We start from the raw sequence: 144,179 nt of genomic DNA on the forward strand, positions 1-144,179 counted from the left end.
AAGTTTCACTCTTTTGCAAATGAAGAAAATGCAAAATAAGAATTTTTCTTTTGTTCGACAAATTGTCGACATTGTTCGACAGAGAGATGAGACAAGACAACGAATCGTCACTTGCTCACATCGGCTTTTGGTAAAGTTGATTTTTGATCATCTCCCATACCCAAAGATAAACAAAATGATCACTAGTAAAAAATGATTTAAACTCTTAAAAGAAACGGAGATTTAGAAGATAGATAACGAAAGAGTAACATCCTTGTAATTCAAACAATTTGCAGTTTACACTAGATAAGAAATAAAATTAAACTTTCATTGCACTTTCCAGTTTAACATTTTAATACTTGATTGTATCTTTTTACGAATTTTTTAAAAGTGTAAAAAACTTCTGTTTTAAGTTTTTTATTTTTTTTTAAATGCTTTAGATTTCTCCTTACAACAATATGTTTTCGAATGCAAGTAGCATGGAAAAAGAAAAAGAATAGAGGTAGAGCAATATTTTTTTCTTGTGCTAAATGGATAACAATATGCAGTAGAAGTAAGATAAAAACAAACAATAACAGAAGAACTTCCAAAATACTGAAAATGGGATCAAATAATTAATAAGATATGAAACATGTGAATCACAAAAATACATGTATATCTCAAGATATATGCCATAGAAACGTGAGAATCATGATGTATACATTTTTGATGCCGCAGCATGTAGCAAGGAGCTGAACTTGGCACAGTTTGAGCTTCCCTCCTTCCCCTCACATTCGTTAGAAACTTTATAATTCAAGGTTTGTAACTACATTTTCCAAATGTTCAAGATTTTCGAGACCTCAAAAATGAAAGTTTTTTTTTTAACTTTTCATTTTTTTAGGAACGAATCGTGCAGTTTTTTGGGAGTTGGAGGCCCCAACAAAACTAGGTCTCTAAGCTATAACTTGTGTAACTTGTAGATAGGCGTGCTAACAACAATGCGTTAATTTAGAGACAAGTGCGGTAAAAGGGTGGGGAGTCAGGAGAAATGGGACAGCTGCATTAATAAGACGAAGTAAAATGAGAAAAATAAATTTCTAGTAAGTCCGGTAGTTGTAGCAGCTTTAGACTCTACTCTGCATCTGCAACATCTACTACTGGACAAGATTGAAACAATTTTTCACGCATTATTTCGACTTATAAATACAGCTGTCCCACTTCTCCCTTAGTCCAATTCTTCCCGACCAGCCCATAATTATTGTAATTATTAATACGTAAGTAAATAAACCTTTGAGTAAAAAAAAATATATATTTAAAAAGTAACCACAAAATTAACGTAAAATATTACTATAACTGTAACTTAATAAGGAAATGTTTTTAACACGGCCACGTTAAAATCTCCCAGATGCGGTCACATTTTTCGCAGACCGTTGCCCATCCTCTGGAGCAGAGGTTGAGAATTCCTGTTTTAGAAGGCATTTAAATGGCAAATTTCTAAGTAAAAACAAAAATGCTCCCCCTTCCCCACCTCCCCCGAAAACAACATCTGGGATTTATCTCCAGGGCCAACGAGAAGCCGCGTCAGCCTATAGCCAGAAACGGGGCCTGATCCTTAGAGAGCGGGGTGCACATTGGAGCTGTATTAGTGCATGGGTGAGGGGGGTGGGAGTGCTCTCGACGGTCTTGTTCGTCCTTGTTTTGCACTTATAATGGGGCCTCACGTTCAACAGAGGCTTCAATTAAGTCAAACGCGTTCTAAAAAGACGCAAAAAAAAAAAAAAAAAAAAAAAAAAAAAAAAAAATCGAGAAAAAAGTTTTTAAGTACAAGTCAGCGCGGGGCCCTATGCTACCGCACGGACTGCACGGCCGAGGAGCTGTCCCTGAGAGGGGCACGTTTGGCATATTAAAAATGATACCAAGGAGTAAGTGAAACAGACATTTAACCAAATTTCATGTTTACATAGAACATTAAAAACCTTTTTTATTTACGCTTGTGTATGTGTGTGTGTGGGGGGGGGGGATACCACAAATTATCAACCCAGGTGTCACCCATGTTAGGTACGCCACTGCATATATATATATATATATATATATATATATATATATATATATATATATATATATATATATATATATATATTCACACAAACAGTCAAGATACAAATGAAAAAGCAAATGAAAAAAGCGAGAACATCAAAATGGAAAATGAAAAAGGTGAACCCTGGACTAACACTGAATATGTTTGTACTGTTTTTGTTTCTAGCAGCTTTGCGCTGGCATTACGGTACACTTTTGTATTTATTCTTGCAGTTTTTTTAATGTCGTTGATTTTTTCAATTTCTTTGAATTTCTATTTTAAAATTGTCTTAAAATGTATCTCCTGTTTTATATATATATATATATATATATATATATATATATATATATATATATATATATATATATATTTTATATATATATATATATATATATATATATATATATATAAATATATTGTATCGATCCAAATTTTAAAGTACTTTAAGCAGAAGAAATCCGACGATCTTTCGGAAAAAGGAAGAGTCAATATATGTGACTTTTCATTTTGGTTTAAACTTAAATTTTAAAAAATAATTTCGTTGACTAGCATGTTTTTTTTTCGATTTAATTTTTAAAACTCCGAAAGTGTTTCGTTGATTAGAAGCAGTATTTTAAGCATTAGAAATCAGACAATATTCTACAAAAAAGAAAAGGGAAAGTCAAGATGAGGGCTTTTTTTTTCGATTTAAAGTTTTAAATTTTATTAGCAGTATTTTTAACAGAAGAAATCAAACAGTCTTCCGGAAAAGAGAAAAGGGAGAGTGAGGATGTTATTTCGATTTAAACTTTAAAATTCCGAAATTGTTTCGTTGCTTAGAAGTATTTTACCCAGAAGAAATCATTCCAAAAATGATAAGGGGAGAGTCAGTATGTTCGAAATCAATCACTTTCTTTAATCAAGTAAAGCTAAAAAATAACTCTTGTGCTAAATTTATGATATGGGCATTAACTGGAAGCACTGTTAGTAGCTCAAAAGCAGCATTTTATGTCGACTTCAGTTTCTATTCATGGGTTGGTGTTGAAAATAATGCAATAACCGTTCCCGCACAGAGTATAAAAGAGATTGTATGCGTAACCCGCACTTTTTGATTGTAAAGTTCACTCTAGTATAAACAGGGAGGAAAATGACATCTATCGTCATAAACACACGCTTGCGTTTCCAGGAAACGGAAGTTGATAAGTTTCAATTATTTCCAGAGTATTGGCGTTGGGAAATGCATGCTGTTAGAGCAACAGCATTTTCGGGAACTCTTGATCGATTTGACGATGAAATATTTCAAGCAATATGATAGCTTAGTTGGAATTAAACAATGATTAACACATTTGGCAAGAGGACTACGATATGGTGTTTCCTTTGCGTTCTCTTCATTCCATGGATACATTCCTTCAGTACAGGCAAGTCTCTTTTTAAGAAAATAATATTTTTGTAGAAAGATCAAGATCAGCAGCTGCCAACTTCCACGTGGTGTCTAAATAAAAAAATTGGCGTCTACAAATATTATACGCCTCCTAGTCACCATTTTCCCCAACACCACCGCACTATCAACTAATAGTGATATGGCATTAATTAAATACACAATAGAGAGTAAAAATCCGAAACTTTAAAAATCCGAATGCAATAAATTTTTATTTATATTCAGTTAACAAGGGTTAATTTTTGTTAAATTAAAAAAAAAAACATGTTCTATCCGTATGAATTGTATTGTATCACCACTTTATTTGATCAAATGGCATACCATTTTCCTGAATAGTGTTTTCTTGGTTATTTTCGAAAATCCGAACTATCTATGCTCCCTATTAGTTCGTATTTTCGAAGTTCTACTGCATGAGCTTTTATTTATACTGATAGTTTTTATGTTTTAGAAACAATTTAAAAGTTTTTTTGTTCACCTACTTTTTTATTTAAGAAATTGTGGCGACAAGAAAAAAACGGAGAGGCGACCAATAAATTTACGTCTACCAACCACTGGCGGCCAGAAAAAAAATCCAATCTTATTTTTATTTTCGGGACTTCTTTTAGCATACTTTTAAAACTACCAAATTCAGGTTTATTATAGTGATTTTTGTGAAAAAAGGCATGACTTAATTTGATTAGGTAACAGTTTTTCTGTGTTCTTGGTTTTTTCTCTCTCATGAAGTGTATATTTCTACGAAACTTCACGCCTATGTTTGATACCGAGAGAGAGCAATTCTTTGCTAGTAAAGTTTTTGTATTTAACGCTCATAAAATTGTAATATTTAGTTCACATCTTTTTCTTTTAATGAAAATGATGAGATACTTTTGTATAACGGCCTCAAGTTAACAGTGAATAGATATTTACATAACAGGTCAAAGCAAGGTACTTTTATTCTCGGCTCAAATTTTCTTTCTTGATTGTGAATAGTGAAATACTTCATGCTCTACTTTGCTAGGGAATGCTTATATTTTAAAGAGTGATTTAACAAGGGCATATTTTCTTTACTATTGTCCGTTTTCCACGAGAAGGCACTTGACTCCGCCCTCGTCACGTGTTGTCCGATAATTCTATTTCGCTACTTCCGGCAGCAAGCATAATCGAATCATAGCATTTTGTCGTAAAAGCAGCAGTTTTTAAAACGTAAGAATAACGAAAGTAGCAACAGACAAGTGAAGCAAGTGATGTTAAGGACGTTGCCTTTTTTTACACATAAAATGTACTCCAAACTTAAGGTTGTCTGATTGTCTCATTAACAAGCACGGGGATATGTTTACCGATCACCCCCGCGTAAAAAGGAATTTTGCGTTCGAGAAGGCGGAGCAAAGTACCTTCTGGTGTGAAAGGGACAATAATAATAAATCAGAAAGTTTGTCTAGATGTATGTATGCTAGACGTCTGTGACTTATCTAAGGACTAGACCGTACGTTAGGTTTTGGGAAGAATTAGCTTGGAAATCGTGGGTGTGCCTCTCGAAGCGTATTTTCTAAAATTTGATCCTTTTCTAATTTTAATCCCAGAAGTACAAACTCATTTTTTCCACATGTAAACCACAAACCGGGGTACATATTTACCCCATGGTTTTTTTGCTCGTAAAATCGTTCTAAAAGCTATAATCTGATTTATAAATACATGAAATATTTTGTATTTTTATGCCGACGAGAATGGTGAAGAAAAAATTTAATTTTATCAAGGTTCAGTTTTTGAAAGTGTGATTTGAATAGCTAAAAAAGTTGAAAACCTGGTAAACATTGCCCAAAACACATGATAGATTAACACTTTAGAGTTAAAGCAAAAAATAGCTTAAAATTGCTAATTAAGTGCGATAGGACTAATGTATTTTTAATTTGGTGACATTGGAATGCTCGTGAAAAACTAGTCCAGTTATCCCAAATTAACTTGAAGAATAGCTATAAGTGTTTTTAAGGTACAGTAAAACCTGTGCAGTTGATCACCCTTGTAAGTTGACCGCTTTCTTCAGGCACGGAATTAGCCCTTATCGTATAAATCAAAATCTGTAAGTTGATCACCTGTTTAAGTTGACCACTAAAATAGTGCACCGCGAGTGGTCAACTTATACAGGTTTCACTGTAGTGGACGTTCATTTCTCATTAGGATCATTCCATCGTGACGAACATTCAGAGACTCTGTTTTGTTGCAAAACTTGAGTTTACAACGTCAATCATTTACTTTTGGTTTTGCCGAATTTTGTGAAAGAATAAAACCTCTGTGAAATATTCATGCAATAAAACACAATATAAAGCACATAAATTGGTTTTTGAAACTAAATTACTATTGTGTGACATGCATGCTCTTGTAGACATGAATATTCGATATCATTTTACCAGATTTACAAGGTAGGATTCAAAAGTAATGAGCCTCATGTTATGCTGATGCGTACGCACCTTTCAGCACCCTCCGCTTGACAGCGACGGTGCTGGGGGGTGTTGGCTTCACCGTGCAACGCGGATCCGTTATCGAACTTTGCTTCCTGTCTCCTTTAGAAACGTTCGCATTGCTTCAACTTTCAACTGGCATTTGGGACTGAGTGTATGTCCTATTCGCAAATCAAAAGTGCCACAAGGCCTTTCGTGAGGGCTGGAAAGAGGTGACTGACGAACCCCAGTATTGACACTCGTCGTCGGCCCGTACTGACGTAAATGTGCAGCGAGTTCGTTAATTTTTGAAAACGGACCGGCGCTTGAGCCTCTACTAAGTAGCAGAAATCCTGGAAGAATCGTAGACACAGAAAGTCTGTGCGAAACTTGTGCCGAGAGCTCTGACTGAAGAAGATCCGACTCAACGTTCCCGTCGTGACCCAGCCTCCCCACAATCCGGATTTATCACCTCCTGACTTCTTCCTGTTTCGAGGACAAAAATCAGCGCTGAAAGAAAAACGTTTCGACTCCATCGAGGACATCCAAGCAAATTTCAAGGCTACCCTTGCATAAATCTTGGAACGGGATCTCAGGGATGCCTTTGAGTCCTTGAGAAGCCACCTACAGAAGTACATTGATGCCGGAGGTGCCTATTTTGAAAACCATTAGTTAGTTGTCCCGATCAGCTCAATAAATCTGTCTTTTTAAACAGAGGCACGTTATTTTTGAATCCTCCCCTGCATATCCAGTTCTGTCATTTCGAATTTTTCCAGAGGAGGCAAAGGGTGTGTTTTCAGTGCAAATTATATTAAAAACTACAAAATTCACGTTCTCTTATGCGTAAAATCCATAATTTCTCAAAACCAAGAGAGATGCAATCGCTCCCTCCCGACCACCTAAACGACAGGCCTATTTTTATCAAACCCTTTTAATGTCGAAAAGGGATTTGAAGACAGTACCCTCTTTTAACTCAAATAGCTAAAATCGTAGCTCCGTTGTACCTACTAAATATGGTTCAAATAATAGTTTCACAACAGGGGTGTGCTCTAGAAAATGTGAAAATCATGCAATACAGTTTTGCATTACAGAATCCACAGCACCTACATTATTCATAGAAGCTATTATTATACAGGGTGTCTATAAATGATGGACCCGATTTTAAAAAATCATATTTTCAAAAGTTCTCGACGGAATAAAATAATTAATGCGTAAAATTAACGCGAAAAGTGCCAAGTTTTTTTTTTTTTTTTTTTTTTTTTTTTTAAATGCCGAAAACGCTTCCAGAATTGAAACAACGCATTTCTACAGCATTACAAACCATTAACAGAGACATGTTAGAAAATGTGTGGAATGAACTAGATTATCGAATGGACGTATGCCGTGTGACAAGAGGGTTCCATATCGAACATTTATAACGTAAAAAAAACTTAGTACTTTTCTCCTTAATTTTACGCATTAATTATTTTATTCCGTCGAGAACTTTTGAAAATACGATTTTTTAAAATCGGGTCCATCATTTATAGACACCCTGTATTATCCGAACGTGAATCCGACGACTAACTATAGTTCAACACGGACGTATAACTTATTTTTTAGGATTATTTTAAGTGGTATAATTTCAAAATTGAGATATTCAGGTTGCACACTACAGTAGTAGTCATAAATATACACTGTTATAACCAAGGGTTCCAGACAAGCGAATATATTCCCCCTAAGTTGAAAGCATCTTGCCCAAGGGTGCCATGCTGATCAGGAAATAGTGCAGGGGTGCCAAAACAGCAGACAATCACAGACAGGGGTGCGAAAACAGCAAGCAATCGCAGAATGACTTGCTGGCGCATGCGCTTCCGGCGTATTCAACCACTTCCATATGGCGAACAAATGATAGGTCGCATCTATACGTGGCCTTCTATGTCTTTCACATTGAATGAAGTACACTATTGGATTAAAACTCAACTTTTCTGGGATTAATCTAAAAAATAACAAATAAGTACAGCTTTTGATCACTTTGTAGCTTTTAGGGCTTTCAAACATAGTTAAAAGTACGTTTACTGCTTTTCAGTTACCGTTGTTAAGTTTCAGTTTACCGTTACTGTCGTGAAATTTCCATCCATCAAAACGCTACTGAATATATCTATCATTATTTTCTTAAGTACTCTATAAGCAATATTTAATTACCAAAATAATAACTGCAGTAAGATAATCAATAATCAACAAGTGAAAAACTAAGTAAAAATTATTCTTGTGCTTCGTAGATTGCAACAGAACAGCAAGCAAAAAAAAAAAAAAAAAAAAAACTCTCTCCGTCTAGCTTTTTTTTTTTTGCTTTTTCATTCAAGTGTTTGAATCATTTAATGTTAGCGGTTAATATTTCGATAGCATTAGGAATTTCTTTAGGCTTTAAACCGTCGACAAACTTCATGTGCATTTTATTTTATTGTTACTCTTGATTGAAATATTGAACGGTTGTGAAACGATTTTGTTTTTCCGTAACTTTAATGTCCCAGAATATTTTTTGACTCTTGATGTGAATAATCCATAAATACCTCAACACTTTCGGTACTGATCATGTAGTAGTAAATGTATTATTTCTCACAAATGATTAGTAACTTAACTATGATTATTGAAATAATTACTCGTCTTTAAATTTAAATATATTTGTGACAACTCTTTGATACCAAGTAAAGTGGGTAGATATTTATTGTTGCATTCATTTTTAATATTACTTTGTAAAAAAAGACAAAACTCATCAGTACGCAGAATTTTTTCACAAGTTTTTAACGGCCCCAGACTTATTATTATTTATTTTATTTACTTCTAAGAAAAGGATAAAAATTTCACAGGTCCACAATGGTTTTCATTTGCTTTTACCGGCCCGTTGGTCTAAAGAGGTTGAGAAGCACTGAGTTAGAGCACGATCAGATGAATTAAAGCAATGAGCACTTCTTAAGTATGTTGAAAACTCTGAAATGTGATCAAATGATGTAATAACAAGTTTTAATCATTTTCAGTACTGAATTCAATGTGAAAAATATCCAAAACGTGAAATATCACTAATCAAAACTATAAAAAAAAAAAAAACCCCTACACAACTGTATTTAAAAACGCACACAATACGGGGGGGGGGGGGGAGAAGGCTCTACAGTAGCAATTAGTAAGGGTGCTATTTCTCTGTCCGTAGATTCCTTCTTTTCACCTCCGCTGCCCCGGAGCCATTTCGGCTCCGTATTGGGTGCCGTTGGTGAACAAGCGTTTCATCCCTGAAAGGTGCCGAATGCAACCTGTAGTTTTATCAGTGTAAGGAAACACAGAAAATTGCACAGTGAAAAAAAAAAACTTACATAATTCAGTGAAATTCATTCACAAAACGACCTTTTATGCTAGAAATCATTGTGGAATGCAGAATATTTTAAAATACAAAATATAAAGGTTTTACCATGAATAATAAAGAAATGTCTGTGTTAAAACTGGATAAAATTATAAGGACAACTTGCGTTTTGCCCTGAAAATCCCCAGTAATCAATAATATTCCCCTTTTTTTCTGTTATTTTTATCAGTCTTGATGTCATGGAAGTTGTCGAACGTTCTTGGAGATTTTTACCCTGACTTGTTCGATGGAGAAAATGAGTTCTTGTTCGTTTCGATATTGAATACCATTTTTTCATACTTCAAATGCCAAAATGCTTCACAAAGTTTCCATTAAACTTAGATAGAGCGTTTTGTCCGGCCAGTTCAGTCATTTCATTATACAAGCACTAAGAAATCATTTTGATATTTGATAAACATGTAATTAGGCATTATCCTGCTGGAACAAAATATTTAAACTCATAATTAACGGTGTTTTTTGTTTAATAAGTATTTCTCAGAACATCAACATTACTCTCAGAATTCATTCTGCCCTGTACAAAAAATATTGGTATAGTTCCCGTCCGTTGTGAAGCTTCATTACTGAGCCACCTCCAAATGTACGCTTTCAGATTAGTTTTTTCCTTCACAGAGCTCGTACCGGAAGCAGCAAAAACCGTCTAGAACATCTTAATTATAATTTTTCTCATTCAAAAAGATTACGCTGTCCCTCTTTTTATCCATAACAACGTATTTTTAGCACGCTCAACCTTTGGTCTCTTATGAACTTTGTTTAGAGTCAGTCATGGCATTAGTTTCACATCATGAAACTTTTTCTCTCTTTGTAAAACATTTTGAACAGTTCGAGAACGGTATCGTAACTTGAATAGGGAAGTTTTCGATTTTTCAATTTCATTTTTATATGATAGAGTAACATGTATGAACATCATTGGTGAAAACATTTTTGCGATACGATAAGTAGTTTTTTTTAAATTAATTTTTAAAGTTCAAGCGTTTGTGACGTCAAATGGCACAGGAAGTGACGTCATGCGCTCTTCCTCCGCGGGAGAAGCCGAAGGACGTGCAGTTGGCATCGAAGACGAAATGTAAGGCTTACCTCTTCGTATTTAACTCCTCGCGTTTTTGGAACATTAAACCTCTCATCCTCTCGGAAATATTCGAATACCATCATTGATGTTACTTGAGGAAGATTATTAGATTGTGCTTTAACGAATCCGGCCTCTATAGTGTGTTCAAAAGGATTATTGAATTTCTAAAAAATAAAAATATCAGCGCGCTCAAAATGTCCGTAGCGAAAACAAGGGATCATCGGCGGAAGGCTGCTCATTAGTACCATGTGACGTAAGCTCGTGACGTTTCAGAAGAGCGCACTTTTGCGCGCGAATTTTTAAAAATTCATTAAAAATCAATCACGGTGTTTCAAAATTCGGCGATGGTGAATTTTTTAGTTTAGAGGGACAATTAACAATATCCAATAGTCAAAATATGAACATTAAATAGGTTGCATTTTCCGTATTTCCACTTAATAGCTCATGATGTCTCTTTTTTTGAAGCAAGCTTGTCTTATTATCATGTGCTTCACACACATAGAAACAGAAGATTTCCTACCTGTTCGTCTTTGTGGTCCTTATTTGCCGAGATTTTTGAGAAAACTCTAAATTACTAATCTTTACCTTTTCAGATTTGTTGTTACTTGACGTACAGTAAGTCGTGTAGTTTTTCCACCAACCAATTTCCTTTTCTCAAATTCTTTAAATTTAGTACCTAACGGCGTGACTGTAAAAATAGAATGTGATGTCCCCAATCGCTTGCTAAGCACTTATACCGTTATGTAGTGCAGTGTTCAAAACAAAAAACAAGCAAATTTTGTTTTTTAGAACACAATCTAATTGTCTTAATATTTTTTTCCATATTACAGGCATGTTTAAATTCAAACTTCATTCTATGAATACGAAACTCCTACGTATTTGCAATAAAAGTAGTTAAAATTGTTTCTTTTAACATTAGTTCCCAGTCATAAAATTTGCATAACTTTCCAACGAAACGCAGTCAGGATTTTAGACATTTACCTTTTGTCCTTATAATTTTGATTATCATTGTATTTAGATAGTTTAATATTAAATTAATAAAATATCTTACTTTCATTAATGCTGGTCGATGGACTTTTCCCACTGTCATTATTTTGTTATTCCGTCTTGTTTTTTTGTTCATCAGTTAATTTGTTTTGGGTGTCAGTATTGTCTTTTGTACTTACCATTGGGGTGGAGGGGGTACTTTTATTAAAGCAGCCATCTCTGCTGTAGACTAATCAACTGCTTGCAACAGGTGACAAATCTTTTATTTTGCGGAAATGTAGAACTTTTGTAAAGGCGAATTAATTCATCTTTTAGTTTTTTACAACAAACAGCGACTTTTGAGAAACGTTAGTTTAAAATAACTCTGCAATGATGCCAAACGGTTATTAAATGACGTCGGGTCGCTTATGAAACTAAATTTTTGAAATTAATTACATACGAATGAGCCCAACGCAATATAGTGTAAAGTTGAGTTATAGTGAATGTTCTAGGAAAAAAAGAACATGCTAATTAAATTATGCTAAAGCAAAAGTCAGGAATGATTAAAGTGAAAAACCAACGTAAATAAAGCACAAATTTTGAAGAAAATACATTCTATTATAGTATTTTCTTCAAAATTTGTGATTTATTTGCGTTGGTTTTTCACTTTAATCATATTGCAGCACAAAGCTTATATGATAATTTTTCATTTAAAAGTCAGGAATACTGTAAGTAAAAATAAGAAATATTATTCAAAAAGTAAAATCTTGCTCTCTGTTCATAAATGGGAATACTTTTTTTTTCAAATGTTTTTATTAAACTACGTGTATTTTAGCAAAATAGCGATTTCATTTGTGAACATCAGTGGAAAATTTTAGAAATTATCTGAAAGATTATCAAATACTGTTTTTTTTTCTTATAAGATATGAATAAAATAGTCACAGATCAAAAACCTGCTTACGCGAAAGTCCTTCGATAGTACTAGGAAACAAAAATGAAATTAAATAATAAATGAAACCAAAAAAAAAAAAAGAACAAAATCTGCGCTCTCTCTTTCTCTTAATAAAACTACTTGATCATCTATTGACAAAGCATAAAAGGACATAGTAATGCCTTTTCAACAAATCAATCTTCATCTGTTGCTTGAACTGGATAGTTTTCTCTCGAATGATGTGTAAATAGATGGCACTGCGGATGAATGGATAGTTTCCAACCACCGTTTAATCCAGGGGTCCTCAAAGTGGGTAAATAGGAAGAGGTTAGGGGTGCTGCGAAGTGTCCTATGCAAGATGAGCGCGTTAAATAATGCTCAGTCGACCAGTAAGGAAATCCCCTATTTTTTGATACAGTGTAACAAAAATTTACTAGATCCTCTTTCATCGTCATCAAAAAGCCTAACGGATGAGAAAGCGTTATCAAGAAGCCATTTCTAACTGCCAGACAACAGTGTAGCAAAAATTGTCGTAGAAGAGTGATGTCAAAACCAACTGATCTTATCATTCAGTAAATTTTATTTCTGCGTAGTTCCCTGAAATTTAACTCGAATGAAAAAAGTTGCATACCATTCTCGAAACCTAAATTATGTAGTTGACGAATTCAAAAAGGAAAAGGTCGTGTGTGCCGTCATTTTTTTCCGAGATTTAATAACCTAGAAAAGTAGATTGTAGTACAATAGGACCATAGTTCGCCTTATTAACACTCCGGAGTCCTTATAATGTAACATCACAGCATTTGAGCGGGAGATATGGTCCTGGGGCAGGTGTGAGAAACCAACCCCTGAAAATAACGAGTTATTAGTTGTCTACATAATAGAGATGAACTAGGGTACCGTAAGAAAATTCTAAGTCTTCAAAGGGTGTTGCGACTCGAAAAAGTTTGAGAACCCCTGGTTTAATCGACTGTTTTGCACACACTTTCTCTTAATCTTTACTCGTTTATTAAAAAAACATTAACACATATTTAAATGTACATGAATACACAGTTAAAAAAATCCTGAAATTTTACGGTAAAAGTTACTGGCATCCATGTTGCCAGTAACTTTTACCGTAAAATCCTATATTACTGCAAAATTTTACAGTAGTATAAACGAGAGTTAAAAAACGCAAAATGCGAACAGCAGGTTCGATCTCGAGACAGTATCATGGATAGCAGTAACTTTTACCGTAAAATCCTATATTACTGCAAAAATTTACAGTAGTATAAACGAGAGTTAAAAAACGCAAAATGCGAACAGCAGGTTCGATCGCGAGACCTTCGTATTGGCAGGCGGCTTCACTGTCCACCGTACTGGTTGGAACACATTACCTGAGGGGAAATACGGTATTATGTGCTTCGCATTGTACGTCACGTGGTGTATCAATTGGTGCTGCAATCGTTTATATTTTACAGTACAATATACTGCAAATTTTCTCTGTACTGTAAACACTCCATTTTACAGTAATATATTTTGTAAAAGTTTCCCGAATTTTTAACAGTGTAATCAAATCTTTACTTTAGCTCGAACTGAGTATTTTTACTTTTGAGGGATGCTAAACTTATGACGGCACTACCAATGAGTCGATACTTTTAAGTGTCACTTTCTTTACTCTATGGACTTTTATCGGTTGTTATTATTGGCACTATCTAATATAATTAAAAGTTTTTGCATCTATGTATGTGTGTTTGAATCTATTTATATATGTCATCGCTATTCCTGGTGAACGACAGAAAACTGAGCATCAAGCCAGTTATCAATAGATCCCTAATTTTCCAGGCTACATATTAGGCTAGATGGGAAAATTGTACGACTTTAACTAGATTATTAATTAAAAATGTCTTTTTTCGCCCATGGTTATTCATCCGGAGTAGTTTTTCGAGTGGAGTTAGTAAAGCGCGTTTTTCGATTCGCAAAGAAAAATTATGTTTCAAATGGCTTAAAGCGCGTTTTTTGATGCTCTGCTTTCTTCTTTTTTTTTTGAAAAGAAGGTAATTTACGTCCCGAAAACGTCAATTTAAATTATTTCACTACATTAAGCTGTCTCAAGAGGCAAGTACAGGACGAGGTCCCAAAAGTACTCCTGCGGTATTTCCAGGAAATGTACAAACCTGCTGCAGGCGGATTTAGCGAGCCGCCGTAGGCGGCAAGGCAGATGCTACGCAACCAGTGGCGGCAAGAAAGCGGCGAAGCCCCTGAAGTACACCTTGAAAGGTGGTGTTTACCAACCCGCCGCTGGCGGCTTGCACGAGTTGGTTGCCGAAGGCGGCTAATCTAATTGATTGTACTACAGTGCAACGCAAAAGTTTAAGCACAGGCCACACATTTTAATAAAAGGAAAACTGTTCAACTGAATGCTTTCAAATATCTACTGTAGGTAAATAATATGATCATAAAGATGTATTTGAAGTTTGTAAAAAGTTAATAAAAATGACAATTGTAAATTGAAACTTTGTTATTTTTTTTTCTTTGTACCGCAAAATTATACACTGATGAGATTTTACGCAAATATCTCGTAAAGATGATAGGGTGAGGACCTGAAAGACTATAGATTCCGAGTCACAACTGACTACAACTGTATTTATGTCGAGGACTGCATACTACGTGCCTTGCCTCCATTATTTTTTATACCGATAGATGGCAGCACCATCACCGGATCAAACAGTTAATGAGAATTTAGAACTAGACCAGGAGTTAATAGCTACCTGGTGCTAGCACCCCCAGAGGTATCGTTTCACTTGGAGGACATTGAGACCACGAGCATATTTAACGTCGCCCAGTCCCCTTTAATGACGACGGTGGATCTTCGACCATCGAGGTTCGAACTCAGGACCCTCCGGCCCCAAATCCGACACTCTACCGATCGGGCTACCACGGCCCTGAAAGACTATAGAAGTAAGCGATTGCTGAACGAGTTAACACTCAAATGCATCGTGTTGAGTTGATATTTGGTAGCATACCCGATTTTGTCTTCTAAAATACTGTAAGAACAAAGTAAAACTCTGTAGTTGCCAAAAAAAAAGAAAGAAAATACTCACTGAAGATGCTACTACATCAACTTAAAACTTTTGCACCAATAAAAACTTAAACTTATTAAAAACCACTTAAAATGCACCAATCTGATGGAAAACGAAAGAAGATTTCTTTTTATCGCAGTCGCAAATGTAGGACCTTTTTTTAAAGTTTAGGACGCTTGAAAAAGCCTACATTGAATTCTCAGAAGAATCAAGTTTTACTACTACTTAAATGGTAATGCATTTCTACCATTTTTATCAAAGTTTTGGGACATTTGATGGGAAATTATTTGTTGTTTTTCCCGTTCAAGTCTAATGTTGACAAGTGGTTGTTAAAACAAACCATACCTAGAACAAATTATGATTTTAAAAGTATTTTCTTCATGATTTTAGCAGAAGTTTAAAGCCAAAGAATATATTTTAAAGTGGTTTTCGATTCCGAGTCACAACTGACTACAACTGTATTTATGTCGAGGACTGTATACTAAGTGCCTTGCCTCCATTATTTTTTTATACCGATAGATGGCAGCACCATCACCGAATCGAACAGTTAATGAGTATTTAGAACTAGACCAGGAGCTAATAGCCACCTGGTGCTAGCACCCCCAGAGGTATCGTTTCACTTGGAGGACATTGAGACCACGAGCATATTTAACGTCGCCCAGTCCCCTTTAATGATGACGGTGGATCTTCGACCATCGAGGTTCGAACTCAGGACCCTCCGGCCCCGAATCCGACACTCCTCCGATCGGGCTACCACGGCCCCTTAAAGTGGTTTTAAAGACTCGTGCATTTAAGGGTCAACAAATTGGCAAAATCTCCGCTATTCTTGCCTGAAGGAGTTGTAAAAGATTGAAAACTGATAACTGAAGGTGTATTTATTCTGCATATGTCACATACTTAACATTGATCCAATCGTGGCATTTATAGCATTTTGATACTTGACGAACTCATAAAACAAAATGGTCTTGCTCGGGAGGGCTGCTAAAAACTACAATGCATGGAGATAGAAAAATTAAAAGAATGGCTCTACTTAGCAATTTTTCTCTTCATCAGATAAACATTAGACTTGGATAAAAAATATCACTTGACACCACATGCAGATAAACAGCCAAATCATGTTTTACCGAAAAAAAAAAGGAATTAGCTCTTAAGCATTTTCTGGATCAGGAAAGATTTTACTTAGGGAAGCATCACATGTATTGTCGTAGCGAATGGATTAGTGTTCTTTTTTCCAATGAACAAAAAGGGAGTTTATCTGGTCCAGATGGCTCTCTTGCTATTGGCGTGACTTGAGAGAAGATCTGAAAAGCATATTCATCAGGGAACAACATGAAGATTCGGTTATGGTCATTGAGAAGAGATAAAATGGAGGGAGTGAAGACTTTCGTCCGTGAAGCTAAAACCCCCAAGTCATGTGATAGATTTTAAAGCAAAGCATTGGAAGAAATCTAGTTTCTTTCGTTAGTTTCACGCAAAACGTGTCAACCATTCGTCCTTGTTGAGTCACCTGACTAGGGACTGATTTACGGCAGGGCATTCGGGGCCCGGTCCCGGGGCACCAAAGGAAAGGGGGCACCAAATTTGTCATCAAAATTTTTTATTAGTGACCAGTGTTCGGGGCCTCTAACTAAAGGGGACAAAACATATTTGGCAATTTTTTTATTAAAGGAAAGCATGTAAGCCAATTGTTGTGGAGAACGATCATTTTGCTATTGAAGAGTATTAAGTGTCCTTTGCGTACTCTCATTTCTGATGGTAAATTATCTTCATTAGCTGTATTATCAATAAAAGGAATTTCGACCTAAAACTTAATTATGAGGACATTATAGATGAATTTACTACAAGTAAACAAAGGAGAAAATATATAAACAATCATTGACGCGCAGAAAGCGCATTATGATTTACCTTTACCATTTGTATCATAGTACATAGTTTTTGCATCTGCTAAAAAAATTTCTAACATGAAAACCATAAATTTATTTCAGATTTATATTAAATGATTTCTTTGCAACGCATCTTAATAATTAACTTTTTTCGTATGAAATCGATGTTTTAAAGTTTTCTTTCTATAAAATTAATATCCAACACTTACCTTCATATCTTTTGTGTGTAGGGGGGGGGGGGCACCATATTTGTCAGTGCCCGGGGCACCCAGGTGTGTAAATATGTCCCTGCACCTGACTTGGGATGTTTGAGTCACCTTTCGCTAAGCTAATGTTTGGACTTGCTCCCTCCCTTTACTAACTCTTGCGCTAAGGTTATGGTATGTGACGCTTTTGCCTGCGATGAACTAACCTGTCTTTGCTTCCCAACTCAAATATAAGTGTACAAAACTCAGATACACACTTTTAGCTGTACACAAGTATAGTTAACCCTCATAATATTACACTGCTCAAAAAAATTAGGGGAACACATGGTTTTGACAAAATTGAGTAAAATATTATTCCGGAAACTATTTTCCAACAAAGCCCCCATGTTATTAGGTTTTCAGAAAACATGAGGATAAAACGTATACTTCGGAAGCAAATCAACTTTTTTTCGGCGAAAAGCATAAAAAGGATAGAATTGCAGAAATCATGATTTAACAAAAGCCCATTTTTTCACTGTCTGAGCGGTAAAATTCAACCGTTCTTTTTGAAGTGATAACTTCTTATGGGAGGGTAAACCAATTGTGACATAACGCACGTAGCAGCGCAACTCTCGTCCGGCATTCCTTTCGTTCGCGCATACGACAGAAGCGCGCATAGTCGGGGAAATTTTGTTTCTTGACTCCTTGGGTCAGCTTTAAGCGTTAAGTGATAGTAGAAAAAGCAATGAAACTAACAGAAGATGGATGATCGTCGCAACATAACGCAATCTCCTAACGAAAGGTGAGTTTAATAACACAATATAATACCAATAACATTGAAAACAATATATATTCAAAACAGCATTTAATCTGTAAATTTATTTTCAAAACAAAAACATTTTTGCGATTAGTTATACTAAAAATATCTCGCTTCATTTAGGGTTTTGAACTGTGATAAGGTGTACATATTTTAAACGAACTTCATCCCCGCAGGCTCCACAACGCGGGGGTTGGGGACGGCCGAGAAAACAAAAATAATAAATAAGCATTTAATTTATTCATCACAGAGTAAAATCTAAAATGTTTGGTAAGTTTGAGTGTTTTTTCTGATAAACGAAATATTTAGAAACGACGCGTCATTTAACATATTGTTTTTGTACCGACATCAAAACTTATGCTTAAAAGTAGTCTGAATGGTGATCAAAGAATAAAATTATTTTTCATTTAGAGCAGTTTTAAAGTATCGTTGAGTTCATTTCAAATAAAAGAAGAATATCACTTTTTTCAATTAATTGTCAAAGCCTTAATGCTCATAGTCTCGATCTTATTGATTCGGTCTCACAACGCTGTAATATTTTTTTATTATGTGAAACATGGCTTGAAAATGATGATTCTTAAAATATTCCATCTTTTAAACGTATTGTGCAGTTAAAGCGTCAAAATATAAGAGTAGGGGGCGTAGCAGTTTATCAGAATGATGTTGATTGCATAAATATTGTCACTCTAAATGCAGGATTGCATGTTAATACTGCTACAAGCTTTACTACGGCTACACAAAACGATATTGGTGAAATGTGTATAGTGGAATGTCTCAATGAAGCAAAGCAACAATTTATTATTGCCAATATATATATATATATATATATATATATATATATATATATATATATATATATATATATATATATATATATATATATATATATATATATATATATATATCTTTAAATTATACACAAGAAGGTTCTGCTTTAGTTAATGAAGATTATTGTACAATTCTTTTAATTTTAACCGGAGTTTTTAATATTAATTTTGCTTCTGATCTCGCTAAAAATTTAGTATCCTTTCTACAATCCAAATTCCAATTACAAATGATTAATAAGCAGGAAGAAGCCACTACAAGTCACGGAACTGTACTTGATGCAGTCTTTGCAAGATTTTTAGATAACATACAATGCAAAAATTTCGTTGCTTATTATAGCTACCATAAGCCAATTGTTACTTTCATAGGATTAAATAATGATAATAATTTAATCCTATGAAAGTTATCACTACTGCCGAGCGTCCCGTGACGCACTTTTTTTTTGAGCAATCACGATTGCTTATTGTTCTCACTTGACTGTTTTGATGTCCTTTGATTTTATTTTCCCACCGTCACCCTCTGCAGCATCGTCGTCGACCGACGACCGGGTCCTCACGATGCTGCTTCTATAGCGAAAGCCGTCTCCAGGTTGCATCCATGTCTTACACACACGCGCATACATACACATCTACACACACACACAAACACATATACACACATACACACACGCATACATACAGATACCTACACACACACACACACAAAAACATACACACATACATACACACAACTACTCACACATTCATGCATATAAACAGACACCTACACATACACACACCACACACTCAAAAACACACAAACACACAAAAACATACACACACACATACACACAAACACATATACACACATACACACACGCATACATACAGACACCTACACATACACACACACAAAAACATACACACATACATACACACAACTACTCACACATTCATGCATATATACAGACACCTACACATACACATACCACACACTCAAAAACATACACACACACAAAAACATACACACACACATACACACAACTACCCACACATTCATGCCTGCACACAGTCACAAACACATGCCTACGCACATACACATACCCCCCACACACACATTCATACACACAACTACCTACACACTTATGCCAGCACACAGACACACATGCCTACACACACATACACATACCCCCCACACAAAAACACACTTACCCTCCACACACAAAAACACACGCCTACATACACACACTCGTGATTGCGAAAAACATAATTTGAATTCAAGATGTCGAAATTTAAATTATTATTATTATTATTTTTTTTTTTTTTTTTTGGTGATTGGAAAATGTCACAACACTGTAATTCACCTGATTCCATGACTTGACGTTTTATCGGGGGACAGGAATCCGGGCAAACACAAAGAACTGCAGCAGACGATGCTGTACTTTAATGTTCGTTTCACTAATATAGAGGAGTAAACTTCCCAGTTAAATGTTTTCTGCCTCTTTTCTGCTGTATTGCATCTTAATACACATGTATACTCCATTTTAAACCTTTGCAAGGCTACCTCACGACGATTGCTACCCTAATTGTTTTCAGCAGTGTAGTTTGATGAGTTCGCCAATGAAAAAATGTAAAGAATCTAAAAATCTATGTAAGAAAAAAAATAGATACCTAACTTATTCATTTTCATTTTTACCAGAAGCACTGAAGCATGTGATCTGCGGTACACAAAATGAAGCAACATAATGCTTGAAGCAAAACTTTATTGAAATATGCACAAATATTGTCAACGGAAACAATTTTCTTGTTACATTTTTTTGTAGTTGCTCATTTATATGATATTGTAATTAATGCATGAATTATAGTAGTAGGATTTTTAATTCGAAACTTTTTAAAGCAGACGTATTTGTAAGACATGTCTTACAACTACCCTCCACTCTGTTTCTTAAATATTTCTCGCTATGCCCCTGTCTCATATTGTACAGAAGTCAGCTCATGATATTTTTTGTTCCCATTTTTCATTTCTAAAGGGGAGACGTTGCGTGGATTTGTCTCCACTTTGGCCATAGAAAGCTTTCTCGCCTTATATAGTGACACATTTGAAATAGTAACAATAAATTGCAAACTTTAAAAGTTTTCTCAAACACAAAGCAGCAAATACGACAAAGCAACCCATTTCTCCAAATTTTATCCGGGGAAAGAATTTGGTACCGTGTCGTGGGGAAAAAGATATATCGTGAATTGCTTCCTTCCGGAGCTTTTTACACTGGAAGTCATTGCCCTTCGCCCATTGAACACTTCCTTTCAATCTCTGCTATTTTTGGAAAAGTGCACTTCCATTTCACAACGAGTAAATATTTTATTAGGGATAGCAGATAGGAGTTGGTTTCACTCAGAAACGCCTAATTAATAACACACCGCATTTTACTCCCCCCCCAGGGTTGCATTTAAAAGGAATACGGTGATATACAACGCATACCATCTGGTTTTTGGCTTTTATGATATTTTATATATTTTATTTCAGTAATTTTTTAAGAATAGTAACGTGAAACCTATCGTAACTGACAGAAATGAATGTTTTTTCTTTTCAATTTAATTCTCATCCGTCCTTTGCATTGTGTATCGTCAACTGGGGTAACTGTGGCCTTTGCGGGAAACATCGGCCCAACAACGAAAAGAGATTGTGTACTGCATCTGAGATAGGAGAGTGATCATCACTTATTCATTTCAAGGGAAGGTAGTGAAGGCAGCACTAGCTTGGCTTCTTCATTACTGGTAGTCCTGTTTAACTTTTCATTTGTTGGACTAATGTTAGTTGTTATCTGAAAAACGGCCAAAGTTACCCAAGTTGATGTTATTGTAAGTTATCATACATAGTTTATAGTCGAATATGCATCTTGTGCCATATGGAATATGCATCTTGTGCCATATGGAATATGCTAGGTACCTAGTTTAAACATTTCAAACTAAGTAGCCCACAGTCTTCCTCCTAAAGTTTCAGCACATATCCTCTTGTAAAGTATACTTTCCGTTACTTTTACGACTACAGTACTGCTTTCCTCAATTAGAAACTTTATAAATGATGTTACTTGAAATGTAGTCATGGAAAAGTCTGAAATAAAAGTTGTTGATAAAAAGTTAAAGCTGTGATTAAAAATATCTCGCATTAAAAGTACAAAATAAGGGTCCTTTAGCATAGTAAATTTTGAAAGATATTTTCGTACTATAAAACACAAACGTGACAATTATGGGTCGGGTAAAAGTGGAAGAGACGCCATAGTTTTTGTAGAAATTAAATAAAAAATTTAAAATGTCAACCCTTTATGTTTTATTTTAAACTTACACTATTATTAAGTATCAAAATTACCATTAACGAGCTTTAGACTTAAATAAAAAAGAAATAAAATAAGAAAATTGTAAGTTAACAACAGGCGGCCTTCTCTCCTATGACGTGTGGGAGGGACGCCATATAGTGTGGGAGAGATGCCATCCATGTTATTATTTCTTGTTTTTGATCCTTTTGCGGATTCTTTCCCTACCACAATTATTACAGTACATTGTACATGACTTATGCAGCCATTTTTAGCATAAGGAACATTTAATCCGGACGTTTTTTTTTTTTTTTTTTTTTTGTTAAATAATTTTCTCACTGTTTCGCGCACACAAGCAACTTTTTGTCGCTTCATTGTCAAGCTCGGTAGTTTTGAAATTGGATAAGATTTCTCAAGAATGTTTGTAGGGGTTTCTTTACTAGTCTGTGTCTGTCTGGAAGTTGGTGCTTTTTGTGGAGACAGAGCTGGAGTGGCAGCACTTTCTAGTGGAATGTCAGGAGTAGCTACTTCAATTAAATCAGATATATAGCAAAGGAAATGGTCTGGAATAGCATTAGGATTGAGTGAGAATATTCAGGAAGCTGTAAAATTCACGGCATTTAATAAAGTTTTTGTTCTTCATTTTTCAATATTTCTCCTTTTTTTACTTTTTCAATAGCTAGAATTACGTTCTCTTCACTCCACTGCCCCCTGATTACCAAATGCTTCCTCGCGCATTTTCTCTGCATTCAAAAGAAAAAAAAAAAAAATAATGTATTAACAAAACACCCCTATCATTTACACTTTTGAAAACTTTGGCATCTCTCCTCATTATGTGATAGAAATGCCACGTAGGTTATAAAGTACGGAAGTATTAACATATATTGCAAAACGTAGTTGAAATAAGTTAATAACAAGCTAAATCAAACACTAAAACCCCCCAGTTCTTACTTTACGGTGTCTTTGTTTTACATTAACCACTTATTGAAACTAAAGCGACCCAGAATTTTCGTCGCAAAATGTTCACACTAAAATGATCTTTTCGTCATACACACGTCACACTCGAGCGCAGCCGAACAAAAACTGACTCGTTTAGAAGGAGGCGTCTATGGGTAAATAAATACAGTGAGAAATATAGCCATATCTTTTTTAATCACTGAATTTAGTCCAGTCAATGAACACATTGTAGCGTGCATGGAATATGCGATAATTTTTGACTTCAGAATATTGTTAGGGGTAGTTAGTAAGTAAACAGACTAAAAGTCTCCGACCCTAGGAGGTGAGCTAAAGGTGGTATAGGGAGGGGGGGGGGAAGAAAATTTTGGGTTTTTAGAGAAAATGTCAGAAACGGTGGAAAAAATGCGTTTACAATAAAAATTCAACCTAAATAAACTTACTATGAAACTGCTTCTACACATATTTGTCAAATTTTCAATAATTTTCCGGGTATATGTTATGAAAAATCGATGATTTTCGGAAAAATTCTTCCTTTTTGTCAAACATTTGCTCCTAGTGCCTCCCAGGATCAATATTCATGAAAATTGTCAATAATAAAGTTGTAGAACTTTAAATTTCCTTCAATTTGATATGCTATTTTGCTATACTTTATTCAACCAAAAGTTACAGAATTTCAAATACGCACTTTCATGGCAAAAAATGGAATACTTGCCTTTCACAAATTTCAAACTAACTCGAAAGGATCGCGCACTTCCTCTTTATTCAATGAATTCGACAATCCTGATGGACAATAAAGAAGTATTTGTGGATTACTACAACACAAATGATGTTTAAGGGTTGGGGGGTGGTCGTAAAATTGTGATAAGGGGGAGGGAAAGAGTAAGAAGTGTGACGTCAAGCATTTTTTAATACCAATATGTTTATGAAAAGTAGCTTGTAAAACGAACTTTGTGACAAAGGGAAAGGGGGGGGGGTGTAGTGGGTTAAAAATGTTTAAAAAAATTGTGACATTATTTATGGACAGTCCTTTACCAAAGAATCGGACAAAGATTTGCAAAATTACGTATTTGCAGTATGAATTGGTGGACTGAGGATGTGCAGAAAGTCAGCACTATACATACTGTTTAAGGAAATTGATAACGACATTGATTTAATTAAATTTGAATTTGTTGTTACTGAGAATACCTAGTCTACAAAACTGTTAGGCAAAGGGAGACGACTGTATAAACCATATGAACATCAACGTCAGTTAGAAAATTGAAACGGCGGTCAAACAAGAAGCTTTCTGTCCAACTTTTTTCCACTGTTTCCGACATTTTCTCGAAAAATCCAAAATTTTCTTCCCCCTTCCCTCCCACCTTTAGCTCACCCCCTAGGGTCGGGAACTTTTAGTATGTTTACTTACTAACTACCCCTAAAAATATTCTGAAGTCAAAAATTATCGCATATTCCATGCACGCTACACCCCTGTTTTGAGCACTCATTGACTGGACTAATTTCCGAAGGTATAGCGTCTCATCTCATGGCGTCTCTCCCACTTTTACCCTATCCTTTTAATAAAAAAGAGAACATTAAAGTTACAACGGATTTGCTTTACATTTTTGACTTAAATGATAATGTTTAGTTCAATGATGATGCTACTCACAAATATGTAATAAAAAGAAGGTTTCTCATAGAAAATTTTAAAGTTGATGCACATTTTAATTAGAAGACGACCCCATAGCCACAATTTAAGTAACTTCATTATATAGAGTGCATTATTTCTGAAAAAATAAAACCCTTACACGTGTCTCTAAGGTCAATAGTCTTCGAATATGAACGAGTGCTTGGATTTCAATTGCCTACTCTTCTGCAAAATACAGTAGAACCTCTATTAAGGGACACCTCTATTTAAGGGACTTTTTTCTGGTCCCAGACCTTTGAATAGGGACTTCTATGTATTTACCCCTAATTAAAGGACACTCTGTTTAAGGGACAATCACAAAGCAACAAAAAAGCAAAAAATAATGTAAAGGGTGTCCCAAAATTAACGCAAGATTTGATTTTGTTGCCATTTGTGCAAAATAGTGTTGGCATCTCTGAAAAAAAAAAAAACAATTGATAGCTGAGAGGTTAGGGTTTAAAAAAATGGAGCGTTATACGATACAATAACGCGCTTTCATTATTGAACAATTGTTTCAAAAATAATGAAAGTTGAGGCTGGTCAAGCAGTTACTGTTATTGGCGCTCGGTATCGCAACACGGTAATGCACACGTGGTTGTGGGGCTTGTTGACATAGACCTTTGAATTCAAATAACCCCATAAGAAGAAATTTAATAATGTTAAATCACACGATCTAGGGTGCCAATTCTGATCACCGAAATGAGAGAGTACGCGACTAGGAAATGCCTTATGCAGTCATTGAAATGTTTCACTCTCTCTAGCTGTATGGTACAATAACACCCCATTTTTACTAACCCTAAACTCTCAACTGTCAAATTGTTCTTTTTTCATGGCTGCCAACAATTTATGGAAAAAATGGTGGCAAATTCAAATCTTGCGTTAATTTTGGGACACCCTTTATAAGCACATAAGAGAAAGTGAATTATTGGAATACAAGTTTCATTTTTTCCTCTAAAAATTAATTGAGGTAAGATTGACATAAACATATGTGAAGGAAACAAGTAATGTGTTGTAAAAAAACTTGCTGAAATTAACATGCATAATTTGCGCTCTCAACAATTTATTCAAGTAGATTCAGGGTCGACGGAGAGTGCACAGCAACTAATTTGTTTTGCATATAAAACTTAAAAATTGAACATTAATTGTAATTCACATAGTATTACATTGTAAATTACATAACATAAAGCAAATATATGCAATGAATTACTTCAAAATTATTTCTGTGTGTGCTACAAAACTTTGCCATTACAAAATTTTTGCTTAAATTTTAACTAACAAAATATTATGAACTTAGAAATTTGAATAATTGAATTTTATTTAGCATGTATGAAATATTTACAGTATTTAATCACATTTAATGTTTATTGTGATATTATACTACAAAGTACACGGCATGCCTCAATTCATCCACCTCCGAAGAAGGGACACGTCTATTTAAGGGACAAAATGTCTGGTCCCTTTAGTGTCCCTTATTAAGAGGTTCTACTGTATACGTGAAATTAGCGAAGTATAATTTTTAATGTTCAAAAAGGAGTCGAAAATGTGTAAGAATGCTCATAACCCGCTCACTTACTTTATTTCAGTCCTTAAACATCGTGTGTTAATGCTTTACAGCCTAGAAAAGGCGTTTTTTCTTCATTGCCTCAATAAGTTTTGTTTTTTTACAGAAAGATGCCTTTTTCTTCAATCCGTCTTTGGATGGTTCTTTTCAAAATAGTAGTTCATATTTTTTTGAACCAATTGGATAAGTCTTGCAGCACATCTTTTTCCATTTTACTAACAAATATTTTCTAAGTTGTCAGAGCAATAAGAGTTGTAGTGCTTTTTCTGTCACAAATCCCTTTTCGTTTTGTAGAAATAGTGAAATTTATATCCAGTTAAGTAAGATTTTGTTAACTGATTTGGAAACATTTGCTATCTTCCTTTGGGAGTGATCTGTAAGTAATATAATATTTTATATCTTGGAACTTTTCTGTGAAGAAAGATTTGTACCTCGACCTATAATTGTTGAGCAATGGAACAAAAAATGTCTTGAAAAAATACCATTATTTTCAGGAAAAGTCTCTTATTAGTCAACTGCAAGCGTGGTAGCCTCTTGTGAAGCTAGTATTTAGAACCAACAGAATGGTAGGATAGAAATCTCGTAATTTAGTAATTCGTAAAATTTACGAATTTTAGTACAGAAATGAAAATTATATTGTTTCAAAAAAAAAAAAAAAAGAGAGCTTAGAACTAAAAATAAGTAATTATTTACACGAAATTAAATCAGTTCACACACTAAAATAAAGTTTCGGACCGGTTAAATCACAATTAATCACGTGAAATATACGTAAAATGTGAAATCATGGAATTGTCTGAGTGTCCACATTAATTTGAGAACCCACTGTATAGTATATATGTTACCGTTAAAGTATGTAAAGCAGTTATTTTATAGAATACCTAGTTATTCCATGAAATAATTGATCGTGTCCGTTTAAGTGTGTAATATGTTATTAATTTGACACTTTAACTAGTTATTCTATGAAATAACTAGGTATTCTATAAATTAACCAATGAGAGACAGTTAAAGTATAAAATAAACAATTTATCTAAAATTAAATACAGTGGTAGTAAAAAAAAATGCCTCACCCACGCCGCAAAGGAGAGGAATCTCATCCTGACTGCATTCAACACACAGTCAAGTATCCCGTATCCCAGATGATTTTGGGATGTATTTCTAATCAAGGAGTTGGTGGGCTTCACTTTGTGCAAGAAACAGTAAACGCTCAGTTGTATATTGGCATTTTGGAGGAGAAATTGCTTCCTGCTATCCGGAATCACTTTACTTCAGTTCCAAACATCATTTTCCAGGAAAATTCTGCTCCGTGCCGTAGGGCAAAACTGGTAAGTAACAATTTAAGAACCTTTATCCTGCCATTAGACTTAAATTGACATGGGGTTAAGTAATTTTTTTCTCTAAGCTCACACGCAGCTTCAGAAATGGAAAAATGAACATGGGGTCAGCAGTTTGCCTTGGCCCGGAAACAGCCCCGATCTAATTCCGATCGAAATTTTTTGGAATATAATGGGTGTAAAAGTGATGAAACATAAGCCAACATTACTTGCAAAACTCCGGGAACCAATAAGTCGTGTCTGGCACCATGAACTCAGTAAAGAATACATTCAATCACTCATCCATTCAATGCCCCGTAGATGTCAAGCTGTCATTAAAGCTAGAGGCGGACCAACAAAATATTAGGTTATATTTTATGATGTTTAAACATTTCCATGTTGCTTTTGTTTATTTTTGAACAGAAAGAGTGTTACAATTAAAACCTCTACTTAATTTTCGTCGTCCACTTGGCAACGTGGATGAACTTCCACATTGTATTGTGAGGCTGTGAGAAGTTGAGCTACTCTCTCTGACAATGTTTACCTCTGTTTCGAAAAATAGGAAGGGGTAATTGGCGCTAAATTGAGTTAAGAAACTTTCTTAGTAGTTCTTCAAAAATGTTCCAACTAAAATCCTAGCCAATAACACGTCAATTTTTCACTAAACTCCCCTAAAACAGGTAAACATAGTCAAGGTCACAGCTCAACTAACCAGAGCTGCACTATACTTGTTATAGTTTTGGCCATGCATTTCCAAAAATAAAGTAAACAATTATCGGATTCCTGCTGTTAAATGTTTGTTTCATAAGTTTTGCAGAATTTCACATACATTCATCATTAATCGCTCGATGAAAACTTCTCACATATCCCATTATTGCGAAAATGCGAGGGTGATGCAATTTTTTTCACCAGCACTGTACGTCTGTCTCTCTCAAGGATTACCGTAAAATGGTCCAACTATGGACCATTTTTCGATGTTTTCAATGAAAATTTCGTGTACATCTTTGATTAAGAAATTTGAGGACTTTGGCAATGGTATATACATCTCGCCTTTCAAATGAAGTGTTTAAAAAAAATCAAAGTTGGAAAGAAGAGGAAGGGGAATGTTTTCTCCGTGGCCGACGCTCCGTTTCTCCTCCCGCATAGATGTACCCCGTAGGTGTACATCTATGGGCCACCTCATTTTAACCTAGAAAACACAATAAAAACTTGATCTGGCCTATTGTTGTCTGAGGCTACAAGTTGCCCTCTAGTTGCAACTGTATAAATAATTTTTTTAGTCCGTTACTTTTTTTTTTCAATTTTTTATGGTTTAATCACCACTTTTCATCTCTAGTGATTAATAAAGTTCAACATGGTAAATGTATGCAACGTTCATTATTATCGACTTAGGTTTTGACATGCAAACATTTGAAAACTAGAAAAATCTCGCCAACTGAAGGCCAGGTTGAACACACCTAGACCTATACTTAGGTTTTAGAAAATACGTAGGTCTGTGAAGTTTTAAGAGTCATTTTTTTAAAGCTGGACACTTGATAGTTGATGTCTTCAATTTTCGTAAAAATTTCAGGATGTGTTAGTGGTACTATGATAAGAAAAAGTGATGTTTCTTTTTTTTTTAAAAACTGATTTGTTTGTCCTTGAGTAGGGGTCAAAGTTTAAGATCGAGGGAAAAAAAAAAACAAGAGCTAAATATATGATTGCTTTACTTCAAAAGCAATGAGTGAACTAAACTAATTCTCTTAAATGTGGATACTACTTGATACTAGGTACATGCTAGCATAAATACTTTGGTGGCTCACTCACGGCTTTGAGGGCAAAGGTCAATTGAAACTGCTACATTTTAAATTTTTTTTGCCTTGTTTAGCCCCGGATATCTGCTAAAGCCGTGAGTAACCCTTGGAAATAAGTACATGATTAACTACTCACCACAGTATAGTACTAGGAAAAATAAAAAATAGCTTTAGTTTCTTTTGGCTTTAGTAGTTAAACGGTCTCAAATTCGATGATTTTTTTAAAATGCCCAAGTTTAGAGGTCAATAACTTTAATCGCGACGGGTCAACAACTTTGGGATACAGCTGTAATTATAGTCCGAGTGTTGTAGTTTAAGGTCCAGGTTAGAAATCCGTGGTAACTAATCAACTTTTTTAACTACGTGGTCTCAAAGCTGATAATTTGAAACAAAAGGAATCAGTTTTAGGTCAATTACTCTAAAACGCACGAGTCAATAACTTCGAGCAAAAGCTGTAATTAGGTTCTACGTGATGTAGTAGTGTGTAGTAGCTCTTGTCAGAAAACATTGAGATTTAATCATCTTACTTAATTAAACGGCCTCAAAAATGATGATTTCAGTATAAAAGAGCGTTTTTTCACGAGTTTATATGAGTGCTACTCAAAATCTTATGAGCTCAAACTCGCATAAATACTATAACGAATCAACAGCTTAATGTACTTTAAGCTCCCGAAATGTCATGCTTCCAGTGTAATAAAATTTTCTGTAACCTTGACCACAACATGGCAATTCTTCTCACAAATGTGATCCGCCATTTTGGAGCACTATATTTTGGAGATCCTAGATCCTCTGGATTCGGCTCTAGGAAGCTAAAAATTAGTATCAGGTTAGTTTCAAAGACATCTCTACACCTCTATAAAATTTCCTCGCATTTGGGGATGATGGAGCGAGGACAGTTCAACTGACCTAAATTTCTCAAATTGTCCCTGCTTGATCATCCCCGAATGGAATGAAATTTTATAGAGGTGTAGAGATGTCTTTGAAACTAACCTATGTAAATTTTCAGCTTCCGAGATCCAAATCCTTAGTATCTAGGATCTCCAAAATATAGTGCTCCAAAATGGCGGATCAGCTTTGTGAGAAGAATTGCCATGTTGTGGTCAAGGTTACAGAAAATTTTATAATACTGGAAGCATGAAATTTTGGGAGCTTAAAGTACATTTGCTGTTGATTCGTTCTAGTATTTATGTGAGTCTTAGCTCATAAGATTTTGTGTATCACTCATATAAACTCGTGAAAAAACGCTCTTTTATACTGAAATCATCATTTTTGAGGCCGTTTAATTAAGATGATTAATTCTCAATGTTTTCTGACAATAGTGTAAAACTACATCACGTAGAACCTAATTACAGCTTTTGCTCGAAGTTATTGACTCATGCGTTTTAGAGTAATTAACCTAAAACTGACTCTTTTTGTTTCAAATTATCAGCTTTGAGACCACGTAGTTAAAAAAGTTGATTAGTTACCACGGGTTTCTAACCTGAACCTTAAACTACAACACTCGGACTATAATTACAGCTGCATCCCAAAATTGTTGACCCGTCGCGATTAAAGTTATTGACCTCTAAACTTGGGCATTTTAAAAAAATCATCGAATTTGAGACCATTTAACTACTAAAGCCAAGAGAAACTAAAGCTATTTTTTATTTTTTCTAGTACTATACTTTGGTGAGTAGTTATAATCATATACTTATTTCCGAGGTTTACTCACAGCTTTAGCAGATATCCGGGCCTAAACAAGGCAAAAAAGGTTTTAAAAAGTAGCAGTTTCAATTGGTTTTTGACCTCAAATCCATGAGTGAGCCACCAAAATATTTATGCTAGCATGCACCTATTATCAAGTAGTATCCTTATTTAAAAGACTTGGCTAAGTTCACTCATTGCTTCTGAAGCAAAGCAATAAAATATTTAGCTCTTTTTTCTTACGACCCTAAACTTTGACCTCCACTAGAGGGCCAACAACCCAAATTTGAGAGGAAAGAAGCTGCAATTTTTCTTATCACACTACTAGTAAAATATCCTGAAAATTTCAGGAAAATTGAAGGTGTCAACTATCAGGCCCCCATTCACTTTGTCCAGCTTAAAAAAAAAAAAAAAAACTCTTGAGCGAGATCAACAAAAATTGGGAAAACTGAAATGTGAAATCACATTTCACATTCCAAATGCCATCAAAATAAATAATTTTTAAAAATTATCTCAGTTTATATTTGGTGCGGATTTCAGTAGCACCTTCTGACAAAACTCCTATGAATACGGGCGATGGGGCGACCCTCAAGCTTTCTTCTGTCTTTTCTTGCCATTATTTACAATAAATAACACAAAATATAACTAACCAATACCTACAGAGAATAAAATGAAGCTCCAAGCCACTAAAAACCGTGAAAAATAGGTGGCCAATTGTTGTACCCCAACATTCCCATTTTCAATAAATGTTGAGAGCTTGCGAAAACTATGAAACATTTTAAGTCTACAAGCGGCTTAATTCATAACTGACAAAGTAGTTAAATCAAATCTGAACTTACCAGATCTTAGTATAAGAGGTTTGCCCAAACTAGACATTTGGCTCTTCACGAGTGAGTCGAATCATGCACTAAGAACGACTAAGTTATCTAAGGTATACAACAACAATGGCAATCTCTGATAAAGCGTCTTTAACTACCTAAATGGTTACACAACCTGGTGAATTTTTTTGGCGCTCGTAAATTTGAAAAGGAGGACACTAGAGTGCGAAATCATCACCATGGCAACTGGCACAAAGTTGTACCATTTTACGGTACTCTATCAAGAAAATGATTTTTTAACTTTTCTTTTTCTTCAGATTTCAGGTGTGGAGCACCAGGAAGGGCACCAAAATCCAGCTTTAAACCAAATAAACAGTCTTATTCTGAAGGTGAAAGTGTCATTTACTCGTGTGAGAATGATGCTTTGATATCCGAAACAAATTCTCGACGTTGTCAACGAAACGGTACTTGGTCGGGACACATTCCAAAATGTTGTAAGTATGCAAAGAAAGTCTTTGATCAAAACAATTAAAAGTGATCCTAAAGATTAAATTAATGATTTGTCTTATCCATAGTCTAGTGTCTTTGATCCGTAAAACCTAGTAATGCTTTGTCTTATAACCATAATCTAGTGCATTTATCCATAAAATCTAGCTTGGAACTAAATAACAGTCCTATACTGATAGTTAAAGTGCCATTTAGTCGTGTGAGAAGATTGTTTTAATATCCGAAACAAATGCTCGGCGATGCCTACGAAATGGTACTCTGTCGGGGCCGATTCCAAAATGTTGTAGTTGTACAAAAAAGTCCTTGATTATAAAACCACTATCAGTTGACACCCCCACTTGGTAGTTGAGACTGAACTAGTATTGACACTTCTTCAAAACACAAAAATTAGCAAAAAAACTTATGAAAATGTACAATTTTTACAAAATTATGAAATGGGTTTTAAAAATTTGCAATTCTTACCTTCCAGCTACTTCGTAGCTTATCTTTTAGTGCCTGTGTTCCTCTTGTTTATTTATAGTTTCAACTGCAGGTGGTTTTACCTTAAATGATCTTAAAAGATTTCATAAAGATTAAAGAAATGCGTTTGTCATTTATTTATATATACAGTCAGGAACATTGAAAATAGCGCCCTAAGAAGGAAACATTGGAGTGAAGTGAAATTCAATATCTTTACTAATAATAAAGCTGAAAGTCTCTCTGTCCGGAGGATGTCTGGATGTCAGTAGGATGTCTGGATGTCAGTAGGATGTCTGTGACGCGCATAGCGCCTAAACCGTTCGGCCGATTTTCATGAAATTTGGCACAAAGTTAGTGTGTAGCATGGGGGTGTGCACCTCGAAGCGATTTTTCGAAAATTCGATGTCGTTCTTTTTCTATTCCAATTTTAAGAAAAAAAATATCATAAGATGGACGAGTAAATTACGAAATTATCATAACGTGGAACCGTAACATTTACACAAGCCAACTGGCGAGATACGAAATTATCATAACGTGGAACCGTTAGATGGGTACGAGCCAACTGGCGAGAAAATTCACCATACATTATTTGTAAATATACAGGCGAACCAAAAGACCTTTTGATTTTTCTATTACGGGCAAAGCCGTGCGGGTATCACTAGTACAGAATAATATAAGTGACAGATACACTTTATCTAAAAATCAAGACAATTAAACAAATACAGGCTAAGAAATGAGATAAAAACAGTGCTACTTCAATAGCGCGTTGAACCCCTTTTTGCGGCAATACAAGCCGCAACACGGTCCGGCATTGACCTAATTAAACGTCGGATGTTGTCCTGAGGCAGATAGACCCACAAATTTTGAGCAGTCACTTCCAAATCTTGCACAGAGTAGCACGGTGGCATCTGCCGTTTCAGCTGATCCCATACATGCTCTATAGGGAACAAGTCAGGGGAGCGGGCTGGTGATGGAAGAGTCTCAAAAGGACCTAAGAAGTCTTGAGCAATTCTAGCTGTATGCGGACGAACATTATCTTGTTGGAAAATTGCCCCTGTTAGATCATCTAGGAACGGTCCTAAATATGGTTTCAGAATTTCGTTAACATAACGCTGTTCCGTTAGGGTTCCACGTATCACAACTAGAGTAGACCGGCTATCACAGGTTATGGTCCCCAGACCATTATACCCGCGGTTCGGGCAGTGTGTCGTGCGATAGTGTAGGTGGAATGGTGACCCCAAAACGAACCGGGATTCATCACTGAACACCACCTTTTGCCAGTCAATGATATTCTACATCGCTCTGGCTTCGCACCATTGTAGACGAAGATGCCTATGTTTTGGTGTTAAAGTGAGTACACGAAAAGAACGCTTGGACTGGAGATTCACTTCCGCTAGACGTATAGAAATGATTCGCGGAACAACTGCTACCCCTACGTCTGCTTTTATGGTGGAACGAGTCACTGTGGGATCTACGAGCTCTTGCCAGACGATCCTTTGATCCTCTCTCCTCGTCGTCGTCCCGGTGGCTCCAGATCCGTTTTTTCGCACGTAAGAACCATTTCGTGTCCACTGCCTCCAACATTTTCTTACTGAACACTGCGAACGATCGACCTGGGCTGCAACACGGCTCGTAGACCAGCTCGCAATTTTCATTCCGATGATCAAACCTCTCTCAAACTCGCTTAACTGTGAGAGACGTTTTCTAACTCGCCTACCGGACATTCTTCATTTATTAAGTTTCTGCAACAATCGGGATGTAATCGTAACATTTATAAATCTTACACTATGCACTGGTTTATACAGCACCTTTTCCCCCATTGCACCGATATTGTGGGTAAACGGTCATGCGCATTGACACCAATATCATCTGCATGTCAGGTGTCACTCTTCTTATAAGCAAAGTTTCACGATTGTACCTTTCTTCTTTCTTGGGACGCTATTTTCAATGTTCCTGATTTTTTTTTTATATGCCTCCATAAAAACTTGCTCTATTTAATGTATCATCAAAGCTTTAAATCTCAACTAGAATTTTGCATTTGACAACATAAACAATCAATTATTCAATACCATATTATTTATGAAGAAACGAACCTAAAATTACTTTCAATCAGCGTAGTGTCTTGATCGTAAATTGATAAAAATTATCAGCAATTACTCATATTTATTCAACCAGGTAATTTTTCCAGAGCCTTATATAGTACTGTAGTTATCGTTATCGGATACGTTTAAGATTCCGTCTTTTTTGGACAAAGTCAATCTGGGTTGATACACGCAATTTTCTTGAAACGTTCTGGCAATTTAAAACTAAACTGAATCTAGAACAATCCCGCATTGATTATAACTATAGCTGTGTATCAAAGTTATTGTCCCTTCAATTTTTAAAAAAGTCACTTTTTTTAGTAGGGAAAGCATTGGCTTATCAATAGAGATGGCCCAGCTACCTAATACGTGATGCTTAATTATAATTCTCACCATATCAGCCTCGTCAAACTTACCATATTTTCTGCAAATTTCATGATTTTAAATAATCCTCCAATCATTGTTCTCTGAATTGGCCCAAAGATTTTCCTTAAGAGCTTTCTTTCAAAAAAAAAAAAAAAAAAAAAACTTTTCTTCCTCTCCTTTATCAAGGATCTGACGTTCACTTCCATACAGAGCAATAAGTCCCAATAAAATTTTACATGTGATTAACTTAGTATTTATAGAAATGAACTTCTCTTGAATTGGTTTCTGAGGCCGTAGAAACATCTACTAGCCAAAAAGATTACGTTATTTATTTTGATTTCCAGATCGCTGCTACATGAGGCAAAGCAAGAAATTTATTTAAGTCAAAAACTTCGATTTGTCCAGTCCGTATTAATAACAAGTCAAATATCCTTTGTCGCACTCTCAAGCGCTACAAAAACGTTAATAACAGAGCTTTTTGATGTTTCAATGATATCAATATCGTCGGTAAAAGCAAGAAGCTGGGCAGTTCTTTGCCCAGTCTCAAATGGTATTTATCAAAGTGATGTTAAATAGTAGGCAAGAAAGAGCGTCACCTTGTCGAAGGCCTTTTTCAGTAAAAAAAATTTTTTTTAGAGACTTGACAAAATTTTTATTCTCCCTCGAAACTCTTTTCAGAATTATTCTAATGGGACTGACTAGCTTCTTTGGGAGGCTAAACAGGCCCGTAATTTCTAATTTTTTCAAGGATGTCAAAGCGTGCACATTCAACGTATATTATATCGAAAAACAACAAAACTCATGCCACCATGTATGTAATTACATTAATTTCTCAAACCGAAGAGGCGAGGGGGGAAGGCAATTACCCCCTAAATGACCCGCATCGTGTTAAACTCCCAACGCTTCCAATAGCTTTTCACGGTTGACGCTATCATCAGCAACTTTGAAGTCAATAAAAAGGTAGTAGGTGTCAATCATTGAGAAGGAATAGATGGAGAGAGTGCAACCCTACTATCCCGATACGGCAACCATACCATGTGACCTGGGGAGCAATTTCTAGTTGACCGTAACCGCTGAAGAAGTTTTCATTAGCTGAAGCCATGAATGATAAAAACATTTAACTGTAGAAGGGAAAAATTAGATTTATAGCAATAGTGCAGTATTGTAGCATTATAAACTGTGAAGAAAAAGCCATATCAGGAAATCCAGTAACTTTTCTTAGGTATGTACAAAGGTTTTTTACTTCTAAATAAAGAAAAAAAATAACATATATATGCATTCAACGAGTACACTTCTCACAGTTGCCTATAATTTTTAAATTTTTGTACTGATTTTACCTATAAATGTAATAAAACATTGTATATCATGAGTGCAAATAACATTTTAGTTCCATAAAAACACTTTTTACTTAACTAGTAATTATTTTAACGGCTCTCGAGTAATTTGTGTACGTTTGCTTTGTTGGCGAGTATCTTCTCGCCAAGTTCCTGTGAACAACGGATGCGTTTAGAACAAGTTTTAGATTTGAAAATAAATATTTGTTACTTTTATGCTTTAATTTAAATACTAGAATACTAGTGTGCCTGCGTATGAAATAATTTCAAAACATTGATTACAAGACACAAGAATTCATAAATTTTCAGTCAATGAAAGAACTCTTTAAACATATATTTGTACATGACCGTCATTACAAGGAATAAATATCAAAATACATGAAAAATGCAGTAACATCATATTTTAAAATCCGGGAAGAAGTGGGGAGGGGGAGTTTGAATGACAGGCCTGTATTTGTACCCGTTATTTATTTAAAACTGGCAAAAAGTTCGCAGCGTTGACTTTGCTAGTAACAATAATCAGTAACGATACCTTTTAGAACTGATTCTTCAGCATTGCTCAAAACTCTGTTAATCTTCTAATAACAATCATAGAGAAAGTTCCAATACTATTTTTCAAAAAGCACACACACGCGCTCAATTTAACTACACCGATGCACAACATAAAAACTTATCACTATAATTCAGGCTGAAAACTTTCGCTTACTCACAACACACTTGGTCGATCTAATATTCTCAGAAAAAATAACAACTCTTAATTGTTTCCAAAATATAATAAAAATAAATTTACGCAGACGATAAATTAAAAAATAGGGCGGTTGAATTATTCTACTTTGTTTTCTTCTTACTTGGCTTGGCTTTAATCTTCTGTTTTAAAAATATTGTTTTTCGAAAGCAGACGATATTTTTTCAGAATACATATTCATTTGAATTGAACAGAGATGGGCAGACTTTACCAAAGAAAGAGATACTTTTAATTTTCACGAATTGTCTCGATCTACCAGAAATGTGTGCAAAAATTATACATAAATTAGTAATGTTAATAACTGTCGAATAGTTATTTACGTAGATAGTTAAAACAGGAAGAAAGACCTTCATTCTAAAAACCTTCTGGTAAACAATCAATGTTTAAGAGTTGAAATTCAAAATAATAATATCAACAAATGAAATAAATATTTACATTATGTGCTGAAACAATTCAAAATCTAAATCATCCGAAATCAATCCTTATTAAAAGATTTGCACTGTATGTTACCTGTTACTTTTGTAAGCTTGGTGTATAACTACTGATTGCTAGTCTTGCGAGTTCAGAATCAGAGTCTTAGGCTCTAAAATTCCCGGAGTCGGGGTCTGCCTTTTTTCTCCCGACTTTGCAACCCTAAATTGTTGCAGGGTTGCAGAGTCGGAGTTGAAGTAAAAGGGTCGGAGTCGGAGTTCGAAGGTTTTGAAACTCCGAGTCAAAATCGGAGTCTGACTGCTTTTGGGGTAAAAAAGTCGGAGTAGGAGTTAAAGGCTCTAAAATTCCCTGTGAGTTGGAGTCGGTTCTTTTTCTTCCGACTCCGCAACCCAAATTTGTCGCAGTGCTGCGGAGTCGGAGCCGGACTGATTTTGAAGTTCAAGAGTTGGAGCCAAAGGTCAAAGTTTTTGAAACTCCAAAATCTGACTCAGACTGCTTTTGGGGTAAAGGAGTCTGAGTCGGAAGCTCTAAAATTCCCTGAGTCGGAGTCGGCCAGTTTCTTCCGACTCCACAGTCCTAATTTTGCAGGGCTGCAGAGTCTGAGTCGGACTGATTTTTAAGTAAAATAGTCGGAGGTCGAAGGTTTTGAAACTCCGAGTCGAAATCGGAGTCTGACTAATTTTGGGGTAAATGAGTCGGAGGTTCTAAAATTCCCCGTTTTATAGTCGGTCATTTATCTTCCGACTTCACAAACCTAGGTTGTTGCAGGCCTGCGGAGTTGAAGTTGGACTGATTTTGGCGTAAAAGAGTCGGCGTCAGGAGTCTAAGTCCTTATAAACTGCAAGAGTCGGAGTCGGACTGCGTTTCTGGGTAAAGGAATCGGAGTCAAAGGATCTAAAACTCTCGAAGTTAGAGTCTGTTATTTTTCATCTGACTCTGCAACCCTAATTTGTAGCAGGGATGCGGGGGCGGAGTCGAACTGATTTTGAAGAAAAAGAGTCGGAGTCGAATGCTCAAAAATTCTCGGAGTCGGTCATTTTACTTCCGACTCCGCAACTTTAATTTGTAGCAGGGCTGCGGAGTCGGACTCGGATCCGGACTGATTTCGACGCTAAGAGTCAGAGTCCGAAGATTTTTAAACTCCGAGTTGAAATCGGTGTCGGATAATGTTTTAGGTATAGGAGTTGGAACCAAAGTCTATCATTTTCACTACAACTCTGCAGCTCTGATTTGTAGCCCCGACTTCATAATTAGTGCCGTCGTCTGAAAAATATTTAATATCAAAAGAGCGATTGCATGCCAAAACGCGACAACTTCCCAGCCAAACTAGTCACCTGACCTGGGAAACATTGGGTTCCAAGCTTATCTCACTGAGACTTTTTCTGTCGCTCCCTCCATTAGTATTCCTTCTCAATGGTGTCAATATCTCCCTCCTTGGTTTTCTCCCATTATCTGCTTAAACTAGTAGTGTGTAGTTTTGATCGATCGTTGTTTGAAATCCGCACTGGTAATTTCTAATGATTTTTGGGGCGTAGTTTTGTAGTCAGTTGAATAAAATCATGGCGAAGATCTTGTACGCAGTGTTAGGCAAAGAAATTCGTTATAATTACCACATTCTAACTTGTCGCCTTGCTTATAGATACGACAAACAGATCCCTCCTCCCACTCAGTGAGCATATATTCCTACAGGGTGTCCAGCAAAGGACTCCCTGGTTTCAAAATTAAATATCTCAAAAACAAAGGACGATATTGGAATAAAATAAACGGTATGTTTATTTTATTCCAATATCACCAAAAAAATCATATACAGGAACTTGTAAATTAGTTTTAAAAAGTTCCAACAGGTGGCACTGCACGCTGTAATTGCAATAAAAGTCTCCATAAACAGTGCTGCGAAGAGGTTGGACGATAATTTGTAGCGTATATGAAAGCATATCTGAGAGACTAAACTACTGCTGAAACAACTAACCTCTTCGCAGCACTATTTATGGAGACTTCTATTGCAATTACATTGTGCAGCGCCACCTGTTAGCAATTTTTTCAATTAATTTACGAGTTCCTGTATATGATTTGTATGGGTTTCACAATAAACATACCGTTTATTTTATTTCAATGTCGTCCTTTGTTTTCGATATATCTAATTTTGAAATCAGGGAGTCCTTTGCTGGACACCCTGTATGTTCCTGTGTCCAAACGCTACAAATTAGATCATTGTTTAGATTCAGGATTAGACCATTGTTAGATTTGAATTGTTTAGACTCATTTCATTCATTTCAAAGAGTTCAGCTTTGATGTTGTCGTGTCAGTCGACCTATTATTGTTAAGCTTCTTCATAGCTACTTCTACTTCGTACATAATTAGTATATTATGCTCCAAATCCTCACCATCAGAGTACATCGTTCGCAGCATGCTATGAGTGGGAAGATCTTTCACTTTATCTTTACCCATTAACAGTTCAATGAACTATAACTTCATCTGGGTCTCAAGTAAAATATCTCTGTTTTTCTTCCTACAGGTGGGACTTCTGGGATTAAAATCAGCTCGAACATTATTTGCAAGTTAAAACTTTCTGGTTTCCTTTTGGGTTTTTAACTTTTCAATGTCTTTTCATAAATCTTCCATAAACTCTTGCTTTTATGGATTTTTTTCCCGTCTCCCCCCATTTCTTTATACCTTTCCTCCGTAACTCTTGTATAGTGTTTCTTGGATCATAATTTTATGTACCTCGTTCTTCATCTTCGTAATATCACTGCATCAAATCAAAGGTTAAGTTTTTTTTTTTTTTTTTTTGCATCTCTGGAATTGTCGTTTTAGATGCATCTATCTGCTTCATCGTTTTAGATTCTTACATAATAGTTGACCTTTCATTTTGACATTAAAATTTCTTAAAATTAATTTTGAGACCGTTTAACTTCAAAAGTGGAATAGGTGTCATGGGTTTCTTAACCTGAATCTAAAAGTACATCATATTAAAAATAACTACAATAGTGTCTCGAAGTTATTGATTGGCAAAACGATCATGTACTTAAACGAGATATTTACGACCTTAAACTTTGACCTTTCACAAGGACAAACAAGTCAGATTGAAGAGAAATAGAAACTATACATATACTGTTTTCTTATAGTACAGTAGTACTAATTATGATAAAAAAAATCATAGTACAGTGCAATAGTGCTAACATATTATGAATTTTTTTACGAACACACCAGATATCACAAGTTTTTCACCCCCACCCCAAAAAAAGGCTCTAAATTTCGCGTCTAACTTTTGTGATATAAAAATAACATAATTTTTAAATCTATAAAAAACCTGTAACAGTTTATTCCTACAGATAACCAGATTACAATAAATGGAGCTGCCCTCGTGCCTCGTGCTTTGGAATCTGCAAATGCGGCTTCATCCATTGATGGAAATTACACTACGTGCATTTTTACACAGAAAACGAATGAATCATTCTGGGAAGGCTTTGTAGATCCGGCAGCAAAAATAAGAGCTCTAAAAATTACGTTTCACCGTAAGCATTGCTTTTTGAATTATACAACTGTATAAGCGAAATCAGTTAAGATGGCAGTGCAACAATATATTTACTTTCTTGTCATTTCATTCGTCTAGGTAAAGAGCCTGTCAACATCAAAGTAGTTATTAAAGAAAATATTACAGAAACAATTTGTAACGGCTATTCTGGAGCTGTTGGAGAATCAGGTAAAATTACTGCTATGAAATAAGATTAAATGAAAAATAATCATATAATTTTTGTGCTACAATCTGATTAAAGTGAAACCCAACGTAAATAAAGCACAAATTTTGGAGAAAGTACAGCATATAGCTATTTCAAGGCTACAATAGAGCCTCTTCATCAGTGCAGAAAGCTCACCAACACACTCTCGCGACTTTCGGTTGTGTTGGTGAGCTTTTTGCACTGATGAAGAGGCTTCATTGTAGCCTTGAAATAGCTATATGCTGTATTTTCTTCAAAATTTGTGCTTTATTTACGTTGGGTTTCACTTTAATCAAATAAGATTATGGACTGTTTTTACATTTTCCCCCCCATGAAATTCTATTTATTGAATAGGTAGTTTAATAAAAGTAAATATTCAAATATTTTTTGTCAAACTTTCTATATACATAGGGCTGAGTTAACGAAAAAGTAAGCTTTAAGTTTTTATACGATTTTTATATAATCGCCAAAATTTGAGTTTACCGTTTCCTTTGAACACGTTAGCTGCCACGCGCATTTGTAAGAAGCTCCTGGTCAGGTCAAGTGCGCAGTGAACGTTAGTGATTCGATCCTGAAATTACTATCAATATATATATGGTTTCATATCGTATTTTATATTTTCAGTCACCGATGAAACCAGTTGCCTGAGCGGAAATTTAAGTGTCAGTCATTGATGACTGAGGTGGCCGGAACGAAAAGTTCAGTGTCAGTCATCGGAGACTGCTTACATAAAGTGAATTAAATTCATGAAAAATTGTTTGCTACAATAGATGCGGCTTTTCCTTTAAAAAGCTAGGTTACATACTTCTGAAAAGCAGTGACTGACAAGTTTGTTAGGTATACAACTTGAATTCAAAGGTGGAAAAATCACATTGCCAGTCATGGGTACTTCTATATAGAGTAGCACCTATGTTTATAGTGTGGTTCTGATAAGTTGAGCTATGAGCAATATTTACTTCTTTTTTGGGTAATGGGGAAGGCGCAAAGTTGAGTTATGTTACTTAAATAGTAATTTTGCAAAGCATTCAACTTAACGCCTGTAAGCGAATATGTGATACTTCCCATTTTTTGAATTTGTTCACGGTGATCTTAGTCTAAGATCCCACCATCGAGTATCCAGGAATTGTTTAGGGCTCGACCGATGGCATTTTTTGGCCGATGGGCCGATGCCGATTGTTGGCCGATTGTTCAAAGATGGCCGATTGCCGATGGCCGATGCCGTTGGCCGAAGGCAAAAAAAAAAAAAAAAAAAAAAAAAAAAAAAAAAAAAAAAAAAACAGAAATAAATTGATAAGATTGTCAGGGATTTAAAGGATCATTGACTCATTTCACTTTACTTCCTTTCTACTAACAAGGAATTGTAATCACAAACACACAAAAAAAAATTCCTATTTCGACCTAAATTTCTATTTTACGATCACTCAATTTAAACTTCACAAGTTTTTTCGGCACATCTGTCCATGCATATGTACCTAAGAACATATAGATGACCGAAATGTCCATTTTGAACGCCTCCTTAGTTAATTATCGCAAATTCTCTTGTGATGTTTTCATGCGCGTAAACTTGTGTCACTCAAAAACGTTATGAAATAGTTAGTTGAAAACTCATACGTACGATGTATGATCTAAAAGTTCGAGGATAAGTTGTATAAAACCTTACCCTGAATGATTCACATTACCGAAGTACATCTATCTACAAAATAGTAACCTTGAACGACTATGCACTCCTTCCAAAGTTCGTATAGCTTTTTGAAGGACTCCTGGAAGACATTTATCGCAACCTCCTGTAAGGCCTCTTGTGCTGCTGTTTTAACTTCATCGTGGGGAAGATGGCGACTTTCATGTTGAGGACGCACGGTTCGATTGGTCAATACTCTGATATGAAAAACATATAACGTAACGTTTCGTCGGACTTAGCTCCGTGTGACTTTTACCTGTTTCCAACAAAAAAACATTTGTATGGACGCCGCTTTCTTCCGTCAGGCGAGGATAAAGCTGCATCACAAAAGTAGCGAAAAATGACTTCCAGGAGTGTTTCCAAAAGTTATATGAACACTGGCAGAAGTACATAGTCCCTCTAGGTAACCTTTTGAAGGTGGATGTGCTTCGGTGATGTGAACTATTCTGGGTAAGGTTTTATGCAGCTTGTCTTCCGAACTTTTGGATCGTACTACGTACAATCTGTATAGGGTGTAGTTATGCTTCTCCTTTTATGACTGCTGTATGATGGAAGACAAAAACAACAGCCCAAAAAAAAAAAAAAAAAAAAAAAAAAAAAAAAAAAAAAAGGAAGAAAAACAAAGAGACTGTTTAGTAACCAATCGATTTTTTTTTTCTTTTAACTGAACATATAACTATGATTTCAGTAATATTGTAATAATGTATGGATTTAGGTACACTAAACAGTTAAAAAACATTAAATTATGTTGTTTAATCATCCAAAAAAAGAATAAAACTATGAAACCGTCAACAAATTACGCAATTAAAGTGGAAAGATTGCACGTAGACATTTTTTAGTCATCAAATTAAACAAAAAGGTAACAGATAAATTACAATATTAAATAATAATAAGAATATTTTTATACTTTTTTAAAATTTATGAACAGAAAAGTTTGCATTTTTCATAAAATCTATAACAGTGACATAAATTTTGCGGAAAAAAGAAATAGCCATGAAAAGAGCGAGGTTCTTAACACGCGGCTACAATAAACAAACTCAATATTTACGCAAAGCTAATAACTGAACACATATACTACTCGATCTGATGTTTACACACGTAATATTGAACAATTTGATTTTATAATCTTTTATAAAGCACTACAATCAAGTTCAAATTAAATTTTTCAATTTAACAATAATTTTCTGGAATTTTAAAAAATTGCATAAATAGAAAATCCTTGAAACTTTTCTAAAACATATTATTAAAAATATGATGAAAACGAAAATAACTTATTCATTGATTTTATATAAATACATAAAAATAGTTACTTACAACAGAAAGAAAAAAGTCTATCGCTATTAATGATGCAAAAAAGATGGCGCATCACGAAATATTAGTGAAACAAGTATAAGAAATGCGCAAAATGACATTTCATGACCAAAATAAATAATCGCTAAATATTTAAGAAATGCTTCAAACGACGAGGGTGCATCAACGTCGAGGATGCCCTAACCCCCGAGTATGTTAGGGGGGGGGGGCACCCTCTGATTTTGGAGTAACTCACAACATTAAACTTCGGCCCCAACTCCAGCCTCATTTTTTTAGTGCAGAACCGCTACCAACGCCTCGGAAGAGTTTCTGAATCTACTTCAGGACTTCCGAAGAAAAAATTCAGAAGTCCCGTTGATTTCCGAATTAGTCACCATTCAAAAAGTCTTGAATCATTTTTTTACATTAATGCTCTAAATTCTTCCTAAACAATAGATAAAGCTTGAAAAAAAAAAATCTCTAATTTTATGAATGGTGTTAGTTTTAAACAAAATCAGAACTACAACTCGAGTTTAATTTCGGAAATTGAGGGAATGGGAGGAGGGGCACGCAAGCGTTCTCGGAATTACAAAAATAGTCGTAAAAAATAGAGTTCAAAATAATCATAAACATTGAGCAGAAAAACCCTTTTAAAACTTGCACCCGAGTTTGTTTTGACGTGCAGTGGCGAATTTGAAACATAGCAAATGTTGCAATTGCGCGAGAGGTCCCATAACCATAGGGGAACCGTAGGAGTTACAAAAATGCTTGTGATAAATGTTTTACAACTTCTGTTCCAAAATAAATTTCGACGGGCCTCAAACTTGTAGCTCCGCCGAAGCGATACAGAAAAGACTGCATTACTGTGATTCATATTACAAATATCGAAAAATTACCGTCGGTTTAACGGGAAACTAACAAATTGAAACAAACCGGTTTCGCCATCTCATATTTGTTTCCATAGTGTCCAATTCGGCAATATATCACCAAATGATCGTCAGTTTGAGACGCTATATTAGTTTTCTATTGAAATAAGTAATTAATAGCCACAAAAAATGAGTAAATAGGCTTTTAGAACACCCGATCGAAAACAAAAAGGGAACCATTTTTGAGTTATGACTTATGAGAGATAAATACGTACATCCAGTCGCAAGAAACAACGCAACAATTAACTTGTTTGGTACCTGAATGCAGTATTAAAAACTCTTTCAGGGGTGACTAAAATAGAAATTCATACTGAAATTCAAGTAAGCAATTTTATATGAAAACAATAACTCCCTTTACTTTGCATTAAAATGTAAAACGACAAAGGTCCTTTTTTTTTCAAAAACATCGGCCAATTCCATCGGCTTTTTGATGTTTTTTAAGGCCGATGGGCCGATGTTTCCTGCATGTTAGCATCGGCCGCCGATGCCGATGGCTAAGTTGTTGAACCATCGGCGCCGATGCATCGGTCGAGTCCTAGAATTGTTACCATAGATGAAGATTAAAAGTTGTAAATAAAACGCGAAAGTAAGAATTTCTACTTCTTTCACGTGAAATGATCAGGGTTGCCAGGGGTTGAAAGCTTAGAGCCGTAATTAAAGTGGAGGGAACAAGTCCAATCACTGGCTAAGCAAAAGCTGACGCAAAGACTCCAAGACATGTGACTCAACAACGACGAATGGTTGACACATTTTGCGTGAAACTAAGAAAAGAAAATTGATTTCTTCCAATGCTTTGCTTTAAAATCTATCACGTGACTTGGGGGTCTTTGCTTAGCGAAAAAAAGTCTTCACTACCTCCAACAGTGGCGGATCCAGCCGATCATTTTGGGAGGGGCCATCCAAAATTTTTGAACAAACTCTCGAGAAACTTTATCAAAATGAATGATTCTAAAGGGAGAGTGAGGGTGTGTGCTTGGAATCCCCCCTTTCTAGAAATATTTTACCTAAGAGGCTCTAGAAATCTAATTTTAAGCTATTTTTGCGCGGATTACAGAAAGCGATGGAGTATTCGTGAGCTCTCTCTCCGAAAAACTTCGAAATTTAAGCCATAAATACGCAAATTTAGGCTCTCATTGGTCTCGTGAGCAATAGGTGACTCTGAGGACAACAGCATTTGGAGAACGTCCAAGCGTCTAAAGTTGGAATCAAGATATGATGTAAACGAAGGAGCACAATTTTGGGAATAATAGTTCTTTTTCGAGGAGAGAGATATAATTTCTCTCCCAATTAAGGCTGAAATTTCTTTTAATGTAAAAAACATGTCTTAAATTTTGTTATTGTCTCATAATATTTTCATTTTTTTTCCTTTAAAAAAAAATCCTACAATCACAAGGCTTTGGGAGGGGCCATGGCCCCCATGGCCCCCCTTTAGATCCGCCCCTGACCTCCAATTCAACTCTTCTCTATGGTTGAAAGGTGCCTAAAAATGAGCAATTTACCCTCATCGAGTTTCGAAAACTGTTTTCATAAATGAAGAGTAAAAGATGGAAATAAAACGTTTAAGAAAGGTTGCCTATCTTTTCCGGGTCCCTAATCATTGTAGTGGGTCCCTAATCAGGTCAGTGGATGAAAGGTTTCCAAAGAGGGAGATAATTTACCTCTCATCAAGTTTCCGAAAATACTTGTCTTAAATGAAGAGTAAAAGCTGCAAATAAAACACTAAAGTAAGGTCGTCTACCTTTTCCTGGTCCCTAAGCGGGTTGCCAGAGGCTAAAAAATGCCAAAAAATGAGTAATTTACCCATATCGAGTTTCCGAAAATTGTCATAAATGAAGAGTAAAAGCTGAAAAGAAAACGTTAAAGTAAGGTTACCTACCTTTTTTCGGTCCCTAACCTGGGTTGTCAGGGGCTAAAATCAAGTACTTTACCCTCATCGAGTTTCATCATAAGTTTATAAAAAAGTGTAGGGGAAAGTACCCCAAAACGGGATAGCTTATCTATTCTTCACTTTATTTCTTATTGGGTACAAGGTACGTTCCAAAATTAGACGTCATTATAAAATATACACCTTTTCAACTATTTAAAATAGCTTTGTCACATTTGTTCAATAATATTTATGTGAAAAATACTGGTTTCACAAAGTCTTACACGATCCCGTTTTACCCAACCAAGGGTGGGTAAAAAGGGATAGGGATTTGTAAGTTATTAGGTTTTTACTGATTTTACTTTTGATTTAGTTTTTAGAACAAAAATTGGCTACGTTTTTATAGGAATAAACTTTTTAATTGTAAATTTGAAAAATTACATAACACGGAAATCGCCTTCTGCTTTGGAACAGGCTTCGTGGACCCATCCATGGCAGATCGAGCATTATATCCAGCCTTCTTCAGATTTCGATTCAAGATACAGAGCGTTGCAGAAAATACAATGCTTCATCCTTTTCAGCTTCATCTTCTGAAAACGACGACGTCCAACCTTGGCTAACTGATGAATTTTTTTTTTCTTCTTTTTGGGTTCTCTTATGTTGTCTATTTTTTCCAATTTTTGCAAATGATAAGTGTTTTTTTTTTTTTTCAGGTTCAAAGTAACATTTTTTAACTTAGTCTTCCTGTTTTGCATCTCCACTTGATTTTCTTTCACGCCTCGTTTGTTTTGTCTTCGGAACATTCAAGAGACTTGTTTTGGCAGCCCTTTTTTCAGCTTTTGAGTTCTTTCTCGTTCTTTTCCACGGCAACGCGATTGAAACCTTTTGCTCTAGTCATCGATGTAGCTTCAGGGTTTCTCAGACTAAGGGTTTAATTTCTTCCAAGAAAATTGTACAACCAGTGCTTACCCGCCATTTTTTAACGGTGTTTAAACAGGGCTGAATATTGTTAATTTCAGTTCAAAAGCTAGGATTCTGATGTCGGTTAGGGTAATTCCAAAGAGCCTTTCTTCTTTTATCAGTACATTCTGATCTAGCTGTTTTTCCTGGTCTGCAGTAAAGACGTTTTCAAGCGTGCCCAGCTTTTTTACCTGCAGCCAGTTCTGGTTTCAAAGCATTTATGCGAGCTTTTTTCAATTTTCTCTCTAGTGTAGATTTGGGGACATTAAATGAATGGGCAGCTTTCAGAAAACTCATCCTCCCTTCTAAAACTTCTCGAACAGCCTCTGCCATGCTCTGCTCATTCCAGCTATTTCTAGACAAAGTTCGCTGATAATTGCGAGGCATCTTGTATTCTGAAACCAAAATAAATTGTTAGCTTTTTAAAAATTGCCAAAGAAAATATGATCAAAGTTTAGTTGTGATTAGGTTATGTTTTTATAATATTATAGTGCACACAACGTTAGTTTTCTGGTTTATCTTTGTAGAAGCCGTCCCCTAAAAAAAGGTTTAAAAAAACGTAAGTTCTTTGAATTTAAAACGTGAATTTTTTGTCAAAACGTTTTTCTGACATATAGTTTTAACCTATAACTAAATTTTGTACATAACTCAGGACAATTATTTAAATTCCAAATGTAAAGTAAATTATTTTATTTCCAAAATATAATTATTTAAAATTAAAATAAATTCTTAATTGTTTATACATATTTTAATTCATTACTTATTTCAATTAAAATAACTTAAACACATTTCCAAAACATTAATGGAAATGGTCGGGTAAAACGGGACACACCAAAATTGTATCTCGTTTTGGGCACCCCAAAAGTATCCCGTTTTGCTCGACTGTGATGCTTTTGACAACATAAATGGCTGACCCGTGAACCGTCACTCACTAGCATTATTTAAATACATGTAATTGTTGTTATAAAAGAGCTATGAACAAAACGCAGTACTTACCGGAATCGTTCCGAAGGACGGAGTATCACAAGGACAGTTATATTCAGTAAGTTACCGCCCTATAGCCAGGGCTAAGGCAGAAATACATGAAATACACCGCAATATTCGAGTTGAACCGAACCATTGTTTCGGTCACTCGTCTGGTCAGTGCTAATTCTATATTAGCTACCAGTTTGTTTGGCACTCTTGGCTTCCTTAAGAGGTTTTCCATCTCCAGCTGAGTCACTTTCCTATGCCGGGCTGATGAGTGCTAATAAGCACGAAACTGCAGTCCTCGGCTGGAATTGACTGAGCTGGCGGTGTATTTCATGTACAAGGACAGTTGTTCTGCTGTCAAGAAAGTACAAAGTAAGTAAAAATCAAACTTGAAAACTTTGAAAAAATATTTCTTTGCGAAACACGTGGCTAGAGAGAGAGAGAGAGAGCGTTGAGAGATTAACTGAGAATGCTGTCATGGCGGTCGGGAACCAGTTTAGCCTGTCTCCCGCGAAATAGCACTGCCAGTCAAGCTCCGAGGCTCAATATCCCGTTTTGCCCGCCTATCTCGTTTTGGGGAACTCTCCCCTAGGTAAAAATATTACAAAACCAATGGTTTAAGGCTGCCCAAGCAAAAATGGTCCAATCATAGGGTTGCCGTTGTTCGAAGTTTCAATATTGAAATATGGGTTTTTCGATAATTTAGTTTTTTAAATGTTTGTGAGTTATTTTTTTTATTTTGCGAGATTTATTGAATTGTTGCTTTTTTATTTCTTAAATTCAGACGAAGAGAGATCCATTGTGATGTTCTGTCCCAAAGCTGCAGCTGGAAATCGCATATATATAATAGATTTAAACCAAGGTCTTCATAATTTCAGAATCTGTGAAGTGAAGGCATATCGTCCTAATGGTAGTGTATTTTTCATTTTTATGAACTGAAACATAAATGCTTAAATATTTTTGTGGAATTTTATGCAAAGATGAAATACAGTCACTCATGGTAACTTTCAGCCATGTGAGTGGCAACTTAATGCCTCTTCAACTGCTTTTAGTATTTTAAACTTAAACAAAGAAAAATAAATAAATAAATAATAATAATAATAAAAAGTTGCAGGCCTAGTGCTGCATTCTCCCGGCCAGGTCACTAAATAGGTCTTCTACTCCTTATTTTGAAACAAAAAATATTGCTAATCTTGTAAGCAGCTCATAGCATCGTTCAGTAAATCTGAAGTTACTGCTTGGACGCTATTTTTGAAATTGCTCTTGGCATTCTTTTAGCATTTTAATTAAATATGCGATGTTACGAATAATATAAACACTGTGATGCTTTGTGAAGTACAAAGGAGGAATTTTCAGCAATCAGAAATTTTATTTAGCTGCCGTAAAGATTACTATTTTCAGTAAAATAACTAGTATTTCCTATGAAGCTGTTCTACTTATAACACTAAATATCTTTGGTACATTAAAAAGTATTAGTTTCAATCTCCGTTGGGTTCGAAAATAAATTTCGAGGAAGAATTAAAAGCGCAATTGAGATGCGATAAATTTTCCTTCTGTTAACCTTCCCCGGCTGCGTCTCTCTCGCCAAACAACTTTTCGTCGAGACTTTTCCCTATTCCCCCCCCCCCTTCACAACTGAAATGTAGTCTGTGGTAACTTTTAAAGCTAACCCCCTAAGGTAAATGAGCGGCGTAGAGCAAGCCCAGGGGATTAAGGTGTCGGGTGGAAGAGGTTCTCACAATCAAAAGTTTATAGGGGTGAGACAGGGTGGAATGGCTTCCCCTGGATGTCACCCAATGATACCAGTATTGACCTAGTAGACATTCACAGTCCGGAGGAGATAGATTTGCTGACACACGGACAGACGTGGTTAAGACGACAGGTTTTAATAGTAGATTTATTGTAATACTAGCTGTACCCGACGCGCGTTGCTACGCCAACAAAAAAATACATCATTATACTGATTTTCATGACAATCGGTTGAACGGGGCAGAAGTTGCTACTCTGCAGTGCCACCTGGTGGCGAGTGGCTTCAATGAGCATATTATGCACCTTCTCAGTTTAAAAATACATATATATAGCAATTTTCATAATAATCGGTCCAGGTATCAAGTGAAGCCGTGACTATACTCAAATTTTGTACTCACGCAGTTTGCAAGATCAATCAATCGCTAAAAATATCAAATAGAAAGTTTTAAATCCCCCCGTTGCATGAAAAGCCATAAAACAATAAAGAAAGAATTTATTTCTTCAAACTCAAAAAAATGGCAACAGCTAACTTCTTATCAATGAGATCTTTCACGCGAATTAATTTCTGTAGCCGATAATTTTATTCGTATTTATCCAATGGATTGTGACTTAAATTGGAATAAAAAAGGAACTATCGATCGGATTTTTTTCGAACTGGTCTATAAACATTCCCAGTACCACAAATAACAAACGGTGAAAGTTTCAGCCAAATCTGCCGGGTAGTTTTTGAGTTCATGGATGACATACAGACAAACATTCATTTTTATATATATAGAAAAGTAGTAAAAATAAATTAAAGGACTTATTTTATAGTTAAAATAGGGTCACTTCAAGCCACGTCCCATTTCTGACGTGGCTCAACATAACCTTAAATTACCAAATGGCTTTGAACCAATCAAATAATTAATTTTAAATGGACTTAATAATTATCTTTCCTGATTTTGGACGCAACTGTACTATAGGATGGATCATCTAAGGGGACACATTATTAAAAAGGTGCTAAATGCTCTCAAACTAACATTGGGAAATTTTATTCTTTTTGCCTCCGAATGGATTTTGAAATTTCGATTACTTTAGATCGTAAGTTCCATAAAGATCGCAACAATAATAAATGTTTCTTTGTTTACAAGTGACCTGTTTATCAAAAATCATCTGCTGTGTGCTTATACCCGCTATTCTAGCTGAAGATAGTCACAGATTGATAGATCAGGGGAATACGGAGGGTGATCGAGGACACAAATCTATTTTCTGCTCCCGAAATTGAAAACTTCAATGAAAGGGACTTTTTGTGACGATGTTCCAGCCATTCAATCAACCATTACGTGCCGAAGAACGTTCCCGAAACCAAATTCAATATGTCCATGGACAAAATGGTTGATCATTCAAAACATTATATTGAGTTTAATGGATCCTTATTTGAATAAATACTAGCTTTAAAACATTTTACCAAGCTTATTTTGGTCTATCACTAAACTGTTCGGTTATTTTTAGATCACACTGTGTATGATATAGGAAAGAATTTTGTAACACGTCAAAAATACATTAGTTCTACCTCTGACCTCATTTCATTCATCCAAAATGTTTTTTCGAAAACATTTTTGACTACCATTAACCTAATGCAGAAAACGCTTGTCAATCTAGGGAAAAACTTATAAAAATTCGATACTGCCTAAGGACCGGGTAAACAACTAAACAAGAATAAAACTTAAGTGATTACTTCAATATTTTACTTGTAAAAATATTTCTGGCACGAAAAATGGAGGGTACAAGTTATAGCATTTTAATTTATTTCAATTTCAAAAGAATATGGATCAGCATCCTGACAAAAGCTGACTGTACAAAAAATGAGTAACCCCTAGATATATCATGAATAGCTTCCTTTAACTCCTTCAGTCGGAATTATGAAATATTGGACCAAAAATGTTGATATTTGGCACACAGTGTACTATGGTAAAGGGTATCTTATAGACAAAGTTTTGAGTTTGTAGGAGAAAAATTAAAAGAGTTATGGCACGTCCAATATTCCGGACTTATATTTTTGAAATCAATATTTCATATACAAAAACGATAAAATACCGAACGAACTTCATTATGAAATGTTCTACAAACAATTATAAGACATAATATAAGCGCTTGAAACGATTAATTAAAGATTATATATTTTTAAAAAAATGAGGAAAAAACCTCGCTTTTCAGATGAAAATCCATGGTTGGAAAAATGAGCCACTCTCTATATCTCAATCCTTATATGTCAGTGTTGTCAATCCCAAAACGAATTTTTTTTTCACAGATTATAATAAGTAGAATGTAAAGAGTCAACTACAAAAAAAAAAAAAAAAAAAAAAATCAACTAATTAAATCAATTATTAAATGATTAGCAGCTGTTTAAAGTGTATGTCCGGTATACCGGACACCAGGTCTGAAGGGGTTAATAGCGTATAAGTCCGACTCTGGACTTGATAACCGCCTGCCTTCGGGTCGGAAGGGGGTCCCCACACGAGGTTTTACAGAAGCGTTGCATCAAGTCTAAGGCGCTTGCTATGGATTTGATGACGCAAATCGTCCAAATTACGAGATAATTTCAGCATTTTATTTGCAGTTCCAACATATCGCACATATTCTACGGAGTTCAAATCAAGGTTGGCCCGGTTTTCCCATCTCATATTAATAACAGGTAAATACAATAGTAAAAACCGGTAATTACCGTTCTGGGAAATACTATGTTTTTCCCACATGGTAAAAACTGATTTTTAAAAACATAGATATAAATTCAAAACAATATTTAAAAATCTAAAAATTGAGTTCTAAGTAAATAATAGGTTGAAAAAGTGAAAAAGAGAAGTAAATTTACAAAAATGGACAATGAAGTGGATTTATTTATTAATATTTACACAAAACACAGATAACAAATCATAATCCTATTCATATTCTTCATCTTCTACTTCCACATTGGGTTTATCATCATGTAACAAAATACATTAGAGGCTTTTTGCAAACACAGTCTATTTCAAATGTTGTTTTGGATGAATAAAAATAGAAAAATAAGTTTGGGAGGTGCTGATGTGATGCAGGACGGACATCCCTTAAGATGCTCCATTAACTGCAGAAATATTGCTTAAATTTTTCTACCATTTGGTGAAATAGTGTTTGTAATGCCTTCAGAAAAATGTCTTCGACTAATTTTTCAAACATTCCATTTGAGTGGACAACAATCTGGCAGCAAATGCTACTGATGATGCAAAAGAACATTTTCTTTTTCAAACCAAAAAGTTTAATAATTTTATTTTATTGTGTTCTAAAATATTTATTTAAGAAATTAATTATAGTTAAAAGCTTTTGTGGCCAAATTTTATGTTTTATGGAATAATTATTATTTAGTTATATTCCTTTCCTACAGAATAATTTTAAACCCAAGGGAATTTTGTAATAACTATTTTTAACTTCCATTTTACACAATCAGATTCAGAAAGTCAGAACATTTCTTACATATTGTTACTTTGAAGTTTTTCCCGGTTCTTACCACTTTTCCCCGGTATATTTATCACTTTTCTCAATATTTCCCAGTTTTTCCGGGCGGGATGGGAAAGACAAGTTTTGGACGGGAAAAAGTTAACCCTGGTTCAAATCAAGTGATTTTGCAAACCTATCGAGGCGTAATAGTGCCGTCAAATTGCTGCAATAATATGACTTGATAGAGAGACCTTTCGTGTAGTAATTGATATTGCATACTTTGAACATGTGATTGAAGAAAAGGAAAAGCGCAGCGAAATAAAATTCTCTGATAAAATCAAGTTGTCTGTTCAGAGATTTTTGTTTTTACTTCCTTTTACAAAAAAGGAAGTATTGTATTCGCGAAAAAAAATTTCACTCAAAAATCGGCCTTAATTTCCATTTTTCTCACCTCCGAATGAATGTTAAGTTTATATTTTAACCCGATCACACGTGGATATATGCCTAAGAACGTACAGACACCCGAAATATCCATTTTGACGATCCCCGAGTAAATTACAACGAGTTTTCTCGTGACGTCTGTATGTACGTATGTACTCTCTTAAAAAATTCCAGCGATTTTAACTCAGACTGAGTAGATTTTCACACCTTTACAGTTTCGAAAACGCACTTTCCTTATAGGAGTGAATTTCATTCCTCTTGCGGAGTGGTTATTTTCACTCCATTTGGATAAGCTAATTTCACTCCCCTTGATAAGTGTTTTCCAATCTTTTTTAAGACTAAATTAATATCCTAAATGAGTGACTGCTTTCCGTTTTGGAAAGCCGCTATTTCACTCTTTTTTAGAATAAAATAGATAAAATCATTTCACTCTCATTTGGTGAAATTGTTTTTTAAATGTGTTTTCATGTGCTTATGCTGTGTATTTGAATTTAAAACTGTTTTTTAAATTGTTATTTCATTTGAAAAAAAAAAAAAGGTTGAAAAAGTGTGAAAAAAAAAAACTGTTTTTAGTGTTTCCGAAGAGGTTGCACAAAAACTGTATGGTAAGTACGAAGACTTTTCTAATTTATTAAAACTTTAACTGGTAATATTTCTTGAACTACTCGTATATCGTTACAAATCACCCACGTGCAATATTACGTACATTTCCGAATTTAAAGATTAAAATAAAATTAAACAAACCCACACACTTCCAAATAAATAGATTTAAAATTTTGAAACTCTATATTAATATTCTCGGTGTGCCTTTTAACATTAATAATGTTTTAAAAGTTACCTCAGTTCAAATTAATTTAAAAAGTCACTCATAAATTATGACAAGATACGTTTGAATTCAATTTTGTTTCTTCGGGGCCATTCATTAATTACGTAAGGACAATTTTGGCAATATTTTTGACCTTCCCTTCCCCCTATGTAAGGGTATGTAAGATTCCCCCCCCCCATCTTACGTAAGATTCTTTTTTTTCTTCACAATAATAAAATAACAAATATTACATCACTGGGATCGTTCTTAAATTAACTATCATTATTATTTTTTTAAACCTTTTTGAGTAAAGAAATGTTTACTGTAAGGAATCTAGACCGAATGTTTTTTCGACAAATAATTTTTGTATATGATGCGATACTAATTAAAAATAAGACATGCAAAACACAGAGCGATTCTTTCATTATATTTTACTCGTTTCATTCTTTGAAACACATAACAGCTCATCCTATAATACATACTTTTACCTTCCTGAAGCAAATGAAATATAATATTTGCCAAACCACTTGACCGCGGATTTCTAATATAAAATATCGGCTTGGAAAATATTAGTAAGAATGGATCTAACCCCTCCCCCCCCAAGCAAGGGTATGTAGAGAATTTTCCACCCCCTTCCCATCAGGACACTTACTTAATGAATTGGATGTTACACATATGAATGAGTGTATTGTACAAAGTTTATGATACTCTTTAAAGTTTATTATACACACAAACAATATTTGATTAATTTAAAATATACGCAGTGGTTGGAGCTCCGACCATCGGGAGCGGATTCGGTATCCGACCTATAGATTTGCGCATGGTCGGGTCTGTAACACCTGCCTAAAATATATATACAGTACACACACACACACACACCAAAGATGGTAACGACTGTTTCAAATGTCCTATCTTTGATTCGATGACCGAAACAAAATTGTTGATGAAAGTTTCATTCGTTTGGAAGAAAAAGTTACAAAAAGTTCGCCGTAACATTGCACGTGGATGATTTTTAATGATATACGAGCAGTTCAAGAAATATTAACAGTTACAAGTTTTAATAAAAAAGAAAATTCTTTGCACTTACCATGCAGTTTTTGTGCACTTCCTTCAGAAACCTCATTCGGCAACAAATATTGTTTAAATTCATTAAATGAAGACATTTAGATAGCGACATTCACTTGGTACTCGCGACCAACGTTGGGTAAGCCTGGTAAGCCTAACGTGGAGGTATAGAAGATTCTCCCTAAACAAAATCACGTGACAGAATCGAACGAATGAAAATGTTTTTGAGTCCTTCTTTTAAAGAATGTTTTTATATTTCGCTCACCCAACGGAGTGTTTCCGAATTTCACGCGAATAAAGAAAAGTTTTAGTCTTGGTTTTTTCGTAAAGCGTCTTTTTTCGATAAAGCTAGCACTCAGAAAGAATGAATGCACCCGCAATAGATTTCACTCTTTTTAAGAGTTATTTTTTCGCTCTTTTGAATTAAGAGTGTATGTGCGTATGTGTGTATGTGTGTATGTATGTCGCATAATTCAAGAACGGAATGTGCTAGAAAGTTGAAATTTGGTACTTAGACTCCTAGTGGGGTCTAGTTGTGCACCTTCCTTTTTGGTTGCATTCGGATGCTCAAAAGGGGGTCTTTTGCCCCTTTTTGAGGGGAAATCATTGTTAATTGCAATGTAAACTCAAGTGGTGTTATAATTTGGCGGAGACTTGGCGATATATCGCCAGTTTTTTTGGTTGCCAAGTTTTGTCGCCAACTTGGCGATAAATTTGACGATTTTTTTTAAAATCTGCTTTTAATTTGGCCACTGTTGGTGATATTTAGAGAGTAAACAATTGAATCACATTAAAACTGCCAATAATGAGAAAATGACATAGAGGTACCTTCTTCTTGCTCTCCTGTCTTACCTGGTAATTAAAAATTAAACTGATGTTTTCTTTACTGCGTATCCCGCGACTTCCACGGGCAACGTAAAAGTAGCAACATTTGTTTTTCCCGCAATTTCCACTCGCATGGGTGCAATGATGTCTTTTAAAAATCTAACTCCCTTGTTTCATCCGTTAACTGTCGATAATGCATTTTCTGAAGCAGTTAGATTAACCGATCGCCTATTTTACGCCCTAGTCCTCCTAAATCTATTTTTTGTTTTGCTCGTAAAATTGGGACGAAAATACGAATGTTTTGAGATTTATCGTACTAAGTATAATTGCGAATGTAATTTATGTAAATCGAGTACATATACTTTTTTATTATTTTTTTCATACAAAAATACAAGTATCATGAAGTTACTTCGTTAAAAAAAAATTGAGCAGGCAGATACAGGGACCGATTTACACACTTGGGTGCCCCGGGGCACTGACAAATATGGTGCCCCCCCCCCCAAAAAAAAATATGAAAGTAATTAATGGATATTATTTTTATAGAAAGAAAACTCTAAAATAAATTCCTGATTTTCATGTAAGAAATTTTTTACAGTCGCAGATGGAGAAACTAAGATGGTTAAGGTAAATCATAATGTGCTTTCTGCGTTCCTTTGTTTTCTCCTTTGTTTTCTTGTAGTAAATTCTTCTATAATGTCCTTATAACCAAGTTTTGCGGTCAAACTTCCTTCTATTGGTAATAGAACTACTTAAGATAATTTACTATCAGAAATGAGAGTATGCAAAAGACAGTTCTCATCAATAGCGAAAATGATCGTTCTCCACTACAATTGGAGATTGGCAAAGTCAAAAACAATTTCAGGGCTGTATCCACGTTGGCAAAAGTATCCATTTACGAAGTTTATGGATTTTTTTTTTAACTTTTCGATCATTAAACTTTCTTTTCCGATGATTGAACTAATATGAATAAATTCATCAGGAAAAGATTCCTCCAATCACAGGAATAAGATTTTTGAAGATCTTTTGCACTTTCTCGAATATTTTGTTTTTCGCATTCAAACAAGCAAGAAAATTTCCTTAATATGCCAGCATAGGCTGACATTCTGAATTTTAGTTTTATAATCAAATTATAACAGATTACATAAAAACAGGAAACCTTGAAACTTTGCTCAGAGTCTAATATGACTTCTTCACATTGTCATCATAAAACTGTCAATCTCAACTGTCAACAGTCATCTCAACAGTTTTATGTCCATCATAAAACTGTTTTGGAGTTTTTTTTTTTCCTGTCTTTTTGCAAAAAAAAAAAAAAAAAAAAAAAAGACAAATTTGGTGCCCCCTTTCCTTTGGTGCCCCGAATGCCCCGCCGTAAATCACTCCCTGGGCAAATAGTTAATACAATATTCTTTTGCCTAACCAGGGATTAGTTTGCATGGGAGCTTACGGAAGCTGGGCTCCTACACTTATATTCATTTTTATTTCAATTTAGCATTTTAGAGGAAACTCAGGCTATTTACGTACGAAAATTAGCTCTGAGGACTACTCTCCGTTGTTAGAAGTTAAGCCCCCCAATATTTCATGGGGGTACCAAGTTTCAATGTTCTTTGTCAATGAGAACGAGCTATACGTTGGTCGAAACAAATCAACGTTAATTAAAACTATCCCGTATAAGGAATCAAACGGTTTTCACTTTAGTTGCAATTAAGGACATTAATTTGAAAAGCGTTAAAAGCGCACTAACGCAGCCAGAATTATCTATGTTTATTTATTTATTTATTTTTATGAAAACAGTTTTTATATGTGCAGTGTGTAGAAACTACTGAATTAGGATCGGCAATAATGTTAAAATCAAAGCATCTGGGAGCTGTTTTAATGCAAAACCTCCCCATCGCTACGCCACTGATTGAACTCATAATAAATTTAGGACAAAAACTATAAACACCAAAGTGAAGGTGGAGGGAGAGGGGAAAGAAGTAGGGAAAATATTTGAGAAAAACAAATTGTTGAATTTTAACGATATGAAAGCCGTTAATGTGCCCATTACCTAGATAAAATGCGGAAACTTTTTATTTCAACACGTTAACGACTCAAATCTGCAGATTAGCTAGGTAGTGTTCCATTAACGATTTCTGAACTTCAGCAGTAACGTATAAATCTATGCACGTATTCTTTCAGGTCCACATTGTTTGGTGCCTGATTACCCATTAAACGGAAAAGGTTACAGAAATGTATCTGCTCGAGAAACGAAGTACAGATTTCAATGTGATACTGGCTACGAGCTTTTGGGAAGCGTGGAAACTACTTGTGGACCAGATGGCACTTGGTCTGAAACTACTCCTATTTGTTCATGTAAGGTAGTTTCGCATCCAATTATGAAATTTCAAAGAATTTTTTAATGCAAAATCATTTTTATGTGGAATTCAGTCATGGGAAGTTTGTTTGTTCAATGTTCTTCGCATTTTCTCTTTGACTTATTGTCATTCTGTTACCGTTTGGACAGCATAAGCATTAAAAAAAAAAAATAATAAATTAATTAAAAAAAAATGAGCACGGGTTATCAAATCGACTGCTTAATAAGTAAGACTTTATCCATCACTTTATAGTGTAACTCTGAGTGCTGAAATAATTAAAGCAAGAAAGGGCAAAAGTAAAGGTTGACTTTTGTGTCTCAAAAAGGAATACAAGGGCTCGAATGAAAATTGGTTGGCAGAAGAACGCCGATGGAAAAAGATGCTAATTTGTTTTTGAGGCTACCCGCTCGAATAGCAATCGAACGTTTTTCCATTAAAGCGTCATCGTCACAATTCTTTCATTACTTTAATAAAAAAATTCAAACAAGAATTGGTGCACAGATGGACCCCGATGGAAAATGTTGCTAATTATCTTTGGCACCGATAGTCTCGTGGGAGAAAGCACTATAGACCTCCGGAACTAATATCATATACACCATCCTTGGCGACTTTTTCCTGTTTTCGCCAAGAAAGCGTCGCCAAGAAAACAATGTATGACGACGTATGTCATACATTGTTCTTAGCGATGCTTTTTTTTAGCGCCAACAGGAAAAATTCAGATAAAAAACCATGATCAAAGCACTTCAGAAAACAATATATATAAAAACAACATAAAACCACAGCAAAAAACATCACGAATATTTGCTTCAAAAATACCAGAAACTAGAAAGTTTTTGTACAGAAAGAAAATTACTAGTAGGTATTTAAAATGCTTAAATTAACAAATTACTATCACAGCTCACCAGAGAAATATGTACCAATGGAAATAAAAGCTATTTTCCAACATGCATTTCGTCGAACCAAAACAATTCTCATACTCTACTAAAAAGAGCAAAGCGATTCAATATGCGATGTTTAAAGCAGAAAACATCCCCAAAATATAACTATTTCAGCCAAAAAAAAAAAAAAAAACGCTTAGTTATTCAAATTTTGATGTATGAAAAGTAAAAATGTCTCGACAAAACATACCAAACATAAACAATACAAAAATAGCATACATTAATTTGTTTTTCGAAAATGCTTTCAAAATACCCTACGAAAAATATCTACTATAGTTTACATAAAATAATACCTTCATATTTTGATAAAGTCGTAGAGTCAACTTATTTTCAGAAATTCGGTACCTAAAGGACGCTTAGTGGCACTGCTTTTAAGCACTTTACGCTTATTTTTTTATCTTATCAGCATCCATACTAATTGACATACAAATTGAAAGCAAATAACTCACCCAAATTTCTTGAGTTACTATATCCAATAGTACGAAACAACAACGATGTCAATACAACGTAAGCAGCATATCGCTATTCGACGAATTCTAACTATCAAATGGTTGTGCAGTACCTTGCGGCCGATACACCATAAAGAAAATGCTAAGGCAACTATCTAAAAACATAAATTAAGTTTATTTGGATTTTACACACCAAAAGGGCTTCCAAATTGCCCTTGCTATTCGAACTGCCACGAGACGACCAACATCAACAAAAATCAAGCTATCGAATACTACGAATACACGATCCATTAACAGAAAGACAGCTAACTAAATTGAACCGACAGGTGGGAAATTTGCATATCGAAAAGAGCCCTCTTGCGCACAGGTATACTTCAGGATTTTTATGGAGATTTTCCACAAATTCACTTTTAAACACTTTTAACTATTTTTGAAAGCCCTAAAAGCTACTAAGTGATCAAAAGCTGTACTTGCTTGTTATTTTGGATAATAAATCCTAGAAAAGTTGTGTTTTAATACTATAGTGTACTTCATTCAATGTGAAAGACACATAGATGCAACAATCATTTATCCGTCATACTGAAGTGGTTGAATGTATGTCTGAGGCAAAAGCGCATGCGCAGCGAGTCTTTCTGCGATTGCATGCTGTTTTGGCTCCTCTGCTCTATTTTCTAGTCAGCATGGCACCTTTGTGCACCATTCTTTCAGCTTAGAGTGAATATATTCACTCGTCTGGAACCCCTGGTTATAACAGTGTACAGTACTTTTACTGTACAATATATGCGCAGCATTTGATTCCAACTAATTAATCTTATGACTTTCGTGGATAAAACAGTTGGTATAAAATGAAATAATGCTTTTCTTTTTAAAATAAACTCTCTATTTCTCCAAGTCATTTTAGTTGGACATAGTAACTGTGCTAACAATAATGATTTCAAAGAAATTAGATGGCATAAATGAATGTTATAAATCACGTAATTGAATTTATGTGAGGATAGAAGGCTTGTTTCACCAAAACCTTCCACGTACTCTGTCCAATAAATACGCGAAATGAGGCCCTAAAAAAATTATTTTGCGAAATTTAGTACACATCTATTTTGTCCCCTTTAAAGTACTCTACAATGTTTGCTATGCACTCTTATCCCACCTTCTTTTCCAATCTTTAAAGCACCTTTGGAAGTCCTCAGCAGTTAGGCTCTTTAGTTGTCTCGTCGTTTCCCACTTTATTGAGTCCAAATCGTCCTAGTGATGTCCCCTCATCACATTTTTGCATTTTGAGAATAGGAAAGGAAAAAATCTTAGGGTGCGAGATCTAGCGAATTAGGATGGTTATTGAATTTTTTGCCAGAGATTGGCGAACAATCAATGCTGAATGTGCTGCTGCATTGTCATGGTGACAGATTCATCCATTGCCTTGAGTCAAATGTGGTCACACACGATGCACATAATTTCTCAAACGTTTGAGAACTGTGATTTCATCAATTTACGTGACTTCATCCGTTTCCATTTTCGACGAACAGTAAAAACAAAGGACAACAGAAACTAACATATACGGGTAGTTTGGCGATCTGCTAAGCTACACAGCTCATTGGGTGTAATGCAACTATCGCCCGTCATGGCCGTTAGATTGCATGATTTCGCGTATTAATTGGCAGACAACGTATGATAGTTATTGCTTAAATTAATATGATTTAATTATTATTTGTCAATTATTAGCTCCAATGTTTATCACTGCATCAAGAAGTGATAAACAATGGGGGTGGGGCATTCCCAGGAATATAAATGAATCGATTATTTCAGAAAGGGCATAAGTCCAACTAATGTAACTTTAAAGGGAATCAATAAAAAGTGATTATTTCATTCAGAAATGAACTAAATTCTACAAAAAATTTTATGATTAATCTAGTCCCAAGTAGGATCATTACCTCACCTTAAATTATGTTTCATTTCGTCACTGAAATTAATTACAATTTTTTTTTTAATTTGGACTTACAAATACAAATACAAATGTGACGACCAGCAACAAGATCTTGGTCCAACTAGGCTGGTCTTAGTCAATTTATCAGTCCCCAATGAAGATCATTGGCCCTCTTAAAGTTATCCACAACCTTGCTCATTACCACCTCCTCCGGTAAGCTGTTCCAAGTGCCCACACAACTCTACTAAAGTAGTAGTTTTTCCTTATTTCCAGGTTAGCCTGAGATTTGAATAGCTTAAAACAATGACCCCTCGTCCTGATTTGGTGCAAACATTTAATCCATAACATCATTCATTTTGATAAATTTAAACAATTGAATCATGTCCCCTCTGATCCTCCTTTGCTCCAGGCTATACATATTAAGCCAATTAAGTCTGGTGTCATAATCTAAATCTGAAAGTCTCTTTACTAGTCTAGTTACCCTTTTTTGAACCCTTTCCAATGCACAAATATCTTTTCTCAGATAAGGCGACCAAAACTGCACAGCATACACTCCAAATGGGGTCTTATTAAACTCCTATATAAAGGCAAAAGAACCTTCTTAGATTTGTTACTTGCAATGCTGCAATGTTGACTAAACTTGAAGTTCTGATTTATTAAGATACACAGATCAATAACATTTTCTGCCTGACTATTGCAGATGCCTGACTATTCTTGCCTGATTGAACCCTGTAAACGATAACTCGTACTCTTATTTCCATGACCTAAGTGTAACACTTGACATTTCCCTACATTTACTGCCATACCCCACTCATGCGCCCACTTAGTAATATAATCTAAATCCTCTTGAAGCTGTTTTACCTGTTCTTCATTTTTTACAATCCCCATAACTTTTACATCATCAGCAAAACAATTCATGCTTCCAGAAATATTTTCATTGATGTCATTGATAAAAATAATAAAAAAGAGAGACCCTAAAACTGAACCCTGAGGAACCCCGCTTAAAATATCACTCCATTTAGAATGATTTCCTCTTACAACTACTCTTTGTTTTCTTCCAGTCAGCCAATTTCTAACCCAAAGTAAAGTTTTTCCTCCTATTCCTATATCAGCTAATTTGCTGAGAAGAGCAACATGCGGGACCTTATCAAAAGCTTTTTGAAAATCAATATAAACAACATCCACACACTTTTTGCTATCTAAAGCCAAGGTAACCTTGTTGTAGAAATGCAATAAAATAGTAGCACACGATTTACCTTTCCTGAACCCATACTGCAAACTAGTCAACAGACCATTAGTCTCTAAGAAATTCATAATATTAATTTTGATCAAAGTTTCGAAAATCTTACAAACCATTGAAGTCAGACTTACAGGTCTATAATTTCCAGCATTACCTTTAAACCCTTTCTTGAAGAGCGGCGTTATGTTAGCTAGTTTCCAGTCCCCTGGCACTGTCCCTGAGTTATAAGAAGCATTAAAAATATTTAAAATAACATCCACTAAATCCTCTGCAAATTCCACTAAAAATTTTGCATAAATTGTATCTGGTCCAGGAGCCTTATATGCTTTATTTTTTTTCAAATGAAATTGAACTTCCTCCCTGGAAAAACACAAAATCCTCAAGCTGCATAATAGCTTGTGTCTTGCTATTGTCAACTGTTGAGATAGTTATCGTTAAACACACTGGAAAAAAAATTATTAAGAAAATTTGCAATATCCCTAACGTTTTGGATAAAATTTCAATGCTCATCAACCAATGGCCCAATTTGACTATTTCGAGCTTTCTCAGAATTAGCGTAAGCAAAAAATCTTTCAGCCCTTTCTGTAATAAATATCCTGAAAGTTTAGAGTGATGAAACTGTAAATCAAATGAAACAGACTTGTTTTTAACTGGTTTATGATTATAAAAACTAACATAACTAAGTGACAAAAATAATTAGTGAAGTCCGTATTCATAAATTCATTAACTTAAGGAAATACATCGTGTATTTTCCTCTTTCTCTCGTCTTATTTTAGTGAAATAATAAAGTCTGGTACAATTTTTTTTAAAAAAAAATACAAAAATCAACAAACTGAGATAAAAACCAAAAGTTTTACATATGTATAAAACTATATTCATATTTATATTCACCAAATACATCCTCATATGAAAATATTTTTTTATATCCTTATTTTGTCTAGTTTTATGTACCAAAGTCGATGTACATATTAGTATGACTGTGTTCAAAATTGCACTGAATAATCATCTTGATATTTGTTATTCTTTCCAACAACATGAAAATTTTCCCTTCATACTCAATATTTGCAAAGATGGTTCAGCCGACAAGCGTTATTTTGCAATATTCTCTTGAAAATCGTCTATAAAATAGCTAGCCTGAAACCGTTCCTTTGATGTTTAAACATCATGAATATTGATAATTGAAAACATTTGTCTCCCTGTAGAATCTTTTTCCAAAATCTTAATTTGGGAGATTAGTCCTCTTGCACCTGTTTTAGAGCAGTTACAGATTTCATTGTTTTCAACAGATGTGACGGTGAATTTAATGTAATTTCAGAATTTCACTGACAAGAGATTGGATTTCACATGGTAATAATCTGTCATATTTGTTTAACATCAGTTTTACTGTCCTAAAATCCTAGTCGCAAAGAACAAAAAACGTCCACTCAAAGGAAAGAATTTTTTCAGTGTTATTTTTAGAAAAAGTCTTCTGCAGTGTTGTTCTTGTTTTGATAAGTGTATATCTTACTAAAAGTATAGTTTTTTCGCAGTTCCTAGAGTGATTTTAATAAAACCCCTGAGAAATTAGCGAATTTCATTCGGATTCCGTGATTTCGATTCCCCCCTAACCCCCCGAACTGACGAACCTACAAATTACCGAAATGATGCTAGATCAAAAGAGTTATTTGTTTTTACTTCATTACGCCAAAAAATCTAGTTCTTCCATGATCTTGCCATTGCGTCTTACTATTTCTTCCTTCGCGTTTAGAGCAGAAAAAGCATAAGTCTGGGACTTATGCCCTTTCTGCACTAGTCGAAAAATGTCACCCCAAAATAAAGTGCTTTGTTTTACAAGGATTGACATCCCTGCTACATCAGTCGATGTCTCTACATACAAATATGGGAAAACCACAACAATTTTGAAAAAACAAATGTAACTTATTCCCTTTCTGCAATAATCGATTCAAATAGAAACGAGGGATGTTTTAAAAGGTAAGTACCGTTCTGAAATTTAAAAAAATGTGCTTCACCGGACGCTCGACAGAAGTGATAACTTAGGATTAAATTATTATGATTATTTAATCCTATGAAAGTAACAATTGGCTTATGGTAGCCATAATAAGCAACGAAATTTTTTCAATGTATGTTATCTAAAAATCTTGCAAAGACTGTATCAAGTACAGTTCTGTGAATTTCAGTGGCTTCTTCTTGCTTATTAATCATTTGTAATTGTAATTTGGATTGTAGAAACGATACTAAATTTTTATCTAGATTAGAAGCAAAATTAACCTTAAAATCTCCAGTTAAAATTAAAGGAATTGTATAATAATCTAATTGTATAATGTGTCGTACCGCCTGGAGGAAGCAGACGGAGAAAGCCTTGGCCTGCATTAGGTTGTTGTGCTGATGAAGAAGAAGAATAATCTTCATCAACTAAAGCAGAACCATCTTGTGTATAATTTAAAGATATATATATGTTGGGAATAATAATTTGTTGCTTTGCTTCATTGAGACATTCCACTATACACATTTCATTAATATCGTTTTGTGTATCGTATTAGAGCTTGTAGCATTATTAACACGTAATCCTGTATTTAGAAGGCAATATTTATGCAATCAAGATCATTCTGATAAACTGTTACGCCTCCTACTCTTATATTTTGACGCTTTAACTGCACAATACGTTTAAAAGATGGAATAATTTTAGTATCATCATTTTCAAGCCATGTTTCACATAATAAAAGAATATTACAGCGTTGAGAGACCGAATCAATAAGATCGAGACTATGAGCATTAAGGTTTTGAAAATTAAATGAAAAAAATGATATTCCTCTTTTATTTGAAATGAACTCAACGCTACTTCAAAATTGCTCAAAATAAAAAATCATTTTATTCTTTGCTCATAATTCAGACTAATTTTAAACATAAGTTTTGATAAAGTAAGAAAAACAACGTTAAAAAAAGCACAATTTTGCCAATTACAGCAGACACGTGTTTCGGCGTTACAGGGAACGCCTTTTTCAATGCAAAAAGTAATGAGCTTATGGCTTTTGTCGGATGTCTTTTTATCCATAAGCTCATTACTTTTTGCATTGAAAAAGGCGTTCCCTGTAACGCCGAAACACGTGTCTGCTGTAATTGGCAAATTTGTGCTTTTTTTAACGTTGTTTTTCTTTTTTTATTGTTCAGCACAAAGGTATTTATTTATCTTATAAGTTTTGATGTCGACGCAAAAACAATAGATTAAATGACGCGTCGTTTCTAAATATTTCGTTTATTAGAAAAAAAAACACTCAAACTTACGAAACATTTTAGATTTTACTCTGTGATGAACAAACTAAATGTTTATTTATTATTTTTGTTTTCTCGACCGTCCTCAACCCTCGCAATGTGGAGTCTGCGGGAAGGAAGTTCGTTTAAAATATGTAAACCTTATCACAGTTCAAAACCCTAAATGAAGCGAGATATTTTTAGTATAACTAATCGCAAAAATGTTTTTGTTTTAAAAATAAATTTAAAGATTAAATACTGTTTTGAATATATATATTGTTTACAATGTTATATTTTATTATCAAACTCACCTTTCGTTAGGAGATTGCGTTATGTTGCGACGATCATCCATCTTCTGTTAGTTTCATTACTTTTTCTACTATCACTTAACGCTTAAAGCTGACCCACAGAGTAAAAAAACAAAATTTCCCCGATCATGCGCGCTTCTGTCGTATGCGCGAACGAAAGGAATACAGGACGAGAGTTGCGCCGTTACGCGCGTTATGTCACAAATCGGTTTACCCTCCCATAAGAAGTTATCAGTTCAAGAACAAGTACAGATAGAGTAAAGAAATTTATTGCACAAAAATCTACCACCCTTACGCTATTTTTCGACATTGCTCCCGTGATTTTCCAAGTATTTGTCATAAAGTGGTACAGGTTTTTGTATACCTATTCTAGAAAGTTGCCGCCTGTGTAGTCAACCATGGGGTAACGTGTTCTATGAACTCATCATTGATGTTGTGCCATCGATTCCCAAGGAAAGTAATTAGACGACGAAACAAATGAAAGCTGCTACGATCGAGTTCGGGGCAGTCCCGGAGGACATTCAAAAACGTCCCAGCACACACCCTGTAAGAGTCCTCATGGTTGACTACCCAGGCAGCAACTTTCTACGAATAGGTATACAAAAACCTGTACCCCGCTATGACAAAGGCTTCGAAAATCACGGGAGCAATGTCGAAAAATAGTGCAGAGCGGTAGATTTTTGTCGAATAAATTTCTTTGTTCTAACTGTACTTGTTCTTTTTTGTTTCAAAACGGTACTACTTTAAAAACGTCCCTTGTATGAATGGTATATTATAAGCATACTTGGTTTCATTTTCAATCTTAATTATATCTGCAAATGTAATTTGAATAAATATAAGTACGGGAAGTATCTTTCCTGAAGATCTGCTGCGCTATTCATATGCAAGATTTGTTCCTAAAATATCATTTTATAAAAACTTTTCTTCAAATTGAACATATGTTTGAACATGGGGCTCATAGAAGTGAGTTCGATACTCTGGTTTTACACCGAAAAATAAGTGAATAAATTCTAAAGCAAACCCCTAGAAAACAAAAGATTTTTTTTTTTTTAAATATTTTAGAGGGGATTACACCAATGAGTCTCCCAACTTGATACAAATGTTCATTCTTTTGAACTTTTCACCTCTGCAGCCCTTCGGAAGAATGTAATGCATGGGCGCCCATATGCAAAATTTTAGGGGGGGGGCTCAGACATTTTCTTCGGGGTTTAGCGGGTTATTTTCCCCGTGAAAATCGATTTCAGTACAGATTACAGTTATTAAAAATTGATATTTTTAATAACTTATTTATTAATGGCTGGAGAAGAAATGTTTTTACATTTTTTGCAAAGAGAAAAGTACTAAAAGCAAGAAAGTTCTAATTTCTAAGGGGGGGCTTGAGCCCCCACAGGCTCCCTATATGGCGCCCATGAATGGTTAGTAATCCCTCAACCCTCATAATAATAATAAGTGCTATGAAACTGTCGAAAACTAAAAAAAACTGGGGGGAGGGGTATCATTTCCAAAAATTGGGTGATGGTGGGGTGAAAACAATGGTCATATTTGGGTTTGGGAGGTCATTTTACGTAAGAACTAGCGAAAGAATGGTATCAGAAGTATTTTGAATGTTTTTTTTTTCTGTTTGTCGCACTGTGCTACTGTAGCGTGATAGTATACATTCCTCTTTTCTATTCACGATTTTTTCTCTGTTATATAGAGCTACTATCATACGAAAAACATAAAATAATAGTTGCTGGAGTAACGATTTTCTGTGGCATTATAATTTATACGAAATATATTATTTTACTTGTTGGATAGCTGTATAATCTAACTTGCATGAGCTTCCTGCAATACCTGATACCATTTCATATTATATTTATAGTGATATACTGCCGCCGTCCACTTCCTCCAAACAATGGGTCTATTTTAGAATCTCCTTCTATAAGAAAATTTCAACTAGGACAGCGCATCCACTTCAGATGTGATTCTGGCTTCGAGCTGAAAGGCTCACCATGGTTAACTTGCCGTCGTGAGCGGACGTGGTCTTCGCCTCCTCCAAGATGTGTTTCAACCCTTGCCACTCTAGTGAAAGGTGCCTCAATGTGCTAGCATGGTTATAAATAAACATATATGATAGTGAAAAAATTATTATTTAAAAAAATCATTATTTTATGGTTTAAGTACTGAATAGGAATGGTTCTGAAGATCAAGATTATATTATCGGTCGTGCCCATCACGTGGCAACAAAATGAAAAAAAAAAAAAGTGTAGGGGGGGGGGCTATAAATATTAGTATCATTCACCGCCTGTTCCCTCACCCCACTGTGTAATGAATTAATATTAATTTCTAATCCTATTAATATCTATTTGAACGCACTTTTTAGGCGAGAGCTTTGAAATTCTGCTCCGTAAATTCTGTGTGACGGAAGTAGCGTAGTTGTTTTTTTTGTGTGACGAAAAGTCACACATGGACTCGCTTTCTTTCTTTCTCGTTGTCCGTTGTTGTGTGTACTGTGTTGAGTATAGCTGTCGGTCATCAACAGAGCAACCGTTGAAACACATGTGTATAACTAACGCATTTCGAGTACTGTTTAGTATTCTTGTTGTATATAATCTATTCCCGTCATTAAAATATACAATTTTGTTATGAATATGTCTGAAACGTCTTGGTCGGTACTCGATCCGAAGTCCGAAGCTTAGCGCTCTGCCGATTGGGCCACTGTGATTGTCAGTCAGATTGCGCTGAGCGGCAATATTAGCCTGTGTACGAAAACATAATTTCTCCTTTTAAGGAAAAAGACGGTTATGGACAATGCACAAGTATATGATTTTATGTAAATTAATGAATGGGGAACACAATCTATGCTATTCAAAACTGTTTGATGAATAATTAAAATATTTTTCTGTAATACTAAAGTTTCACTTCTATCGGGTGTCTCTGCGACACATTCAACACCTAATGATTTGAACCTGGGACAAATATTGTTTCAAACCAAAATATTTTTAACCAAAATATTTGTTTGAATAAACCATCCATACTTGATTAAGCACAATTAAATGGAGAATTAATGAAAAAATGACTAAGCGTGGAAAGTATCAAAACTGACTTGTCAAGAAATCCTTTGAACATGATTTGTACTACTTTCGCGAGAATAACTCATATAACGTTATACTTAACCAGTTTGTAAAAGCACCACTACATTGGTGAAACTTTTCACCTATAAGATGGTTGCAACTAAATTTTACTAGATTTAACTGATTTCTTGGTGAATACTGAACTTCACTTTCTACATTAAAGTAATAATTGTTTTTTAACAACATATTAATAAGCTAATGCTAACTTTGCTAATGCTTAAAGCTAATGCTAACTTTGTTGCTAGATTGTGGAAAATTACCATTGGTTGCTAATGGAAATTTTTCGTCGAAATCAACTACTATTGGCAGCACGGCAACGCTTACGTGTAGGGAAGGATACACAACACTTACAAGCAACATGATAACTTGCTCAGACACAGGGACGTGGGTCCCGTCCAATTTGAATTGCAGAGGTAAGTGTCAGAAATCCATAAAAAAACCGAGCTGATGTGTGCATCACATGACTTCCTTTTACGCTAATTTAAACTTATTTCCCCATTATTGGCAATTTTAAAGTGTTTCAATAGTTGACTCTCTAAATATCACCAACAATGGCCAAATTGGTACCTTAAAAAAGAAAAAAAATCGCCAAATTTATCGCCAAGTTGGCGACAAAACTTGGCGACCAAAAGCTTGGCGATATATTGCAAAGTAATTGCATAAATTATAACACCACTTGAGTTTGCATCGAAACTAAAATTGATTTCTCCCCCAAAAGGTGTAAAAGACCCTTTTTGGAACATCCGAATGCAACCAAAAAGGGAGGTGCACAACTAGACCCCACTAGTACTCTACGTACCAAATTTCAACTTTCTAGGACATACCGTTTTTGAGCTATGCGACATACATGCACACATCCGCACATACGTACATACGGACGTCCAGAGAAAAGTCGTTGTAATTAACTCGGGGAATGTCAAAATGAATATTTCGGGTGTCTATACGTTCTTAGGCACTTATCCGCGTGTGGTCGGGTTGAAAAAAAAAACTCATCATTCATTAGGGGTGAGCAAAATGGAAATTAAGGCCGAATTTTGAGTGAAACTTTTTTCGCGAATACAATACTTTCTTTTTGGTAAAAAGAAGTAATTAGTGAACTAGCTGACCCGTGCGAAGAATTAGTGTTCGACGGAAAGAGCTAAAAAAAACCGGTTGTTTTAGTAATTTTATGAATATCAGCAAAAATGTAACTTCTTCGTTTATTTTTCGCTCATATCGATTAAAAGCTTTTTAAAATGATGGCTTGCTTCTGAAGTTAGATGAAATATTAGGGAAGTTTGGTCTACCCACGAAAAACACCTTTGAGAAAAATTGTAATACTAGCGTCCAGGGTGGCTAGTTTAGCCACTTTTGGTGGCTCGTGCAATCCGGATTTTTGTACGCCGCTTTTTGCGGTGCACTTCAGAAGCTTCGCCCCCCTTTTTACCTCTTGCGGCTGGTACTTTGCCTTCGCCGCCTACAGCTGCTCGTCCAATCCTCGGTGTACAGATTTCGTTGGTGTACACCACCTCGTGTGCCGTTGGTGTACAGCCCTAAAGTACACCACCTTCGGCGGTGAACTTCAGCGGCTTCACCCCTTCTTGACAAATGCGGTGGTACATTAGTGAGAAGTACATTAATGTTGGCGCGGCGCACCTCTGGAACTAATCCATTCCCATTCCGTAGTGCTCCTCCAATTTACCATTGACTCGAATCATTCAATCACTTCCGCTTTAAACAGAAAAATGAAGAGAAAACATAAGCCGTAGAAAAAAAAGGCAATAGTTAAGACGCGTGAAAAAATTAACCTTCAAAAAAGAGGAAACCAAGGACAGTTTCTGGCATCGTACCAGCAAGCGCTTTCCTTCGGACGGTCAAAATGTCTTTGAAAATTTAGTTTAAATTAATATCTCCGCTAATTAAAGTCGTAGAAAATGTTGCACTTCCTAAACATGATGTCCGAAAAATTACGAATCTATCGCTACCTGTTTCACTCGTCAATTCTCTGACGTTCGGAAGAAGTTAAAGTGACATTCATACAAATATACATACACTCAGTTTTTAATAACATAAGATGATACTATGATTTACCATCTTACTACTATTATAAAAGCGAAAGTTTGTATGTGGATGTTAGTTGCTCTTTCACGCAAAAACTACTGAATGGATTTTAATGAAACTTTACAATAATATAGCTAAAACGTCAGAATAACACATAGCCTATAATTTATAAGGATATTGGGTCAATTGTCCAAAATATATTACGATAAGTGTCAAGTAAGTAGGGAAAAATTCTGCCATCTGCAAGCTGTTCTGGCGTGCGCAATCCTTATATCAAAATAAATAATTTTATCGCTTTCGGTTTTATATAAATGCGTTGCGCATTTATGTTAAAATCCTTTTTTTCTACGGGGGAGCAGGATTTTCCTCTCAAATTTGCAATGCGGACTTTAAATTAAAATATTTTGTTTCTAGGTGGAGCGAATTGATCATTTTATGTAAGTCGCGTTGCATATTTGAGTTAAATTCTTTTTTCTACGAGGGACTGGAGTTTCCATTTGTTATAGATATAATGTGTTTTTTAATTGCGTTCTTTTTCTTTGAAGTGAAAAAAATAGATTTGGGCTTTAAGAATAAGCCTCTAAGAGGATTTACGGAAATTTGAATTTTCGGAGTTATAGTTAATTTTGTTACGATAAATTCTTTTTTCTCAACATATACCTGACAAACATCCATCAAGCCATATATATGTACGTCCTCGTGTACTGTGTATTCTTTTAGTGTTAAATTTAAGTTTTAAATATAAAACGGATAAAAAAAGTCCAAGAAAAACTAATTTGCATCTAGATAGACAAAGAAAAAGCCAAAAAACGAGATCAACAGCATAACAAATGCTCCGAGGTACAAGCTTCCGAAGCTTCAAAAGAAGGCAGAACTGCTCTTATGGCTGAAAGATCTGCCAAAAATGTAGCTTTTGAGGTATAGGAAGGGACGATGTATAAGGCGGGATGACTGTTCAAAACGAGGGCTGATGTGTGCATCACATGACTTCCTTTTACACCTATTTGATGTTATTTCCCCATTATTGCAATTTTAATGTGATTCAAGAGTTAACACTCTAAATATCACCACATTGAAACCAGATTTTTTAAAAAAAATCGCCAAGTTGGCGACAAAACTTGGCGACCAAAAGACAAGCGATAAATCGCCAAGTTCCTCCAAATTATAACACCACTTGAGTTTGCATCGAAATTAACAATGAATTCCCCCCCAAAAAAGGTGCAAAAGACCCCTTTAGAAGCACCCGAATGCAACCAAAAAAGGAGGTGCACAACTAGACCCCACTAGGAGTCTAAGTACCAAATTTCAATTTTCTAGGACATACCGTTCTTTATGCGACATACATACACACATACGTACAGACGTCACGAGAAAGCTGGTTGTTATTAACTTGGGAAACGTCAAAATGGATATTTCGGGCGTCTATACGTTCTTTAGTACATATGTACGTGTGGTCGGGTCGAAAAAAACTCAACATTCATATGGGGATGAGCAAAATGGAAATGAAGGCCGATTTTTGAGTGAAAATATTTTCGCGAATACAATGCTTCCTTTTTTGTAAAAGGCAATTTTTATCTTCTGTGGTAACGAATTAGTGCATATTATTATTATTTTCATTTGTGTAACGTAATTTCAAATTTGAGTGTTTTCTTTTTATTTTAGTCATCGAATGTGAGCGAAATCCCGTAGTACCACATGGCAGGGCGATTCTTTTGGACGGCTCAGCTTATTATGGTTCTCGACTTCAAATCGTATGCAACCAAGGGTATGTGAAAGGAGATCCCATAAACAGAACATGTGAGTCGTCTGAAACGTGGGGCGACCTCAGTGTTTGTATTGGTACGAAAATGAGTAAAAATTAAATCTACTACTTTTTGTTTCACATTTAAATTCACGTGTCTACTCTTAATCATGTTTCGAAAATAATGCTATCATTACAAAAAATACTGAAGTAATTGCATATTCGTAAAGTATATTGTAACGGATTCGGTGCGACTTCCACTTTCTTGAAATGAAGACACAGTTCTTGATAAAAACACAGGAGATTTATTTACACTATATACAGGAAAGGTCTTCAACAACTGCTAAATTATTCATCAGCAATTAAGCAATTATCACACAACACCGTAAACTCAACGTTTACACACGTATTTACTTCCAAATACGAAAACAACACAGCGAAATGCCTCGCTATAAACAGAGCAAAAATCTTCTCAGTTCGAAAACTCAAACGAAACTAACTGTTTATCCATCGCTAACGGCTTAAATACACCGAAAAGAATTTTCTCAAATATTCCACACGCTTCTCGAAATGCGTTGACCGTTATCAAATTTTATCAATGAACAAAAAAAAGGAATAGGGGTCGTATATTTTAGCCATATGAAAAAGGGGTTGTATATTCATTACGGGAAACTATTTACAGGTTTTGTAACATTGCCCCCTTCCTAAAGACTGCACGTCCCGGGCAGTACAATCCCCAGAAAGGGTGCCAAACTTCTATCACATGTTCACAAATACACACATTAAATAATAATCAATAATGCATAGGAAACACAATAATAACAAGAAATATTACTAAACATTAAAAGCAAAAAAAAATTATCTACAAATAAGATGTTATCAACCATGGTTGTTTACGTAATACTCATGAACTATGGCCATAGTATGGGGCTAACCGATCATAATGTACAACCCTAGGTTTTGCATTAGGTGATTTTTGGATCCTCACTACGACGTCATTCAGTCGGTTAAGGACTTTGTAGGGTCCATCCCAATGCGACTGCAATTTGGGTGAAAGACCTTTCCGTCGGATGGGATTCCATAACCAAACCTTGTCGCCTTCGTTGAATTCATGTCCAGTAGACCTTGTGTCGTATCTGGTCTTCATCTTCTCCGCCGCGATGTTGATTCGCTCTCGTGCGAAGTTATGAACGTCTTCCAACCGGGCCTGGAGATCCTGGATGTACTCCTCAGGCGACGAAGGCGCATCCGGAGGACGACCGAAGACGAGATCACAAGGTAGCCGAAGCTCTCGTCCGAAGAGCATCTGAGATGGGGCATATCCGGTAGTCTCGTGGACAGCACTGCGATAGGCCAGCAGGAACAAAGGTAGCTTCTTGTCCCAATCCTGTTGATTTCTGGATACCATAAGCGAGAGATTATTCAGGATTGTGCGGTTAAATCTCTCCACCATGCCGTCCGATTGTGGGTGTAGTGGTGTTGTCCTAGTTTTCTCAATTCCGAAAATTTGGCATAGGCCCTTAAACACAGCAGAGATGAAATTCCTCCCTTGATCGGAATGAATCTGCAAAGGTGTTCCGTATCTCGAGATCCAATGTTGGACTAGGGTCTCTGCTACAGTGGTAGCTTCTTGATCTGGAATGGGATATGCTTCCGGCCATTTGGTGAAATAGTCGATGGAAACAAGAATGTATTTGTTCCCATCAGCAGTTCTTGGTAGAGGACCCAGGATGTCGATCCCAATTCGTTCGAAAGGAGCTCCAACGTTGTACAGATGTAGCTTCCCTCTGCTTCTTTTCTTCGGTCCTTTACGAGCAGAACAGGCGTCACAAGAATGGCACCACTTCTCCACGTCATCCTTCGCCTTGCTCCAGAAGAAGCGCTCCCGAACTTTATTGAGGGTTTTCAAGACACCAAAATGTCCTCCAGTCGCACTACTATGTATTTCTTTCAGAACATCTGAAATCCTTGATCGGGGAAGTAGTAACTGCCACCTAGACGTTTTGCCGTCATCAGATTCCCATTTCCGGTGTAGCACGCCGTTCCGTAAATGGAGTGAGTTCCATAAAGCCCAGTATCTTTTTGTTGTAGGACTGAAGATGGAAACGTCCTGCCAACTAGGGCGTCGACTGTCACTTTCCATGAACTCTAAAATTGGTTTTATGTCGGGGTCTTCAAGTTGATCTTTTCGAACTTGGTCATCACTCCATGGATCAGGTTCTGATGATGTTGGAGTCACTGTCACCTGATAGGCGGTAGGGCTAGTCGTTCCATACTGTTTCTCGATTCGGGAACAGTAGTGGCAGTTCTCAGGACAGGGTCTCCTTGATAAAGCGTCAGCATTACCGTGAGATAACCCTTTTCGATGCTTGATCTCCATGTCATATTCCTGGAGCCGCTGTATCCATCTGGCTATCTGGCCTTCTGGATTCTTGAAGTTCAAAAGCCAAGTTAACGAGGCATGATCTGTCCGAAGCAGAAATTTTCGGCCGTAGAGGTAATGATGGAAGTGTTCTACAGCTTTCACTATGGCCAGTAACTCCTTTCTGGTGACGCAGTAATTTCGCTCCGACTTTGATAAGCATTTGCTCCAGTAAGCGATGACATGTTCATTTCCGTCAATTTCTTGGGATAAAACAGCTCCAATTCCCTCGTTGCTCGCATCAGTGTCCAGGATGAAGGATTTTTCAGGCTGAGGATAGGCGAGGATAGGCGTTGATGTTAAAGCCTCCTTCAGTCGTAGAAATGCATCTTCGCATTCTTTGGACCATTCGAACTTTTGCTTGCTCTCCGTCAGCTTATGCAAAGGGCGTGCAATGTTGGAAAAACCCTTTACAAACTTCCTGTAGTACGTGCAGAGCCCCAGGAAACTTCGCAGCTGATGGATGTTTTCGGGACGACTCCAACTCCTGACCGCAGATACCTTTTCTGGATCGGTTTGTACACCTTCAGAAGAGATGATGTGACCAAGGTAGTTCACTTCCCGGCGGAACAAATTACATTTGGACGGGCTTAACTTCAAATTGGCTTCCTTAAGCTTTTGCAGCACCTTCCTAAGATTTGCCAGATGTTCTTCGAAACTGCGTCCCACGATGATGATATCGTCTAAGTAGACCAGACAGGATTCGTAGGAAAGTCCTCTTAACACTGTCTCCATAAGACGCTCGAACGTAGCTGGTGCATTGCAGAGGCCGAAGGGCATCACTTTAAACTGCCATAAGCCTTGTCCAGTTGTAAACGCTGTCTTCTCTCGGTCATCAGGGTGTATCTCAACCTGCCAGTAGCCGCTCTTCAAGTCCAGAGTCGAAAACCACTTGTGTCCGGAAAGAGTGTCCAAGGTGTCGTCTATCCGTGGAAGAGGGTAACTGTCTTTCTTGGTGATTTCATTCAGTCGTCGGTAATCGACACAAAATCTGGTGGAGCCATCTTTCTTTCGGACCAAGACGATGGGAGAGGCCCAGGGACTGGATGAGGGTTCGATTACATCATTCTCCTTCATCTCTTTCAGGAGGGTCTCAACCTCTTCCTTCTTGGCGAACGGTAGTCGTCTTGGATGCTGTTTAATAGGTGGGTGTTCTCCAGTGTAGATCCTATGCTGCGTTAAATTCGTACGGCCAACACCCTCCGATGTAGATGAAAACAGATTCTTAAAGTCATCCACCAATTGTTCCGCAGCAGTTCTTTGATCTTTCGATAAGGGTGCACTCCCAATTAACTTCGATGTCAAGGACTCAGAAGACACAGTCTCGGGGGAATTGATTCTTCTAATGATGCAGTTTACTGGAGTACAAGTTGCTAACACTTCACCTTTCCGAATATTCCTTGGCCTTTCACTCACGTTGGCGACTCTTACAGGAATTACATCCTTAGAAAGGTCCACAAGCGTAGATGCTACCAGCACTCCTTTTAGGCTATTGCTTAAGTTGGGGGATTCAATGAGTCCAAATCGAAAACTATTGCTTTCTTCAATGGAGCCGGGTATTAATGATTCTGACCTTGAGGGAATCGATAAATCTGTTTGGGCTATTATTTGATGAGCGGATTTTACATCACTTTCTGCAGGGAAAACGGCTATGTCTTCTCTCATCGAGTGCAGCTCATTAGTCTTGAAGTCGAGAGTGAAGTCATATTTCTTCAAAAAGTCCAATCCGAGAATGAAGGGGTCCGTGATATTAGCGACGAATGCCGTATGATGGTAGGTGGCATTCCCAAACACTATTTCCAAGTCCACTTTACCGTCAATCTCAATTTTGTCACCTGTCACAGTCTGGAGACTTACGCGTGGCGATGTCCACAGCAGTTTCAATCCAAATTCACGAGCCACATCTGTCCTAATGATTGTCACATTGGCTCCAGTGTCAACAATCAGTCTGCAGGGGTTCCCATTTACATGTGCGTAAATGAAAAGTCCATCACTGCCACTACTAGAAGAGGAAATCTGCAGAGCTTTAGTGGTGTTGATTTCCTTCCCTCGCGTAATTTGGCGAGCCGGACAACTCCTTCGCAGGTGTCCTTCACTACCGCATTTCCAGCACTTCTGCTCTTGTTTCTTTTGGGCTGTTATGCTGCTCAAATGTCTTGTCAAGTCACCGAGTTGTCTCTCAAGTTCAGCGAGGTGGGACGACCTGGAATCAGACTCATCAGCTTCCTGAGTCCGGATTAGATGGCGATCCACACGGGTTGCTTCTTGGGCGGCCTCGTATCTCATCGCATACATCAAAGCGGATTTCAAGTCGTTTACATTCGCCATCCGGAGGGCCTTCTGGATCTCAGGATTCCGAACTCCGTCGATGAAGTAGTTGAGTGCCAGGTTGTCCCGAACATCCGCAGGACAGTCGGAAAAAGCAAGATGAGACAGTCTCTCGACGTCCGCCGCTAGCTCTTGCAGGGTTTCCCCGGTTTTCTGGAAACGGGATTTCAACTGGAGTCGGCTGAAATCTTTCTGGCACTTCTCACCGAAGCGAAGCTCCAACGCAGATGTGAGGGCGGCGAAATCCAGGCGCTGGCTGTCCGGAAGGGTCTGGAGAATGTCCGCTGCGTCACCTCTCAGGGATGCTGCAAGATGACAGGCCTTGGTAGCAGAGTCCCATCCGTTCGCTTCCGCCACTATCATGAATTGAGTTTTGTAAACCTGCCACGAAGTTTTCCCATCAAATGTGGCAAGTTTAATGGACGGTCGAGCAACCGATGTGGGAGCGCCAAACTGTACAGAGCTGCTTTCCGCGGTAGCCAATCTCCTTTCCACGTCCTTAAAGATCTCTTCTTTAAGTAGACGAAATCTTCTATCTTCATCTTCAAATTTATTTTCTACAGCATTGAATCGGCTTTCAACGGTATCAAATTTTTCTTCAATTGCATCAACTCGATGCTCTATGTCATTAAATTTATTTTCCATCACAGTCTTTACCGAAATAAGGTCGTTTTTAATTTCTTCTTGGTTAGACGTTAAGTCCTTTTTCAGCACCGTTAAATCGCTTTTTAACTGGTCTTGATTTGCCAACATACTTGCAGTCAGATCACTTTTTAATTGTTCTTGATTAGCAGTAAAACTTTCGGTCAAGTCACTTTTCACAGCATTAATTGCTTCCAGAAGTTGTTTTAATTGGTCATCCATTGCGCGAGTAATCACCATAAAAACAAAGTCTATAAATTCAAACAGTCTTTATGAAAAAAAATGTCCTAAGTCACACTTACTCCAAGAAAGTCCAGAAGAAGCCCCACGTTGGGCGCCAATTGTAACGGATTCGGTGCGACTTCCACTTTCTTGAAATGAAGACACAGTTCTTGATAAAAACACAGGAGATTTATTTACACTATATACAGGAAAGGTCTTCAACAACTGCTAAATTATTCATCAGCAATTAAGCAATTATCACACAACACCGTAAACTCAACGTTTACACACGTATTTACTTCCAAATACGAAAACAACACAGCGAAATGCCTCGCTATAAACAGAGCAAAAATCTTCTCAGTTCGAAAACTCAAACGAAACTAACTGTTTATCCATCGCTAACGGCTTAAATACACCGAAAAGAATTTTCTCAAATATTCCACACGCTTCTCGAAATGCGTTGACCGTTATCAAATTTTATCAATGAACAAAAAAAAGGAATAGGGGTCGTATATTTTAGCCATATGAAAAAGGGGTTGTATATTCATTACGGGAAACTATTTACAGGTTTTGTAACAATATAAATATGTTCAACAGATGGCTGCACGATGTTTACCCCAAATAGATCCTGATTCTTGTATCTACAGTTTTATATAAAACTAGTGGTACCCACACGACTTTGCCCGTAATAGAAAAATTAAAAGATCTTTTGGTTCGCCTGTACATTTACAAATAATGTATGGTGAATTTTCTCGCCAATTGACTTGTACCCATGTTACGGTTCCACGTTATTATGATTTCGTATCTCTCCAATTGGCTGGCACCCATGTTACAGTTCCACGTTATGATAATTTCGTAATTTACTCGTCCATCTTATGATAATTTTGTTCTTAAAATTGGAATAGAAAAAGAACCACATCGAATTTTCAAAAAATCGCTTCAAGGTGCACACCCCCGTGCTACAAACTAACTTTGTGCCAAATTTCATGAAAATCGGCCGAACGGTCTAGGCGCTATGCGCGTCACAGAGATCCTGACAGACAGAGAGACTTTCAGCTTTATTATTAGTAAAGATGTTCTTCACTGCGGTTTAACCCTTAAATGCCTGATATTTTAAAACTTTCTTAAAAGGTTGTTGAGCTTTAATTTCGAGTTTAAATCATGAGAAAATGCTTTAAAAGTGATATTTTAATTTAAGTGTGGTATTGGGGTCATTCCATGTCAAGTGATCCAAAATTTGGGAAATTTTTTCCCTCACCCTTTTGTATTTCTTTGAAATTTGGCTCATCGATTGTACCCTTTGAGGTAATCAAAAGTCCAAATTTTTAGATTTTTATCTCTATTATTTTTTTATTTATGACACTTTGATTTTTCGAAAAACCCGCTTTTTTTCATGGATGCTTCAACATAAAATGGACGATAACTCAGCATCAAATATAGATAGAAAGATTTGGTAAAAAGCATTTTAAAGTACATTAGTTGCTGTTTAATGGGATATGCAACATGACTAATTTCAAAAAAAAATTTAATTTTTAAAAAATGAAATTTAAATTTTAAATTTAAATTTCTCAAAAAGGTATAATGAATTTTTTTTTAAAAATTCTCAAAAATGTGTGCGTATTTTATCTTCATTTGTGCAAAGTTTCAAGTTGGGATCTCAATGGGATCATATTTTTATGAATTTTTAAATAAAATTTGACTTATGAAATAATGACATTTTTCAGATTCCAACTAGTTAAATATGGGGTTCTCTCACTGGGGATGGTCTAGTAAGTAGTAATTGATCATAACTATGCTTGAAATGAGCTGACGTGAATTTGTAAATTGGCAAGCACCCCCCCTTCCCCCCCGCACCACCACTTTTATTTATTTTATTTATTTTTTTTTTCAAAACTATTTTCAAAATGTAAAAAATAAATAAATGAATAAAAAACCAAAATGAATAGTAAACTTATTAAAAATTGGTAAATATTCTTCTTTAAAGTAAGAAAAAGACCCCTTCCCCCGGGCCACCACTTTTATTATTTTTTTTCCAAAACTATTTTTAAAATGTAAAAAATAAATAAATAAATAGAATAAAACAAAATGAATAGAAAACATATTAAAAGTTGGTAAATGTTCTTCTTTAAACCAAGACAAAGTACATTACCCCCCCCCCCCCTCACATTCACTCACACATACGATTAACACTATACTAGTATCACGCTTCACCTGATGCTTTTTCTTTTCAGACCAAGTGTTTCTTTTTCAGTCCGAACTTCACAAAGTGTACTTGATTATTTCACTATCTGATAAGGAAGTTATGATTCATTTCGTCCCTTACCTCTGCACCAACTTTCAAATTTGAATGGAGAAAAGAAATAGTTTTCCCCAAGATCACAGCAAAATAGGAGTGTCTCCCCCCGTGTTGTTTCATTGTTTTTACACCAAACTAAAAATAAATCTAAGTATCAGGTCATATGTCTGTCCACATAAAACTGTCTTTCAACAACATTTGGAGTGCAGCTGTTTTTTCTTTTCTTTAATGCTAAAATTTAAAATTTAAATTTCATTTTTTTTTTAAATTAAAATTTTTTTGAAATTAGTCATGTTGCATATCCCATTAAACAGCAACTAATGTACTTTAAAATGCTTTTTACCAAATCTTTCTATCTATATTTGGTGCTGAGTTATCGTCCATTTTATGTTCAAGCATCCATGAAAAAAAAGCGGGTTTTTCGAAAAATCAAAGTGTCATAAATGAAAAAATAATAGAGATAAAAATCTAAAACTTTGGACTTTTGATTACCTCAAAGGGTACAATCGATGAGCCAAATTTCAAAGAAATACAAAAAGGTGAGGGAAAAAACTTTGGATCACTTGACATGGAATGACCCTTTGTTAAATATCATTCGGTAACATTGGGCTTCAACTGAAAAAAGAAATACTTAAGTCAAATATCCTAAGAAATCGGTAATGTTTACGAAATACCTTTTTGTTCAAGTACTAAATTTTTCTCCATAAAATTGCAAAAAATAGTCAATTAGCTAAACATAAAGCAAAATAGAAAATTTATGTCTATAAGGGTTGTTCAAATGAAAAGGTACCAAACGATACTGTGGATCTAAATGAAGACTTTATTCAAAGTATGCACCATAGGCCTGAGCACCACAATCCCACTGATTAATTGACCGAAGGATTTCTCATTCCCGGAATTTCTGTAGCCATGACGAGACCTTGTCCTTCACGGTGTTATTGAGTTGGTCGTCCTAGTTGAAGCGCTTCCATTTTAAATGTTTTTCCAAAGGATCAAACCCATGGAAATCGCAGGGTGACTTGTCTGGGTTGTAGGGTGGATGGTTAAGTTACTCCCACTTAAAAAGCACCCTGCCACTCAGGTGGCCACGCCTCACAGTGTTTCGATAAATACAAGTTAGGTGGACAAAAGTCAAGTTCAGAATTCATCATATCATCACACAAAATTAAAATGTTCCTAAATTCATATAATTTAATTGTTAAAGATGGATATTATTTATACTGGTAAGTGCTTTCTGTTTCCTAATTTAATTACACTATCTGATAATCAAACAATATTAAAAATTTTTTGAAGATAAACGAAGGCGTTTTTGCTCATTTAAAACCTTTCAAGTGATGGTAATGATTTTACCCGTTTATACCCGGGCCAAATTTTCTGTATATAATCTTGCACTTTTTCCATTATTAGTAAGGCGTATTATAGTTAGCACACTCTAGTTTTTTTTCTCTAGAGTACTTTTTTTTGGGTAGGGATTTCTTTGAAGAATTATTGAAGCACTCAAAGCTTTGGGTCAAAAAAAATATGTTGTACTCTAGTGTGCTGACTATAATACGTCTTATCATTAATGGGAAAGCTGCAGCTACTGTATACAGAAAATGTAGCCCCGGTACAAATGGGTACAAGTCATTGCCATCACTTGAAAGTTTTGAAAAAGACAAAAAATTCCTTCGTTCATTTAAAAATTTTTTTTTAATATTGTTTAACTATCAGATGGATTAATTAAATTAGGAAAAAAAAAGCACTTACTAGTATCAAAAATATCCATCTTGAACAATAAAATCATATGAAATTAGGAACACATTAATATTGTGTGATGAAATGATGTCTGGAACTCAACTGGTTAAATATTTCACTTACGCCTATTGGTATCATTTTTTATATGCGTAAACGTGCCCCACTCGATGCGTAAATTTGCCCCGTGTTCGGGACAAGTTCACGCAACCGACTTGGAATTAAAAAACTTTTTCTTTTTTACGGTTAAAAACACAAGCTGAGCAACATTTGAATATACAAAATTTGACTTCATTAACTGCTTCATAAAACCACAATGTCTAAAAGTTCCTAGGTTCAAATATAAAAATTAGAAAATTCATTAAAAAAAATCCTCGTTAATGTGCCTCGGTCTACCCTACACATCGGAGTTAATGATTCTCCTGTACTCAAGAAATTCAACAAGCGAGCAACTTGACCATCCGTCCTACCACCCAGGAAAGTCGCCCAGCAATTTCCATGTGTTTGATTCTTTGTAAAAACATTTGAAAGAGAAGCGCTTCACTGAGTCTCGTCACAGCCACAGAAATTCTGGGAATAAGAAATCCTGAGGTTAGTTAATCAGTAAGATCGTGGTTCTCCAGGCTTATGGTGCATACTTTGAACAAAGTCTTCATTTAGACCCACAGTATTGTTTGGCATTTGATCACCCCGAAGGTGTATTTTCCATCCAAAAATAGTACTGCTATTTATAATAAAAACAATTTAATTGCATCTTCTGTGTCTATCTTTCATATTGATCGTTGGCAGGCTTCAAAATGTTTCATAGCACTTTAGAGGACTACATTGGATACGTTGCCAAATGGAAACATGCGACGTTAAACGGTTAAAAGAAAGCATGTTTGGAAAACAGAAAATTTGAAGAATTCTTTGTGAGGTAGTAAATTAACAAGCAAAGGTTACTCTTCCAAGTTCACACAAATATGCCAGAGTATCTGTAGAGTATTTAAAGTTAATGAAGACTATTAGGAATAACACAGTAGATTTATACTTATGGAAATGGAGAGAACTTGGTTGCTTCTAGGTACGCCTCCTAATCATTTCATTTTCCTTTATTTTTTTCAATCTCTTCCGATGTCGTTAATCCAATGCGTAGATCAATTTCTTTCTTCTATTCACAATATTTTACGACTATGCATTAAGCAATAAATGTGCAACAATACCTTTGTATTAAAAAGTAACAGTAAAATATATATAGCTACACTCCTGTTTGTGAAAATTGCAACACCACGAAATACTTACGTGAGTGACTGAAAATTGCAGGAAATGTAAAGTAGGGCATGATATGCAAATGATTAGAATTGCAGACTGGTAGCGCATGCATATGCTGAGCAGCGCCCGCTGAACGGCGGATCGAACCGAATATAAATAGACGGCTGTAGCGAGGCGTGTATGGCTATCGGTGGTTACATGCTAGTGTAAACGTTAACTGAATCTTTACTATGCCTCTTCGACGAAAGAAAGCGAAATTGGAGCAAATTTCGGAGTTTGAACGGGGCAGAATCGTCGGCCTTCGTAAAGCTGGATTGTCTTATCGTACAGTAGCCGCTCGTGTGCAGCGTAACAGCAGCACAATCATGCGTGTTTGGAAGCAGTGGACGGACGAGGGTCGGACAGCTCGGAAATCTGGGAGTGGACTCCGAAAAGTGACGTCAGCTCGCGATGACACCTGGTGCATATGGCGCTGACGGAACGCACAGCTTCTTCCAGACAATTTGCAGCACAGTGGTCAACAGCTACAGGTGTTTCATTAAGTGCTTCATCAATTCGGAGACGTCTGCAGCAGCGCAAGGATTCCTTTATACAGGATTCCTTTTACGCAAAACCATCGTCGCCTGCGGCTACAATGGACCAATGTGCATAGGAGCTGGCGTGCTGATTGGCAGCAGGTCGTCTTTTCTGACGAATCCCGCTTCAGTTTGTGGCACCATGATGGCCGAGTTCGTGTCAGGCGCTATGCCGGTGGACGGCACATTCCGGAGTGCATTATCGAACGCCACAATGGACGAAAACACGGAGTTATGGTCTGGGGTGCCATAGCATATCATGGACGATCACAATTGCTACGAGTTGTGGGCAATTTGAACAGTACCCGATACATAAACGAAGTTTTACAGCCCCAAGCTATTCCTTTCCTGCAAGGATTGCCAGGGGCTGTATTCCAGCAGGATAGTGCCCGTCCACATGTCGCCAGGGCTGTCAAATCCTACCTTGATTCGCAGCAGGTACAGCTTCTTTCTTGGCTTGCATATTCCCCGGATATGTCACCGACTGAACATGTGTGGGATTTCGTTGGGCGGCGTCTCGCTCGTGATCCTCGTCCTGTTGCTTCGACAGACGAACTTTGGTTGCGCATACAAACAATATGGAATACTCTTCCGCAGGCAGATATTCAAACTTTGTCTCACTCCATGCCGAGTCGTGCAGCAGCTCTTATTGCGGCGCGTGGTGGCCACACAAAATACTAATTTCTTTCTCTTTTTATTGTTTGTTTTGTTTGAAAATGTAATTATTAATTTGTACCATTACCACTCAACTGTGTATTAAATTTCATTCAACTATGATGCTTCCTTCATGGTGTTGAAATTTTCACAAACAAGAGTGTACATAAGCTCAAATATTTCAAGTTAATAACACGTTACGGCATCCATAGACTACAATTTCACTTTTATTTTTGATCATCAGTCTGGAATAGACACAACAGAACTAGAGGCAGTAAACGTTTCACAGAAGTTGAGATCCCCCCCCCCCCCCCATACATGTAGCTAACATTATTTAACACTTTTAAATACTTTTGAGTTATCCTTAAAATAACATACTGTCATGTTGTTTGTCCTTTTTAGACCTGTCGTGTGGTTCGCCAAGTTTCTTAAGCCCAATTGAAGGACGATGGGTACGTTGGAATTACTCCATCCCGATTCGCATTCTAGAATGTGATTTTGGGTACCATATTGAAGGATCTCCAGCTATAACGCAATGCCTGACTAATGGTTCTTGGAGCTATACATCAGCTGCCTGTAAACGTAAGTAGAATAAATAAAAACTTTACGTGGCTTAGAAACTGCTAGAATATATCCTATTGCTCCGACATCTAAGTAGAACTCGCCCATTATGAATGATACCAATCACCTGCAGCTGTGTCATATCTTCGAACATACGTTAACCCATTACAGAAGTGAAAAAAATAAAATAAATTGATTTCAATAGCTAATGTCTGCGACGAAAAAAAAATTTTTTTTTTTTGCCCTAAAATTTCTATCTATCACTCAAAATGTTAGTTACACTGCTTAAGAAAACAAAACAGAATAGAAATTGTACAATAACTTAAGTTGTAAGTAAAAATTCTGTTCAAAATTTACTTTTCAACGTAATTATCTTTGTTATAGAAGTATTTGTCACGACGGAGTACAAGTTTTTCGACTCCTTCTGCAAAGAAATCCTGCCCAATGCCAGATAATCATTCTTCGGACGCAGCTTTCAGCTCGTCATCCGAGTGGTATCGTCAATTTGAAAGTTCTTCTTTCATGGACGTAAAATCATAAAAGATCTGGACCATAGTCTAATAATAAGAGTAGACCGAGCTTTCCCAGACTTGCTGATGAAAAAATTGATTCATGGATACATCATGTGACTGGTGGGAGGCTTGGCGAAAACTTTGGCAGCATGGTTGCTAGATAGCAACATTATCTATAGTTTGGCACTCGACATGTATTTTAAGACGTAATGTGTTTTCGTTATAATTTTTTTCCGAGTGCAGAGATTGAATTGTTTTTCTTTTAGTTATCATTATTTTGACATTAGTAATTAGTTTTAACGCAAAAATGTACTAATCGGCATCTTAAATTGAAATTGTAGGTAAAAATCTTACCGTTTGCCGATTCTTTTGGGCGCTTGCATCTTTAATTGCTTAGAGAGTTATTGAAATTGACTAAAGAAAATGCACAGTACTATCTAAACCAAAAACTCACTATATTAACAAAATAATTACAACTTAGAATAACAAATTTACAAAACGGACTCCATAAAAGATCATTCTTCCGTGTTCAATTCTATTTATTTTATTTCTCGCGGGCGTTGATCGTCTGCTATACGATCAACGCCCGTTGTTGCTAGGATATCCACCAGTCACATGGTTTAGTTTATGAGCAGCAAAAAGGTTGCCATAGCTCGGTCTATTCTTATTATTAGTCTATGGTCTGGACTGTAAAGAGAATGATCCTACATTTCCCACTTAAAGTTTTTCAGAAGTTCATACATTTGTTTGACTGCATGCGGTCTTGCACAATCATGCAAGAGCACAATGCCTTTCAACCGTTTACCTGAATGTTGATTCTAAAGAGATTTCAATGCAGTTACATCTTTTTGCCCACGAAAACTGCATGTATACCGAAGAGAGCTATTCAGTTTTTGCTTTCTTTAGTTCGCCTAAGCATTGTTAAAACTCGGTGAAAGAGTACAAAATACTGAGTTGGTAGGAAATGGGAAGAGCCATGAGTGCAATCAGAAAGTCAAAACTTCCAATGTGTGCACGTTATCAGAGTTTTTCGCGCGAGTTTAGTAAAAATTGATTTCTTGTAAACGAACAACAAATCTTCGCAAAAACAATCTTACTCCGCTAATAGTCCAGTAATCGAGACCTTGCGTAAGATCTGGAAGTGCTGATTTTTTGCTAAGTTGTTTATTATATTACTCTAATAAATAATCGAAGATTATGGCCTCGAACGCTGAACGCAACCTTTTAATAAATGAGTCATTCTTCAAAAATGTAACTTTTCTGTCACACGCCTTTTACTGTAAAAACTTCAAGGAACAATTCATTTAACAATGATTTTTAATTACATTAAAAATATATCTATTTAAACCTGCCAACAATTTTTTAATAATAATTTTTATTTTAGTATATTTTTGGTTCACAACATGTGAATTCTCATCTCTGGGGCATGTCACACATCTTGTGTGACTGTTTATGTTGCTTAATAACTTGTTTAGTTAAAAGTATATACTTATTTATTTATTACTCCTTTCACAAGTGTCTCAAATACTAATTGTTTAAGTATATTTAATTTTTTTATATTGTGTTTTAGTTCGTTTTAGAAGGACAGGGAGTCATGTCACACAATAAATTCTCACCTCCGTTACCTAAACACAAAATGCCATTCCTCATTAACACGTGGCAGTAATGACATCAAATTTTATTTTCCATGATACAACGGAGCCCCCTTACTTATTTTCAGCCATAGTTGAAGTTGTGAGATTTTTGTCGAAAAACAGGAAGATAGATTTTGCTTTAAAAACTTAGTGTGGTTATTCTGACTTCTCACCTCCGTGAACTTGAATTTCAGGGATGTAAATTAATGTAAAAAAAGAAGTGAACATGTTTTCATATGCTTAATATGTGCAGATTGTAGCAACGAAGAAAAAAAAATTTCCATGAAAAATGTATCTTTTTAGGCCTATATTAATGAAAAGATCCTCGCCTCCGTGAATCCTACCTCCGTGATAGACCTTATCAATGTCATTATTTCTGAGGCGAAAATAACTGATGGAGGAAAAGTACATAAATAATAGGCGTTCTACCAAAATTATAAATTGCTAGTAGTATAACCTCAAATTTACTAAATACTATTTTTTAACATACATTTGAAATTACTAATTAAGCCGTACTTTAATTAAGAGAGCTTAATATTATACTCCCACTAATCATTAAAATAGCTGATTGTTTGCGCAATTAACAGAATTACTACTTTGAAATTAAATTGGCTTCGATTTTTAAATATTAAAAGTTTTTTTTTCCTTTTTTTTTCTTATTTCCGTGAAGAAGGCATTTTTTAATTTTTTTTTATTTATGAATAAAATAATAGGAGCTTAGCTGGGCCATTGTTTATGGTTATTTCTAGTAAGTAACACTCTCATGTAAGAATGAAAAAAAAAAAAGAAAAGCTTACGAAATTGAAAAATATTTGCGTTCAAAAGTTACGTTTTCTGGAGAATGACCCAAATGAGTCCCCTAACCTGATTTTTCAAATCGTCCCCACACAACCATATCCAAATTGAATGAAATTTTAGAGAGGAGTAAAGATAACTTTGAAACTAATCGATGCAAACATTCAGTTTCCAAGATCTAAATCCTGAGAATCTAGGATCCACCCAAAAAGTGCTTCATCAAGGCGTGTTAGCCGTGTTTAGGCTAAGGTTTCAGAAAATTTTATCTCACTGAAAGCCTGAAATTGGGAGAACTTATAATTCATTTGGCTGTTAATGCGTTCTAGGGTCATGTCTAGTGACCTAAAGGTCCCCACTCGACCCTCTCCAATTTTCATGAAACTTTTATTGGATGTACATATAAGACTTACATGAAGCTATGCCAAATTACAGCTCCATACGTCGTATGATTCTGCCGATATCCGAAGTTTTGTAAAAGCCTCTTTTTTCATGTTGCGATTGAAATGACAAAATTACCAAGTCTGTACGTTCATTGCTCACGACTTAAGATGGCTAGAATACTGATATTTGGTGATCCTGAACAATTTTGGGGCACCTCTATAAAAATTCATTCAAATCGGAGAGGGTCGAGCAGGGACAACAAGGTCACATGACAAGGAATGACTCAAATCGAAAAAACCGTGAAAGTTTAGACTTCACTGTAGTTTTGACGATTTGAACCCTCGACGACTAGTTTTTCAATTATACCTACTATGAACGCTTTTAAAGTGGACTAAATTTGCTACAATAGGAATCTAGAACTGTCTCTTTAACGTCAATAGATTCCGAGTTAAAGTCTTCACATTTTATTTATTTATTTATTTATTTATTTTAATGAACCTCACAAGTTTTTAAAAAAAGGGATACATTCAAAAAGCTTTGTCTCGGAAACTAACAGGTCTACAAAAATAGCTCTACATTCATATTGTAGCTTTGTAGCAAATTTAAATCTATCTTAAAAACGTTCATAATTGATGTTATTGAAAAACTAGCCGTTTAGGGTTCAAATCGGAAAAAACTACAGTAAAGTCTAAGATTTTGCGACATTTTCGATTTTTGACTAGGTTGCGTTCGGCGTTCGAGGTCAAAATTTGGATTATTATTGGACTAATATTACAAACAATTCAGCAAAACACCAGAACTATCGGAATTTACACAAGATCCCCCCCCCCCCTTTCTGGCGACGAGGCAATTATAGTTCACTACAATGCTTGATTATAGCAACCATCGATTCTCTTGATTTCAACCGATTTTAAAGTGAACTCTCACCCAAGGTCGAAGGCATGACAATTGTGAGATGCACTATATGCTTTCCGATAGTGTTATGATTATTCTTTTTCGTTACAAGTGAAACATTAGCAGTTATATAGCAATGGTAAACTTTGTATGTAGATTATTTTGCATTGTCATGGCGATTGTTTTTAAAATTATTTTATTTTTTATTTATTTATTTATGAATATTTTAATTGTTATTTATTGATTTATTTTGCGAAGGAGTGCTTTAGGTACGGTTGTGACATTTTCTGGGTGTTGTCGCGATACACGTTAAATTTTTATTATTATTTTCTTTTTATATTTTTACTTTCAAATGACTAGAAAACACTATAAAAAGAGCAAAAGAGAGCAATGTGGCGTAACGAAACATGAATACGCTTATAAAGAAGTGAAGCGTGATACTTCTTCACAGTGAGCATTTGTATTTACACGAGTTCCTTATCACAATAATTTTATCAGAACGGACCAGTACGATCGATTAGGACTGCTAATCCATCAGGATCTCAGGCTTAATGTAAGATACAGTAAACTCCCGATTATCCGAAAGGAGGATTATCCGAGGCCTTTCACACTAAAAAAAAAAAAAAAAAACGGCAATGGTTAACTGAATGTAGATAAATGCACACATTTTAACTGAATAACTGCAAAATCCATTTTAATACATTCCTATTTCTTTCTTTCTCCTCCCTTCCAATAATATCAAATCTTCCAAGATCAACGAAATCTGAATTGTTGAAACTTGATTTTTAGATCCACACTACTCACTGCTTTCGACACTACTTACTGATTTTTGGATCAACCCTAACAAACTGAAATTTGCACTTACTTACGCGCGCAAACGAGGAACCGATCTAGTCTTGAAAACATTCTCCTCCGCTCCCCTCTCATTTTAGTGTATGTTCTTGCGTATGTTTGTAATAAGTTTCCAATTGTGAGCTATTCTTTTTTTAGCTTTGACATGCATTTTTTTTTTTAAATTCACTTATCATTTCAGCTATAGTTTAAATGAATGCGAATCTTATTGATATTTTTAAGCTATTACATACACTATCATCGTTTTTACTTAATTTGCGCATTGTTCGAACTCTTTTATCCGTAGTTTCAGTGCCACCCAATTCCGCAAATAATCGGGAGTTTACTGTGCTTCGTTGTTAGAATTTTTCAAGCATTTTAAGAACTTCTCTAAGCTTTTCCAGCGCATAGGGCTAGAACTTGAAAAACATTGGAATTTTGTAAAGAAACTGGAATCCATTTCCAAGATAGTTATATTGCTTTACGTTAGATATTACTTGCGATGAAAGTAATTTCAGACGACTTTGGTGTAGCCTGTCACTGCTGGGCCTAAGTTACTACCGCCCCTAGACTGTGGTCGGTTGTGTTTTTTTTTTGAGCAATCACGATTGCTTATTGCTTTCATTTGACTGTTTTTGACGTTCTTTTGATTTTTCCCACCAGCACCCTCCGCAGCATCACCGTCGACCGGCTCTTCACGATGCTGCACCTCTAGCGAAAACCGTCTACAGGTTTCGTCAATATCCTACACTTACACGCATACATACACGCACCTACACACATATACATATATACACTTACACACATACATACAACTACACACATACACAAACACATACACACACAAACACACTCACAACTACCCACACACTCATGCCTGCACACAGACACAAACACATATGCCTACACACACATACACCCCACACACACCTACACACAGACACAAATACACATGCCTACACACACACATACCCCCCACACACAAACACACACTCGTGATTGCGATAAACATAATTTGAATTCAAGATGACAAAATTCAAATTTTTTTTAATCTTTATTATTATTATTATTATTTTTATTATTATTTTTTTTTGTACAATTTGATCTTATGAGTTAAAAATTGTACTTTAATTTCAGCATTTATCAGTAGTAAGATACACCTTATACTTTAAAAATCTTCTTTCTTCCAGCTAACTGGCGTACTAACAAAATTATAAGCGAGCAAATGGAATTTGTCACAGCCGTGCCCAGTCTCCCTTCCAGTGTCCATGCTTAAATTTCAAGACCTATGTTTTCGCAACCTTTAATCCTAGATGCATACTTCCGATAGCAAAAACGGCCAAAATAAGATGCAGAGTTAAGAGAGAAAGAACCTATCGTCCTTTCAAAAGACTGGACATGTTATCGAAGTATAAAATGGATGTATATTTTAAATTGCTATTGAAAAGTAAATGCAAATTTTATGAAAAACTCACCACAAAATCTCATGCAATTTGAAGAAGCATTCTATGCACACATACAATTTTAAACCCTTGTTAGCCACTAGATCTCCACCCAAAAGGTGTGGTGTATGAAAGTTACAAAATGCTGCGTTTCATATCTCGGTGAATATTAGTCGTATTAAAGTCAATTTTTTTGAGTTTGATCCCCCCTCCCCCATGTTTGTAGGGGACCAGATAAAAAGTTGAATTTAAGTATTATCGTGATTTTAACTTTTTTTTCCGCTTTAAACATTCAATATCTTAACTCAGCCTCTTATTTTTTGCAATTGGACGTATTGTCCGTTTTTCATTAATTGAGACTTGGCCACGCCCCCAACACGTGGTATCGGAAGATTCTATATGCGTCTTTTGGGGATGAGGCTTCAGACCAACACTGAGAAAGGTTGCAATTGGCCATCGTTATCGCGCTGTAAGAAGACAAGTGTTCTATAATTTTCTAAGAAATTACCTCCCACCTTCTTTCCCGAAAAAAAGGTGTGCTACTAAGACAATTGTTCGACTTAAAAGTATTTTAAGATTTGCAGTGTATTTCTATACGTTTTGGGTTAATTTATCATTGATTTTGCGAAGGAAATCCTAAACTTTCCGTCTTGCACGCTAAGTAAACATTTTCTGAAAACACGGTAAACAGTTGCAGGTGAAATTGGAAGGAAAATTTTTCCTTCTATTCTGCTGAAACTTTCAGAGCTCTCAAACGTGGGTTTTTCATAGGTATTCTAATTATAAATCTCTAATCGCATATTGTTAACTTTGCTGGTCAACCATTTCTCACCTTATTTTCGATCCGATTTTCTTCTTTAAAGCGTTTATTAAATATTACACAGTGCTTAGGGATAAATGAACTACTTTTACAATATTTCGAACTGTTTTACTTCGAATATAATGAAGAATTAATGCGTTTTCGAATTGTGTTTGTTGTTACTTTGCGAATACGAGTCATTTTTAAAATAATACGTAGATTTGTAAAGTGAACAAGCAAAAATTAATGCCAAAAGATTTTTTTTAACTATAACCGCATTGAAAAAATAACAAAAAAAAAAAAAGAAAGAAAGAAAACGACAGACGATAACTTTAATTTCGAATTTTTCTGAAAATATTTCTCTGTCACCTCATTTTCGGCCCATTTCAAACAGTCAATATTTTGTTTAAAAAAATGTTGAATTGATGTAATCATGTAGAGACAGTATGAAAAAGTATTGAACTACTATTTCGATTCCTAGGCACTTCATTTTTAACCATACACATTTAAAGCCTACGAACAATTTTGGAAGCCTCAGTAGGTAAGTTGCACTCTGTGTGACACATTTCAATACTTTAGTACAATTTTTTTTTCCAATATGGCTTTTATTCTTCAGAAATGAAAAAAGGAACAAAAGAAAAATTAAAGCTTTTCACATGCCAATATGGTTATCTACAGAATAATTGAATAAGTGCCTGAAACAACGTTTTATGTTACTGTTTTAACCTATTTATTTTTGTAAATACGAAAAATTATACATGCTTTTTTTATTCAAGTTTTTTCGATTACTCTTAAAGTAATTCAGTTCTTCCAGTACTTTTACGGAACAGCGTTACGTGTGGGGATCATAAAATAGGCAAAAGTTTGTTGCCCGTATTCTAATATAGATCCGGGCGATGGGGCGACCGCCCCTTCCTTGAGTCGAGATGCAGAACTCTTCCACGGCATGTCTTTGATACTGAAGTTGAAAATTGTTTTAGCCTATCTTCAATAGTTTGACAAAGCTCTTGCTGTCTGGAAAATGAAAGTGTAGCACATATCTTATTCTTAACACATTACTGATAGAGATCTGAACTTCGTATAGGAAGTATTTCAAAGTTCCAAAAACTCAATTTTAGAAGATTTTAGATGATATTAAATAGGGTTATAGGGTTCAAGGGCTCTTCTCAGGAAAGTTTGGAAAATTGAAGTCCCCCCCCCCCCCAAAAAAAAGAGGAACTTTAATGGGACACCTTTGATGGCGTTAAGGTAAGGGATGGGGTTTGGTACACTCCTCCGCATTTTTGTAGAAAAGGAAGTCCCTCCCCTTCCCAAAATAACTGAAATGAGACGATCATTCATGGTGTTTGGAAAGGGGGGGGGCGGAGGTTTGTGAATTTATAAAAGGGTAAGGGTGTGAAATCAATCGCCTCCTCCTTGAATAGTTTCTGGATCCGTCCTTGGCTCTGAATGTAAAATGCGTTATTTTTATCAAGAAACGTTGCTTATTTATTCTCAAGGCAGCAACTGATTGTCAACATAAGAAAAAAAAAATAGAGGTCAAATAAGGGAGGGAGTGAAAGTTCTATATTTGGCATCTTTCTGGTCACATCATGGCGAAGTTAAGGGTTACAGTACCTCAAAAATGATGAAACGATCAAAAATTTTTTTATTGCTTATTTCAAAACTAAAAACTATTCTGAACACAGGGGAAAAGTTTCATTGCTTTAGTTCAAATGTTTAAAAAGTTATGTGTGGTTTTAGGCCATGCTCGCTATGTGTTCTTATGCAAAAGAAAAACTTGAAATTGTTTTTTCTCGATGATGGTTTTTTTGTGTTTTCATGTCATTAGAATCCCTAAGGATTTTTTTCTATTAAAGATACAGCTTTAAAGTAATACTTTTTGCGATTGGGATAACATATTTGACAAAACCGTGCATTGGATAAGCATTTTTATAAATTACTCAAATGTTTAGAGCATGTTAAACCTTTAAAAACCAAATTTAAAAAAAAAAAAACTTTGATTTTTTACATAATTAATCACAGAAAATTTTCTAATAAACTCATGAGAAAATGAATGCACAGATTTTTAGAGATGATTATAGTGATCGTTTAGCAAAAAACTTTTTTTTAATGAGTGCAAAAATAAAAGAGCCTTAGGGATTTTAAAAAATTGAAATTTTCCTCAATTTTTTGAATTTTTAAAAAAAGTTGGCAATATTTTTTAATTTTGAAAATAAATTATTGATTACGAAACAAGTATGCATGTTATGGTTTCAAAGAAATATAAAATTTACTTAAATTAAAAAAAAAAATGTTTGAAAGGTACTGTGACCCCATGTTACCCCTTGTGACCCCAAACTACATGTTCAGGTAAGTTTGCGCCAACAGCAGTGGTCAAAACCACTATGGATTCAATTATTTCTCATTGCCGTTCCGGTGCTGGGAAATGTACGAATACACCCCTGATATATTTATAATTTATAAATCAATGAATATATGATTGTTTACCTAATTACTTTCTGAATTAGGAACACCTACAGCAAGTCACTACAGTAACGTATCCTCTCCAAACTTGTTTTTAAGTAAGTTTATTCAATGTTTTAACATTCGACAGTCAATGTGTGCTTTGAAAAGTGCTGATCAATTATTTCTATTTTATGAACAGTTATTGCAGTTGGAGTTATGACCAGCACGCTTTGCTGTTGCTCACTGTGCTTTGTAGTCTGGAGGAAAAGGTAACACTTTTGCGTTTATCAAAATACTTTTATTTCAATACGGAGTTACGGAAAAGATCAGAATTAAAAAGAACACTAGCCTGTGATGAAATTGCTGCTTCTGTAGTTTGATTCTTTTAGGTTGTTTTCGATTAAAAAAAAAGTTTAAACTTACGACGGAAAGAAAGGGAAGCAAATGGATTAAAAATTCGGATTTAGCAAATCGGCATAGTGCAAAATCACATTTTACACTTTAGGCAGTAAATAAAAAGTTCAAATTCACAGGCTAGTGCTATCATATGAGCCGTTTTGAATCAAAACCAGCTCAACCTGTTTTTAAAACATTTACAGGGGAGTCAAAAACATTTTATTCTCTACTCACTTAATTTTTCCAAAAGCGTTTTTTTCCCCGTTCGAATTATTCTAATTATCTACAGATAAAAACAATGTGCAATGAGCTTGTTTTGATGTTGAATCGGTCTTATTTAGCTTTCTTTTTTATAATTTTCTATTCCGATTCTAATTAAGTTCATGAGGTCTCTCACTTTTATGTCATGTGACAACCAAAAACGAGAGTTGATTAAGCAATCTATATATATAAAAATGGATGTATGTTTGTGGGTGTGTGTGTATGTTCCTTATACAAATCCACAGTTTTCGTCGGATTTCTTCCAAATTTGGCACAAAGGTAAATTGTTGCTCAGGAATTCATATAGGCGGGTTTTTGGAATTTTAAAAACACCCAAAGAGGTCTAATTTCATATTTTGAGTCATAAAATTGCTCTTTTCTGCACGATCAAATTTTTGTATAGTTATGAATTACGTCTACATGAAAAGCCCGTAAATAACTGCCCTAGATGAAGTTTCTTCAAAGTTTAACTGTAATCGTTAAATTTGTGAACCTTGGTTCAAAGCAAATGAAAATGGTTAGCAACATATAACAGCAGATATTTTAAATGCAATCAACACAAAAAGTATCCTCAACCATGGCCGTTAATGTCGATTAGCGACAAGCGTAAAGCATGTTTGGAAAGAAATCCGAACGAAAAAGAAATGCTGTTTTTCAGTAGTTCTTAAATTGCACCCGGAAAAGACATAGGGATGCATTGAAACACCGTCGGTTCTTCATCAATTTGCTTGCGCATTTTGCTAATAAGTTTTCAAGTAATAATACCGTAACAATAAAAGAAATTTTGATCTGTATTTTCTGCATAACCAGCACAGAAAATACCAAAATGAGATAGGTATTAAAAATGCATTCAATTATCGAAGTACAATCTTCAACAGTTTTAGCGTTAGAATACTAAACTCATATTAAAACGACATCCTTACAAAGGAAATTTAATTTAATATTGTATTATCCTTAAACAAATCAATATGTAAATGTTATTTATACTATTCCATGATTTACCTAATTCGGTTCACCTAAGTTTCACCGAAATCGCTCCAGGTTATCAAAGAAAAAGGGGTAAAAGTACTAATAGGGCTAATGGATTGCAAAATAATCAATTTTGTGCATAGTAGTAAAGATTGAATTTATCTTTCAAGGGGCAGGGGGATAGTCATGGGGTTCATTACATGTACATAAACTACCATACTAGGATTGCTAATGTGTGGTGAAATAAAAGACTGTGCACCTTTAGACCTGAAACCACACGGAAATGTAATACGGCGGAATTAAAAGTTTTGGAAGGGTAAAAGTTTGAAAAAATGCAAAGAAATATTAATTTAAATTTAAACTTTTAAAATGCATAAACTGTCTCCATTTTTATGTAAACAAATTTCTTAATCGTTTAAAATTTTATGTTACTTTAACGCTCGAAGCAATAGTACACCTGATGGAGCATCTCCGCTGACTAGCAATAATTTTAAACCAGTTAGCGGGTATGATGCAACTTTTGACACTAAGAGATTGCTCCTGAAATGGGCATGATGAAATATTACACCACATTATAAAGTTTTTTCTTTTTAGTCTTCATCGTGAAATTAGTTGAGCAAAGCTCCATTTCCAATTCCAAGACTCTCAGTTCGATAACTTTTATTGTAAACAATCGAAAAATATTAGTGTTTGTAACTACCACTAAGTAATTCAACCGTCATTGAAAAAATGGTGTAAGATAAAAATGGATACGCATCAGTGTTATAGAAGCAACTCTGTTCACAGTGGAGGGATAAGGTGAAACAATTTGTATCTCATGCATAACTACTAATCGCAATACATCATTCTTTTAACTTCAAGAAATTAAGATCTCCAGTAAGACTTAAGTTCTGTATCACGATCAATAAGTCAGAAGGGCAGGCGATCAAGTACTTTAAATTCATGTGAAAATTACCTATTTCCCATATAGATAGCTTTATGTTGCATGCTTAAGGTTGGGTTCACTCAAAAATGTATTTCATTTTGCTGCTGGAACGGGGACTAAGAATGGTATTTAGGAGCAAGATTTGAGTTAAATTTACAAATTAAAAAATTTTGAATAATTTAACTTTTTAGTGTTTGAATTACGTTTCTAAACGTGGAAATACATTTCCTTCGTTTTGAAGCTGCGGATATGGGGAACAGGATGTGCAACAAGCTTTTGTAAAACATAAGCAAAAAGTTGTCTAATATACAGTTGTAAGTAGAAACAAGACGGTTTTTTTCTTTCTGTTAATTTCATGACTTGCAAATAATTTTTTAAAAAATACGCAGATAGTGACCAAAATGTGTACGCCTATTTCTTTATAAGGCAGTTCAATTGACGGGTTTTATATAGTTCGTTCCATAAGTTCGTGTTCACGTACTCCATTTTTAATGCTTAATGTAACTTAAAATAATAACTATAACTATATCTATAGCAACTATTATTCAGTGGAACCATTCCTACCCCTCATTACGACTGTGCCTATGTAAATTAAAATTTCGATATTCTCAAAGGAATACTTTAGAGCAGCAAACTTAATTAAGTGCTCTTACTACCTGCATCAGATTGAGTTATCATGTACAACATTTACGGCAAAAGTGTGAGGTTTTAAAAATTGGAAATAAAATTTTAATCAAGACAAATTTTGAATCGTTGCAAGACACCAATATTAATGTCTAACTGTCATTTTCGCCTACGAAAATAGAAATTTGACATAAATATAAGAAAATAAAATGTAGTTGACGTACGTCTTTTTATGCAACTTACACTTATCCAATTTCACTACATGGCATGCTACTAAATCTACACGGAAAAGGCAAACAGACACATTTTGTGAAATTATTTATACTAAGTGACAGTTTTCTACGGAATGTGCTTGCATACCTGAACACTTACAAAAACTTATAAAATGAGTCTACCTAACACGTGAAACCGTGAAAGTAAATACACCGCCGGAAAATCCGTGAAACGGAACGTTAACTTTTATATCTGAAAATATTGTAACGGTGTCATATTTTGCATATATTTATAACTGATAAAAGTCATTGAATTTTACTCACGACTCTTTCTAGGAAGACATTCCATGATTTTTTTTCCAGAATAAAATGTATGTGAAGAGTACTACAACATGCTTTAATGTCTTGACATATACAAAACCTTCAAACACAGAACAACGGTTTTCGTATTCGAAGCACCACGTAAAAGGTTGTCCCACAAGATATGCAAGACAATCATTTGTCTCTGCATTAAGGCAATGGATGTACCGCCCATCTGTTTCAACCGCAGACAAGGTGCCAGTGGACACGACAGAACCAAAGAACATTGTTGACATAACCCCGATAACATGCCTCATGCTTTTTCGTTTTTACTTGATGCTATTTTTTCTGCAAATGCTCAACTTTCTGTGCTATTTAAGTCTTGAAAATTTGACTCTAGAGTGGTGTGAATGCAGGTTTTTACTGTCATTTAGATAGAATTCCTCCATTTAATTATCTGAAAGATATGTTGCATTGAGAAGCACCCGGGCAACGCCGGGTATTAAGCTAGTTTATCAAAATAATCTCGTTGATGTCACCCAAATGCTTTTACAGAAGCATTATTTGAGCTAGTTTTGATCATCAACTCTTACACAACTATTTCCGACATTATCTGTAAATGTCGGATATATGTATTAAAGAATACATAGGCACCAAAAATTCGGAAGTACCGCCATATTGGGTGACTTTACTTCAATATAGTTTTAAGAGGCTATTGTCCGTTTTTCACAAGAAGGCACTTGACTCCTCCCCCGTCACGTGGTATTCGATGATTCTATTTCGCTGTTTTCGGCAGAAAGTATATTCGGATCATATAGCATCTTGCTGTAAAAGCAGCGGTTTTTAAAATGTAAGAATAACTAAAATGACAATAGACAAGTGAAACAAGTGATGTAAAGGACACTAAGACTTTTTTGCGCATAAAAATGTACTCCGAAGTTAAGGCTGTCTGGTTGTCTCCTTTAGAAGCGCGTGGATTGCGTACCGATCACCCCCGCGTAAAATGGAACTCTGCGTTCAAGGAGGCGTGGCGAAGTGCCTTCTCGTGCAAAACGGACAATTCTCTATTATGAACTGGTTGAAACAAATTAGAACTGACGATAAAGTAGCATAAAACTATAGCACAGGTTTTTTTTTATTTTAGTTTTTCCGAACCAAGAAAGTGGTGAAAAATTTTGCAGATCACGTGCCACATAGAATAGTAACTCTCATTGCAGAAAAAGGACGTCGCACAAAATTTTATTTTTCGTAAAGAAAAGAGTTTATTTTTTAATGTTTTATTTTTCAACATAACAAAACACTTTAAATACACAAGATGTGTTTTATTTCGTGCGTCATGATTTATTATTTAATAATTAAATGACTGATATAACTTACATATAGCCCTATTAACGGTTAAACCAATCATATGATATTTTGCACACCAAGTCAAATCATGTTGGATGTACGCTACTAACAGGCAAAAGATAAGTGGTAGGTAAAGAAAGTCCAGAATTTTAGTCCTAGCGGACAAGTATTCGTTGTTTTATTTTTCATACGAAATTTCAAATAATTTTTGATATATTTCTCTTTAAATGTAGAACGCTGTTTTCTATAAACGCTGATTGTATCAAAACCGAATAAAATATATCATGCGACTGTCAGCGGTATCACTGTGATAGGTTTCAAATGTACGGAAGTTCTTCACTTTCATCAAAGAAATTTATTTTTTAGTTAATTTTAAATTCATAATTTATAAAATAAATATAGCATTAACATAGATTTCAGAAGTTTGCTTCATTTTTATTAATTTATTTTTCAGGAAGCAATCAAGAACTAGTACAACTGTGTTCCATGATGCCATGGATGATTCATCAGTTTACATTCCAGGTCTAAAAGAAAACTCCCTAATCCAGAACAGATTCTACAATAAGCCTACTTACGATGACGTCATGGAACTGCGCCCACATTCCATTGCAACAAAACCGAGATCAGCATTGCCTCATTTACCAGTCGATGCCGATCCTGTATACGCACAACCGTTCGAAACGTCTTCCGAACAAACCACAAAACAGATTATGGTCACGAATAAAGATGATTTGTATAATGCTCATATCTATGCAGAGCCTGTAGACTCACGTACACCATCTTCAGGTACCAATCATGTTCCTAATTGCATGGCCGAAACTTGGTTTCGAACTGGAACTGGGAAGTTCGGGAGAAAAATGAGTCTTCCAATCAATCAATCTTTATCGATCGATTCTTTTCAAGAAGTGGATGCACAAAATGAACATTACAAAGCAATGTGCACTTGCCCAACTGTAAATACTTCAGAAAGCACGGAGAACGAAATATGCCAGAAGTTAGGTTTGGAAACAACAGATGGAACTTCGTTCCGTTCACTCATAGATAACTCAATATATTTAGAAGCAGAAAACCGGAATTTACCTTCGCACATTAGTTTAGTGCGTATGATCAGCAATGAAATATATCAAGATGAACAATTTTCACATGTTTAAAAGGAAGCGAATTTTTCTTCTTAACATTGTAAATAAATTTCTATTTTCATATCAAGAAACTACAAAATTAAAATCGCCTAGTTTAACATTTTCAGACACATTTTTGATAAAACAAATTCATTGACCCCTTATGACCCAAATTTCTCTAAGTTTAGAAAACGTGGTTGAAACTTGTTATTATTCCTTATGCATGAGAAACACTTCACTTGAAAGTTATACAGGGTGTTTCTGAACTCTTGGGCAAACCTTAAAGGGGTGATAGTACATATCAGGACAAACAACATAATAGCAAAAACAAGGGTCCCAAACGTCTTCCGAAGGAGATAGAAGTTTAGGGTCCAAAATTTCAAATTATCATAAAAACGGAAAAATTGGTCGATTCGTTTGCGGTTTTCGCTAAAATTATTCTTTTTATCAGTATTTTCTCGAAAATAAATTTTGAAGATGTAGTATAAAAACTGGTGATAGAGGAGCGCTTTAGATTTTGTAGTATCAAACAACTATTTTTTACTGCTATTTTTTAATCCCATTAGATTTTTTCTATTACTAGTCCTTAAATTTAAATTTTCAGCTTAAAACCAGAATCATTAAGCGTTATTAAGTACCAAAAACTGAACTGTCTTCAGAGGTTGAAATACACTTAGTCACAAAAAAAAAAAAAATAAAATGTATGCATCAAGAATAAATTGAGCTGTAACCAACAAACTCGACATCAGGAATGTAGTTTGGAAAGAGATCATTTAAATTTCGTCGCCAGTGACGAAAGGGTAAGCGCGCTGTAAGCATACAAGATGCGCAGATAGGTAGGATTGAAAGTGTAAAAGCTTGTATCAAAGGGCACTTCAAAAGAAACTTTCGAGTTGTAAGGACGCTATTGCGACTAGGACGACCTTTTAGAGGACAATTGTTAGACTTTTTAAAGGGACGTTCAGTAGGTCTCAGAGAAGCAGGTTGGTTCTACGCGCGTAACTGCCGCCACCTCGGTCGGAGCGATATGGTAGAAGCTTAGTGTAGGTAAAAATAAATGAATTATTCCATTGCGGTCGGTTAAGGCATTCTAGAAACAGAAATGAGCGCGAAGATCGCACATCATAAGAGCGGCCTCTACCGTATCAACTAGGTCGCTAACATTAGTTTCATGCCGTTTAACACCTTTCAAGAAACTGATGACATCAAGAAAAATAATCCTGAGTACACTGAAAAACGTTGGCATCTCGAACAATTGCGATGGATTGGATTTTCGTCGACTGGATTTTTGCTGCACTTGATTAGCTGGGTTGTGATAGTCAGGAGGGATGTTACCTTCAACGATGAATCCCGATTTAGTCCCAGTGTTCATAGGTAACCTATTTTCACCCCATATCACACCGCGTTTTGTCTTGTATAGTTGCTAGAAGAGGCTATACAACTTACGGTTTCGTAACCTTTATTGTGTGTTAACTTCTTAATAAAACAATTTTTTGTTCTGAATTTGTAATAGGGTGCGTCTTATAATGCACTTTTTGAAAAAATTTTGAATTTCTTATGGGGCACCCCTTTAATTGCTTCCTTTTGATGAAAAAACACCCACTTAAAAGTTTCAAAAAATTTGAACAAAATTTAAAGGTTGCTACCAGCGATTAAAATTACCTTCATTGTGAAAAATTAGAGTAAAAATATATTCCCAATTTTCTATTGCAGTATTTGACATCAACATGAAATTAGGTTGGTTAAGGTAGACACATAACCCAAATGCTTATTTCCTGTACATACAAAAAAATAATAAGTATTTCATGGTTGCTATGCTGTGTAATAATGTAACAAAAATCATGCAAAAGTTCCACTGCGCATTTCATTGGTTTACAATTTCAGTCTTTTACTCACCAATATTGTAATTTTTTCCCCCTTTGTTTCTAGTAATGTAAAATATACAAGCCTTTTTCTAATTGCTACTCATCATCCAAACTATTTGATAATATCTCTTCAAAAAAAAAAAAAAAACTTGATGAAAAGACCTCTATGGTGAAAAATTTGATTGTTAGTAATGGAATACTCCATTTTTCTTTTCCTTTGTTTTTAGTTCTACAACATCTGCTGTTTAGTGTTTCATTGGAGGAGATGTTCCTTTAGGTTTCTTTAAGAAAGAGACCAATTTGGAGTTAGTCTCTTCAGAAATGACATGTAGATGTCAAATAAAATTACTTGAAGCAACAAATTCCTTCTTGTAAGTGAAAATGCTTTTCAACAACAAAAGACCAAATCTAGATAAACTTTACTGCAAATTCTTTTTCTGCAGAATCAGTCAAAGCACAGTCAGTTACAACAGAGGTTTTAAAAAAAAATACTTTCACTACAGCTGATTCAGATTCTTCATGATTTTCTTTCTTTCAAAATTTCTTCTTTTCACGCAAGTTCTGTTGCCTTTTTAAATAGAGATTTATTGGTTACCCATTTCGCCTTGTCCTCCTAGTTTTCTTTCAGTTAGAAATAATTTCTCGCCTGGAAGTGAAATCTTGCGTAAAGTATCATCAGCAAGTGCAAGGTCAAGCAAATAATCTGATGATGGATTCCAATAATTTTGTTTTTGATTATTGAAATAGATCTCTTTTAGTTTTCTTTTTGAGCTCTTAACTGATAACTTGTGTTTCTTTGAGTTGCTAACCAACAGTTAAGAGTTTGAGAGTTGATTGCTGCTACAATTAATTAACATGATTTAATAAAATATGAAATAATTTCAAAGTCAGTAACAATCTAATTTATTACTAATTGAAATTAATAATAAAAAGATAACATAAATAAATATTTTAATAATTGATGCAAAAAAAAAATATATATATATATATATATATATAGATTTCAAATTTTGCAGCAATGGTAGCAACCTCTAAATTTTATTCAATTTTTACTTTTAAGATATGTGAATTTTTTTTTCATCCAAAGGAACAAAATGAGAGGGTGCCTCATGAAAGAATAATATCTTCAAAAATAAGACGCACCCTAATTTGTAATCATTTTCTTATCTTGTGAAAGGATACATCCATTTTAAGTTGCGTGAAGATTGCTCGTTTCCTTCTCGGCCAATGTATTGTTTTTTGTGACAGAGTGTATTTTAACTTCTGAACACAGTTCAGTTTGCACGACTTAAACACATTCAATGATTCTGATTTTGAGCTAAAAATTTAAGTTTTAGTCCAAGCATTAGAAAAAATCTAATGAGATTCAAAAATAGCGGTAAAAAATAGTTGTTCGTTACTTCAAAGTCTAAAGCGTCCTCTATCGGCATTTTTAAAACTACATTTTCAAAATTTACTTTCAAGAAAATACTGAAAAAAAGAATAATTTTAGCGAAAACCGCAAACAAATCGACCAATTTTTCCCTTTTTTTTATGATCATTTGAAATTTTGGACCCTAAACTTGAATGGCGCCTATCTCCGTCGGAAGACGTTTGGGACCCTTATTTTTGCTATTATATTGTTTGTCCTAATATGTACTATCACTCCTTAAAGTTCTGCCCAAGAGCTCTGAAACACCCTGTATACTACACACCCTGTACTAGGGAGTTTTGCTCGCCAACCCCCATTTGCCACCTGCGGTGACTCAATGGCGCTTGCGGCGGGTGACAAGGGATGATTTTAATATTCTTTTCAGTGTGTCAGGATAACGTCAGGACTGGATGTCCGGTCCCTTAAGGTTTCATAGAGGTTGAAATACAGGAAGGAACACTGCGTATCTACTTCTATTGACGCGATTAACGCAATTATGAGGGAGCAGTTGCTGTATTGGGTATACAAAAAAAGGGGGAAGGGGGGAGCCCTGGATCATAGCTTAAAAGTAGCGACACGTGCACGTGCTCCATCTTGGGGCGAAATGACGCTTTTTTCTTATGTCTTCTATGGTGAAGTAGCGTGTTTTGCTTCTTAATTTTGATTTCTTATTGACTCCATGTCAATCTGCTGTCAAGAAACAAAACAAGCTACTTCATCGTACCACAAGTAGGAAGAAAGCGGCATTTTGCCCGAAGATTGCGGACGTGTCGCTACTTAAACTACGATCTAAGGCTTAGCAAACTAGTAAAGGCGAAACTTTCGTGATTTTTATTTTTTTTTCTCACTTTCCTACCTAGGAAATAAAACATTAAGTGGACCAGGCTATCTTCATGTTTACTGGCCTGCAGGACCAGTTTTTTAAGGGTTTTTAAAGCTGTATTATGTTTTCTGACAATACATTACTGTAACTCCAGTACAGTTGAAGGCTGTACAAGACGTCATCAAGTCGAAATCCCTTCAAAATTCGATGAAATAAAATGACGAATTCAGTATCTTACAACGTTAACGACAAAATTTCTTCGGTGATAGTCTTTGATGTCGCGTGGTTACGGTGACAGCTTCAAAAAAATCTCACGGTGTTCCATACTGTTGTTGTTGTCTTGTGCCAGGTAGGCTGGCAGTTTGGGGGGTGCTCTGCTTCACTTTTCCAACTGTACCGTAATTTGGTGTGAAGTTCGACTTCCACAGTACACATACACTGCTCGACATTGAAAATGCAACACCAAGAAGGAGTGTTCAGAAATTTATGCACATTTTAGAGAAGACGTACATCACTGAGTTATGTAAATGATGTGAAATGCGCAGCTCTCCGACGCACGTGAAGTAAGATATAAGGGAAGAACTTGCAGAATGGGCAATATTCGTGTCGTTATTTCTGACTGGAGAACTATCCAAGAAATTTTGTTTTTGTCTTGGAGGATACGTGTAAGACGAGAGAATGCCAGCCCGACGTCAACGAAGGCACTTCCAGCAGATAGACGAATTTTACGAGGGGTATAGTGATCGGACTAAGAAGGGGAGGTTGGTCCGTACGTTAAATCGCAGCTGATACCCACATGGATGTGAGCACGATGCATCGGCTGTGCCAAAGATGGTTGGAACAACGAAATGTGGCAAGATTGAGGGGTGCAGGGGCAGCCAGAGTGACGTCAGAACGCGTGGATCGACGCATCCACCGACAAGCTGTAGCAGACCCACAAGTCACTGGTTCTTCGATTCTGCAGCAGGTGCAAGATACCCTGAATGTTCCCGTGTCAACCAGAACCATTTCCCGTCATTTGGTCGCACGTGGTCTGCAATCACGGCGTTCGCTAAGAAGACTGCCGTTGACCCCACAACATAGACAGCAACGTTTAGTATGGTGCCGGACTAGAGCGACGTGGATGACAGAATGGCGAAATGTCGTGTTCTCAGATGAATCCCGCTTCTGTTTATCCTGTGATAGTCGCCGCATACGTGTGTGGCGTCGACGTGGAGACAGATCTAATCCGGCAGTAACTGTGAAACGCCCCACAGCACGGCGACGTGGCATAATGGTTTGGGGCGCAATTGCATACAACTCCATATCACCTCTAGTTCGTATTCAGGGCACTACGACGGCCCAACGATACTTGGATAATGTGTTGCGGCCGGTGGCAATCCCTTACCTTCAAGGGCTACCTAATGCAATTTTTCAGCAGGATAACGCCCGACCTCACAGTGCTCGAACTGCCAACATGCTCTCCAAGACACAGATGCTTCCCTGGACACCATACCTTCCTGACCTGTCACTAATCGAACATCGGATGTAATTGCAGACTATGTCCCTGCCTCCTTCAGAAGACGAAGTGTGGCAAATGGTTGAAAGGGAATGGAGAGTCATCCCTCTGGACACCATTAATGACTCTATGTCTAGACGTGTTTCTTCGTGAATCGCTGTCCGCGGTGGTCCTACATCCTACTGAGCCGACTCCGTTCTCGATCTGTATTCTGCCTATCATTTTGAAATTAAGATCATTTATTATTCCTTGCTGTCACTGTCTTTTTCCAAATTTCATCACTTTCTGACCACTCCTTCTTTGTGTTGCATTTTCAATGTCGAGCAATGTATGCCATAGGGACCCGTTTATGGGGTAGGCAACCATTCACAGCATAACAACACATTCACAGAAAGGAAGCACAAGAACAGGAGAGAGAAAGTACAGCGATGCCCAACCTGGGATTCGAACCCGGGACCTCCCGATCGCAGTCAGACTCCTCGTTCCATACTGTTTTCCTACAGTGGTTGGAAGTAGCGCGCTACAAGTAGGGACGCTAATACAAGAGCAACATTTTTTAGTAGTTTGTAGTGTAGCCCACTACGTTTTAAAAAAAGTAGTGTAGTGTGTTCGATACAAAGAAAATAGTAGTTTGTAGCGGTTTCTGGAAACTACTTTTAAATAAGCATAAATATTTTGTAAAAAAAAGATTTTCTTTTTTTTTGCACTCAAAAAGACAAAATAACTTTTCTGGGTAAATATTTTAGTAATAACAAAAAACTATAGGGTCTGGTGGGGGAAAGTGGTCAATGGGGTAAAGTGGTCAGTCGTCAAATAAATGGCTATAGCTTGGAAATAAATGTTCGAATGAATGTGAAAAATTTATTATAGAGTAGGGTAGTTAGAAACTACATTTTCAGTACAAAATTTTACAACTGGCGAAATGTTATTCGGTAAAAAAAAATATTTTGTGTCAATATGAAAAGTTTTTAAATCTAAAGACCTCTTTTAACTTCCTTGGGAAATTTTGTTTGTTAGAATTATGAACAGATTGACTGCACAGGAAGCTTCCTACATGTCTCAAGAACTCTTACTCATTAGCAGTTAGCTGAATCTATTTTGAATAATTTGTTAGAACAATTTAAGTAAGATGGGGTAAAGTGGTCATAATATTAGGCTTAACGAATATTGTTCTTCTAAAGTCACTAAATCTTTAAGTATAAGGCAGATATAAATTAAATATTAATTTCACTTAATATGTATTGTTTTTACAATAAACAGGGTTAAATATGCGTACACATGTAGGCACGTATGTATACGTATTCACATAAATGCACCAATAAACACGTATTTGGGTACCTGCAAGTATTTTTTATCTATACAGATATACATTCGACTATACACGTATATTCCCGCTTATATGCTCGTATATATACGAACAATTATATACTCAGGGAGACACGTACTCGAGTAGACACTTGCATACAAGCATATGATATAAATGTATACAGGGTGAGTATAACACTTGGTCAAATTGTTAAAAGGTGTTAGATGGGAGGATAAGAAGTAAGAATCATAAGAAACATCCAGAATCAAACTCAAGGCTGACGCGCTACATGCACGCAAAGCCAGAAATTGATGGATGCAAAACATGTCACGAATTTATTACACAAAGACAATTTTATACAACATTTTAAGTTTTAAGAAATTTTTTAAGTTATTGATGAAATTTGCGGCCGGCAGCTGTAAAACATGCATCGCAATCACTCTGTTGCAATTACGAGACTTTTGAAAAACGTTCATCAGTCGCTGCACCTTCGTTGCGATGCGTGTATTAGAACTACTACAGGTCGTAACTTTTAACAACTGCTCTAAATATGTCTTAAAAACTAAAATGTCGGGTTAAATCATCTTTGTGTAACAAATTTATGACCTGTTTTGCTAACGTCAGTTTCTGACCTTTTGTGCATGTAGCGCGTCAGCGACCATAAGTTCCTTATAATTCTTTGCTTCTTATCCTCCCCTTTCACACCACTTAGATTTTGCAAAAAATCTTGGATTCATTCTGTAAGCATACATTTATATTAGCGGATATACTCGTGGATACATGTACTGGTGTATACACGTAAATGCACGTATATACGTCTAACAGTTATATACTCGTGTTTACACGTAAACATACGAATATACTCGTGCTTTCATATATATTTACGTGAGTAGACACGTACAAACATGCACTGGATATATCCACGAATTAACTCGTGTATACTCGTATAAGTATGTATGTACACTTATATATGCGTATATACGTCGACTGTACACGTATATACTCAGGTATGCATGCATATACTCGAGATACAAGCGCAAAACACGCATATGATGTTGTTTTCTACACTTTACTCGCATATACACGTGATACGTATATTCTCGTGTAGACACGTATACACTCCTATAGGTAATCACGTATACATGCGTGAGTATATACGTGTATACACTCGTGTACACACGTATATACTTGAGTAGGCATGTGCATGCATCTGATGTATACATGTATCTATTCATATATGAACATGTTTACTCATGTCTACACGACACGTATAGTAGACTCGTGTATACCTGTATATACTCATACAAATACTTGTAACTATAAAAATAACCGAAATATACAAAAACTAGGGTTATTTGTAACGGTTTTGCAGTTTTTTTTAACTATGACCACTTTACCCCATGCTATGACCACTTTCCCCCATCCCATGGGGTAAAGTGATCATAAATACAAAGGGAAATGAAAGTGTTATAAAACTAATTAAATTCAATATTTTTTTTCTGAAATGCAATGTACCGTGTTCTTTAATAATGCAATGTAAAATAACAACAAAAAAAGTTGAAGTGTTTAAAGAATTTATTGTTTTTATTATCCACCTAAGTTGAAAACCTACGATTTTATGACCACTTTATCCCACCAGACCCTAATATTTATAATATGGTTACATTATAATTATACTGTCATTACTATAATATTTCTATGTTAATAAGTCTCCCACATAGTACTCAAAGATGTGGATGTTTTCAAGGTTAGGTACAATTTTTAATTTTAAATACATTATTTTTCTTTATTATCCATTTGCAAATGTTGGTCTGAAAATGTGTTCGCTAATAGTTTTTGAACTTGATATTTTATTTAAATTCACAAGTAATTTTTTAAAAGATAAAGGATCATTATGTATGTTTAGGTAGGGTATGTATAAGTCATTTTTTTTTTTTTTTGAATATTGACTTGCGCAATTAGGATGCACTGTATTTGCGCCCTAAAAATTCATTTCTAATATTATTTTTTAAAAACATTAAGGTTTAGCTACCGGGAAACTAGCTACAAAGTTTGAAGAAAAGGTAAAAAATGGTCAATTTCCAAAAATTTTTATGAAAATAAAATGTTTAAAATTCTTGTTCTGATATCATTCAAATGCTTTCTTTTAACACTCTTTACACATGTCTTTATGATTAACGACATTCCTTTAAAGTTTTTAGTTCGAGAATGAGCCGTACGTTTTCGTGAATTTAACCAAAATTCGATTTTTTCAGCTTTTCTTGTACAATGCAGTATTTCGTCTGAAAAAGTCTAGCAATATTTATTTCCCAATAGATGTGCAAATACGTACATCAAGTGTGTTCTGCATTAATGAAAATAATTTTTTTTTTTTTTTTGAGTATTGATTTGCGCATTTGGGATCTAATGTGAACATTGATAGACATCGGTAAACGATATTTATCCGCGTTCTCATTCCTAATGTAATGTAATATAAAATTTACTTTATTCAAATTAGATTAACTTCTCAACTCTTTCGGCACGTGTAAAGTTTCAGTTTTAGGTTGGCATCCTTTGATGCCCAATCATATGCAAATGAGGCAAGTATAAATAGTGAACGATTCCAATCGTTCTCTCTCTCTTTTTTTTGTGTTCGTCAGCCTCTTGTGAGTTAGGTCCGATAGGTGTTGGGAAGTTGCGAACTCCGATTCCACTTATGGCCAGGGTTTATTCTTATGAACTTATTTTTGTTAGTTTATTTATTTTAGTTACTATGGACCAATAAATTTTTGGTAAGATTTTAACAAGTTTCCAATGTTCATTTCTTCACATTAACATTTGATTCTGCACCTTCCACTGTGTGATATTATCTCTGCTTGTATAAGCATGTAACATTGTTGACTGACTTACGAAATTTAGCCCTTCGACTTTTCGTTTAAACATCGTAAGTTATCATAAGGGTTATGGGCCCAGCCCTACCCAATTGTATCATAATAATTACGTGTTCAGTATCATGAGTAATATAAATGTATTAAGATGTTTTCGAATTGTCAGCAGAGTAGAGTATTAGACTTCGTGTTTTTGTGATGAAATGGAATGTTGTAACTGACTTGTCTTTTTGCTGAATCGGTAGATGACAAGTGTTTGGAAATCTTTTCAAATTGTTTTCCCCGCATCGGCGTTGAATGAAAACTGTGAAAATAGAAGCTTTTCTTTTACTTTTTGGAAATTTGTATCGAATCTTTAAGCCATGTGTAGTGTAAACTTTTCTCAGAAGTTTCGTTTGCATTTTATGGGGGGATATAGTTGGTTTGGTGTTAGGCAGAATAGTGGCTGCTAAATTCAGCGGAAGACCTGGACTTGTTCCAGGGGGGAAGCTGTAACAGTTGCACTATTTAGGTTTTTTTTCCGGGGATATTTTGAGATTTTGTTGGTTGTTTTTTTTGAAATTAGGTTTTTTTTATTTTTTGGCGTTTTTCGTGTTCTTATCAATCATGGCATCCCAGAGTGTTCCTATCGAAAAATTAAGGTCTGACAACTATGTAAGTTGGTCATCGGATATTAAATTTGTCCTAATGGAACGAGGTCTGTGGAATATTGTAAGTGGCATTGAAAAAGAACCTTTTTCTAATGATGAAAAAAAGGCTACTGAGCAAGAGATTTGTAATTTTCAAAATCGACAAGATGTGGCCCTATCCATAATTTATTTAAATTTGGAGAAAAATTTCAAAAAGATAATCGAAAATCAGGTCAACGCGGCTGATGCCTGGAAGGCTTTGAAAGATCACTTCTTTCCTGACAATCGTTGTCAGCATATGACATTGTTTTCAGAGTTATCCCAATGTCGTATAAAAGAGGAAGAGTCGATAAATCTTTTCGCTGCCCGTACTCGGCAAATTTTCGAAAGAATTAAGGCTATAGACGCGAATTTCTCTGAAAATTATTTGATTTTTCAAATTTTGCGTCATTTGCCCTCAGAATTTGACAATATTTGTCAAGTTATTCTTAGAACTACTGCACAGGAATTCACATTTAATAAAGTAGTCAGCGAACTTATTGCCGAGGAATCGCGAATTCGACTAAAAGATGAGGATGATAAAATTATCGGCAGGGCTAACTTTGTAAAGAAACCGGGTAATTTTGACAAGAAAGGAGTAAAAGGGAAACTAATTTGTTTTAACTGTAATAAACCCGGCCATGAGAGGAATGTGTGTCAAAATAAAAGGGTTGACAAGGACCTCGAACAACGAAGCAGAAAGTCAAGATCACCAATCCGGAATAAGAGGAAGGCGAACAAGAAAACTGCAAGGTGCAGTTCCCCATCAGTGGAAAAGGAAGCATGTAAGTACCAGAACTTTTTCATTTCCGAAGTACATTTAAATGAAGTATCAGAAGACCCTGATGAATTTATTTTCGACACTGGTTCCACCCATCATTTCGTCAACATTCGTAGTGCGTTTGAGGACTTTAAACCATTGTGAAACAAAGAAATGGCTGTAGCCGTTAGAAATGAAACTTTCCCCATTTTGGGGATGGGAACTGTGAAATTAAAGTTTGATGATACTATCATTGTTTTAAAAGATGTAATGTACTCTCCTAATCTGCGTCAAAATTTGTTATCGGGTACTAAATTCGATAAGGGGAGTGCTAAGTTTGAAGGGGGAAACGGCTCCGTGGCGATATCTGGTCGAAATGGATTTATATTTAGAGCAATTTTAAGAAATAGCATTTATTTTGTAAAACCTCAAATTTTGTATAATAAATCGTATCAAGAAAGTATAAAACCAAATAAAAGTAATGATCATTTCGAAAATGAGAAAATTGAATGCTCTAATGTAGAAAAATTAGAATTGTGGCATAGAAGGCTGGCACATATTAACACCGATAGTATCAGAAAGAGCGGTGAATTTGAGTGTGTCCATGGCCTGCCTAAATTCAAAAATGTAAAAATAGATTGTGAAAATTGTAAAATTGGTAAATTTAAACGTGTTTCATTTAAACCAATAGGTAAAATACGGTCCAAATGCCCCCTTGAATTACTTCATGCTGATGTGTGGGGTCCATGTAATATTAAGGGAAATAAGGGGGAACGTTTTTATTTATCAATCATTGATGATTTTTCACGTAAATCTGCTTTGTATCCTATTAGTAAAAAGAGCAAAGTACCAGAAATTTTCATAAGGCACATAAGCGTGCTGAAAGATTTTTAAATCTCAAAGTAAAAGCTGTTAGAACTGACAACGGGGGAGAATTCGTAAATAAAGTTTTTGACAATTATTGTTTGGATAACGGTATAAAACATGAGTTAACCAATATTTTCAGTCCAGAGATGAACGGTTTGGCCGAAGTGTACAATCGCTCAGCCGCTAATGCTGCAACAGTATTATTGGAAGAAAGCGGGCTAAGTAAAAGATTTTGGCCGGATGCTATGCTTTATTTCAATTATACTTGGAATAGGATTTGTCACTCAGGACAAACTAAAACACCTTTTGAGTTATATGGTGGACGTAAGCCAAGTGCTAGGCACGTCAAACCTTTCGGTGTTTTGTGTTATCTTGGAACACCCCGTCAGCAAAGACATAAACTTGATGTTAAAGCCAAAAAAGGTATATTTTTGGGCTATGCATTTAACACTAAGGGTTTTCGTATCTGGATTCCCGAAAGCGGAAAAATTTTTGAAAGTATAAATGTAAATTTTAATGAAAATGTTTATTACAAAGAAGCTTTTAAAAATATTTGCCTGCAAATGAAAAACCAATCGGATCAAGATGGGTTTTCAATGTTAAAAGAGATGAATCGGGAAAAATTGTTAGGTATCGTGGGAGACTTGTTGCTCAGGGATATGCACAATCCCCTGAATCGTACCATCAGACTTTTAGTCCGACGATTCATTTTTTATTGGTTCGATTTTTCGTTTCCTTGAAAATATCAGAAGGTTGGTTCGATTTGCAGTGCGACGTAAAAAATGCTTATTTATATGCACCTCTAAAAGAATGCATCTTTATGAGACAACCACCGGGTTTTGCAATAGAAGGGAAAGAAAATCTAGTTTGTAAGCTTAATAAAGCAATTTACGGTTTGCACCAGAGTGGCCGTATGTGGTTTTTTGAGATAAACAGTGTTTTATTGAAAATTGGTTTTCAGAAATTTGAAGAATGTAATTGTGTTTATATTTATAATTCATGTGTCATTTTATTGTTGTATGTTGACGATATTGTTTTGCTCGCACGGAAAGAAAAGAATTTAAATCATGTTTTAAATTTACTTAGGAAAAATTTTGACTTAAAAGTTCTCGGAAAAACGAAAAATATATCATTGAAGTTTTTGAAAAGTTCAAACATTTTAATTTTCCGGTTTCATCATTGCCAATTTGTAAAGGTACTGTTTTTTCGAAATCGAATTGTCCTAATACAGAAAATGAAAAATTTGAAATGTCAAAGATTCCTTATCGTAATTTGTTGGGTTGTCTTTCTTTCATTGCGAGCAGAACGAGACCGGACATTTGTTATGCGGTCAATATCTTCAGTCAATTTCAAAGCAACCCTGGTGTCATTCATTGGAACGGTCTTTTAAAACTTCTGGGTTATGTTTTTCAAACAAAAGATTTAAAAATTAAATTAAATTGTAATATAACCCAATTAATAGATTTTTCTGACGCCGATTATGCAGCTAATCGAGATGATCGAACTTCACTCGGGGGGCAGTTAATTTTGTTGGATAATGCGCCGAAAAAAATGGCGAACCTTCAAGGAAAGTTGTATTAGCCTTTCCACTATGGAAAGTGAGTTTGTGGCCCTTTGTGAAGTGTCTAAAGAGCTTATGTGGTTTGACCGTGTATTAAACGAATGTTTACGCTGGGGAATTGTTAGAAAAAGTAAAATTAAATCTGTAATGTACGTTGATAATCAATCGGCCATTGACTTTGTTAAATCTCCGATTGAAAATCACCGTACAAAACATATTGATGTAAAATTATTTTTTGTTCGTGATTTGATTCAACGGGACATTTTTTACCGTAAAACATGTAGGTAGTAAATCCAATAGGGCCGATATTTTTACGAAGCCGCAGACCCGTTTTGAACTGAATCGTTTTTGTGAACAAATATTTTGTTAATTTTTAATGGTATTAAATTGTTTAGTATAATAAATATAATGGGGTATTAAAGTATAAATATTTTTGTAACAACTGAAATTAATTTTCAAATTTCTCATTGGTTTAATCTTTGAGATGGAGGAATTTGATTCAATGACAAGAGTTTATTTTTGGAAACTAAGCGTTTTAAATAATTTTGTCATTGTGAAAAAAAATTTTTTTTGTAAAATCATTGTGCCCATCTTTTTCAAAGATACTGTTTCGAGTATTTTTGTCAATTACAGTTTGACAAGATAGTTTGCAGTGGAAATGTTAATCTTGGACTTACTACTAGTTCCTTGGACTGTGGATCATCTATAGGCAAGAAGGACTTTTTTTGAGAAAGGACTTCAATCAAATAAGCGGTGATGCATTGAGCTGCATCTGCTGATGGATGATGTATTATGATGGATATATTTCCATATTTGTTTATTGTGGAATTGTTAAATTTTTGTAAAAGATTAAGCCTGGCCCTTTGTGGATTTTTTTTTGGGTTATTTTTGAATCTATTAAAATTGTATAAAAATTTAAAGTTTAATAACATTACTGAATGAGAAGGGGGATATGATAGACATCGGTAAACGATATTTATCCGCGTTCTCATTCCTAATGTAATGTAAAATAAAATTTACTTTATTCAAATTAGATTAACTTCTCAACTCTTTCGGCACGTGTAAAGTTTCAGTTTTAGGTTGGCATCCTTTGATGCCCAATCATATGCAAATGAGGCAAGTATAAATAGTGAACGAGTCCAATCGTTCTCTCTCTTTTTTTGTGTTCGTCAGCCTCTTGTGAGTTAGGTCCAATAGGTGTTGGGGAGTTGCGAACTCCGCCTCCACTTATGGCCAGGGTTTATTCTTATGAACTTATTTTTGTTAGTTTATTTATTTTAGTTACTATGGACCAATAAATTTTTGGTAAGATTTTAACAAGTTTCCAATGTTCATTTCTTCACATTAACATTTGATTCTGCACCTTCCACTGTGTGATATTATCTCTGCTTGTATAAGCATGTAACATTGTTGACTGACTTACGAAATTTAGCCCTTCGGCTTTTCGTTTAAACATCGTAAGTTATCAAACATGAGATATTCCTTTGATATTATTTTCTGATAGTCAAAAATGCTCGATGGTGTTCGTGTCAAGTATATGCTTATGGCCTTTTATTTAATGGCTACAGACATTTGTTATCAGTAAACTGATTTATTTAACAAGTAAAAAGTACGGTATATGTGAAATAAAACATACTTAATCTACTGCAAGAAGTGAAATACCAAATAATTACGACAATTTGAATACATGGAAAAGTTCACGTACCGTGTGTCAACCTTTCACTTAGTTGCCCAAACACAATGCTGCAATCAGCCACTGATACAGTTATTTTACCATCAAATTTGGAACACTTTTAGTCACAGCTTAAATGTTACGTTGCTCACCCTAAATATTTTATATCTACTGTATCTAAAATAAATATTTTGCGCTTTTTAAGTTAGATATGATACAAATGTGAGAATATAAAAAGTGTTGACTGGCACAATTATCTGGTTTAGTTTTTAAACAGAAAATAGTACATTTTCGTGATTAACGTAACTGAAATATTTTCAGTGAAAAAACCAAACTAATTAAAATACTTATATCATAATATATGGAAAAAGAATAGTCAATTTTATCGGGCTAACATCTAATCTTTTACAAAAAACATAATTATTTTAAAAATTTGCAAAAAATTTTACATTACTCAAGAAAACTTTGACGTATGTTTTTTGCGTATGCTAAACCTTTTCTACAACCCTTGCACGTTTAGAGTCGGAAGAAAAATACCGAATGGAATTTTTTCAAACTATTACTGGATTTATATACTAGAAAGTATGCTGAGTGATACAATTAGGACTTTGAGGAACAAAATTCTAAGACTGAGGTTGACATTTTCGTTGAATGAATAGGGGAAAAATATCCATTTTTTGAAGAAAATTATAAATTTTAGGCCAAGTGCAGGCAATCTAAATGTTTTTGAATTTGAATAAATGTTTTTGTGTTACATGTGGGGTGCGGGGTATAGAGAGACAACATTTTATCAACAGAAATTTCGAGTTTCTAAAAGTTTTTTTTCCCCCGATTTGGCCTAGCATACAAGAGCTAGTTTACAATTTCAGACGCAAGTTGGCAGGGGTTGCCTCTGTTCAAATTATATGAAACAGTTTTTCACAATTGTTTTGATATGAGAGGAAAAATATAGAGAGTATGCGACTTGAAAAATCGACTTCCATTTTTTGTGGGACACCCTAGTGTCTATGCTTTTTATTTACTTACTTTTTGAAAAGTAGCGAAGTAGCGATTACATTTAAAGCGTAGTTTGTTGTTGCTACATTTAAAAAAAAAAGTAGTCGTAGTTAACTACATTTGCAACAAAGTAGTTGTAGTTTGCTACAAAAAAAAATTTAGTTTTTCCAACTACAGTTCCTGGTTCAGAGGTGTGAGACAGGGCAGAATCGCTTCCTCTGAAAGTCCTGTCTACAACGGTACCAGTAATGACCTGGTAGACATTGCCAGTCCAGAGGAGAATTACAGATACATACAGACAGATGCACACAGATTTCAATAGTATGGTTTTAAAATGTTTTTTTAAGTTAAGTAATTTGATTTTCAAGTTGGAAAACTTTTTGGTTAGAGATATTTCTAACGCGTAAAAGTAGGTTCAACTAATGCAAGTTAAATTTGTTTAATGAAGACGCTCATTCTTGCACCTGCAGGGAATTATTCCGTTTCGGATTGGCATTAGAACCCCTCCTTCAAACCATTTCCACATAGGAATTCCGCAAAAGGAGTTGGTCTAAAGAAGGAGTTGGGACGTCAATCCGAAGAGGAATGCTACTGTTCTTTTCTGGAAGCCTAAAAACAGAAGTCAGGTGAAGAGCATTTAAATGAACTGAAAATAATTTCAAAATTAACGATTACACTGAGGCTGAATCTCAAAGTAATCATTTGGGCCAAAAAGAGTTACTGATTGTCAAGCATTTCACAGAATAAATTTTGGGACAAAAAAAAGGTTCTAATGCAGCTCATTAAATAGCAAAGTCACTAGTACAAGATATTGCATTTCCCCTTTTGCACACTAAAAGTGTTTGTTTCTATTTTGTGCTGTTCAGGGCTGCAGTATTTTGCAAAAAACCAGTTTTCAATATATTTACAACTCTTGGGGCGAGTATTACCCTGTAAAAACGATTCAGAAACATTTCTGGAAAATAATGGGCAGCTGACGTGCCCAATTTCTGCCAGTAACATATCTTGCAAAATCCAGGAATATTTTCCACTAAAATTCAGTAACCTTCCTGAAGTTATCATGGAAGCTTCCTGAGAAATTCAGAAATCTTCTCGTTAAAAGCCAGTCATGTGTCTGGAAAATTAGAGTAAACTTAGGAATGTATCATATAATAGCTCGGCATCTTCCTGAATTATCACCGAAGTTCCAAGAGCATTACTGCAAACATGGCCAAAGCTAAGCCAGAATTGCAAGTAAGTGACGAGAATTTTTCTTGCCTGCAATTCTTGCAAAGCAAAGTAGTCCACACTTATTCGCTCCCTTTAAGAGCTTAATTAGCATGAACAGGCCATAATTGAACTTAAGCTGATGCCTTTTATAAATACGTTCAGTTAATTTTCAAACTGGGAGCTAAAAATATTTTTCACAACAGTGAAAAGTCAGCATTCGGACAACTTGTAGCTATTCAGGAAACTTTTTGACAATGATACTTGATTTTTCCAGGAACTGGATAAAAATCATTAAAATCTTGAAATGTAACACGGAAATACCCAGCAACGTTTCGGAATTTTTTTATTGTACAACTAAATGGCAAAATATATGTGATTGCGAAGAAAATTCCATTACTTTAGAACCAGAGCATACTACAACTAAGTAACTGTTGCAGACAACTCACATGTGCTACTTAGAATTTTCAAGACTAAATAAGTTGATTATCAGAAAAAATATCCATTCCAAAACTAGGTACGTTCACATATGTAGCTCTTCAACATATCAGGTTTGCCAGATTGGAGCACCTGCTAGGCAAGTTAACAATGTCCACTTTTGACGCTGCAGATCTTCACATTATCCCGTAATCATAATCATAATAATAATAATAATAATAATAATAATAATAACATGAGTTCTCTTTGAAACGCCTGAAATGTAGTGTTTTCCACCAATTGTTAAACAGCGGGGAAATAGTCAGATTCGTCTTGAAATCGACATAACTCATTATCTCAATAATCAGAAAATGATGACTCACATTGCCTGGATCATAGCTAATCTTCGTTTTAAATGATTTTCAACGTTGTGACAGCCATTTTAAAACATTTAAACGTGACGTGTGCTACATGGGCATGAAGTATTAATCAAACAAAATTGTTATTGAAAAAGTAATTGGTCTTTCCCCTATTTTAAATTTTCATTAACGTCTAAATACTACATCTCCACCAAATACTGCATACTGTGCTTCCCCCCCCCCTTTGGTATCAGAGTTGTATTTGGAAAAACATCTTTTTATTGTGTGGATGTCATGGTTGTCGAATTGTTGTCAGGCGAAAAATGCCTAATTTAGGTTACTTATGCCACTTTTGATTCAAAAAGCAAGCATTGGTTAAAAAAAAAAAAACCAATTTACATTAAATTTACATATTAATAAACCAAATATTTCGGGGGAGAGTGTGTATACTGCAGAGCACATGTCAAAGGTAGATCTAGTATCTGGTTTTAGATGGGGGTCATTATCAATTTATGAACACATAAATTGCAAGGAGGTTCACAAGTGTAATAACTGGGGGGGAGTGGGGCATAAATTGGTGAGATCTGCGGCACTCCCCCAGTAACCTTTTCGAATTAAAATATACAAAGATATTTAAATATTTAATTAAAGTGTGTAAAAATACATATATCCATGTCTTTTTACAATATAGAAATAGTTTCAAAATTAATAAGAGCAAATGCTAAACAATAAGTATTATTCCTTTGCACAGAAAATATTGGAAGCAATTAGTTGAAAAAACACACTGTACTTTTAAATCTCTGATACGATGATGTTTAAATAACACAAATAAAGAAACATTCATTAAAAATTCTCCTAAAAGTGACCATAAACTAATCAGCCGAAATAAAGTGTAATTGATTACATTCTGTCACTTTGTGCATTTGTCAACAATAACATACAGACTAATTGGTTAACACAAGGTATTCAAATGTACACCTTATAGACTATAGAGATTCATAATTATTTTTATACAATGTTTCAATAATTTATCTGTGTATAACAATAAAAGTTAATCTTGAATTAATAATGCAATTTACCGAGAATGAAACTTCAAGAGTGGAGTATGAATATTTATAACTCATCAAACGCATTATATTTATAATATAATACGTAATATATTTATAATATAAAACGTAAACGTTTGATAAAAATACATCAAAGAATGAAAACTGCATAGCCATCTTTAAATTTTTGTAATCACAAAATATAAAGAGTTTTCTCTTTTCTAGTCTTACAAAAGTATGTTTTATTCTGAATTTTTTTCAAAATATGTACACTTAAAATCTCAATACAATCAACAACAAAAAAAAGAGGAAAAGTATACACATGCACACATGTATATTCATTTTACGAATTCTTCTTAAATGAATTAGACATAAAATATGGCAAAAGTTTACGCATAAACTTTTACTAATCGAATTGACGAGTCCGAAAACCAGTCGTCTTTTTTATTAAAACCCAAGAGATGACTAATTTTCTGACTCATCAATTCAATTCTTGCATCTAATTAGTTATAAGAAAATTATAAAATAGAATTTAACAATCACATAAGCAAAATGCATACCTTTTCTGGGAAAAACACATCAATTTTCGAAAATATAAAGCCTTTAAAAGTGTTTAACAGAAATATATTCAGGATAACTTCCTATGAGATACATAACATCTATATATATATATATATATCAGCTTCGCTTACACATTTATGTAATCTCAATATTTTAATTTATCACAAGTTTGATAACATTTCAGTCCAGGACGGGTATTTATTTTTTATTTTAATCAGCAACATACAGTCAAATACTTGAGCACAAAAACGCTTAACATGAAAAATCCGTTTTCTCGAAGTGATGTAGCGGTCCAGACAGCATATTGTGCATTTTAATATGCATCTTTTAACATTAACACAAAATTCTTTTAACAGGAAAAATAGTTTCAGTCCCCTCAGTTTCGTGTCAAATGTTTTTCACTGTATATTAAATTTCTACTTACACCTTATGTTTCCTTAGAAGCAAACATAAGCTCTTATAAAAATACACTCATGCTTTGCACTCTTATCATAGTAAAACTAAAGTTGTAAATATGAACTAGGTACAGTTAAATATTCATACAAATCTTAACTCTGGCAGTTATGTATTGAATTTTAAATTCAATTTAATGCAGTACAAAATGTATTCCAACTTTATGGAAAAAAATATTACAAATAATCATTATAATTCACATGTAAGACAGTTTCTTGATCGCATTTTGTGTTAAATTAGGATTATTAAAGATTTTAAAACAGAAAATACAGCTATTTTTAAGTTTCAAAACATGACAAATTACGACAAAAAGAAACATCGACTTAATTAGTCAGATGTACACTCATTTCCAAAATTAGTTTTACATGCAGAAGGTCTTAGGTTTCTCTGACACTAAAAACTAAATGTTAATGAATGTGTGTGGAGTGATGCTGAAAGGAAAAATTATTAATAGTAATTAATATGATATAAATTTGTGATATGAAACATTAATAATAGCAATAATATGTGACATGGAACATTTATAAAAAAAGAATAATTAAGAAAAAGAAAAGTTTCTTACGGAATGTGATCTCTCCTGAGTTTTCCAGATACCACAATGTGATTGCTTGCAATTATATTGTCCCTTGCAATTTGGGTAAATAAAGTTCCACTCTTTCAGTCATTGGAGCATTTATATTCCTAGGGAGGTGCAAGTACTTTTATAAGATAGTCTCAAAGTTTGTAAGTTATTTTAAGATCAGAAGATTTTGTGGCCACCGTAATCATTCAATAGCTTCACTTGTCAGTAATTTGTCAATGAGGACTTCATGATTTGCAGCATTGCCATTCATAAAGGGAAAGTAATTTTATTTGCACTTCTGAACAGATTGACATGAGATACCAAATTCTCATCTTAATAATTCTGGCCGGTTATAAATATTGTTTAAGTTGTGCAAGGCGGTATCTCCACTGATCATGGTTCCTCAAAATACCTTGCATCTACAATGCCTAAATGACCCACTTAAATAATGCTTGAAGAAAAAATTTGCATTCCTAACTATCTCCAGACATAAAACTGTATAAAACAAATGCTAAATTAAATCACAACTCCCCAGAAAAGATAACATTGGCCATGAATTCACTGGTGTCACCCATATTCTGATACTAATTCAAGTGTTCCCTCTTTTATTGTGAAGATATCAAACTACATATCCTTCACATTCCGGAATCAAAACCTCTTTCCTTAAGCTTTTTGTTCACAGTTTTTCATAACACAAATTTCAGTGTGGACCGCAAGCTCTGAACTTAACTGACAATCAGAATATTTCCTGTCATACCATGCAGTCGTGGCTATATATAGATCCTAAGGAGCTATCGTTACTCTTTCACAACAATATATTGAGCTCTAAGACAGTGAAATTTAATGTTGTCTTTCAGAAATAGGTTTTGTGGGGATTCTGAAAATACTATCCAATGTTGCAACAACACCTTTATGAGAATATTAGAAACCATTTGATTACTTTTTAGTGGATACTACTAATAAGACTAGCCTTTCACATTTCCTTCAGAAATGGAGTACGTTGAATCACTGTTTCGAAGAATATTACAATTCTTGGGCAAGTATAAATAGTTTCAGACATGAGAGTACATAAACAACAAATCAATAAAGCATGAGTCCAGTAGCATTCTTCCAAAGCTTTAAAAGTGCAGTTAACTATTTTTCAAAAGCACTTTCTGAACAGCAAGATCAAAAATAAAGGTAACAATACTTTTTTCCACAATGGGGATTTGTTAACTTCGCAAAAAAAAAAAAAAAAAACTTTTTTTCTTGCTTTTAGATAGTTAAAGTTATTTTTCCTCCAAAGAATATTACTGATCTAATGAAACATTTCCAATGTCCGTGAGTATTTCGTGCAGAGAGATCACCTGTAACTATTTTTTAATGAACAAAGTCATTCAAATGAACAAGTTGAATGAACGGATTAAAAGAATGAAGGATCCTCTGATGAACGGATCATTAAAAAGAACGACATTGTCCACTTCTACACCTGATACAACAAAGAAGTTGTCACCTCGCGATAGAAACAAAATGGCTCACTGCTCTAAAAGTTTAGTCAAGTTGTATAACTGACTAGGACTGGTACTGCTATTATTGGTAATTTTTCAAGATTTGTTGCTTGAAATAATCTTAGTAAAACACTTAATGTTCACATGGGTCCCCCTTTCTCCTACTGACAAGACATTTATAAACACATATATACATCACTTTAATAGTCTTTCAAAACTTTAAATTTCATTTTCCTAATAATTTATTAATACTGATACTTCTACAATAGTTTATTGGTTATACCTAACATTTTTATAAAAAATATTATTCTTCAATCTTCTCAAATTCAGATATGATGAGGAATTGCTATAAAATATGGGAATGATGCTGGATAGCTAATAAATAGCTTTAAAGGAAAGTTTCAAAAATAAGGAAAGTGTTTTTATGAGTTTAATCTAGAAAAACATTTTACCACTTATGAAAACCTTTATTTTTTACTATATGTCAAAAAAATAAATCACAGAAATAAAAAAAATTTAGTTTTCAAGGTTCATTTAAAAAAAAAAAAAACTCTTATTCTAAGTAGATCTCAAATCTTTTGATTAGAGTTTTATTTTTCATAGTTGTAAAACTAACAGTACAAGAAGAACAGGCAAAAAAAAAAAGAAAAAAAAACATCCATGGTATAACTAAAAAAAAAAAAACCCCTCACCTTCATTCAACTGAAATATTTTCTCATTATATGGGAAAATAAAATTACTTGTTAATAGTATAAATAAATGTTTGAATTAAAAAATTTTACATTTTGATAGAAACAATAAATTAAATTGCACTGCAATTAAATTTTTTTTTCTTTTTTTTTCAGCATTAAACTATTTTTTTTCTCATCCAGCAGTATCAATAAAAATATATCTAAACAGTAAGTACAAGTTTTTTTAAATGTAAATAGACTCATCAACATAAAAAAAATTACATTCTGATTAAATCCAGAAAATATGTAACAGTTTAAAATACACCACCAGCTCAGTTATTCCATCCGAGGACTGCAGTTTCGTGCTTTTTAGCACTCATCAGCCCGGAATAGGAATCACAAGAGCTGGAGGCGAAAAATCTCTTAAGGGAGCCAAGAGAGCCAAACAAACTGGTAGCTAATGCAGAATTAGCAAACCAGATGAGCGCCCGCAGCCATGGTGCGGTTCAACTCAAAGATTGATGGCAAAGCTAAGGTATTTTGTAGTAAGTTACCACCCTAAAGCCAGGGCTAAGGCAGAAATACTTAAAATACACCACCAGCTCAGTTATTCCATCTGAGGACTGCAGTTTCGTGCTTTTTAGCACTCATCAGCCTGGAATAGGAAACACAAGAGCTGGAGGCGAAAAATCTCTTAAGGGATCCAAGAGAGCCAAACAAACTGGTAGCTAATTCTGCATTAACTACCGTACAAAAAATGCTTGAATAAAAATTCCGTTACTACAATATTATTTTCCCTAACCTCTAGGGGTTTGCAAACCACCTGTTGGGAAACAATGCCTTAGATAATCGAGACTCTACTGTATAAGAATAACTCCAAACAAGTATGAACTTCCATACAGTTGATTAAAAAAAAAAAAAAAAACGGTCAACTGTATGTGTAATTAACTACAATTATGATCGTAAGGAACTCTTCACAGCTCAGAGTCAGAAACATAAAATATATTTATGAAATATAGTAAAAATATGCACATATTTACAAAATTTCAATTAAAAAAATAACTTCTTTAAACATAAGTATGCTTATTATAGCAAAGAAAAAAAAATTTGGCACAATGAACAACAGATAAAAATATGAAATTACTTTGTACTTAGAAAATACCTTTTGCACTAAACTGTGAAAAAATATCTGCCTACTGCAGAACTAAAGAAAAATTCATCTAAAACTTATTATATTGGATTATATATAATTATTTATATATATATATATATATATATATATATATATATATATATATATATATATATATATAAATTTTATATTACATTTATTATTATTAATGTATGAAATTATGATATATAAAAATTAATGGATGAAAAATTTATTAATAACACAAAATTGGAGAATGTATTTCAACTAAGTTAATTTGCATCAAAATTAATGATTATTTAAGCGATAAAAATCTCACATAAAAGAGGAAATAATGAGCAAGCACTTAAGACAATGTACATTGTTTCAGTCACAGATTTTTAACAATAAAAGACTCTGCTTCTCAAAATAATCAATTCATAAAATTAAAATTCTAAGAACTATTTCATTTATTAAGAGGGTACTGTACAGCATTTGTTGCAGATTTGTGTAAATAAAAAAATAAACTATATTAAAACATTAACTCTTTTTAAAAAGTGTCTTAGTCACCGCACTACGTAAGACATATTTTGAAGCATAATCATCTATGCAAAATACTATTCGAACCAAACTGATATTTTGATTTATAAGGAAAAAACTTGTAGCTAGTCAATCACTCACTATGTAATTTTAAAGCATTTTATGAATAAAATGGACAATAACAGCATCTCGTAAATTTTCAGAATTTTTTTGCTAACTTATCCAAAAAAGATCTCCTAAATCTGAAAATCAAATTATGCTTCTGCACAAAAAATTATTTAATTACTTATTAATCATTGTAATTCTCCAAAAAGCGCCACGAGAAGAAATGATCCAATTGGTCTGTCAGTCTTGCCCTCGTACATCCCAACCTGTTCCTTTGGATTGAGTTTTTCTATGGGAGTTGAACGGAATGCTGCTCTAAATTTCATTATGTGTTATTTATACATTCAATATTTGGAATATAGTTCCGAATTGCAAAGATTGTTGTGTGATCGAACAAGGGTTCCAGAAAGCTGCCATTGATAATACAGCGAAAATAACAGAAGAAATGATTATGCAGCTCTATGCAAAGCAGCATCCATTCTCAGCTGAAATCAGAGACGTGATTTCAGTTGTTTATTTTTAAAGTAACAATTCTTAGTAAATTGTGAAAATTAATTCAGATGAGATAAAAGAGACAATTAGGCTAAAGAGTTAATAAGTTTATGGTTTTGACAGCTGCAGATGGATCGACTCCGCATGCGATTTTACTCTGCCCTTTTAGACAATGTTTTTTCAATAAAATTTGAAAATGTATGCCATTGATGAAATCGAAAATTCCTCTCAATATTGCTGTTAACTCAGAAAAAACTACAAGCATGTAAGTAAAACGAAACAAGTTATTTTAATTCCAAAAATGTATGTGAAAAACTAATCAATAGAAATCTTTTTTCTAGAATCCATCATGTTATTTAATGCAAAATGTAATATTGTCATCATGAAAGCAATAGTAGGATGTCTTACTGTTCTTCCTGGGATTAGATGTCCAACTGTTGTTCAGAGGCGAGAATATATTCAAGCAATTTTAGTTCAATTTCTTTTTCAAACATTTTATTCAAAAATAGTTGGAAATTATAGGCAAAACATGTAAGAAAAACTCAATATTGTTTCATTAAAAATTAGTTTTTGTAAAGATATACATTATGATAAAAAGTAAATATTTTGGTGTTCTCACACAGTTGATATTTCTAAGCTGACAGATTTTTTTTTCTCTGTCAAGATTCTAATTTACTCTAAGAACATGTGCTGGCCATATCAATTTGAAAAAAAAAAAAGCTAAAATTAAATAAAAATGTAACTATAAGAAAATTTTAAGGTAATGGAATTTTATTATATAATTTTAGGGCTTTTTTTTTTTTTTTTTTGTTCCTAAAATTGAAAAATCATAAATAACTTCTACATTTGATAGTCGAAATTAATTGCATTTTTGCTTGCATTCTGTGCCAATAATATGCTCTCAATGCACGATTAATTCCTTGATCATAATATTTTTTATGCTGATCAATTCCTTAACCAAAATATTTTTTTATGATGATCAATTCCTTGATCATAATAATTTTTATGCTATGTTTTAGGTTTATTACGATGTGGTTTGAAAACTGATAATGATTAATTATTTAATGATCACAAATATCCATAATTTTAACTCATAACTGAATAAAGAAAATGGGGATTTCAATTTGACTGACATGTCAGCAATAATTTAATTCCAAGCTGTAAAGATAATTTAATCCCCAAAGAAAGTACACAGACATTAAAAAAAGATGTGTGAACAACTAGGAAAAAGGGCACTTCCCATGTCACTTTCAGAGAGTCACCTGACTCCCAGTTTCAGCAGAAAACAAAACTAATACATTTTTACTTGTAAATAGCTTTAAAAATATTGCCATGAAACAAGAAAAAAAAATTTTCTGGCACATTTAGGTCATTCTGAGTGAAGTAAAATTGAAAGCAAAAAATGCTGTTATTGTCCATTACTTATTTTGACTAATTTATAATATAAACTAAAGAGTAGACCTATGACTATGTTGAACGATAAGAAAAACAGGAATCTTTAATAGCATGAATATTAATAATAGTATGTTTAAGAAAACACACAAGCAAATTACTTTTATGAAAATAAATAAATACATAGTGATCTCATAGAAGTAGCATAAGTGACTTAAAGAGCCTATGGAACAGTAATTTATACAAGAGAGGACACAGCAGCAAAAAGTTTGAAGTAGAAAACCAAGATGCCACTGAAAATTTGAAAGTCCCTTTATTTACCTTCAGTTTGCCCAATTCTCATTACTGAAAACGTTCTGAAATAATATGCCTTAAAAAGAAAAAAAAAACTTTTCTAGCAAAACATTCCATAGACCTTCAACTTTTCTCAAAATTCATTTAATTGTTTTAATAAAAAACATCGAGGCATAAGGACAATGGGGCCATTTAGACCAATGGCTTTAGTGCCAAACCTATTCAGTGTTTTATTAGATGCTTTCAATTTTATGAATGTTTGAAGATATTAATGAATCTCCTTTTTTTGTGAATGACGATTAATTTATTACAGTATCAAATTTTACAGAAAACATGGAAATCTAACTAACGAACAGAAGATTAATTTTTAGCTGTGTCAAAATTTGGCAAGTAATCAAGTTATCTTAATAGTAAGTTTTATGTATTTCATCATAAAAATACAAATGACTTTCAAAGACTTTAAAATAAAAAATAATTAAACGGTTTGAATTGGTTTTAGTGCCAAACCTATTTACAGTGTTTTATTAGATGCCTTCAATTTTGTGAATGTTTGAAGATATTAATGAATCCCCATTTTTCGTGAATGATAATTTAATTTATTAAAGCATCAAATTTTCCCAAAAACATGGAAATCTAAGTAAGAAACTAAAGATTTGTTTTTAGCAGTGTCAAAATTTGGCAAGTAATCAGGTTATCTTAATAGTAAGTTTTATATATTTCATCATTAAAATACAAATGACTTTCACAAGACATTTAAATTAAAAAAAAAGGTTTGAATTTAAAATTAGTTAAGAGAAAATATGCATAAATATATGCAAGTAAAGTAAAATATAAGCCTTTCTCTGAAACTAATATTATATGTGCCAAAAATGAAAATTATTGCTATTCAAAATTGTGCTTAAAAAAGTACATTTTTACAACATAGATGATTTTCTATAGTATAGAAAATGCAAGGTGGTACAACAGTTAGATACATTGAATGAAATGTTTTCAGGCATAAATTATTAACCTGTAAAAAATTCATATGCAGTTTTAAATAACTTGAGATTCATAACATGAATTAACTTTCTAATCGTAAAAAAAAACCACGTACAGTTCAAAATATAACTATATTTTACAACTTCATGAAAACAAATTAATATAACTGCAGATGTTAAATGACTAAATAATCTAGGTGTCTCATAGGATGCATACTATGGATGAATCATGGGTTTTTTTTCTGCCTATCAAGTATTATTCACTTAAAACAGTTCGCCTAATCAACAAACCCAAAATCATAACACAATAAAACAATCATATGAAATAAAACTAATAAATTAAATTCAAAATTTATCATAATATAGAAAAGTAAGATAATGAAAATATATTTCAGGATCTACAACGAATAATTCCCTTCAAATATATGCTTTGAACAAAAAAAAAAAGAAAAAAAAAGCATCAAACACAAAATGAAATCTTGAAGTTCAGACATCTGTTTGTATACTGGGACTTGAAATCTGCAGTTGTTCACTACATAATGTTAAAGAAAATACATTGATTTATTTGCTGCATGTATGTCAGAACTGGTAACAAAAAGATTCTGTGTAACATTGCTACTGATTAGTTAAACTTTAAAAAAAGTTAAATGAAGATAATACAAAAGAAAATAAAAATATTTTACCAGAAATTATAAGAAAGAAGTTGAAAATCCAAGCATTATAATAAATACCCAGTTAAATTAAAGTTTTAAAATTAAACTAGTAAACAGATTGGCACATTTAAGCTTAGTAAAAATAAAGACATATTTCAAAATAATTGTAAAATCTTTAGGTAGACAGTGACAGCTAAAATAAAACAATGAACAAATTAATAAATGCAGGTTAAAGAAATTAAAAGAAAAATAAAAAAAATCTAAATGATTACAAGAAGTTTGCTAACCACTGAAAGAAAACATGTAAGGTGAAAGGATGTAAAGAAAAAGCGAGAGAAAAACATAGTTTAAAGTAGAATAAGAGTTGATATTAAAAAATACTGTAGCAAACTGGAAGATCAAATAAAAATTTCTACAGCTGATTTGTAATATTTTACATATTTAAATACAATCACTATCAAAAATGAATATGTATGGATTTAAATATGTTGATTAAAAATATTACATAAAAATATTTAAAAGGATACATGCTTCGGCTTAGCTGCTGCAACTAAAAATATGACACAATAATTAGACCAAGAGACATGGAAATAGAAACTGACTAAAAATCATGAATGTAAAAATTAATACATACATTCTCTATTAATTTCCCAAGATTTTCTCTCCCTATTCTTCTACCATCTTCAGACTGTCTGCAATTAAAATAACTCAAAATATCACTTGAAGAAGATTTTCAAAACAAAAACCAATATAAGTGAAATTACCACACATAAAATAAGAAGAAACATTTGTTTGAGGGTATACCCTAAAAATGAAAATACAAAAGTGATGACTAGTAACAGGTTCTGGGCTCACAGCTAGACTTGTCCAAGTCCATATATCTATTCCCAGTGAACATCAAGAGCCCTCTTATATTCACCCTGTGTTAAGTAACAGCTAACTTCTGTTAACTGTTCTGAATACCTACAATCATATTGAAAAGGTAAATTTTCCTAATTTCAAGATTGGCTAGTGCCTCTATGGTTATGTACTGACAACTGGTGTCTCATTACACAATAATGTCAAAGATTTCACTCATGTTCGCACAGTTGATTTCTAAAATCTGTTTGTAGGAATTTTAGGTAATTATAAGCAAAAATTAGTTAATAAAAAGAACAGGACACAATTCCTGCATAATTCAACATTGAACAATTTGAACATGTATCATTTGATTTTATAAAAACTAGATATCAATGCAAATAAACTTAAGAGCTGTCCATAAACGATGTCATCATTTTTTTCACTATTTTTTGGTCCCCTCCCCCATTTGTCACATGCCATGCTTTTTTTTTATTAATATGTTTGTATTTTAAATAAAGAGATTTTTTTTGATGCAATAAATGTTAATGAATATATAAGAATATGTTCTTGTTATATCCTCTCTCTCTCTCCTCTTTGTTACTAACTCACAATTTTATGAATCCTTCCTAAAAAAATGACATGATTTGCGGACAGACCCTTGGTTAAAATATATCATACATAAAAAGGTCAAAGCAAAAACAAAATAACATTTTCAATTTCATATTAAGTAAAAATTGACAAAACTATCTTAACAAAAAAAAAAAAAAAAGTCCTTCAAAGCTCAGAAAAATAATTTCAAACAATTATAATACAAATAAGTTAGAATACATACTACAGATACATGAGTTATAATAAAAGTAACTTACCCGTACATTTCTTGCTGAGCATTTAATTCAAAGTGCAATCTCGCCAATTTTTCTTGCTGCTCACGAACATGTTCCATTTTCTCAAATGTACAATCTTTACCTGTTTGTAAGAATGACAAACAAGAAAATCAATCTAAATATTAAAATGTGTTAATCCATGCATTAAAACATAAAAATTGAGTATTAAAAAATAATCAATAAAGTCAAAAAAAAAGTATCGAAAAAAAATTTAAAGATAGAAAAAAAAAAGAATACAAAAAACATGATTATGAACCTTTTATCAAAACTAAAATATTCGTGTTACACTAAGTAACCTGCTATGTATTAAATAAAATATCAATATAATAGATCAGGGCTCGAAAATTATATTGCCCAACATGCCTGGGCATGTAAAAATTCCTATTGGGCGTGAATCTTTTACCATTACATGCCGGCTGGGCACGTAATTATTATAATTTTTTAATTGAGTATCGGTAATTTTAATAGCGACTTATTATGTACTATTTATTTAAACTTCTAATTCTGTTTTACATTGAAATAATTTTTGATTCAGATATAAAGCTGTTAAATTTTTTTCTCTGGTTAATGCTATAGGACAAATTCAAATATTTTTGATATTATGCAATAAAAACCAGAGCATGTAAAATTTTTATTTGGGCATGTATTTTCTAGACAAACATGCCTGGCTGGGCATGTAAAATTTTTAAGATTTTTCTAGCCCTGTACAAGATCACATAAAGTATCAAGCAATTTGACTAAAAAACTTCAACAATTATAACCATACCAAATGCTTGTAATTTTCCACAATGAAAATCATCAAGAAGTTTTAAAAGCCCTTGCTCCATTTGCCTAACTTCTGTAATGTCCGTCAGAAAAGAGTGTTGCTCACACTGGCGAGTATTAGATTCACTTTCACTTTGCTTCATTTTATTGCCACCTAGAAACAAAATTAAAAATTAAGAAATAGGACTTTTTTAAAATTGATTCTTATAAGGTAAATTTCATGGTTGATTTTAAACAATTAAGGAAGAATGTTGCATTTAAAAACGAAAATGATCTTGAATATAGACTTCAAAATCAGTGGAGAAATTTTCCAGTCCCACAACACAAAAACTGAATATTTAATGTGATAGTCCAGGACTCAATACATTTACTAATATCCATTTTTAAATTGGAAATTTGCTGGCTCTAAATAAATTAAAACTAATTCATTAAATCAAATGTTGAACAGAGCAAATGCAAACATTGTATGAGTAAACTTTCTCGTAGTATTTCAGATCATTTTTTTTGTTAGCATAAGAAAAGTTGGTTGTATGCAACTATGCATCTGTTGCTATTTTTCTGACAACTTTTTAACTTATACACAGTTTGAATCCTATTGAACTAAATAATGAGGCCATTTCTTGCACCCCATATGTTTTGGTCTGAAGAAAAAAAAAAAAAAAAACCTTGATTCAAACATGATTTATTTTTGAGAAAACTTCCATAATGAACATTTTCTGTTCCATATGAAATTTATTCAAAGTCAAATATTCTATTACTATTATCATCATTATTTATTTCTTTATTTTTTTTTTCAAATATTTTTTTTTTTTTTTGCTGATTATTTACTTAATTTTCCATATAAGGTAGTGAGAAGCAAAGGGATGCAAGTGGACTATTTTAAGTTTCGAGTAAAACGTGTTTACAGATCAGATCCTATGTAGGCTTTCACTGAATTTTTTTTCTAAATCATGCTGTACTGCAGCACCTACCAGGGCTACTAGTACAATCTCTTGCCCCAAGACAGAGAAGAGATTCATATACCATTTGTACTGGTTATCTCCAAATTTTTAATTTTGCCACTTTCATCCCTTTGCTTTTCACTACCTCATATGTATTTGGCAATTTCTTTACACTTTGTGTGATAAAATTTCAATTTACTGATATACTTTAAAACATAGTTAAGATGATATTGCCTATTTTTAAATGAAAATTGAGGTTGCTCTGTGTTTGTTTTTGACAGAAATTAGGATGTCTTATATATATATATATATATATATATATATATATATATATATATATAATTAAGCAAACAGGATTACAAAAATTAAACAAATTATAAATAACAAATGATGATAAAAAGGAAAAATGCAAACAGCTATTAAGTAGGAATAGAAAAAGAGTGAATTCAGAGCTCATCAGCCGTGGAGGATTCATTAATTATGGTCAAGAACAAAATTTTAACTATAAACTAAAAGAGAATGTTTAAGCTCCAGTACATGTAATATAGAGTAACAATGGGCAAACGCACCACTTGCTAAGCTAAAAACAATAAACTAGAGCTCAAACCTAAAACTAAAAGCAGGGGGTTTCGCCTCGACTAATTAGGAAAACAAGTTCCGATAATTAGCCTTCCACGGGACAGTACCTGCCAATAACAAAACTGTCTTTCCAGGTAAGACAATTTTGTTATTGGCAGGTACTGTCCCATGGAAGGCTAATTATCGGAACTTGTTTTCCTAATTAGTCGAGGCGAAACCCCCTGCTTTTAGTTTTAGGTTTGAGCTCTAGTTTATTGTTTTTAGCTTAGCAAGTGGTGCGTTTGCCCATTGTTACTCTATATTACATGTACTGGAGCTTAAACATTCTCTTTTAGTTTATAGTTAAAATTTTGGTCTTGACCATAATTAATGAATCCTCCACGGCTCATCAGGGCCGTATCCAGAGGGGGGGCCTGACGGGCCCGCCCCCCCCCCGAAACCCGAAATGTTTTGCACCGTAAAACAGGTTTTTTTTTTTTTTTTAAATTCCTAATGTCAGAAAAGGAAAGTAACAATGTTTTTTTTTAATTCTTAATTTTGCTACTATTCAAAATTTATAATATTTTGAAGAAATACAGAAAAAGCAGCTAGTTCTCATTAGCTGCAAAGCACACTTGAAATTTAGACCTTTAATTAGGATTTCCTGCTCTCTTTCACAATTCAATTCAGGGCAGTCCAGGGTTAAGGTAGGCCCTTTGTCAGTTCGGTAGATTTTTCAAGTCTATCAAACTGACTTCTATGACTTCCTCCTCCAGGGGCATGCACAGAAATTTTGGGGCTGTCACAAATGCTTCTTTTGGGCCCCCTCCATATTGCTTACCCATATTTTCAACCCTAGGTTTAAAAATATTGGGCCCCATTTAAGCTCGAGCCCGGGCCAACAGGTGTCCCTTCTCCCCTCTGTGCACGACCCTGCCCTCCTCTCCCTAAAACTCTTATAAAACTTACACTGTACTGATTTCGAGCCAGGGACTCCCCAAAGGCTGGGCCCCTAGATTCCGATTAGGCGAGTATCTTGTTACCAAGATGTGACAAAGTCAGCTCCTTGATACATCCTGAGTAAAAAATGCAAAAAATCACGATTCTCGCGTTTTTGTAGCAAAACTTTCAAGATCATTTTTGTGACTGATATGTTTCTTGTCTTGCATTTATTTAATGCCGAATTCAGTATCATGGAAGTTCTTTTGTTATTGCTTGTTTTTTTCTTACTTCTACTGCATATACTGTTAATATCTTTAGTATGAGAAAAAAAAATAACACTTACTCTACTCTCTTTCTTTTTCTGCACTACTTGTGATTGAAAAAAAAAAGTTTGTTTTGAGAAATATTTCGTTGCACTTATTTTTAACTTAAAACGGGCGTGTCTTACAAAGTTATAATCATTTTGAAAGACTGCAATCAACTTCTGAAAAGTGTAAATAAAGAGCTTCAAATAATTTCAACTGTTCAAGAGTCTGAAAATTATTTAAGTTTTTGAAATTCCTTGAAAAGTTCTTCAATTTTGTATCTTATCAAGAAAATAAAGTATGAATTGTCTAAATGGCCAGAATATTACTCTTCCGTTCTTATTTTCTGAATGTCTACACCATTTCTTTTAAACTATTTTGTACCATTTTCATACTGTAGGGCATTTAATGAAAAAAAAGGGGGGGGGGTAGGGGGAGTGATCAAAAACAAACTTCACTAAAAGCCGATATGAGCAGATGATGAAGTGCTTCTCTTTTCTCCTCTCTCGTTTTTCCCCTCTGTCCATTAAGTTCCATGATTTGTCGAGCAAGCAGTTTTTATTTTGTTTGATTTTGATTTGCAAAAGAATGTATAACTTTTTAAAAACTTTGTTTGCCTATTTTTTTCTTTTTTCATATTTTTGTAGTCACAATTACCTAATATAAGCCCTCAAAATACAGCTTTTTTTTCCGAAAATTTCTCGGGGGAAAACCCCCGACCCCCTGAAATTATGGATGTTCTACATCCGACTTAAAGGGACACTCTCCTGCATTGGCGTCGTCAGCTGAAATTTATTGGGGGGGACCATTCTGACTATCATTTTCAAGTTGCATTAAGAAAAACTCGTGTATGTATGTATATATATATATATATATATATATATATATATATATATATATAATGGGTTTACATTTAATACAATATTTTAAACGGGTACATCTTGATTCACATAATTACACAATAAGAAAAAAAAATTAAATACCAACAAATACATTTTTTCTAGACTGCACATGGGATACGAATATCCGTGCTATTTTTCTGTGATCAATTTCGTCCAAGATGTTTTTGTGAATGTAGCATAAAGCAACATGATTCAACCGCTTTTGTGTCATAGTCGACCTTAGATACCATTTCAACTTTCTCAGCGCACTGAAGCTTCTTTCAACTTTACACGACGAAGGGCGGCACACCAAGAGTAGCCGCACCAAATTTTCAACATTTTGAAACAGTAGACAATTGAATCAACCGTTCTTAATGAATGAAATCAGCAAAAACGAAATCCAGCTCTATTGAATCAGCCGCTTTATGGAATCAAAGCTGTTCAGAACAAAATGTGACTCATATAAGCCGCGACAATTGTATAATTAAATTTTTATATTACATAGTGATAAACCCTGCAGCTCTAACTTCTTGGCAAAAGTTGGATTTGAAGGAGTTTAATTTGATGTTTTTTAATTAAAAAATTGAAGTACATAATTCACCGTTATGACATTCACGAACCTACGAAAAACACAACTACAAAAATAAAATAAGACACAAATAATTAAGCTCTCATAATATCATATTTTAATAATGCTACCTTTTAAAGTATTTTCTTAATTTTTTCAGGATTTTTGTAACAAATGCACCAGAATTTTGTTTTTTTGTTGAATCCTCCATACACTCAATGCATATGAAACCAAAAAACAACAAAAACCATGCCCATGTTATTTCATTAATTTCTAATTTCTCAAAGTCAGCAGGGAAAGTGCCCCTCCTGATCCTCTTTAAGCGACAGGCCTGCCTTGAGAGGCACACCTCACAGATTGAAAAGTACTGGCCTACACAGAGAACAAACAGCATTTGGTGCATAATTGAATTCTGATCAGCGGACGATGAGGAAGAGATAGAGAAAGGAACTGCTTTTTTCTGACACGTGACAATAAGCTTTAAAATGGTTATTTCAATAAAATTTGTTCAGTAAAGCAGGATTATTAATGGATAATTTTCTGTTAAGCTTTAATAACTAAAAGGAGTATTATTTATTCCATTAAAATTTATAAAAGTTGAAACATTTCAAAAAAAAAAAAAAAAAGAGAAAGTTGAACGCATTAGCTCCCATAGGACTCATAATGTCAAAATATTGACTGTAAAGCAATACCTGATTAGCAGGCATTCAGGGGCTACTCGATAAGAGGTCACTGTGAACTTTCATAAACTTTCCTTTCCTAGAAAATTTTTTCTGACGAATCTTCAAATTTCGAGTAGTTTTTTGCGAAATATTGCATTAAAAAGATATTCTCATTTGATGTAGTGATGTGGGTAATTAGGAATTTCATTCGGAAAATCGAGAAGTAACCCCACCTGAATAGCATAAAATCGGGGAGCCCCTGCATGTATTACACTCAACAGAATGGTACTTACCTATCACGATCTTTTGATTTTTTGAAGATGGTTCCGTGGATGTTGATGATGATTCCGTTGTTAAAAATTGCTAAGGTTCATTTGATGTAGAAGGTTTGCTACGTTTTCCCATTTCAAGCCACCTCTCCATATTCGTAATCGAATATGTAAAAAAAAAGCATTTTTACCAAAATAGGAGCGCTCTTCAGGTCACCTACTCTCAAGGAGACCAAAAGACCACATGAAATTATCTTTATTTTTGTCGGAACGTCCTTTTATTTCTGTCTTTTTTTTTGCTGGTCATCTTGCGCTTCTTTTTTCGTTGGTCTATCGGAAGTAACATCACAGTATCCATCGTTATGCTGGCTTACGATTTGCTTTTGAAATTGCACGTTAATTTTTAGACTCCTCCTCTTTTTTTTCTGTAACGTAACGCTTTTTTGGTCAAATTTGAGATGCCGCAAACACATTTGAGAAACTGCGTTTCGGTAAGGTACTTTGAAGCCACGTGTTGAATAATGTCAAACAATGACACGTCTCCTTTCCCTTTCTACCCCAAACTTAACCTTTGATCAGCTAAGTGGTCTTCTAAATTTTTGTGCATCCTTTGGCCAGGGTGTTGTTGCCAGCTGCAAAAAACCGCCAAAGAAATCTGGTGTCTCATTTTGTTTGGGAAACATCGGGGTCGCTATAAATTGAACCGAATCGGCGAAACAAACACTGCAAAACTTGAAACAGAAACCTGGAAGCGCCGAGAAACAAGATAAGAAAGAAAGGGGCAGAAGCTGAGATCCCCGTCTGACGTCTGTTGACTTATTAGCACGAGAGTCGTAAAAAAGGGGGGGGGGGTGCATATACGCTGGAGACTCGACTATGGATGGTTGACATTGCACTCGGGAGAAGGTATCCCCTTTCTAGCATCCTTCACTAAAGCTAGTGTGCGTAGAGCAGAGCAATAATTTGTCAATGAAGTTCACTTTCCGACTTTCCGTTCACTATACACATCACATATTTTGTTTTTTTTAGTTCATTTTCTTTCCGATGTTCATTTCGTTTTATTTGATGTGAATTAAACATGGTAAATTATATATTACGCAACTGTTTAAAGTCTTCAAAGCAAAAATAATTTCCCCAAAATAATGAATTTCATCTTGACAATTATGGAGGGGGTCCGATTTTCAAATATTGAGAGGGTCCGGTCCTCAAATATTGGGGGGGTCTGGACCCCTTAGACCCCCCCCCGGCCGCGACGCCCATGCTCTCCTGTTATCCTTACCACTACAAGGTGAATAAGAAAAATAATAAGAAATTAAAATAACAACAGTTCAAACAGTGGAATCATTAAAAATCGAGACAAAAGTCTTTTATGTTAACATTTTTATGCGTTTGGTGTGTCTATATATACTATATGTGTGTGTGTGTTAGGGGAGGGCAATGTGCTAATCCGAGCCCCTCCCGAAAAAAATTTCTGGATACGGCCTTGCGGCTCATGAGCTCTGGATTCACTTTTTTTCTATTCCTACTTAATAGCTGTTTGCATTTTTCCTTTTTATCATCATTAGTTATTTATAATTTGTTTAATTTTTGTAATCCTGTTTGCTTAATTTTATATTTACTTGGCTTTTTAGTTTTGCTGCATTGCGCATCTATGGGCTATTGGTGTGGTCTTTTCAATATTTTTCACTTTTATTATCATTATATATATATATATATATATATATATATATATATATATATAATTTTTAAAAAAAATCTCTACAAAAATGTCTCAAAGTAGGATATCACTTTAATAGTTATGACTGTTGTTTAAATTTTAACCAAAGTCAATGACTTATTTTAATGTTATTAACTCTCTATCTTATGTTCACATACGAAGTAGTGTTTCCGCCCAAGCTTTTCAGGAGGGTGCTGTGCTCCCCCCATTTTCCCACAGGATTGTGAAGGCTCTGCTCCAACACCCGACCTCTGCCAATTCACCACAGATCTTTAAAAGTGATCACTGACCAGGAAAGGAGCAGGGTCCAGCGCTAGAGCTGGATTTACATATCTCATGCCCATAGGCCTGAAAATTGTCTTACTATACTTAAATACAAGAAATCTTATGGTAAAAGCGGGCTACTTTGGCCCTAGGGTCTTTCTTTGGCCCAAATTCAGAAAAAGATACAATGTTCTCTGTAAAACTTTAAGAAGCATTTTTTAAACATATTTCAGAAGTATCTGTTAGAGAGCAAGCCCCAAAAAACTTAGTAACATATACCATACAGTTTGCTAGCTCTGCACAAGGAGCAACACTAAAGGTTTTATGTTCCTTGTGCTAACATGTGTCTCAGTAACTTCTCAGACTTTAACATGTAAAAGCAGTTCTAAACTATGATAAAATGAAAAACCAACGTAAATAAAGCAAATTTTGATGAAAATACAGCATAAAGCTATTTCAGGGCTACAATGGAGCCTCTTCAGCAGTGCAAAAAGTTCACTAATACAACCGAAAGTCGCGAGAGAACTGACAACAACCAAGTGGACACTGGTATTTATACCAAAGAGGGCCAACCACTAGGAATTCAGGACACAAGACAGCAAACAACCAATCAGCGAACAGCATGTCAACCCCGGGCCAGAGCAAGGGGGAGAGACAACCAATCAAAAGCCAGGAGACAAAAAGAGTGTGATAGATGAACTTGTTTCCCTTACTCGTGTTTGTCTTGAGAAGAATACTTTTGTGTTCAATGGTACTTGCTTTCGCATGTCTGAAGGTTTAGCAATGGGTAATCAATCCTTTGAGTCCTATTTTGAGTGACATTTATATGCACTACTTTGAGGCTAAACTTTTTGAAACCATACTGTTTTCGTTCTATGTTCGTTATGTTGATGAATGCTTTGTTTTGCTTGGCCAAAACCGTGTCCATAATGAACTTTTAGTTTCTTCTCTAAATTCTATTGATCCTCACATCCAATTCAATACTGATATGGAAACTGATAGTTCTCTCTCTTTTTTGGGCATCTTTATTACTAAAAGTATTGATGAATTTATGGCTTTGGTGTTCGTATATAAGTCTTTTGCTGTTACACTACCTCCTCACAAATGTTCTTCTCATCCTCCAAACCAAAAGTTAGTCTCGTTCAAGGCTTTTGTGGTTTGGTCTTTGAACATCTGTTCTTCCTCCAATTCTTTAAATGCTGAGCTTTCTTTCCTTAAAGCAGAGGGTTTCGATCATGGTTATTCTCCTAGCATTATTGATTCAATTAATAGTAAATTAATTAAGCCCTCTCATTCCGACAAGGTTTCTGCTTCCAATGCTTCCTATACTATTGTTTTGCCTTATTATCCAAAAGTTAGTCATCAAGTAGTTGCAAAGATTTTGAAGAAGTTTGCTTTCAATATAGCTTTTTCTCCAGTAAATAAGATAAAATTTACAAACTTGAAGGACCCTATTGATTGACATAGCAACTGGGGGGTGTTTATAGCATCTCCTGCAAGTGTGAACTTGGTTACGTTAGACAGACTAAATGTGCTCTTAAGCACCGTCTGAAAGAGCACGAAAATCATGTTAAACATAAAGAACTTGCTCGTTCTTCCATCGCTCAGCATTGTTGGCCTTCTGGTCACTGTTTTGATTTTTCATCCGCAAAGATTATTTGTAAATGTTCTTCGGTTTACAGGGCCCAATACAGGCTGATTTTACTATTTTTTTTTCGGTACCTTCACAAAAACCTTATTTTAAAATCATTACTTTCACAAAAATCAAGTAACAAAATCTGCAGCTTCACGAAACGTACTTTGAAAATCGGCACAGTCACAAAACAACGTTAAAAAATTGAAAGTTTTGCAAAAATCTGCATTTTAAAATAGAAAACTTGTTTTTCTGTTCAAAACACAATCGATTAGGTAACAACTTTTTTCGCCAAATTTCATTTACCCAATCTTTTAGTGTCAGTTTTGGGGAGCTATTTTTCTGATGATTTCTTGAATTGTTCAAAGTACAAAGCCTATTGAGCTGAGATACAATAGTATTTTTCCTACCTCTTACGTTTTTCGCTCTCCCCTCCCCACCAAAAAAAACCCTGTTAGAAATAATAGTACAATAGATGACATTTGCACTTTTCAAACTAACGAAAAGCTGTTCCAATTTTCTTTAACAAAAATTAGAATGTGCCTTAAAAAAATCAACACTGAAAAAATAATAAAGAATTAAAAAAAAAAAAAACTTTCACAAAAATAGAATATTGATGCAATACTTTCACAAAAACAGGTAGTGAGAAAAAAATCCTGGATTG

At 34.7% G+C, this 144,179-nt stretch overlaps 2 protein-coding genes across 2 annotated transcripts; one reads left to right on the plus strand and one right to left on the minus strand.

Annotated features, from left to right (window-relative positions):
• Positions 1-3,249: 3,249 nt before the first annotated feature.
• LOC129218181 (sushi, von Willebrand factor type A, EGF and pentraxin domain-containing protein 1-like) lies at positions 3,250-103,769 on the plus strand. The gene is made up of 13 exons (XM_054852399.1): positions 3,250-3,432; positions 32,381-32,557; positions 41,320-41,502; positions 41,601-41,690; positions 50,181-50,306; positions 59,907-60,080; positions 70,046-70,255; positions 71,543-71,710; positions 75,000-75,176; positions 87,602-87,781; positions 97,559-97,612; positions 97,696-97,765; positions 102,985-103,769. The coding sequence occupies exons 1-13, from the start codon at positions 3,348-3,350 to the stop codon at positions 103,679-103,681; spliced, it is 2,391 nt and encodes a 796-aa protein (XP_054708374.1). The 5' UTR covers positions 3,250-3,347; the 3' UTR covers positions 103,682-103,769.
• A 28,329-nt stretch (positions 103,770-132,098) lies between these two features.
• Positions 132,099-134,875, minus strand: LOC129219442 (coiled-coil domain-containing protein 28B-like). Its single transcript, XM_054853839.1, has 5 exons — positions 134,777-134,875; positions 133,993-134,092; positions 132,921-132,978; positions 132,814-132,836; positions 132,099-132,165 (listed from the first exon to the last, which is right to left on the minus strand). Exons 1-5 carry the CDS (start codon positions 134,835-134,837, stop codon positions 132,120-132,122), a joined length of 288 nt encoding a protein of 95 aa, XP_054709814.1. The 5' UTR covers positions 134,838-134,875; the 3' UTR covers positions 132,099-132,119.
• Between the last annotated feature and the right edge of the window lie 9,304 nt (positions 134,876-144,179).

This window comes from Uloborus diversus, chromosome 3, assembly GCF_026930045.1.
Source record: "Uloborus diversus isolate 005 chromosome 3, Udiv.v.3.1, whole genome shotgun sequence".
Lineage (NCBI taxonomy): Eukaryota > Metazoa > Arthropoda > Arachnida > Araneae > Uloboridae > Uloborus > Uloborus diversus.

What these genes read in the sequence shown, in the direction of transcription:
- LOC129218181 (XM_054852399.1), top strand. Translation starts at nt 3,348, where the DNA reads ATGATTAACACATTTGGCAAGAGGACTACGATATGGTGTTTCCTTTGC. An exon ending in GAAGGCATATCGTCCTAATG is followed by an intron (nt 50,307 to 59,906) that starts GTAGTGTATTTT and finishes GTATTCTTTCAG; the next exon opens with GTCCACATTGTTTGGTGCCT. An exon ending in TACATCAGCTGCCTGTAAAC is followed by an intron (nt 87,782 to 97,558) that starts GTAAGTAGAATA and finishes TTTCTGAATTAG; the next exon opens with GAACACCTACAGCAAGTCAC.
- LOC129219442 (XM_054853839.1), bottom strand. Translation starts at nt 134,837, where the DNA reads ATGGAGCAAGGGCTTTTAAAACTTCTTGATGATTTTCATTGTGGAAAA. An exon ending in GCTCAGCAAGAAATGTACGG is followed by an intron (nt 132,979 to 133,992) that starts GTAAGTTACTTT and finishes TTTTAATTGCAG; the next exon opens with ACAGTCTGAAGATGGTAGAA. An exon ending in TTGGGAAATTAATAGAGAAT is followed by an intron (nt 132,837 to 132,920) that starts GTATGTATTAAT and finishes TCATATTTTTAG; the next exon opens with TTGCAGCAGCTAAGCCGAAG.